Raw genomic sequence first — 144,046 nt, forward strand, 5'->3', positions numbered from 1 at the left:
TTCTTGAGTCTTCTGTGCACCCATGTGACGTTAGGATTGAGCCGTAATGTGAGGAGATGAATAATGCTTGTCTGCATCTGCAAAGTATTTTCAATTGTTTACTCTTCATAATGATTTCAGGGCAAAAGGTTGTGTGTATGTGTGTGGAGGAGAGCTGTCTTGTTTTTCTTTTCATTTGAGGAGTATATTTGGGAACGTGTGTGGTAAATGCTGACTGGAAGGTGAGTAGTTATTTGTGAACTCTCTGGAGCGAAGAAAAGCATGGTTGGTTTGGCAGCTTGTCAGCAGCAAATGATACATTAATCTTTGGAGCAAAACCAGAAACTTTCCTTTCTGCTGTTAGCGGTACAAGTAAGGAGGGACCGACTGTCAGTCCTCTGCAGGCTGACGCTGTTGGGCTTCCTTGAAACATCCGTGTAAGAGACGCGCAGTGCCTGTGGCAGAAAGCCTTCTGTATTTGGTTGAAAACAATAATAATAATGAAAACCTTTCTACTATACTGAGAGTTTGCATCCATCTACGTTACTAACTTTTCTTCAAATAATAACTTCACTGTGTTCATACGGTTTCAAACACAACGTTGTAGTGTTGCAAAATTTCCCATGTAGTTTAAAGCTAAAGGGGTACCGCTCCGGAGACAGGCATCAAACCTGTACAGAATATGGTCAGTCTTCATCCCAGCCTAGTTTTGTTTCCCAGCACTTCAGAGTTACTGTTTTACATCTACTGCTAGTGGTAGTGATGCACTGAAGTCATTTTTTTAAATTAAAAATGTTTATCTGTGCTTTAATTAGGTGATACGTAGGTATGTTGACAATTCTACTGTGCTCAAGATAATGATCTGACTATTCTTTATCTAAGTAATAATAAAAAATATTTTCCTTCACTGAATTGTTGCTAAGGTATTGGGTTACCATTTTTTTTTACTACCAAATATGATTCTGCCAAGCTAGTTAGAGTTCAGGCATTACAAGTCTATAATGTTTTTTATACAGCAGTCTGTTTTGATAACTATGGTAGTTTCTACTTCTGATGATGTAAATAAGATGGGTGTATGAAAAGCTAAAGTGATAAGAATAGCAGACAGGTACTGTATAAAAAGAGAAGATTATTTGGTAGCAATTTAAGCTTTTCATCAAAACCAAAGTTTCCAGGAATGTGAAGACCACTGAAAAACTTAGAAGTAATATTAAAACCCCAGTCAAGTTTTTTTTTTTTCTCATAATTTCTTATCTGAATTTTTAATAATTTCGTCAAGATTTGCAGCAGCTCTTTGTCTCTTGAAATTGAATCCACGTATTGGTTGCTTTCATTGTTTCTATCACTTCAAATGCATTGGATTCATATCACTCATTTTTTACCATAAAATGACAAATCTCGCTATTTATGATCAAGTAATAGAAGACCTCATCTATTTCCACTTTTTAAATAAAGAACTTTGGTCTCTGTAATTTTTCCTTTACTCCATTTTGTTTAATGTGAAAGCTTCAACGTTAATTTTCTTGGGTGAGAAATGCTGTGGGGAAAGTATTGGCTGGGGACATGTAATAATTAGATTTTGTTTCTAAGTGTGTCACACAGCTGCAGTTTGGGCTTGGAAAAGTCTGGCTATCATTGTATGTTCTCATCTGTCAGGGATGAGGCTATTTCTTTTTTTTTTTTTTTTTTTCTTTAGTGTCTTGCTTGATAAACTTCTCTTGTATTATGTTGTTGAAGATACGTGGTATCTGCTACCACCGACCGTAAAGTGCTTGAGATGCTACTTTAAGATAAATGGAGACATTTAATTGAGAAATACTTTGTAGCAGCTCTGATAGTTGAAATGAATAGCAGATAAGCCTTATTTGCTTTATATTAGGGTGAAGAAATTGTAAATGGATTTTTAAGTGGTCTCATCTAAAACCATCCAGCACCACCAAACAACGTTTAAGTTGCCCCATAATGACAAATTGTCCCAGCTGATGCACAGCCTGACTTTGCCTGGTCTCTGGGGAAATGCTTTTGGTGAAAGAAAACCTCCTTCATTGTATTGTTGTTATTTTTATAGGAGAAATTATTCATAAAAAGCAGGGGGAAGCAGACAGCAGTACAGCAGCTAAAGTCTCTGTAAAGCATCATATTAAAAGATTTAAAAGTTGGAATATTTAGTGTACTGCTGTCATGGGAATAGACGTTTGAGTGATTAACCCCCTTCTTTTTATAGCCATTTCCTGCAATATTCCTGTTCCAGTTAAATTCTAGGGAAATTTCTGAGAAGGCAGAGCAGTTGTTGCCTACGCCTCTCAGTGCAGGGAATTATTATAGCGTCCCTAAGTTATGTTCTTCATGTGAAGTTCACAAATCAAATTGCTGTATTTTCAGGTTTATTTGCACTTTGATCAGTCATCAGCTTCCATTGTGTACAAGTACAGGATTTGATGAGGCCTTCAGCATTTGATGGATACTCGTCTCTTCCCGTCAATACCTGCTGATATTTAAAATACTGCTACATTGCGGCTTAAGGCTGATCTTCTGGGATTACTGGCTCATGAGAATGAAAGAGGCTGACTGTGTGCCATACTGATAAAGCTCAAACACAAGGCTGATAGTCTGGAGACTGATAAAAATGAAGAAAAAAAAAGTGTCTTGGAGCCAGACCTAATACAAACCAATTATTGCGAAATTTTCCCACCCTCTTGATGCCAGGAGGTGATTCTTCCTCGTTAATTTAATTGGGCCTTGTTGGGCAGGGAAGTAGCATGATACTTTTTGCTGTGTTTTCTAACTCTGTTTGTGGAGTAATAAGGGGTTGCTGCGCAGGTAATTGGTGTGACCCCTTTTGTAAGGAGAAATTTTCAGAAATAAGGGCATTCCTGAAACTTCAAGCCCAAGTTTCTGCATGTAGGTGATTAACACATGTGTTTACCCTGAAGAAAGTTTTCTTGGGATGCAAAGGCAATGAAGTGGTCCAAGAGTTGTGTAATTTTCTGTTGGTTTGTGATGTGCTTTACTTCGTGATTTACTTGTGGGAAGTAAAATCAGATTATGGAGGGACTTCCAGGGTTTCTTTCTGACTTATCATGGGAAAGAACTTGAATTTCAGTTTTCAATTGCACCCTTTTGTAAATCAAGTTTTTCCTCAAGCGTGATGGTGAGAGATTTTTTATTACAGTCAAATTATTATTTTTTCGGTGAAAATGGAAAAGCCCTCGCTTTTGTTTGAAAGGGTCGCTTTTTTTGATTACTGAATTTACGGCATATTATCAGAATTCCTTTCCTGACTGCACATGCTGCTGCTCCAGGGCTCTTTTACACTCCCAGGTTCATACCCCTGGTGTGCTGCTGCTGCTCTTTGGAGGTGAGGCAGCGCGCTGTGGCAGGGGAAGCCGTTCTGATGGAGGGGAGAGCGGCTCGCTAAAAAAGGGCTCTCCTCGTTTGCTCTGGAGGAAGGAGCTCTTTCTCATTTGTCCCAGAAGGAGAGAACATTTAGGTGCCTGTTGCCAGAAACTGATCTATTGTCAGCCTTGTTTAGGAGGAGGATAAAGATGTTTGCTACAAGGCATCCGCTGCTTCCTCTCTTTAGTCCTCCTACACCTTGCTGTGGAAATGGCCCTGGGTGTGTTGTTTTCAGTCCAGCCTTCCTTGGGCTCCTCTTTGGTCTTACGGTTTTAGAGATGTTATGCAGACAGTTAAGAAGGCTGTGTTTTATTCTTTCTTGCTGCTTGTGGTTCATCTCAGTGTCAAGAACCGCTTTGCAATTTGATCCTGTTGAACACAGAGCTGTTCTTCATGTGCTTAGAGCAGTTTATCCAACAGAGCATCTGCAGCAGTAGTTCACCGGTGCTGGAGATCCACCTGTGCCAGGCAGGTTGCTCTCGTTGTGAGGGCCGTGTATTCCCCAGGCAGTTCTGTGGGGCACCAATGCTGCCATCACGCAGGGGCGTAGCTGCTTAGCTCTTTGTGCAGACACCTGGAAAAAGCAATCGCTAACAGTACAGCAAAACAGAACCCCTACTGTGAGCCTGGTATCAACATAGCCGTTGAGTTATTATTCCTGTGTTTGGTACTTACTTGATCAGGTTTATTCCTGAAAGCTATTAAATTTATTAGTATTGGGGTGTAAGGGGCAGGGAACAACTTCTGTAGCTTTTTTTGGTTTGTTTTGTTGCTGATTTTTTAAGAAGAAAAAGTTGGTGATGGTAGGAGTTATTTGTCGGCTCTATCTCTGATAATCACACACTTTTTCCTGTTAAATAATGGATGTACCAGTTGATTGAGATCAGATCTTTTATGGAAAGAGGCTTTAAGGGAGATAGTCTGGCAATATATTCTGCTTTGCAGCTTTTATTGTATTGAAGAAAAAGTAGTTAATGAAAGGATAAAATAATCTGCTGTAAACAAAATTATTAATGCAAAGGGTTCTGCTAGAAGCTGTAAATGTGATTGTGTTCATTTATGTTAGAAAATTGGGTCTCAAAATCACTTCCAGTTATGTTTTGTATTGTTAATGGTGCACTGATTACCATTGTACTGCCAGTTGTAAATTCATACGTAAGGACAAGAAAGAAAAGGGAGATCATAAAGCGGCTATCGTTTCCATGTTTCAGAGAAAATGTAAGAACTAAACCAGAGCCCAAACTTGTATTCAGGCTTGCTACTAGTTTTCTGTTCAGTTTTGCCTGTTTTCCCCACCCATTTAAGTGCAGGTCAGGTTTTCTGTCAAACCGCTGGTGTGAGCGGGAGCATGGCTCTCCTCGCTTTCTTCAGACCCCGCTCATCTTGCTTCCAGGTTCCCCTTTCTGTGCTGTATCACAGCTGAGGCTCTCGGAGGGTTTCTACACACCCACAGAGAGCCCAATTTGGACATTCTGGCCTATAACATGTCACTCTTTGACGCCCTGGGTTTTCGGCAGCAGAGTATGAAGCAATAGAAGAAGTCTCACTAACGGAAAGAGGATGAAGTGGGGAACAAGAAAATGCACTGCAGTTCAGCGCCCAGGAGAGCTTAGCAGATTTGCTTTGGAGTGCTGGATGGAGCTGAGGGTAAACGGCATTGGTGGGGTGCTGGAATTTTTCCTCCTTCATCACAAGCTTTGCTAGTGATTACTTCTAGTTCAGATCACATCCACTGTACAAGTTACTGATGAAACACCGTTGACACTTACCATGAATACTGTTTGGAACGGCAAGTCAGACTGCGGCGGTGTGTCTTTGAAGTTAACCTAGACACTACCATGTTAGTTCAAAATCTGTTGCCATCCACACTCTGGAGCTTGTTTTAATCATAGAGAACAAGGCCTTTACAGCTGGCGTCTGGAGCAAAGTGGGAAGTAGGTAGCTTCACAGAACGGCTCCTAACAATGACTGAAAAATGAGTTGTTCAGCCTGACTATTTAACTCTGCTAGCGTGTTCTTATTTATGATAAAATTAAATATACTACAAAAAGCAGAATTTGGGAACTAAACAACAGTAAATCTGCAGAGTTTCACCATATTAGGCATTTAACACTATGTAATTGGGAAGTGAAACATCAGCATGTGGAGTACTGAAGAAAACTGAGTGCATGGAAGAGATCACAAGAAATAGAAATCAAGAGTAGTCCTATTCTTAGGACTACTGTTTTCAAGTAACTAATGAATTGTTATAAGATCTCTGCAGAGACAAGATGAAGGCTCATTGTTAAGTTTCTCTGTTTAAAATGCAAGTACATCCTTGTTGATTTGGTGGTAACTTTGAGATGGGACTAATAGGACCTATTTTGCAGTGTTTTTACATCTATGATGCGGCAGGGAGAAGAAATTGCATTACCCGTAAAGGTCATATTCAGGTATCCAAAACTGTGATGAATTGCCTAAACAGGGAGGGCTATGCACCTAAGAAGTCTTTCACAGACTTTTTCGCAGTGCATCGCTCCAAGTCTCGCAGGCACTTGATTTGCTGCGCTGCTGGCAGTGCCCTCCACCCAAAACATTTCTGTGTTTAGTGATTTTCTGCACGTTCTCAAATACTGCTTTAGGTGTAATGAAAATCAACATGAAATCAGCTTTTCTTATGGCATTCAATCTATTTTAGTATTCAGAAAGATGATGTTGGGTGCTGTGAGTGCTGAGGGTGCGCAGTGACTGCAGAGCAGTCATTGGCAGCTCATTAACTATTGCAGACACCTCCGTGGGTGGTACAGGGGCTTGTGACAGGGCACTGGGTCCTTTGGCACCTGCCTCAACTCCTCCTCAGTGCCTCGGATAACTGAGCCTCAGGCCCTGGAGCTTCACGCTCTGCGCACGGGTACGGGTATGGACTCGTGGGAAGAGGGGCGCTGATGGTGACATCTCAGCGACTGTGGCCTCGAATGCGTCGCTCCCATGGTCCAGATCTAGAGAACTGGAGAAATGCTGCAGCCTGGGGGTGCAGGTGAGGTGTGGGCTCCGGCAGGAGGCGGAGGAGCTTGTGTTTTTGTGCAGATGAGTCTGAAACTGTTCCTTTGTCACCAGCTTTGGAGCTGCTGAGCCAACCAGTTGAGCAACCACTTGTGCCCTAAACTGGATTGGAACTGGAAATGAGCTGGAAAAAGTTACTCATTTGACCCCCCTGGTCATGAACCAATACAAAGCGAATCTAAGCACTTGTTTGTGAGTCATCAGAAATCATAAAAACGGTCGCGGGCAGCCTAGAACTTTGTGCGTTTTCAACTGCAGAGTGCCCTCACATCCAGCTTGCTCTCATGCCCAGAATCTCTCCTGGGATTGTTTGGTGTTCCCTGACTGCTGCTATCAGCACAGCCACCAGCCCTCTCTAACATGCAGTGCATCTGCAGGCTCTCCCACTCTTCCAGAGACTTTGCTAATCTTGATTTCAGAAAGCTGCCCTCAAATTCAGAGAATAGTAGGTTGGCAAACAGAGCCAGAGAGGAAAAAACATGCTATCTTTTAGAGTCTTTTAGTTAAGCTTCATTAACAGTGGTGTGTTCCACTTCTGCTTTGCCCAGAGGCATTTCTTTTCAAGGTGGCAGAGCAGAAGAGAAACAGTTGAATCATTCTGAAACACAAAACAGAAAAAAAACCCTGTCTGCGGCTTTTAAAAAAAAAAAAAAAAAAAAGCTTGGTTTTTGTTTGTTTAGGTTTTTGTTTCAGATGGCAGATTAGGGTCAAAAATGTCGCTGTCCTTTTCTCCTGTAGTTGAAGGTCCTTCATTGCCCCGTGAGAGTAAGGACCCTGAGTCTTTTGCTTTTTTATTGACTTTATTGTAAGGGCAAAAGATCGTCCTTTGCCCTGCACTTCGGTCACACCTCGTTATGAGCTAGAACGTGTGGAGGCTGAAACGCACCTGCTGGAGGCTGCAGGGGGCTCCCAGAGCAGAGCCGTGGCTTCAGGAGGCTGTGGCCCTCTGAGTAAAGTGAGGGTGGTTGCTCATGGGGGTGAGTCAGAGCAGCCTGAGCAGGGCTCCCGCTCTGAATCACCCCCCCGAGAAACACAATCACTACATCAACTTATTCTCAATGAAGACACATAACTGAATTCCGCTTCACATCACGCTTCTGGCTGTTATCTGTGTAGCTTACAGAGAAGCGCTGCCCCCATAGTTTTTAAAGATATTCATGATAACTCTGTGGTCATAGTTCTGTCCATATTAAGAGAGGAAAAACAGATCAAGGCTGTAATTGCCCAGTAGCTCGGACACATATCTCCTGTTCATCTCATTTGGCTTAGAACTTGGTATCCTGAAGCTTCCGTTTCTGCTTTTTTTTTTTTTTATAAATTATTATTATTTATTTATTTTCTGTGGCTGTTTTCACATGACGAGAGCTTGACAAATACGCCTATTTTGGTTTGGTTAAGAAGATCCTGCAAGAGATAGGTGGGCTTCACAGAACAGCCGGTTGTTCTGGATTGTGAGGTAGTTCAGAACAGGCTGAGCTGTTTGGGTTTTTTAATAATGTTTTTGACCAACTACAAATGCCAACGAAAGTAGAACACAAGGCAAAGTGCTCCCATGTGTGAAACAGCATGCTGTTGATTGAAATATTTTATCACGGTATTTAGTGCAGGAATAACAGAGCCACCTTTAGAAGGGCAAAGTGGTCTCTCCTGTTGAAGTGACCACAGTCACTGCATAATCAGGGTGATGCTTACAGTGCTGTAGCTTGGATCAGTCTGTGCACAATACTATGCAAGCTTCGGGACATCATTTTATCCAATTCAGGCTTTAACTTGGATTTTCAATGTTTGTGCTAAGATGTGCAGCGTGTAGAAGCTGGAGGTTGCGGGGATTTAACCAAATGTGCCTTCTACAAGCTCTTCTTTTTCTGCTTTAATTCCTGAACTTGTGGTACAATAGCCTAATTTCTGAGAGTTCTTGAACAATTTTCTGGGTGTCATTGCTGAAACATAGGACTAGGAAAGAGGAGAAAATGTTGCTTTATTTTTCTCAGTGTTGCGTTCACTGGAAGGTATTTGTTTGGTGTATTTGCTGATAGCTAATCTCCTCATCTCACATTCAGTAAAAGCGAGTTTCATCATTGCTGTGGATGCTACGGTACCTAATGCAGCTTGACATTCTCTTGTCCAGTCTTCAGTGCTACCGAGAGCATGAAATGCATGCAACAGCTCTGAGGTAGCTGCTAAATAGCCTAGCTCTTTGTTTCTTTCTGTGTAGCTGTCCAAAGCAGCTGCCAGTGCTTTCAGCAGAGGTCCTGACGCCTTCCTCAGCACGTTCCTCTGGAGCAGGAGATCTGTAGAGAGGAAAACTGTCAAGAAACTGCTGTCCTGTGTCACCCACTCAGCCCCCACAGAGTCCCACTACCTAAAGCACTCCTGGAGCGTGCTAACAAAGGTGCCTTCCTGTGCTCCAGCAGAACGCACAGGGGAGGCTGCCCGGCAGGTCGAGAACTTGGTAGAGTGGAGAAGACTGGGAGGGCCAGGAGCTTAGCCCAGGAACTCCTGGGTGGCATCTTATGCTGCTTCTGAAGGATTTTTATTTATATTTTTCTTATTATTACTTGGTTTTGAGTGGATCACTTCTTCAGCTTAGAATTGCTTTGGGTTTACATTAGATGCAACACAAGTTTTAAGCAATGGCTGCTTGTACGTTTCCTCCCTTCCATGCTGGTACAATTTCTTGGTATGCATTTGGAAATGTTCCTGTGGACGTCACAGAGTATGGAGGGCTGTGGAGCTCTAGAAAGTTACACTGTATTGCCACGGATCTTGATCGCCACCCAGCAGTTTAGTGATTGTTGAACTATTTTGTAAGATGGCATTTTTTTTAAAGACTAACATAAAAAATGTATCTGTGTAAGAAGGGTGTGATGAAAAGATTCCCACGAACAATTATTTTGCAAAGTGTTCATGTGTAAGGGAAAACAGCTGGCTTCCTGCTGGGTCCCCCGTGCTTTCTGCAGCCTGCTCTGGGTGGGCCCACAGGGGGTGCCGAAGGTGTCGTGCTGTGGTTTTGGCTAAGCCCAGGGTTGACAGAGCCGTGTGGGATGTGGGAGGCTCAGTGCTGATGTCCTGCTGACAGCTCTATTTTTTCCACATTCCCCAGGGAGACACAGTGGGGAAAAGGTGTGTGCTCCTCAGAGCCCAGGCTGTGTGCCCTGCTTGAGGCAGTTGCTTCAGTCTTCCTGCTGGTCCTTCTGATCTCTCCTGTGTCCCCAGAGGCTGTTTCCATGTCTCTGGGGTCCCGGGGCTCTCCCTGGCTGGCAGGCCCGGTCTGTACCTCGGCCTGTGGGTACTGCAGCCACCGGCCTGTGGAAGGCGTCCCACTTGTGCTCTGAAGGCAGAGTGCGTACTGCTGCGTGAAAGGTCGTGACCAGATGGGATCTGTGTTTGTGCCGATAACCATCTCTTGTAACCTCTGTTCTCGTCGCCTGAAAATGAGAAAGGTTGCTTGGCTAGAAAAATAAAGCTGTGAAAAATAAAGCTGTAATGAAGGCAGGGCGTGGGCCTAACACCTGAAAAAGTAGAAGGTCTGTGTGCAGCAGCGGTGCCTTGAGGTCTGGAGGGCCAGAAACCCCCTGGCAGTCTGCAGCCTGCAGCTGGCTGGGGAGCAGCAGAAAGCACACTGGGGTGGCATCGGAGCGAAATGAACAGGAACTAGCAAGCGAGGGACTCCGGAGAAGGATGAGAGGGGATAAACTTTGACAGGAGCAATTCCCGAAGTGCTGGCTTGTGGGCCCCAGGTGCTCCGTGACTTAGCCACGTGCCAGCCTTCGGCCTGAGTACCAGCGTGTTGGCTGCTGCCTCCTGGAAGCGCCTGGGGGGTGTTGGCCCTCATTGGCTGTGCAGTGAGGTGCTGGAGGTCGGCCCTTTCTGAGGTGGGAATGACTGGGAGCATCACAGGAGCCGAGCAGCCATCTCATTCCGGGTCCCAGTCCGCAGTCTGCTGCGAACAGAAAGAGAAGAATGGGACAGAAGAGTCGGAGTAGGAAGAGCAGCAGTGATACGGCCGCCTGCCTTTAATTCTGACGCAAAATGCACCAGAAAAAATGCAAAGTGCACTTTGTCTGTGTGTCAAACTTCTGGCTTATTTTCTTTTCAAATAATCTTCTAATCAGCAAATTGAACAACACTGCGCTGTTACGTACATTTACAAACTTCCCATTTTACAAACTTGATTCCTTTCCACTTACAAGCTTACCATGGGTGGATAATACACCCTAGGGAAGGAGCAAGGTCACAGGTTTTTCCTTTGTATCACGGCTGATGTTAGAAAGCTGGTATTGTGCACTTGGCCTCTGGCTCCTACATTCCACTTGGGAGCCTTCGCTGTGGTTTGCCAACTCTCTGGAAACATTTGTTGCTGTTAGGGTAACCGTGCATCACGTACCCCACTACTGTCACCTGTGCAGTTTCAAAACACTGCTCTTTGCTATGTTGCTGTTGACAAGCAGCCCATGAAAGGTTTCTCGTGAACGTAGGATGCGTGTCAGGCTCACACGATCTGATCTGTGAACACCTGACAGGAGCCCTCTGGGATGCTGGGGTAACCAGGTTTTAGTTAAAATAACCTGCTTCTGTGCCAGCACGTGGGACTGCATACACGTGCTTTGTCTTCTCTTTGGGAGGCCGCAGATGCTGAAAGATTGTTTCCTCAGGAGGAAGTTCTGGAGTAACTGCTCTTTGTCTTGTATTTGTAGCGGGATGGACTTCACACTCCCTCGCAAACTTCTGCTTTTTGGCCCCTAGTTTTTAGTTCTGATTGATCTGGTTCCACTAATGCCTGATTAGTACGTTAGCATTGGTTATAAGACATTTACACTGCTCTTGTGTCCTTACAAGTTTTATATCCTGCAAGACCTTCATTTTTCTCTAGTCTTCCTATTTGGCTGTTGTAGGCACCTAGGCTTTAGTCATGGGAAGTTTCTGGACCAGTTCACACCTTTCTGTATCAAAACCTTGCTTTCAAAAGGTTGTGTCTGGAGCTGTAATTTATTTTTTTTCATATGTAGGGACAGCAAATTGATTTTGTCCCCAAGCCGCTGAAGAAAGCTAAATTGCTTCCCAGGGCTCTACAGTGCCAATTCCTACTGAGGTTCTGCCCTGCATGGGGCAGGGGAAAGGCAGCCCTTGCTCCTGATCGCTGAGTTGCGTTGAGTTCTTACAAGCACAACGTAGACAGACTAGTCAGTGTGTTTTAGAAGAACTGTTCATGGGAGGAGGAAGGTAGTTAGTTACCTGCCTTGTGTTTTGTGGCTTGATCTGCAGATAATATCAATGCAAACTGGTAGCACCACTTTGTTGTCAAGGCCAGTTCAAATGTTTTTGTTTGCTTGTTTAATTTTGCTGAGAGCCTGGTTTGCATTTCAGTGCCAGATTCTGCTCCTGGGATGGAGCGACACTGGATATATGTGCAGATTATACAGTTATTCTTATACCTATATTGCTAGAAGAAATGGCTTCTTCTACGTTTTTCCTTTTTTTTTTTTTTTCCTTTGAGTTTGAGGATTCATCATTCATTTAGTAAATAGATTGTGTGACATGAGTATGACATTATACTATTTGAAAAGAATGAAAATGTGATTAACTAGAAATTTCTGCACAAACAGTTCACGCCACCATTAAACTAAATGTGAATTACATTATCTTCTGTTTTTCTTTTTTAGGTTACATTTAGGTCATCTTGAGTAACCTTCTGAGAAAACAAGCGAAATAGTAGGAAAGCAATGTTTAATAGAAGTAACTTCACTACACAGCTGGACTGAAACAGGAACAAGTTCTCTGAAGTAAGTATTACAGTTAATTTTTTTGTCTTGTGAAGTCAGTAGCCTAGTTATTGGGCTATTATTGTATTTAACTTTGAAGTTGCATTAAAAAATGAATGACTCCATACTCACTGCAATCAGTTGTTAACGGTCACTCGTTTGGACTCCTACTGAAGCACCTGCCATCTTGGTAGCAATTGTACCTTATGAAATTTCGATAGGCTTCATCTCTATTTTTCTCTAGGATCCTGTCTGTTCTGGGTATGGTTTTGAGCAGGAAGTGGCCTACTGCAGAGGCTGTTGCATATAAACCCAGAGCTGCTGGCAAATATTAAAGCCCTGCCTGCATCTCCAATAGAATTTGAAAACTGTTTTTGTCTGTAACTTTCCACTTCTAGAGTTCTGTGTGTGGCTTTGATATTTTAGAGTATTTCATGTTTAACGTAATTTTTTTTCCTTTTCAATAGATTACATTGTTCGGTGGGAGTAAACATGCTCTATCTTTAGTGAAGCTGTATTTTTCTCTCTATATAGTAAAATATATATATAATATAGTATAATATGTATACATTTTTCAAATATAAAGGAGGCACAATAAAATTTACTAGGTTTGCAGTGTTTACACTAAAAATTTCTGGTAGGCACCAATGTTTAGAATTAGATTAAAGAATCAAATATTTCCTTTCTCAGTTAGCCCTTAATAGCTGTGCTGTTTTCTCTGCTGGCTTTCTCTGCCAAGTAAATTTGAATTCTAATTTGCAAAGTGATACAGATTGAATGTAGAGGAGACAGAGTCCTTCCACCGTAGAACAGCGTGTAACCTGGTGATCTGAACACCATGGAGAGTATCACTGATGTCTGCTGCCCCTCACCTTGGTGTCTTCATCCCGACACTGACTGATGAATTCATAAAGATCTGAGAGGGGAGTCATCTCCCCTTGCAACCCGCCCACCCCCAAAACAAAAAACAACAACCAGAACACTAGGACGAGTATTTATGTACCTTACTCCAGGGAAGGGAAAGTCATATATGTAGCAGTGTGATATAGGAGCCTCCCTGCAAGCCAGTGATACGAGTCTGCCATTGTCACTATCACTGGATAACTGTTTTAAGCCAGCCTGGTTGTTTATAGCTGCATCCTCCCTCCTTCTTCTGGACAGTAATTGCTCTTCGTGTCTCCCATCCTGCTGTTACAAGTGTCAATGCAGTGAAATGGATTGTGAATCCAATTGAAGTTATAACGAACCTGGCAGAACAGATGTTTTTAGTCTTTATCAGTTTTTAGACAGGGTCTGTATCAGTACAACACGAACTCTTAGACTGTCCAAGGAAAGGAATGAATGGCTGGGACTGGGAGGAAGAATGGGTCTAGCTGTCAGTGGCAGTGTTGTCCTGTATTGCAGTTCCATCAGCCATCAACCCAGCAAGTCTTCAGTTTATGAATCTCAGATGTATGTTTTTCTGCACTGTCACATTAACTTCAAGCTCAATTTTGTCTCATTTATGGTATGAGAAGCTTAGCTACCTACCTTTGGGACTGTGAATTGCATGTTTTGCTATCAGAAACCTAAAAATGTAGGTAACTGACAAAGCATAATTCTTAATTACTGTGTGCTTCAGTTGCTTGAGATGGGACTGTAATATTTTTTCTATCAACTTATTTGCATCAGATGGGGGATGTTTAAACATCATTCTACAGGTTAGAAACAGAGAAAAATCTGCATAATGTTTTGTCTGTTTTTGTTTTTTTCTTTGGAGGGACGGGGTTTATTCATGCTATGTGATGTGAATGTCATTTTGCAAAAGTCGTTGAAAGTACACTTGAATGCATAGTCAGGAAGGAAAAAAACCCTGGCTATTAGAACTGAAAGGGAGTGGTTTATTTTGGTTTTCAACAAGTGTATTTTGGCATCTTGCTTTTATTGCCAAAAGGAAATGACTCTTCACAGCTTCTTAAAAGAGGGATGTGTATAGGGGTAGAAAAGTGTCTGTGAACCTAGTCAGACAAGCTCAACTTTTCCTACTCAATATTTGTTCCAAAGTGGTTTTAATTGCCAGAATAACACATCCGTACTGATAACTTTAAAGTTTCAAATAAACAAGTGTTTAAAGTGTTTGACGTGCATGTTAGTTCCCGTCCTCTGAGTACTTGAACTTGGAGCGAGTGCTACAAGGCTGTCAGCACCTGAACATGTGTGTGGGGGGGCCTCGGTCCTTGGAGACTTGGCAAAGTAACTGTGCTTTACATTGGATGTTGCAACAAGCTTGGGACGTGGTGACTCCCAGCGGTCCCTTCCAACCTAAATTATTCTGTGATTCTTTGACGATCTTAATTATTTTTGGTCCTTATGGCTAGGACTTCTGTCAGCTTTATTCTGTTAACTTCATGACAAAAATATTGATTGCATGGAATTTTGATGTTTGTTCTTTTCTACCAACTGGCATGATATTTCAAGTTGCCTTTATGGATGTCACAACAGGTACATAAAATATATCCAGCTGTTTGCATTAGACACAAATTGCTGTATTTCTTTCAATGCTTGTTCAGCCATGAACAGTCCTGATAATGTAACAAATGGCTGTGAAGAGCCAGCTCTGAATCTGTGCAGTGGGTGACAATGAAGCTGGTACAGCAAGAGAACCTGCATCTTGATGCAAATTAGAAATTCAGACCAGATTGATCTCTGGAACAAAAAGACCCCACCAGGAAAAATGTTTAGTCTGATTTTTTTCTTTTATTTTTGTTTTCCTTCCCTTACAGAGCATCTTTCTAACCTGTAGAATCCGTGGCACCTCCATATTTGAATCCTAAGCACAGTCTGCTTATGTGATAGTTTTGTGTTTCAGTGTGTGCCCTCCTTTTTGGAGAAAATTTCACTCCTAATTAATTTCCCACTGTTTTTAATTATTTTACTTTTTTAACCCCTCTTTCTGATGCATACGATTTGTCTGCTGGAGGATAACCCTCTTTCCTAGAGGTTTTGATTGAAAGATCAGAAATAATTGAGAAGTGAATCTTCTAATCCCTGTGTGAAGCGGTATCTATATATAGGAAAACCTCAATTTCTGGTCTTTTTTTTATAGTAGGAAGTCATCTAGCACATAATTTAGAGATGTAACATTTTAATAGCTAAAGGAAACAATTGGCTGCTGGTGAATTTTGAAGGTCTAGGTCCATTTATACAATTTGAGATGAAATATTAACCAGTTATATATTTGAATGCCTTTTAAGTGGAGTGTTTATTTTTCCTTTCCTTCTTGTTTAAAGTGGAACAAGTAATTATCCTGCATGATAGAACAGGCAAGAAAACACTAGGGAGCAGAATTAGTACTGATTTAGTATTTGCTATTTTTTGCTAGATTAGGAAGAATAATTTTGTACAATTCATGTATAACAATAGAACTTGAGGGTAAGAAGGGGGGAGGCTACAGGTTGCTTTGAAAGATAAATCAATAAAATCAAAACTCCAGATTTTAATGCATCTCTTCAGATTTACAACAGACACATTATGTAGTCTTTTGAAATAAGAAAAAAAAAAAAAAAAAAAAAAAAAACTTATTTTATGTTCAGGTATGCAACCCGAGAAACTTTTCAGTCTCACCTGTGTTAAAATGACATCTTTTTTCTGTGTTAAGGTTCAACTTTTTCTCCTGCTTCCTGCTTCAGTCTGACTGCCCAGTCCTACCTTTTCATGTGCCAGCTCCATTCACCTTTTTTGTTATGTCTGATTTTTCATTTTGCATATGTATTTATATATATAGACACATATACACACAGGTGGTATATATAGACACGTATACACACAGGCTTTAATTTGAAAGTATTTGTATTTCAAAAATAGATATTTATTTATATATATAAATTCACATATGTATATGTGCATATATATAGGGCTATATGAAATACAGATATTATAAAAGAGAACCAACAGGCAGTTTTGAGTAATTCAAGGACATTTAAGCAGAATTCAACATATTCTAACGCTTTATGCTAACCTTTCCCTGGTACATAAAATGCTTACATTGTTCTGGAGTACCAAAAGCAAATTATCTAGGTGTGGAACTAACCAGGTCTAATCTGCCAAATCTGTAGTCCCGCTTTACTGAGCTGGACTACACTAGTACAGAATGCACTGGTCTTCACATCAGCTCCTGCTCTGTCTACCACTTTTTTTTTTTTTTTTTTTTTTTTTGAAACCTCCTGAAATCTCTGAAGAGAGCTGTTCACTAATTTTCCCAGAGGTGAACGTCCACATATGTTCTTACCAGCACAGAACACCGGATTATCCAACTCCCTGACTTGGTCAAGGGTATCACGTTACCTGCTATTTATATGATGCTGCTTTCCTAATCAGCTGCTTTCTTCCACTTCGTTATATTCTCTCCGTTCTTGACCATTCAGAACTGGATTCCATTGCACTGAAAGAGGACGGATGTTTTCTTGTAGTGGTCCCAGCTTCAGTGTGATCCAGTGATCAAATGCACCTGCAGACAATTTCAGCCAGTAGCATTTAAAGGTGAAATAAGTTCTTCTCTCTGCAACTCACTTTAATTGTACAATACAAAAAGATGGTCGGCAGCTCATTTTATTTATATATATTTATACACACATACACACCTAAAATTTTATAGATATGTATCTAAAACATCTGTATGCCAATTTCAAGATAAAACAAGGGATAGCCATGAATTAGCTGAGAGAAACAACTTTGTTACTTTTGTACTCATGAATATTGTACTCCCTGTGAATTGTCTGAAGTCGATATCAAAAGCCTGGGACTAAAGTTTTGTTCAGTTGTCTGGTTCATTATGAATAACCTTTAGAGGGAGCAGGAACAAAGCTTATTTACCTGAGCATAAAGGAGCAATTTCCTCTTATCTTCATTGTTCCTGCCAGTTCTGGTAAGTCTCCAGGTCTGGAATACCATTTTAATAATGCCATTCTCTACCTGTACACTTGTTCTGCAGGAAAAAGTTTCTGATGATGATAATCTCATTTACATGCTATTTTAAAAATTATGCTGTCATTGAATTGTAGAATAATTTCCATAAGAAGGGACAACCAGGGGTCATCTAGAATAACCACCTGCTCAAATCAGGTTGCTTAAAATTAAATTATATTTTAATTTGGAATCAGTTAATGTTCGCATTTTTATCTTGTCTCTAAATCCTGCTGAAGTCAATTGCAAATTCAAGCACTCAGCATTTTTTTTTAAAGTGGGCCCACTTTCATTTAGAGGCATTAGTATCATAATAAAAACTCTGTGGTGGTTTTAAAACCCTTGCTCCAATTTTTAAAATCTAATGTATGCTGCTGTGGGTACAGCAAAGGAATTCTGATACAGAAATAAAGTTACACAAGATGAACGGATAAAATGATTCATGGCTATGGAAAAAAGACCCAGTAATTTTATTTTTTTATTGGTGGAAAATTATATTTCATGAGGAGAACGAGAGAATTCAGACTTGAATAGTTAAAAGACTTCTCTTGCTACCAGTCTGAGCACTGTGAGGGAAAGACATTTAAATAAGGCATTTTATGTTTTTTATATGTAGATATTTTTAGAAAACGAAATGATATTTTTATTCTGATTTCTGAAGAAATCCTGGCTAAATTGGCACTTAATTTTCCACTCCATAGGGCCAGCTTTGAAATAAACTGCTGGGAAATATTTATAGTAATGCATGCTCTTTAAAAGTAACTTCTCAGGCTACACTGTAGATATCTTAAATTCTTAAAATCTTTGCTATTATAGATAAATAACCATGACGTTCCTGGAGTGGAAAAATTTTAGCTTTGCTAATTTAGGCAATTGTATTTACAATCAAGTTGTTTGTATTTTATTTTTAAATTTGTAAGCGGTTTGGACTGTCCGGTTGCAGCAGGCCAGAATGGTATGACATTATATATGGAATACACTTCAATTTTTTATTGTGTGACTTTCTACTTTCCCCAGAGCAGCTGTGGCTGCCCCAGCCCTGGCAGTGCCCAAGGCCAGGCTGGATGGGGCTGGGGGCAGCCTGGGCTGGGGGCAGGGGGCTGCAGCCAGGGGCTCTTTGAGGTCCCTTCCAACCCAAGCCATTCTGCAATCACCTGTGGTGATTCTGTCCGTGCATCAGATCCCATCTTTAAAAGAGGGCTCTGGGTAATCTGGTGTGAACTGTGAGTTCCAGTGAACAGAAAGTAGTCATTAGCTCATGCATTGCTCAGCACAGGTGCTTTCCCCTGTCCCTTAAACCTCTAAATAAACAGGCTGCAGTTTTGTTTCATCTCTGGCTATTGCTGAAGGCAGCAGCGTTGTTCTCATGCTGCTCTTGCTTCAGCTGCAGTGCCTGAACGCCACAGGCCGAGTCAGGTTGTTCCCTGATTTGAGGGCAAACAAGTGGTGTTTGTCCGCAGAGCCGTGGTGGTGTGCGGCCGGGGAGGTGGGCAAGGGGCTGGGAAGGTCTGACCGTGCACCGCTCTCCCAGCGAGCTGCACATCGGGTGGGATTGCATGTGGGAAAGAAAGGGGCTTGGCAGAGCAAAGAGGTGTCTGAGGAGATCCTGTTCCAGGCAGTGCAAATACAGTGGAAATCGGCAACGTGGGAGTCCCGTGCAGCTGCCTGGCATGGTGCTGGCCTGTTAGCTGCAGGGCAGGCGGCTGGGGCACACCAGCTCCACGGGGGCAGCAGCTGTGAGCTTGGTACCATTGCAGCAGGAGAGGATGTCGCTCTCCAGAGCCACCAACAGGCACGCTGACCTCCTCTGTGTATTTGACTTCACCTGAGGCTCCAGAAGAAACCTGAATTCTTTCAAATATAAAGGAGAAGTTTCGCCTTTGATTTTTTTTTTTTAAATTCTTCATAAGTTTCATAGGACATAAGCCTTCTTGCATGTTCTTACTCTTTTTACATCCTTGCTGGTAGATTCTTTTCCCTTATTTGTTCTCAAATGTTTCCTCCGTAGCGTGTTTATCTTTTTATAGTACTAGATGTTTGCGTAGTTAGAAAAATGATTACAAAGATTATATTGTGTAAGCGCTTAGTGTTTCTTCTGCTTAGACTACGTGATATGCTGCTGCTGTTTCCTAGAAAATTACTGTGGTCAGATTGTCATCTAGTCTGTTTGGGACAGTAAGGTATTGTTTCAACACTGTTCTTGTGTGTCTGGATGGGGTGGCCCTTTTTCAACTGCTTTCACTACTGCAAGCCTTTTTTTTAGCCCCTTGACTGCCACGTGATAGAGGAAGCAGCAGATAAAAGGCAGTATTGATCACAGTGATGGTCATCTTGGAATGTGGTGCACAGCAGCTGTAATAACTTTATATAAAGCAAAAAGCTGGATGAGCAGAGTGCTCTTAGATTTTACATGATCGAAATAAGCTAGTTTCTGTTTTCCGCCTCATCCATGTAAATATTAATATTCATAGTGAAAAGAAAAAAACAAGGCTGTGTTCAGGAGTTCGTTTTTTTTTTTTTTTTTGTAGCTTAGCAAATGTAAATGACTTTTAACCTGAGAAGCTGTGTGTATTTGTGCTCTTAAAATGTACCTGTGTTTGAAATAGTAGATGAAGCAGTAAGTAAATGAAAGCTTCTCCATATGGAAACCGCCCTCCTCATACATGAGAGATTCCTCTCCCCCAAACCCTCCCTTGGCTTGGTGCTAGGAGGCAGCCCTGGGGTTGGCTCTATGAGATGTAACTGAAGGGGTTGGAATTTTCCTCCAACGTTGTGTCATGTGGGTTTTTATATTTACCAGCTTCCTCACAGCTTCTTTCACTTGTATTTTACTAGTTTCTTTTTGTTAATGCTTCAGGACAATTGATCAAACGTTGCGTTAGATTTTACTTTTCTGTTATTTCATATTAAAAGAACACCAAAGTACACCTCAAAAGATGGGTTTTAGGGGATTAGTAGTGAGGTCACAGGGATAAAGGAGTGTTCGTAACTTAATGGCATAGTGTGACATTTCAGAACTTGTGCTTTTTTCGGTACGTCACTTTTAGAAGAACTTACCTGACGCGGATTAATGTTGGTTGTTGCTTATGATCCATGTGAATTTGTGAATGTCTAGGTCTCTAGCTGATGTGACAAAGTATTTTAAAGAGAAGTAAGACTAGTTTTATTATCTAATGGATGAAACAAAACCAATAATTTCCTCTTGTCTCCTATCTTATCAATTCTTTTTCTTTTCCATATCTATAAGTCAACATAGCTTTTCTTTCTTCAGAAGACAACTAACTGATGCTGATGTTGACCCAATTGTGCTGAATGAACGCCAAGAACTTCTGAAATTATTTAGAATGTAAAACATTGTTTTCTCTGAGATACGATTGAGGAATGAGGAGGTATGGAGAAATTCAGAGGTGACAATAGAAAGAGAAGAAAATATAAAAGCATGTAAAACCATCCACTTGTTTTAATTTTAGCCTATCTTTCAGAACTGGAAGTGATTCTAAATTTCTTCTGCTAAATGAGTAGCTATAATTTTCCTGGGTAATGATAAGGGTCTGTTCTCTGCTATCTTTGTTGTTCTGCATGGATTGCTATTAAAGTAGTAGGTTGAATTTCAGCTTCAGTATTCATTCAGGTCATGCCTGCACTTGTCCAGCAGTCTTGAACGTACCCAAGGATGGAGATTCCACAACCTCTCTGGACAGCCTGTTTTGGTATTTGATGACACTCAAAAACATTTTACAAGTTCATTGCATTGTTACTCTGTTTCTAACCTTCTGCTGTGCCTCCTGACAGATCCTCTGAGTGTGCTAGGACTCTTGTTCAGCTCTTTGGTTCAGGATAGCCTTGTGAAATCTCCACTCCCTTGCTAAACGCACTCTGCCCCTCATATCTTCTTGGATGGCACTTGGCTTCATGTCAGCTATTTGCACCTCCTGGTTCTAATTCCTTTGCACGAGCAAGGTAACTACATGACACAGGTACAACTCAGCTTCCCATCACTTACTGCAGTGGTGTGAAACCTTTGCAGCTGGGTGGTTTGGGGCTCTCTGAAGTACTCACTAGGGAATTGAGTTTGCTGCAAGCTGATCTCGCCTACCTTCTCAAATCCTACTGATCCTCTAGTCTAAACTATAAGTCTTGTAATGCGTGAGGAAGTTCTAAACGTGTGGGTTTTGTTACCTGATACTGTGAAACATCCCAGTGGTTCTGCTGGTACCTGACACTTGCTGACAGCGTTGTCTGTATTTTGTTTAAAAAGACCCCTTTTTGTACCTGCACTGTATAGCCCAGGCATGCACAGTTCTAGTTCCATGTTTTGCTTTGGGGAAAAAAACACGTGGCTAGCAATTTACAGAAAGATACGTAGCTTGGTTTTGACTGTCATCTTTCCCGAAGCCCTCTTAGGAATCAGTGAAGAAGCAGCCTGCTAGTGGTAACCATTTTTTTTTTTTTTTTTTTTTTTCCTTTCAAAGTTGTTAGATGATGAGAGGTGCTTTTTTTGGAGAGTAGGGTGGGTGGACCTGCAAGGTCCACAAGGTCTCTTGGCTTCTGGAATAAGACTTAGCTCTAAAGCCATTTCTTCTGTCTGCCAAGACATGGTAAGTCCTTTGAAAACAAAGAAACAACAGCAAAGAACACAAGTGCCTGGGAACACATAGCCCTTCTGGTTAGCTGCTCAGAGCTTGTGGTCTCTTGGCTGTCTTCGCCTCCTTGAACTGTCTGATTATCTTGTGATCAAGGTCATAGTGCAGAGAAAGGCCAAAAAATTAAGTTCTGTAACTTTCACGCTGATTTCACAGAAGAAATTCTCACACTCTGCAGGAATTCGTGATTAAGGTATTTAGAATTCTGTTACTGAGCATTCATTTAGTGTGGGCATTTAGTACTTTCATTGTTTTTTATTTGGGAATTATTCTCGCTGCTGAAAGCAACTGAAGTGTTATTTGGTGCATGGCTTAATTTGGGCTGCCCCAGGAGGGTGGTCCCAGTGAAGTGTTCCCTCCAGCATGGGCAGCAGGGGGGGCGCAGCCGTTCCCCTTCAGCCTGGCATCATATTGACCAGGCATGCTGTGTGTCTATGAACCATCTCATGGCACAGTGTGGAGGCTTATCCTACAAGCTTTCAGCATCTAGGTTAGTTCTGCTTCAGTCTTAATGCTTGACACACGTACCAGATACACATATTTACAGATGGAAAAATTGCAGGCAGTTGTCTTGGTTTGATAACCCTGGTTGTAGGGCCTCTTGTTTGCGGACATTAAATACATAAATACAAAGATGAGGCTTAAATTTTGTTCCTCTTATTGTTCTGGAGATGACCTACTAAACTGTGTTCCGTTTCTTTCCATTAGCCTTAGCAGCTCTTTCTTCTGATATAGCAAAATACAGACTGAGCAGTTTTGAGCTTTATCTTCACATAAAAATATATTTAAATCTGAATTGTGTAACTCAAAGTTCAGAGCAAATCTACAGTTCGCATGCTGTCTGTGCTACAGACCTGTGACATAAGAAAAACATTTAGTACTGAGCTCTGCCCCTGTTGAATTAAAGCAATCATTGATTAGGTATTTGTTGCCAAGATTAAGCACCGTTTTAATTACTTCCTTCTTTTGTATAAGAAGTTGTTTTTACAGCGACTGCAGACAAAAATAGCTATGAGGTTAAGAGCCTGAAATAGCTTCTTAGTACTATTTTGATTGTTGATTATTTTTCCCCTTAGCTGGAAGTTGTTTAAGATGTCCTGTGTGCTGTTGCTCCCAACGCAGATGGCTTTCTGCCTTTGTTTCGGTTCCTGGAGGGGATGTTGTTGGCTCGGCAGCAGTGCCTCGGTGCGTTTTGCAGCTTGGTCCGTGACTCACGCTCACAGCCACCTCGGGCTGGCAGTCAGCGCTCCTCTCCGCATCGGTACTTGCTCTCTCCTCACCCCTGTGATGTCAGCTCCCGGTGGACACTGGGTGCTGACTGTGAAAGGCACTAACCTGTTTCGTTGAGGAAGGAAATGTTAAGTAAGTGCCTGAAGGCAAGAATAGCTTCCCAGCGTGCTCAGATTGGTGTAACGATGGCTCTTCCCTTTTTAGCTGAATATGTAAATAGACATCAGAAGCTTCTTAAATTCCGTGTTGAAAGTCGGTAATAGTAAGCAGATCTCTTAGAAGAACTTTCTATCTCTGCTTCGTGCTGCCTAGGTTAGAGGTACATAGTGGCGTTTTGAAGTCCTGCTGCTTTGGATTTTCAACCTGCATTGGTGCACCTACCTTGCAGCCATCACAGATGGCTTAGGAAAACCTCCAGAAGAGGATTGTGATGTGTAATATCTCACGCTGAGTTAAAATGGAAATTACAAGCGAAATAACTACGTAGAACAGATTAACGTTGTTTCTCCTTGCTGCTGCTCCTGTTAACCTGGTGCTCTACAGCAAGTTACACATTCTGTAAGTCAGCTTTGCCGTGATGGCTGCGGAAAGCAGCTGCCAGCAGGCTGTGATTACACCTGTATGAGCACAAGTATGAAAAAGCTTTAGGTTTAGATCATTCCAGTGAATTTTCCGTGACTGCTATTGTCAGTTGCAACAAAACTGAAGCAAAGGTGTGGATAGAAGTTGTTGGATAATAATACCCCGTTTAAGGAGTATCTCACTGAAGATAAACTAACTGGTAATGAGGAACTACACATTTCCTGAGACTTTGGGTTCTATGTTTGTTTTTTATAGTGTTATGTGTTGCATGACGGGGTTAAGTTTTATTTCTTTCCTTTAGCCAACTTAAAGAGATCACTCACTGAGATAAGTCCGTGGATGAGTGAAGGGATGGATTTGTAAAGATCTAGTAATTAAGATAAGGTATTTTCATGCCTGACTGGTTTTTGTCACCAGGTCTACCTGCTCCCCCTCACCACCAATCCTTTTTGTTTTGATTCCATGTAAATTAATTTTTTTTTTTGAAATAAGAACCTAATGATAATAAACTATGGTTTGATGATGATGATAATAAAAGCTCCAAAATTGTTGCATCTGTTGAGTAAAAATGTTTACTTGCGTATTTCTGTTTTCTGAGTTAAAAGTTTTTTTCCCGTTTGTTTTTACTAAAAAATGTACTGTAATTTTATCTAGTACAAGCAAAGTATTGAGCTCCGTATCTTTAGCGTAGTAACAAGATACGTTGGTAGCATTCATGTTTGTGAACGTCTCCACAGCTTCAGGAGGGCTGAACAGAAAGGCTTTCAAATGGGTCTTGCTGCTCGGTGTGTTTACTTGGCAGGTTGTGGTGAGCCTTGCGTGCAGTGCCTCGTATCTACGCCAGCTTTTAGCAGGCAAGCTGTGAGCACAGCCGCGGCACCAAGGAGCTGCTTTCAGCAGTTAGCTGGGCACCAGGCGGGGTTTAGGCTTGCTATTCCGTTGGTGACTGATGAGCTTTAGGCGGTTTCAGTTCCCTCTAACCAGCACAGTCTCTTTCTGTCCTGGAGGTTTTCATCTCCTAACATTTCCCAAATGTCACAATGACCCCTTTTATAATTTTCCAGAATCTGAAGGGATAGAAGCCAGTTCTAAGAATGATGCAAAGATACGGACTGGGAATATTTTGGAGTGGTGGTTTCAAATGGCACTGGTTGTTTAAAAGTGATGATCAATAAAAAATACCCCTGAGCAGCCCTTGGTAACGTGTACAAAATACTAACAGCTTATTCGTCAGTAACAAGCTATGCAGTGTAGTAGGTTTTGTGCTGCTGCCGTATGGCGTTACCTGCTGTAGGCACGTTCAGCCTTGGCTCTGCTTGATTTATTTCATTGCAAGCTGTCTGCATCAGACCAAAGAGTGCAAAGAGACTTCCTGAAGTGGCACTTCCACATCCCTGATGTCGGTGAGGACCACAATGCATGCGACAGCGGATTGTTTGGTTTAAAGGCCTAGCAATTTTAAAGAGCTTTACATTGAGTTGAATTTCTGTAAAAATAAGAATATCCAACAAACCAAGCTTAACGAAGCATTAACTTCTGTGCCTCATAACATCTGGATTTATTTACTGGTGCTGTCACTTTTCTGAAATGAAGCTGTTTATCAAAGAAAAAGGATGAGAAGCTGGAGAGGGAGGGGAGCGAAGCACCTCTGTTATGACACAGTCCGCCTCGTGCAGTTTGGTGGCCGCTTCCACGATAGTGTGCTATTAAGGTTTCTTGGTTGCTTGCTTTGGGAAGAAAAAGACTAACAAGCTGCTTCGGGATTGGAAAACTGTATTCATGAAGGTGTTGCATAGATGTTGGGAAGTTTGATGCACAGCACAATAATTATCTATAGTTCTACGGCGTGACCAAGTGAAGCAGTTAGGTACTGATGAAGGTATACATACACATTTAGCACCTGGAGAACGATTCCTTTTTAAAGAAGGATTTTGCATAGTGACTTAAAAGTAAAAATGAAGTGTTAAGCAGACTTCTTTACCATGTAATCACTGGTAGAGACCGGATTTCATATGGTCATTGTGCTCATTTTATTTTTTCTGTTTTCACGATGATGCTCTGTGATGCTGTAAAGAGCAGCCCAGTGTATTGCTTGCATCTTGCTTTTCCTGCTGGTGCTATAGTGAGGGAAATAGCTTCTGTTAAGCAGAAGGCCTGATTTCAGAGCAGGGAGGGGATCCAGAAGAGACGGGAAGGAGTGATGAAAGCTGGGGGAAGCTGCAGTAGTAGTGGAGTTGCACCACAATCTGGTGTTTTTTTTGTTTTTTTTTTTTTTTTGCTTTTTGTTTTTTTTTTTTTTCAGCGAGTGGTGGTTTCTCATCTCTTGTTGTCTAACAAGAGTTAGACAGGTGTGGAGTTAAATTCTTCTGTCCTTCTTGGAGAAACCTTTAGTACAATCTTTTACAACTTCCCACCTCTTTGTCAGCTGAAGGACATGGTCTGGATGAAGAGGAAGCTAAATATTTGTGTTTCCCTTTCAATCACTATTCACTCATCTGTAGAGAATTAATTGAAATGACAAGACTTGGAAGGTCCAAAACACTACTAGTACTATTAAGAATAATTGAAAACTGAAATTTGAAAAACTGAAATATAAAGCATAAGAAATCAAGAATTCAGGGAAGTGAACTAAAGAAGATGACACAAAGGCTTTTCCCCTACCCTGCAGTGGGTGTAGTTTACACAGTGAGTTGAATTTAAAGGAGATGATAATCTAAAATTATTTTCTGACTTTGTTTTATTAGCCTCTAATCGGTTATTTTTTTTTCTCTTATAGCTTAGTATAAGTTATGTAAACACCACAACAAGAGTGCTTTATCAGGCAAGTGCTCTTAGTATACTAAATGGAATTAATGAGTACAACTGTGAATATGTGTTTGCAATACTGGCATTTGAGGCCCTAGACTTGCAAGCTGAGCTGCACAAGCAGACTTATGTAAACTTTCCAAAAGCTTTAAAATGTGTGTCTTATTATAGAAGGTTAAATATACTGAATTTAATTTTTTATTTTTTTTTCCTAAGGCCATGTGGTTATGATATTGTTGAGATTCCATAATGCCTCCTGCCGTGACAGACAGCCTGGACATCTGGGCAGTGGATTCACAGATTGGTGCTGATGGCTCAATATCTGTGGACTTCCTATTGCCCACTGGAATCTACATCAACCTGGATGTCCCTCGAGATGCCACCATATCTCATATTAAACAGGTAATACCAAATGGCCAATTAACTTATAATTTGGAATGTGTTCTGTTTCTGATTTTTATGTGCCTTTTGGCAAATCAAGTAGTGAATCTAGGTAGGCATAAAAAATAAATTAAAGGTGCATTCATAGCAGAATGATTGATACAGATGCATGTCTCTGAGGGTTTTGAATGTTTTGGGACAGATGTCAAGGCTCGGAAAAATAACTTCTTGCTGATGGTACACTTCAGCAGAGATTACCATGATTGTTCTATGTTAATACTGAATTGCTACATCTAAACTTTTAACATACCATTAATTCATTGTACATTTATTTAACATTTCTCTGATAAGTGTGGAAACAGGAGACGTTGTGTCTGATTTGATTTTTAATATAGAAGTCATATATTGTGCTCCTGTTTTGTTTGATTGACACCAAAGGTGGATGCCTTAAACACTACATATGCCACTTCTTAAGTTTGTGTACAAGTGCCTAGTTGGGGCATCACTTAAAAAAAGAATGAAATCTTTGATTTATTTGCTGTGTGAAAGGTCTCTTTCTAAAATGAGCGTGAAAAATCCTTGTCTGTTTATTCAAAGGAAACAATTTTCTTTACCAAAGAAGGCCACTGACCTTTTTATTTTTTTTAATGTTTTTAATTCTTTAGGGACGGGGTACTGTGGATTTTGTATTTTGAAAGACAGTGTTACAAACAGTTCACCCAGATAATATCTCGTGTAATTGTAAAAGGATGGAATTAATAAAATCTGGTTGCTAAAATTCCAAGATTTTTTTTTTTCTGTTCAAATTTGAGCAGTGGATTTGATCTGTTCTTGTTTTTGGTGTGTTTCAAATGTCTAGCAGGGGATAGCGCAGTACCAATAACATCTTCTGCACTCTATAAGCCCATGTTTGTAACACTAGGTAAGAGTACTTCAGTGTTAGTTTTCATACTTCTGTGCTGTTATAACATACATCTGAAGCTATGGAAATTTGGTGCATTGTTTTGACTGTGAAAGTGTTCAAAATAAAGTTGATGAGGATAAACAGGGAGCTTACAAAACTTACAGTCAAGACGGAGGGACAAATTTATGTGCATTCTTATCTGAGCCCGTCACATATTAGCGCTTCATGATCTCTCTTTATTGATCCCTTATTTTATTAGGAGAAATACTTCTATCATTTTATCACAGTTACGTTTCCTGGAATTACGTCTGTGGTCAAAAATGCATGGCAATAGAATGCCTAGGCTAGGTGTACTCTCAGGGTACAGAGGGAATTCATGGCAGTGCTGCGCAGGGAAGCAGATCTCTAGAGGATGAGTGTGGTACCTTTAGCCTTCAGCCCATCTTTCCTTTCTGGACTATGTGAAAGACAGAAGTTGGGCAGTGAAAATTACTTGAAAGGATAAAGAAAAGACTTCTAACCTAAATCTTGAAAGTGTACATATCATTGTAGCTTCTTAGATCCAGAAGTCATTAATCTAAAATAGTTTCTCACAACTCTAACATCCTTTTACCAGGCAAATGTTCATAATATGAAGCTAGCATTAAAATAGCTCACCTAACTATGGGTTCTTAGACCTCCCTGCTGTCTTCCTTTTTCAGGCTGATTCCATTTAACTTCTTACAGAATATTCATAATCTCATGCTTGCATTTGTCTTTTTTTTTTTTTTTTTCCTGTGAAATATATTGTTAATGGAAAAATAGTGTGAATTTGTTTTACTGGCTTGCAGGTTCTTTGCTCTTCCTTTCCTCTCAGCTTTAATTTAGACACATCACTCTTAATTCTTCCTTTAGTACAAATTTCACTTGCAGGATTTTAGGCATAGCATTCCACGGAATTCCTTAATTAAAAGAATTTATTTTTCTTAAGTGGTATAGTAAATATCTGGTTGCCTTGCATGTAAGAGGTTACTTTTAACCATTTCCTTTGATATGGATTGGAGATTGCTGTTAGGTAATACCATCTAGTAATAAAGTCACAGACTGTTGAAAAAGAGCTTGTTATTAAAGCTTGACATGTGCGAGAATACTTGCTTTAAAGCCTTTTAGTAACAGGGTTGTTTTTTTCCTTCAAGTTTAATAAACACGAAGAACTTCTGAACTTAGGCAGGTTAGTAACAGGTGTGTATTATGCACAGAAAATAATGTTTTGTTTGTTCTGTACCAACTTAGTTTTTTCATTAAAATAATAATAAAAAAATATTGAAAGTAAATTCTTGCAGTTTTCCTCATGAAGAGTTATATTAAGAGTTGAATCACTTTGCTGTTTCCAAGTGAAAACTGCCTCTAGGCTCAGTAAGCATAAATAGAAGGACGGAAATTCAAGTTTCAACATCAAGATTCAGCATGACTAGCTGTGAGAATCAAGCAGGATGCTTTCTGGGGGAAAACATTAGACTTCAGCATCAAAAATAAATGTTAATGGAACATCACTAAACACCACAGAGTGACAGTGAAAATGACACAGAAGTGGCTGTCTCTCTGTTTGTCATGTCAGCAGCACAGAGAACTAGTTCTTTTTCCAGCTTTGTTGTCTTTCCTGCAGTAAATAGTAGTCCTACTACTTAAAGTACTCACAGCTCAACTAGGGGTTAGGTTAAATTAAATTTTCTTTAAAACTGACGCCTGTAGCTGTAAAGGCAAGTAAACTGCTTGGAGAATTTCCTCTAAATTTGACTTCACAAAAAGCTCCTCTTGTTTTGGATTGTCTTAAAAGCTGACTCTAAAAAATGAGGGAGTACTTCCAAATGAAGCGAAGGAAGTGTGGTATGTAAGGAAATAACCACAAGTTTAAAGAATAATCGACTGACCTTTCACTGGATAGTGGCCAAGTGAGGGTAACTTTGGAGAAAGGTGGTAGGTGACTTACAATAACAAGTAACCTGCTTCTTGAGCATAATGAACTTCTAAAAGAAAATTGAAAAAAATGATTTCTCATTCCAATCCAGTGCCTGGTTAGCAAACATGTTGTCTGTTAATTCCTATTCAGTCTGATGGTGATCACTTCTTGACAGAAATCATTTTCTTTATATTAGTAGTAGCTTCAAGTAATTGATTGTACTCCTGGCTTGAAACTTTCTAGATGCTAAAATATCTTTTTTTAAGCAGCAGACCACTTGGTTTTGTAGAAGAAATGAGAATGTCACTAGGAATTGAAGTGATCTATGTTTTGTGCTATACTCAAATACTTGAAATAATTCCAACTAGAAAAATGACATTGTTGTAGTAAAAGGTTAACCTGGGCAACAACGGCTTAGTTGGTCAAACAATCTGTGAGTAAAATTGTGAAAAAGCTGATGGTAATTGCAACTGATTAAAAAAAATAAATAAATTAAAAAAAAACACGTATGTAAGTGCCAACAATAAGGGACCTGTCTGGTTTTCTTGTTGTTTGCAACACATCGAACCTTAACATGCTTATAAACAGGTACTGTTGATACTTAGCTGTTTTGCAAAGAAAAGGAGGACTTTGGTAGAAATCACTGAATTTAAAACAAAAATGAAAACATAGCATAATGTCTTAACAGCTTTGTTCCCAGCACATTGCTGTGCCAAGCCCTAATTTGGGGACATTTGGATTTATAAACAGAGGATTTGAGAGCAATTATAGGGGATTTGTCTTGTATGAGGAACTGTTAAGATTAAAATAAGTGGGGGAAAAATGAAAAATAGCCATTATTTGAGGGCTGAGGAATTAAAAAAAATATATATCAGTTTCTACAGACACTGTAATTCTACCAGGAACTGTAGTGTGGGTGATGGAGAGTGGCTGCTTTCAGTGGGAGTCTGTTTTGGGAACTTCATCTTTATAAATATTATGATGCTTAAGGGTTATAATAAGTACTAGTATCTGGAAATTGTAGGCAACTCAAACAAAAATGAAACCACAGATCCTTAACTAATGTAACTAGCTACTGGAGGATAACAGAGGAAATCATAGATTTGGTGTCTTTTGATATCTTTGAAATAGGAATTTTTGTTCTAGGCCAAACAAAGCTTTTGCACAGATAGGCACAGTGTACTGGGATACATTTTTGGAAGGCAGACTTGATTGTATGAATCTCTAAAACATATGCAGGTGTTTTCAGATTGGCAAAAGGAGTTCAGTTCAACTTTTTTTTTTTAAGGTTTATCAAGAAAGATTTTGTTCATTATTGATCCTGCAATTCCTGTTTCAAAATAAGTTAAAACAAATCCTTAAAACCTAAACCTTTAAAAGTAGGACAGAAACATTCTCACAGACAAAATTTAATAGTATTTAGGTAAAAGAGAGTTCTGTTTTATTTCCTAATCTAATTTCTGCGAAGAATTTATGATGATTTATATTGGTGTTACTGAAGGTGGAATCTGCTACGTAAGCACTCAGTTCAGTACATTTACTCTGAGCTTCTACAGACAACAGGGAATTTCTTATTTAGAAATCAGTTCTATAGTGGGAACACATTGACTATACATTACGATCGTCACAAACCTGGTTGCAGCTGGGTGTGCGTGTAAAAGTCAGGTATAGATGTGTCTTCAGGAGGGGAGGATCTTTGATAGGAGGTGATGGGAATGGGTGGAGGAGAATGACAGTTTGCTGGTTGGCACCAAAACCATCTGCCTCCAAAATCAGTAATGCTCTATTATCCTAGTGAGTGACAGCCACGGTCCTGCAACGTTTTTGGAAATGGGACTTTATAGTGTCAGTCCCAGGATGAGCATCAGAATGAGGGTTAGCGTTGCCCTTCTCATCACCTCACATTACTTGTCCCTGTGTACTTTTAACCTCTGGGATGTTTATGCATACTAGTTACTGCATAAAAATAACCACAAGATAGAAACTAAAACCAAGACAAAGCAAATGTATAATGATATGTAGGGATAAAAATGAACCAAGTTAACAAACGTTACTTGTTTTTTTTTCTTTTTTTTCCTTCCAGCTGTTATGGAAGCAGGCACATAGCTATCCACTCTTCCATCTCCTTATGGAGATTGACTCTTACATGTTCTCATGTGTGAATCAAACTGCAGTACATGAAGAATTAGAGGATGAAACACGAAGACTTTGTGATGTTAGACCCTTTCTTCCTGTCCTTAAACTAGTAACAAGGAATTGTGATCCAGGAGAAAAGTTGGATTCCAAAATAGGTGTCCTCATAGGCAAAGGTAATTACATTTGCTTTTCATTTTCAAAATTTTTTTTTTTTTTTTTGTAAAAGGGTCTTGTTTGCTAACAATGGAAAAAAATAAAATATTTTCCTTCTCTTTTTGTCCCTGACAAAATTTTCCTTTCTCAAACAAGTATTGATAAAGTTTAAAATAAACTAAACGCTACAGATGAGATGTCTGAAAGTTGGTGAAAGCTACTCTGTATTGCAGTTCAGCACTGTATGGTATTACTACACAAAAGGAGCAAATTTTATCTTATATGGTGGGAGAAAAATTTATAATATTAAGTGATGGAAAGCATAATCCCTGAGAAGTTTTATCATCTAACAAATGGATACACAGAAGGAACTAGAAATTACTATGGGTTTGGTATACATGTTTTCTGAGTCGGTTAACAATGTAATTCTTGGTTTTGCTCTCAATTGTAGTGCTGATTTTCAGCAAACAATGAAAAGCTATTTTTAAAGGTTTTACAGTAACTTGTTCTTGAGGTTATTTCAGAATTTTCAGCTTTTAAATTAGTCTGGTTATACAGTAAAGATTGACAGGGTCATGTGAGGTCGTACCTCTTGTTTTAAGACAATGAACCATTGTTAGCTCTTTTATAAAGACTGCAGGTTTTGTTTAGATTTCAGCAGTACGCTGTCTGCCTATTTATTAAAACCAACAATGGAAACAGTTAGATAGTTTAACCATTCAAGCATATTCTGACAGATGACATGAGATTGATATTTGTTGGTTGCATATTTTGCTTACTGTAGCTGCACAGGATCCTTCTTTCAGCAACCCCTATTCTGTACCTCAGTAGTGAAAAAGTCTTCCAGTCGAAGCTTATAAACTCAGTGTTTCATTCTCAAAAGGTGTTTAGTGCTCTTTGCAATTTGCACAATGTCCTTCGAAGTTTGGGAGAAATGAAAGAAACACTCTTGCAGGTCCTAAACTTCCTGAAGTACTGAAAAACCACAGGTGTGGGGGCTCTCCACTGCGTATTCTTCCTTTATATATTTTGGAAAACAAACTTTATTGGACTTGGGTTGGTTGAATTTTCAGTCCTGTCACTTTTACTTGAGTAGAAGGTTTATTTTAATCACTTGGAAAAATCAAGAATAAATTTATCTATTTGCAGGCCCACTCTTCTTTTTTTGCCTTTTAAACAAAATCTAAAAGACGCTATCATCTTTCAGAGGGCAGAGGGGGAAGATGATAGTTCAGAAACACTTCCTCCCATGTGCACTTGTTATGATGCATTTACTGCGCTTTCTTTGCGTTGTCTCTTGTCAGGAGAGACGTTAAACTTCCCAATCTATTTCAAAACCAGGGTGAAGTTGGATTTTCCATTTAATGTTAAGCAAGACATTGGTTCTTGCTGTTTAAGCAATCATGCCAGGCTGCATGGGAATTGTGGAAATAACTTTGCAAGTCCACTGATGTACAGGAGAACGTACAACCCAACTCACTTTTGAGCACTCATTTTAGATGAAATATCTGAAGAAAACACTTATACAACCTTACTTTAAGATAATAAAGGTTTGGAGAGGGGAGATGAATAGATAATCTGTACAGGTAGGTACAAATCACTTGGACTGTACTCTTCTAGGTCTTCATGAGTTTGATGCCTTACAAGATCCTGAAGTGAATGACTTCCGAGCTAAAATGCGGAGAATCAGTGAGGAAAAAATTCAGTCACTCGTGGGTCTTTCCTGGATGGACTGGTTAAAGCACACATACCCACCAGAACAGGAACCTGTTATCCCAGAGAACTTCCAAGATAAGCTGTATAGTGGAAATCTTGTAGTGGCCGTTCATTTTGATAACTGCCAGGTAGGAATGGTTATTCATCATGTTTAACGTGCTATTCTTAATTCTGATCTGAGATAGAATGTGATTGATCATGCAAGAGAAATAGAATATCAGTGGCATGGTTTTTTAATTCAGAAAGCAAATTATTTTACCAGGTTGACTGACTTTTAAAAGAAAGGGAGGAAGCCAATGGCCAGTCATGAACTGAACTTCTGAAGTCAAATTGTAGTTCTGCTTTTTTGCTTTTAAAGTGAAAATATACAGCTCTTACATTGTGTGTTATTTCATGTTCATTTAAAACATAGAACATACTTCCAAGTTGTCACATTTTTTTTGGCCAACTATTATTGTGCGACTTCACTGGGGATCAGTTGTTTGTCTAGGAGATGCTGATGAATTGGGAGACACTGTATTTAAAACGTTTCTTTATGTGCATGGTTCATTTTTTAACATCTTTAGGGTTAATCTGCTAATTACGTTGAGAAGTAAGTGCAAAAAAAGATTAATTATTATTCCCAAAATGAATAAATACTGAAACCAAGAGTTACGTTTTTGTTTCTTGTAGTCCAGCTAACAGACCCCATAGCTCAATTTTGAAAGAAAAAACAAATTAGTTTCCTCATAAAACTACTGTACTTAATTGTTTTGATGATGAAGTTCTTCTGACTCTACCTGAGTCTACCAATTCTCATTCACGTTTTTACACTTTTTAATAACAGTGAAGTGTGCGATATATCAGACTATTTTTATTGTCCATTTTGACCTAGTTGGTAGGTACTGACGTTCTAATGATTAAGCTGATTTTATTTGCAAAGCTTTATTATTTCCGATACTGTCTTTATTAATGCTAAAAATAAAAATAAAAATAAATAAATCCAAAATAATAAATGATAGCTGACTCCGGAAACACTAAGCACAGAGATGAAGACTACACTTGGTAACCAGTAAGGTTAGCTGATGTTGGGTGCGTAGGTGTTCTTACAAAAACAAACAAAAACCACAAACAACGTAACAAAACCCCTACTACGTCTTAGTGGAGGACTTGCAGTTTTGCAGGAAGAACGAGTATATGTATTTGTCAGCTTTTAATGAAAATATTGTGTATATATGCACATGATAATGGTGCAAAAGGAGTGCAAAAGTTCATGCTGGTACAAAATGCATTTGCCTGCCACTGTAATAGCCTAGGCTGCTGACATTTCAAATGTTTCAGATGCTTCTGCTGCCAGTTCTGACCTTCAAAGCTATTAGCAGTTCAAATCAGAGCTGTTTTTTAGAGCAGTAAACTCTGTTCCAAACTACTTGCACTGACTACTAAAAATCATCTCAGGAGAATTAAATGGGAAAGTATCGATACTGTTGTGTCCTTTCAGTAGGAACACTGCAGGAAAGAGAGAACAATATAAAACCAATCTAATCAGCTCTGGAGCAAGAGAAAGAAGCTGATCCCCATTTCTGTGATACACATGTAAAGACCTACAAGTTGGAAGAAAAGCAGCTGTCACAGGGCACCAATTTCCTGGGAAGAAAAGGTTTCATTCCTTGTCTACTCACTGTCAATTATGACAGGAGAAGAAAGCCTTCACTGTTTGGCAGAATTTGGAACAGGGGAAGCTGTTGTGAGCCGTGCAGAAACTGAGAAAATAAAAAACGAATTTTGTCTGACTTTACACAGTTAGATTTTTCCATTAGGGCTGCTTGGCTTCTTACAGCTAACCTTCTATATAAAGAAAACACGAGTAATAAGAATGAGAGTCAGGTGACACTTTGTTTGTAAATAACTGCTCTTAGCATATTTACATGTTCATGAATGTGTGCACAAAAAGAATAAAAAGCAAGCACCAGAACTTGATGAAATCAATATTTGCAAACATAATATGGTAGATGAATGGAGAAGACATATTTCACAGAGGACCTTCATTTATGTTTCTTTAAATGCATGTAAACCTGTCTTTTCCCCTAGTGTTTAAAAAGCAGTAACTTCTTACCTTTACCTTTTTAAAATCAGAAATTGAAAACTAATGATACTATAGTAATACATAAATAGCCTTTAAAAGCTTGATTAGAATTTTGCTTTGGAAATGCAGAGTTTTTCCACATCGTATTCAGAATGCTATGGGTATTTGCTGCTATGCCTGTTTTCTGTACTGCCCTCGGATTAGACGGTGTTTCTGTACATAAATCACATTAACAGTTTATTCTGCTTTATTACTTGAAACTTTATTTTTCTTCTGAGTACAGTGATATATAGAGGATAACTAGGTAGTGGCCAAAAAAGAGAAAAAATGACACATCTAATACTGATAAATACCATTAAATTTATACATTACTTTTTTCTCTCATTCACATTCTAAAATGTAAGGTTCTAGATCAACATCCTAATTTAGAAGCCTTTAAATCACTGTTGAATCAGTTATCTTTTTCAATAATTGAGACCAATCCTGTGAATGTGAACTTGTTTTCCAAGAATTTTAAGCATATACATGAGCCGCATGCACATTTGACTTTGAATTGTTCCATGATGCATCAAGTACAACCGACAGTAACTTAGTAGAAATTATAAGATGGGTAGCAATCTAAAATTTATTTTTATGAATTTGAAACAACTCTTTGCAGCTTAATTTAAAGCATGCAAAATCACAAATTGAAAGCCAAAGTGGGCTAAATACAGTAAGTTTAATATTAAGATCAAATTCTTATCAGTAGATGTTACCCAAATGTGCTATTGATTCTGCTTCAGTAAAATCTAAAAATAACACAAAAATCTGAAGTAGTTTGTTCAGATTTGTTTTATTTGAATTTGGATAAAGTCCTGCATTCTTAAAAGTACCTATGAGAATAAAATAGTTTGGGAATTGGCTGTCTTGGGAGCTTTTATAGCTCCAGTTGCGCTGAAGATGTCGAGGTTAAAAACGGCCTATTTTAACACTTTACAGTATAGAAAAGTTCAAGTAGATCATTTTTAACTGAGCAATAACACAGAATGCTCAAGTTGGAACAGAGATACATAATGAGAATATTTAACTTTAAGATAGCTTAAAGTTGCACAAATCTGTATCAGTTATATATTTCTTGGAGGCTTGTTTTTAAAGATTTATCCAAATATATCAAACTGTTTTAAAAATTATCGGAATTACTCTATTTCTAATATATTCAGATATTTTTGAAAACTTAAGATTTTATTCATTATGTATGCTACAGTTTAAGCCTTGTACATGTATGTCTGATGGTGATGAGTTTGATATTCAGCATCCCTGTTTGTGTTTTGTTAGGATGTATTTAGTTTTCAGGTGTCTCCTAACATGAATCCCATCAAGTTGAATGAGCTGGCAATCCGAAAACGTTTGACTATCCATGGAAAAGAAGATGAAGACATTGATCCTGCTGATTATGTGCTGCAAGTTAGTGGGAGGCTAGAGTACGTTTTCGGTGATCACCCATTAATTCAGTTTCAGGTACATAAAGCTCTTTCTAACTTAATGTAATGATTAGTTTCTGGAGCCTTGGCCAAAATTTCACCATACATCATATGCCATCAGATGGAGAAGCTGTGCTTCCTCCTCATGTCTGCTGCACTTTCCAATTGTAAAATACTTACGCACTATTTCCTTAGTATCTTTGTAATATAATACAGCTTCTTTGATTTAAAAGTTGTTGTAGGAATATTCTGTTAATAACTGTTTTCCATGGTCTTTTAGTATATACGCAACTGTGTGATGAACAGGACTCTTCCTCAGCTGACTCTAGTTGAATGTTGTACCATAAAGAAAATGTGTGAGCAGGAGATGATTGCCATAGAAGCTGCCATAAACCGAAAATCATCCAACCTTCCTCTTCCTCTGCCACCAAAAAAAACAAGAGCAACAACTGTAAGTTGATGTGGAGAGTATGCAGTATCCAAAAGGAAAAGAGAATTGTGGAATATAAATCACAATGCCTGGGATTTCTGCTGTTACTTCTGTTTCCCAGTATACGTCTCCTTGGTCTACTCAGAGCCCCCAGTTGCTTGTCAGAAATAGCAGGCCTTGTGCCTTTTGGGATAATCATTGCATACTCTTGCCTCCTTCTTGCCCTCTTCCACAAAAAGACCCACTGTCCCCTTTTCATTGCTGTTGTTTCTACTTTTAACCACAAGCCAGAAGAGCAAGTAATAATCTGGTACCAGCAACTGGAGAATTTCAGAGATCAGTACTCTGCAGCTTCAACACAATGCGTAGGCTCCAGTAGCTTAGGCAGTGGTGGTCTCTGTTCTTTTGTATTAGCCCGTGTGTCTTGCATGCTGTTGCCACTTCAATGACGGCAACTTTTGTCATCATATAAATCTAACTTTTCTTTTAATGTGGTGCTTCCCTTATTGTTAAACATACCATGGCTTTATGGCCCAGTTATAAGTTCTGTACTTCTGTTCTAAAGAAAGTGGCTCTGCTCTTAAATATTTAGGATGTACTGAGAGTAAATAACACATTTGAAGGGTTATTACAGATTATCAGCTAATAATATGTAATGAATGTTCTTTTTTCCTCCAGTATCTTCAGCTTAGTGTTTTTTCTCCTTTTCTTTCTTTTTAGAGCATCTGGTATGCTTGTGTAGTTATGATAACAAATTAATTTTTTAGGATTTCAAATTCATATTGAAAAAAAATCTTTATATTTTAGTTTGTATGTATGGCTTTGCTGAAAATGTTTAGTTCATAAAATAGGTCCAAATATGTTACACTGATCATGAGAAAACTTGCATCTTTGTTTCCCTTCTCAGAGTGTGTGGGATGTTTGCAGCCCTTTCAAGATTACTCTGTTAAAGGGTAATAAACTAAATACAGAAGAAAATGCCAAAGTAAGTAATTACTTCTAGTTTCAAAAGACGTTCTGTTCATAATTTTAATGCTTTTCTATGTTTAGTGAACTCAGAATGAAACCTGTTTAAGTTCAGTGAAAGTGTATTTTCACTTGGTTATATTGGTGCTATTGCTTTAAGATCTTGATTTATTGCTAAAAGTATTGCTTTATTGTCTGAAGTTGGATATGCACATTTGAACATTATTAATAGTTACAGACAGTATGAAATGTGTGTTCATGGGGTACTTGATTATTTTTTTTAAGATGATATCTCTAAGTACTGATACTGGTATGAAATAAGCTTATTCAGACTAAACTGCCATAAACATCTGACAAGCAAAAGTAGATTAAATGCTAAGCATTATCCATGGGAACTTAAAGTAATTTCATACTCCAGAATAAATTCTCTGAGTCTAAGCACTGATAGCATGCTTCTGTATGGTCTGTCTTTTATTGTCTAAACATGCTGAGTATACACACACACACACACATACAAAAGAAAGCTGTAGTAGCACTTCCTGTAAAATGTACATGACTAGGCTACTGACTGTTTTACAGACCACAGGTTGTTAACATGTGGCAGCTTTTTGCACAATTACTTTAAGACCTCAAAAGACACTTGCCTCTGAAATAGAACAGCGTTAATTTCCTTTATTTGGTTTGACAAACAATTATTTGAGTAAGTTCAAGAGAAATTCAATTATCCATTGATGTTTGCTGTTCAGATGCTTTGTTCAAGATACCCAGTGCATTTTTCTTCAAAACTACTGTCACAACCTCCATTTTACTACATAGCTAAATGGACCTTACTTAAATGGACCAGTTTTACTCTATTAGACAGCATGGCTGTGGAAATGGATGTCTGCAAAATCAGAAGTTTTCTTTTTCTATATCTAAACTATATTTTAGCTATGCATTAATATTCTCTTCTTAGCTTTACACTCTGTAGACTCTTAGAGCTTTAAAATAAAAGGTAAGGAGGAGAAGAAGGTGGATTCCACAAGTGATGTAGCTATCATATGTATGTACATTTATATATTTAAAATATAGATATGTACATACCACACACGCTTATAAAATATGAGGTTTGATTAGTTTCAATATGCATTTAGAGGAAAAAGAAAATATGTTGAGGAGAAACAATTAAAATTAATAGTTCCTTAGTGTCGATTATTGTGGATGCTATCTAAGGAGTATTTAGCATTTTGAATGCATTGTAGTCTTGAAAACCTAAGTGCTGTAGCTACCAAATGTCATGCATTAATCTTGCAAGCTTGTGCATATTTCTCTGCATTGTCTACCTACGCTGTCGTGGAATTGTTTCACTATTGAGAATGTATTTGTTTTCTAGTTCTGATTCCTTAGAATGTAATGTTTAATTCACTGCTATTATTCCCCTAGTTTCACTGTACTTTGGACTAACTGATATTCACTTTTGCTGAAACCACTAGTTCATAAGTGCAGTGTTTGCAGTGGGGAAACAAAATTTTTGTTAGATGGGGTAGCACTCTGCCAGCGTGAGCTGTGTTGAGTATTTTCACCTAGAGCCCCAGTGACTTCATTCAGCTAACACCCAATTTTCCAAATACATGATGTTTGAAATCGCTTTTTTGTCTTGCTATTTGGCTGCACCATTCTAACACTATTTCATTAGTAAAAATGGAGTGTCAGGGTGACAAGAAAAAAAAATCCAATCCCTTATATTTAATAGGAACGGAAATCATAAAATTATAACTGCTCAAGGGCAGGCAAAACAGCAGTGTGTTCTAGAAATACCCAGGCTGCTATGTTACTATCAAATTTTATTTGATCACTTGAATTTTTCATTTTAAAACATCTTTTTACAATTACAAAGTGAAAAAAACTTCCCCAGTCAGGGAAGTCTGGTGGCGTACAAAGTGATAATATCAGATGTCAAGAAGTCAAAGAACAATATCAAAAACTATGCAAATGTGAGTTTAAAACCTCGGTTTTAAATAAATCAGCTAGATTCTAGAACATTTACTGTTAACTGGTTTTAAAGCACAAGCAGATAATGCACTGAATGTAGTCATAGTGCCATAAGATAGCTTTCAATCAGCAAAGGAATATTGGTTGTAAATTCAGTTGAACATATAATAAATCTCCAAATTTGTTAGTAAAGGACTGCCTGGTGACTTGTTTCAAAAACACTGTGAACCAATTTTAATAGGTTCTCTGGCATCAGCCACAGACAGTATTTCCTTTTTGAAGAATATAAGGTTGCAATCTATAATTAGGTTTAGAAAAGAACTGTAAATGTAAACAGGAATGTTGACTGCATGAATATATACATACATAGTTATGTATATGTATGCATGCCCACATATAGTCTGTATACATCTTAGATTGTCTGAAGTAAGATTTCTTCAAAGTGTGTTCTCTGTTTCATGGATGTTCATGTAGCTATTCCTAACTTACAGTGGGGAAGCATGCCAAAAAAAGGTAAAAGTGGGTTTTATGAGTGTCACTGGGAATCGAGTGAATGTCTTCTAAATTGAATATTTCTTTTAAATGATTGGGAATAAAATTGGGATTATATGCATACATGTATGTGCAACTCAACTGAATCAGTTTAATAATGAACATTCCTGTAGCTCCTGTGTCATGGAGGAGTGTAACTTACTACAGTGTCCTCCAGGACCTAATACCTCTGCCTATGCTATGACAGCAACCTCCTGATGGGTGATAGTAATTTAAATTACTTTTATCCAAAAATTATACCGAATTATGAACATCTTCCACTTTCTCTGAGAGTGCTCAGAAATAACGATAGCTTAAAGTGAATGTTAGGAAGGCTGTTTAAGGAACATAAGGAACCTGAAAAACCAATTTACCTTTTACTCCTCTAGGTGTAACGTTGATAACTTCTTCTTGAAGGTGACCAAAGGACTATAGACTGTTTCTCCTTCACTGCCTATCTTTCTCCATTGATAATTTCGAAGGTCACCTAAAAGAAGTTGACAAATTTCTTACCTTGTCGTTTTGGCAACAAAAAATGAAGACCTCCTTGTCATTCTTACTGAAACTATCCAAGAGTATGGAAACTTGGAAACATGCAGTTTTCTTTGTACATATGTTATTAAACAGAAATGCAGGAATTAGCTGCATCTTAGCATTGACCTAAAATGTGTTTAATTTCAGTGCCAATAACGCCATCTTTTTCTCTTTTCTCACTTTGCCTTTCCCGTTCCTTGTTTTTATAGTTCAAGCTAGCTGGTCTTGTTGGTTTCTGGGTGCTAAAGACAAAACAGAATTCCTGGGAATTATGTACGTTATTATTACCATTCAGGTGATTTCTGATGTCAGTCATCAGTATCCCTCCATATGTGTCTATAAACAGTTTAAATCAAAAATAATTTTTTCCTTAAGTTGGAAAACCCCCAAACTTTTCTTTTCTTAGAAGTACAAATTGGTTCTAGCTGGAGATTAGAATTTAGATTTGCACAAATAGTCTTACCTTTTCATCCTGTTGTTGTTGTTGTTGTTGCTTGTTTCCTATGCTTTCTTTCAGTGTTAGGTATGTTAAAAGCATTTATATATTTATTGCATTTATGTCAATGTTACTTGAACAGCATATTTTGATTTGGCTATCAAAATGCAATTTTTCTATCTATATCAACTGTCAGATGGGAAGTGACTAATCTTTTGTGTAATTCATTGTCACTTCTGCTATTGAATTATGTTTGATTTGCCACTAAATTATTCTACTCCAATTAAGTGTGACTCACCTTTGTTTTTAAAAAATAGGTATAAAATCTCTTCTGTAGCTGCTTGTTTTAGCTTCTCTAAAATCTGGACTTTGTTTTTTCAAGTTATCTCTGTTGTTACCATGTTTTAAAATGTCCTCAGAGCAAGAATAATTAAATGTATTTTGAGGTGTACTCCAGTATTTTTGTGTTTCTAAAATATTTTGGTGAGAATACACGGGGATGGGAAAAGGAAAGGTCCTGATGAGGATGCATAGCTAATTCAATGACGAAACAAAGAAGAGTTACTATTTTAGCACGTGAACTATTTATAATTTCTGTTTTCTAGATTAAATCAATATAGAAGCAATTTAATATTGATGTAGGCATGGAATATTTTCTGGAGAAAATAAGTGGTGAAAAGCCAGGTGTTGTTTTTTTTTTTTTTTATGCCTGTTGTTGAGTAAGTTGAAAAGTATCTCAGAACAAAGATTTTTTTTTTTTTTTTTTTTTGGGGGGGGGGTTATTTTCAGCAGAGGTAATTTCTATGGAAAGAATTTTCTATAAAAATATGGAAAATTCCTATAGAAAAAATGCCATGGCAGTTCTTATTTTCCATAGTATGTCTTACTCCTTGTCACGTGTACAAAGCAGCATCTGTTAAATAGTGTGCTGGCTGTTTCCGTTGGCATTAATAGAGACAATCTTCTAATTTTAGTTTGTACAAGTAATTTCTTCTTCCATGACATGGTGGCTAGGAACATGAATAGCAGAGAAAAAAGAATTTGTTCTCAGTAACTGCTTGTTTAATTTTAAAATCTCAAAATTATCATTTGTTTTCAAGTTAGAAATATTGAATAAATGTATATATGTATGTTCTGTGTCGTAGTCTGTGCAGAAACCTGTAGGCTTCGTGGCAAGTTGTAATATTTTTTTTCTCTCATTTCTTTATTGCAGGTTCATGTTAGGGCTGGTATATTCCATGGTACAGAGCTCCTTTGTAAAACAGTTGTAAGCACAGAAATATCTGGGAGAAGTGACCACGTTTGGAATGAAGTACTGGAGTTTGAAATAAATGTCTGTGATCTACCAAGAATGGCGAGGCTCTGTTTTGCAGTTTATGCAGTGATGGATAAGATGAAAACTAAAAAGTCGACTAAGGCAATGAATCCCTCCAAATACCAAACCATTAGGAAAGCAGGAAAAGTGGTATGTCTATTTTTTTTTTCCCGTGTGTACTTCTGAATTATATTTCACTGAATATTGAAAAATCTTTCATTGTCTTCACTTCAGTGTTCAAGAATACAAGATGAAAAAAATATATGTATTTAGGAATCATATGTATGAAAAATGCCATGTTGCTATGAAAAAACACCTTTTCTTTCTTCTTGGATGCTGAAAAAGGCATCAACGTTTTGGTTATAAGCAAGTTGGCAAATGGCTGCTTAACAAATTATATTTTTAAAAGTCAGTTTTGTTCTAACTCACAGAACTTGAGAAGTTATGATGAAGAAAAAAATGAGCATCTTGGCTCACATTCAGGGTAACATATTTTTTTACGTTGGCAGAGTGGCATCCTTAAAATTAATTCTTATTAATTAATGTTTTATTAATAGTAATTATTAATATTAAAATGATTCTTGATTCTTGATTCCATGTAATTTTTTTTTTTTCTTTTAACAGCACTATCCTGTGGCCTGGGTAAATACCATGGTATTTGATTATAAAGGACAACTGAAGAATGGAGAATTTGTACTGCACAGTTGGTCATCATTTCCTGGTAAAGTTTAACTTTTAAGACTTCTGTTTGAGATATTTGAGACTAAAGAAGACAGTATCAAATAGTAGAATATTTACTACATGCATGTCCAGTTCTCTTGTCATCATCTCTTTGCTACGCACATTTTTTTACATGGATAAATATGTAAAGTCTTAATGTCTTTCATAAAGTCCTGTTTATCAGGAAAGAGGAAAGATGAGAGCCTGCTTGAAAATAGTATTCGCAGTGTTTTATTATGGAAAGAAAATCTCATGAAAATAGAGATCCATGTTTATATCTGTTATCTGTTGTTTTTTTAAAATGCATTTTAGGTTTCATTTTGTTCCTTGTGCTATATATATTAAACTAAACAGGGTCGCTATATTGCATACGATAATATTGGAGTTGGCAAAAAAAAAAAGTGAATTAGAATTTGGTTTTTAAGGCTTCCTTCTAAATGATTTGGATTGATTAGGACAACAGTCTGAAATCTACAAGTCACTCTTAATTTAATCCTGAGAAATACTGTATCAACCTGGCTCTATTGCTGAAAAAAAAAAGTGGCTTAAAACTTTTTACTCTTTTCCATACTATTTGATATAGAGGTAGTCAATATAGAGGTTTACAGAGACTGATCTTGGGACTGCAGTTAGGGATTTGGCTCAGATAGCAATATCTTAGCTTCCCTTGATGTTATGATTCTTTTGGAAAGGGAAAATCATTTTTTTTCACTGGTGATAATCCAACATTGTGTATACCAGAAATGCAGTGCATTGTAGAAGTGCTATGCAGCAAAATATGTCTCTGTTTACTGTGTAGAGTAAGCAATTTCTGAAAGGCAATGACTCAATAATATTTATTTATTAATTTTAATAGATGCCTGACCTGTAGTATTAATTATTCTGTCTAATATTTCAGATGAACTTGAAGAAATGTTAAATCCAATGGGAACTGTCCAGACTAACCCTTACATTGAAAATGCAACAGCTTTGCACATTAAATTTCAAGAATATTCAAAACATCCTATTAATTACCCTCCCTTTGATAAGGTAAGGTGTGACAGATTAGTCATGAATGCTTGTATGTAAATAGCTATTTCTTCGTTACTTTCAGCTCTGCTTTTTCCACTGAATTCCCCGCTTCCTGCAGTTGTTTGAACTTGCGCTACATAATACTGCCCTCTGTTGGTGCAATACATGTTCTTGTAATAAAACATGATTGAACGTACTGTAAGAGCTAAAACAGTGCTGACTAATTGCCTTCTTCGTTTTGGTTTGCCGATTTAATCTTCACACAGGCCTTTTTATTTCTCAGTTTTGTAACTGCTTTATTTGTAACACTTTATGGTTCATTTTGCTCATGGCACTAGCTTTTTTCTTTAGAAAATAAATACTCTATGCTGTTTTCTTCTAAATACAGAAGTGGAATGTGAAAGCATTTCTTAACACTTGTTTGTTCTAGTTGCTTTGTACCTGAGGTACCAAGGATGTTAAAGTGTTGAGGTGAACACAGACAAAAGTTTTTACAAAGTTATTTTATTTGTTGACCTTAAGGTAATGTCTGATGGCCCTAACTATCCATTTTAACTTTCATTTGGCTGCCTCTTGAACCTTACCTGAACTTACCTGAAAAATCTTGTATATCAAAGTAAAATCCCAGAGTGCTTTTATAAAGTGATTGCAGAGCTGGTAACAAAACATTCACTGAAAGTTTTCACATTTGAGGAACTGCTACAAAATGTGCTCTATTCTGCTCCTTTCCTTTTTTTTTTTTTTTTTTTTTTTTCCTCCCAGTAGCTTTTGCTTCTTTTAATTCCCTAGAGTTAAGAAACTGTTAAGCAATAAACTCTAGCATCACTGGGAAAATCAGAGCACTAAACTACCCGATTCATTCCATTTCTGTGGGTATACTGAGATTTCTCCCTTGGAAAAGAGGGCAAGATACCCAGTCTCAGATTCTCTTGGTGTAAGGTGCAGTTATATCAGGAGCAATGTTGCAGCTGCTTGAATTATGTCATCTGAGAATCTGCTTTTCAGAGTTGTCTAGAGGAGACTTGCTTGGTGTATGGCTGCTTTTAATTTTCCCCGTGTTTCTTCTTGTTTCTGCCAAGATAATAGAGAATCAGATACCAAATCTTTATTTTAAGAAACATAATGTCTAAAAATAGATGAATCTTTGGATCATAGCATCAATCCATTTGCAGAGAACAGCTGTATTGGGGCTGAGTGAGCAGGAGTGCTGTTAACAACTCGGAGGAAAGCTGTTGTCTAATGCAGGAGTCATGTATTGGGCTGATTAATGATCTGTGCTGCTGCCCCACCAGTGAGGGGCTTTCAATTCAATTGAACCAAGATGAACTTGCAGAAACTTTCAAAGTGTATTTGCAAGTAGAGTAAAACTCTAAGAAGCACAGAGGGGCAAGCATCAAACAGGATTAGGACACTAAACTTTCCTTCACTTAAGTTTTTGCACAGTGTTGCACATGTGAGTGGGCTTTGTAGCCAAGTAGCAGATATGACATTAATAAGCATTTCATACAGAGGAACTTAATACCTGCAATGGCAAGGACAGGTATGTGTGCCTTGTTAAGGATTTTACCTGCTGGATATTTGGTCTCTGATTACTGAGTCTTTTGTGGTTTCCCATATTGCCTGATTAAAGCTGATGTAAGTCTTCTCCCTCTTTACCCAATTTGAGATGGAGCAATACTTTCTCCATTCTGTACAACTGTATATACAACTTAATAGTGTTCTAATTATTTAAAAGATAGCGAAATTTCCTTATTTGCTTCATTGTTATACTTATTCTTTCAATGCAGTCAGATTTGTATTTAAATCTAATGTATTTAAAAACATCTTTTTGCAGATACTTGAAAAGGCAGCTGAGATTGCAAGAAGCAGTGACAATGCTGCAATGGCGGTAAGCATCTACTAAAGGCAATATTTTAAAATTTAAATAAGTTGTATGTACATCAGATGCATAAATATACATTTTTGTCAGGTGGAAAACCTGTACAGAACGTTGTTTTAACGATAGCTGTTTTTCTGTTATCAGTCCTGATTTTACTACCATCTTTTTTCAACTTTCATTTTCCATTAATGTAAAGACCTTTGGCCAACCTCTTAAAATTACTCTGAAACTTCCTTTAGCTTTGTGAAGATAAAGTTGGCTTTGGTATTAAAAGCTTGCTGTGTTTTGTTTTTTTTTTTTTTTTTCTTCAGAATATTATCTTGAAACTAATTTACTCCTTTCAACTGCTACATCCTTACTCAGATGCAGCAGTTTTTCATCTCATTAATTTATGGAATTCTGTTGTTGCTGATATTATTCCTTTAATTTCTGCCCTAGGAGCTTGCATGAGAGTATAAGAAGATAGAGGTAGTAACTGAGCCAGTGTGAAGACTCATTCATACAAATGTTATGTTAATGTTTCAGAGAGATGAAACAGAGAGAAATGTCTGGAAAAGACAAGTCTGGATTAGAAGACAAAAAATATCTCTTTGTACACTTAGCAACCGTACTTCCCTTTGGTTATTGTTGGAAAAGTGTCTTTTGGCATAAAAATTTAAAAGCATTATTTATATATCAATAAAATTTGCTCATTTGAAATATGAAAGGAAAAAGCATGTGTATGTATCCTGAACAAGAGTTTTCCCCATTGGAGTTGGAAAATAGAAATATTGCCACCTAGTGTCATTAATTTTGAAGTTACCATTCAGAAACTTCTGTACACTGCATTTTTGAATAACTGTACTAGTTGCAGTTCTTAGAACTAGCTTCAGAAATCTGAAAGAAAGGTGTAATCGTTGTTCCCCTGTATTTCATGACTTCTATCTGATATTCTGCCTGGTATAGCATTTGTGCTAAAAATAAGAATCTTACTGAATATATCAAAACATTATACTTCTCTCATTTTCTAGGGTCGAGGTGGTAAGAAGTTTTTTGTTGTGCTAAAAGAAATAATGGAAAGAGATCCTTTATCTCAGCTCTGTGAAAATGAAATGGATCTTATTTGGACTTTGCGATATGACTGTCGTGAAAATTTTCCACAATCATTGCCAAAACTGCTGCTGTCCTTAAAATGGAACAAACTTGAAGATGTTGCTCAGGTAAGGGAAAAGGCAAAGATGGGGTGGAAAAATGCAGCAGTCAAATCATTAGTAAATAGTTTTTGTTTTGTTTTTTCCTCAAGTGTAGAAATTGTTGAAATGGTACAATGAACTTTGGTTTATACAACTAAGATGAACTTTCTGATCTTCCTGTTCTTTTTATTGCAGCTCAAATGTAGTAAATTTTCTTAGAAATGGAGTATTATGTTTGATTTTTAAACCATCTTTAAGCTATTAGTTCAGTGGTCCATGAATTTTTGTACAGTGGATCAAAGCAGCTTTCTTGTGTTATTTATCACATAGATTTCATCCAAGCTCTCGTTGTATTGCAATATTTTAGTAGAATAGTTGCACTGAATGTATTCTGTTTTCCTTATGTTTCCATCACCTCCTCACTCAGCAGAGTAGTGGGATGGCAGAACTGTCTGACAGGATTCACAGACAGTATTTATTCTCAAAATGGAAATTAGACATTATTAATTAGACACCTTGCTGAAGTGGCACTAACTAGAGAAAGGCTAGTTAATTTTTAAATATTTGAAGTAACTGGAAGAAAAATACTGACTTTTCTGTAATTGTGTTGTCTCTTATAGGAAACTTGTTTTGTTAGGGAAGAAGTTGTGGTTGGTTCATTGGGGGAGCAGAACTGATACAGCAAGGCCAGTCAGACTCGAGCTTTCTCTAAACCTTTAGATCATTGCTGATAATTCAATGTTTGTCGTTTTCTCACAGCTTGTCAGGAGTTTCAAACCATGTGTGAGGAGAATTATGCAGTAATTCGTGTGTGTAGCATTTTAACGTTTGATATTGTAGAGAACTTTTAAAAGTTCTGAAACATATGAAATATAAAAGTTCTTTAAAAATCAGATGCATTTGGAAGCTCTTCAGAGCTACCTCGCTGCTGTCTAACCAGATGAGGGCGTTTCATAATCCAAGTTTTTCTCCAAATGCAACGAGCGTTTCTGATGTCCCTTGACCTGCCCTTTTGAGCCAGTTGCAATGCACCTGGGATATGGAGCTGGCTGGAATGTGCTTCTCTTAATAAAAGTTCCGAGGAAGAATGTAAACAGAGCAGTGCATATTTGGTGAATTTTCTTGCTTGTGTCATAGGCCAGTTAGATCCCAATTCCTCTAGGTCACATCAGTTAACATTTTCTCATTTTATTAACCTCTGAAATTATTTCAAAAATTGAGTACTGCTGCAGTCAAAGTTAGGAGGTCTGTATCTTGAAATGTAATTCACAGTGAATGTATGTACTGCCGACCACGGCTTTCAAAATTCATTGCCTGATTCTGAAGCAAGTAATGCCACGTACACTTGTCTTTTCAGAATGTAACTCAGATTCTTCATTCATTTTGATCATTCATTATTAACAAAACATTTCTGTGTTTGTATGGGTTCTGCACCTGATTTAAAGTAGGTTGTCTAGAAATTCTGATACATTTGTTTTGAAGTTTCTTATTGTGTGTCTGGCAGGCATAGCTGCTGTTTGCATTTTCAACATCTGCTTTTATGGTATTAAGTGTCTGCTCAGTGTTAGTATTTATTTGAGAATTTCAGTTCAAGTATTCATGATATGGAAGTGTTGATGGCTGTAGTGCTTCTTGACATAAAGACTGGTGGTGTTTGACCCTCATGGGCTAAGGATTGAATAGAAATTTTTATCATGACTTATGGCTTCTTAGCATAGAAAAGAAAAAGTGTACGCTCTATATTGTATTTACACGTTCAGACTTATTTTGACTAATAGTGTCCTCTTTTAGTCTTATTTATATATATATATATATATATTATTAAAACATATCCTTGGTGGGTAGCCTCATTAAAATGCAATAAGTTTATTTTATGCAACCTCTAGATGTTTTTTCTTCTTAGTAGTTCAAAATAAGAGACTAGTTTTTCTTCAACTTTTTCTAGCACATCATTGTCTTTGGGATTTGGGGTTTTAATTATTATTATCTAATTATTAATATCTATCTGAATCATCCTTTCTGCATTTAAGGCCATTACTATGTATATGTAAGAAAATGCTTCATTGGTTGAGATGGATAAATATTTTTGGTAAAGATCTCTCTTAACAAAAATGATCTTAAAACCTTTATTAAGAGAAAACTTGTATTTTTACCAGAATGTTTACATATTTATGAGTGTTAATAAAACATTCTCTAAATTTTACTGAAACTCAGTTTCTAAAATTCACATCTGGCATTACCTAACTATTGTTTACTGTGCATCTTGTCTATGTGTGAAGAAACAGATTTTTTGAGTAAATGTGAATGAGGCCTACTGCCAAAAAATCATCAGGATAATTTTAAAGGTTGTTAAACTCAACCAGAAGTGGGACCATTTTCCCACTTTCTTTTTTTTTTAATTCAGTCAGACCAGTCTGTTTCTCTCCTTCTGTTAGTATGAATGCTTTCATGAGCAGTTATATCCATCTGTTTTCTTAAATAGTTACTTTACCTGTAACCTGATAGTCTTCTTTTTAAAACAGCTTCAGGCTCTCCTTCAGATATGGCCCAAGCTGCTGCCTAGAGAAGCATTAGAATTGTTGGATTTCAATTATCCAGACCAGTACGTGAGAGAATATGCAGTGGGATGTTTAAAGCAAATGAGGTGAGTATATCATATTAGTGCAGCATACAAGGTTTTCTCGAGGGGAAGAAACTTAATTTTGTATGTCTACAGGAAAAAAGAACCCCAAGAGGAAAGATTTAAATGGACTGTCTGCTGTGAATAATGACCACATTAAGCGGTCTTTCTGGATACACAAATTGGAAGCCACGTAAAACCCCTTTACTCTGACATCTTATATTCAAAGATTATTATTTTCCACGCTGCTAAGAAAAAAACGGTGTACATTTGTCCCAGAGAGAGTTGTATTCACTCCTTCCTTGGACAAAGGGAGAACCAGATATTGTGAGAACTTCTTGTAAATACTTGATTATTATACCATTTTGACTTTGCATCATTAAGAAATGCTATCCATCTACTCTGTCATTTTGTCAAGTATTTGCTGTATCATTTAATAGAAACATAAGCTTTAGCATACAATTAAAAAACCTAAAAAATTACTAATTTGTTCAATCTCGATAGTAGCCTGTACTATCTGTGGTTCTTCCTTTATCACACATAATTTTGCCCTTCAGTGTAACGTAGGGCATGCGTTGTTTAACATTATCATTTGCAGCATTACTGCATTTCCTGTCCTTGAATTCTAAAGTCTCTGTGGTAGATAGTTAAATGATTTTTTTTTAATGGTCAAGGCTATACATTTGAAAAAAAATAATATTTTGACTTCTTTCAAATAAACAAGAATTTTAGCTGCTGGGCTATCCAAATAATACAGAATTTGTACATCTGGAATTATTTCTAGTACTCTTAGTTCTGGTTCTGAAGCAAAATTATGTTCAGTTGGGTATCAGAAATCAGTTTCCACCTTATTTAAAAAGGCAGCTGGTAAAAAACAAACAAACAAAAAAAAAACACTCTAACCTAAAGGTGATACTATTAGCTGAAATAAAAAGGTAGACAAAAATAAATACAATGCAGTGTGATTGAATATTTTGACCAAGTTACTGAAGGGTTTCAGAGTAAGATAAAGAGAACAAAAGAGTCCAGTATTTGCATCTCTGAAATCCTTCCGTGATGTGCAGAAGGTTCCTGTTTCATCCTAGGCAGACAATCTGAATTCTTCAGGCCATTTATAAAAGGAAAGATACTTGAATGTAAAAAGTCAGGGAAAGTTCAGATTTGTTCTGGAGTAACATAACTGTCAAGTGTTAAGAGTTTTTTTTTTTTTTTTTTTTTTTTTTTTTTTTTGTGGGAGGGGGTAGGTACAAGCCTTTGTAGAACATTATTGGAATTACTTTTATTTTGTCAGTATTACTTACAGTAGTTAACTAACGTAGAAGCTTTTAAAAATCTTGTTTATGAACTGTCGCTGCATACTTAAATTTGCCTTTCTGAAATATAAGTACTTTGGGCATTGCTTGGTGTCTGAAAGATTTGTCTCTGATCTTCCTCATACTCTAAACAATATTATGTTTTTGGTAATGCACCACCAATATTTTACCTAAATGGATCAGTTTGTGAATGTATCTTAATAAATTAACACCTTTCAGCTAACAGGCACTAACATCTTAAGACAGGTCAATGAATTACATTCAGTAGAGTGAATACTGCTTTCCTGATTTTGGAACGGGTATGCAAGTATTCTTAGTTTTGCCTCAAGTGCCCTTCTTGCCTGTGCCTGTAGGAGTTAGCTGGCTGCTAGGTTTCAGTAATTCCAAAGATACAGCTCTTCAATCAGAGCTTGAGGGGTCAAAGTGGAGCCAATGTCCAATCTGGAAACATGAAATAATTCATCTCCTAGATGCTTAACCTAGAGCTCAGGCTGAGATGTTGATCTTGTAAAGGCCCATGATTAAATGACATTTTTACTTAAAGGTTTGACTTTTAAAATTCTTTTAACTTAATGATAAATTGATCAATCTAGCAATTGCACTAAGTTGTGTATTATTTTTCTTCTCCTTATTACTGAAAGATTGGGATAAACTCTTCCTGTTGAACCTAAATTTGCATAGTTGGGTTTGGCATATGCATCTGAATTTCTGGAATGTCATTAATCTAGTTACCTTTTTATCAACTCATTTTATGTACCTCATTCTAGTGATGAAGAACTCTCTCAGTATCTTCTTCAACTTGTGCAAGTCCTGAAATATGAACCTTTTCTTGATTGCGCTCTCTCCAGATTTCTATTAGAGAGAGCACTTGCTAATAGGAGAATAGGACAGATGCTGTTTTGGCATCTAAGGTAAGAATTTTTCCCTTACATCTTTCTGAAACTGTTGGTCCAGATTAGGCTTCTAGTAGGCAGATCAAGAATTTTCTTTTACCTTTGGCATTTATAGATCAAAGCCATACTCTTATTTTAAATATATTACTATGCTTTGTAATCCACTATTTGAAGAAAATACTTGAAACTGCAGTCAGCTCTAGCTAACTGGTAAGTTAGGTTTGTGTATGATTTTAGTGTTTGTTTTGAGTGTGCTTGCAGTAAAAATACAGTATTTATACCTCACAGGGAAAAATACAATTTTTCAAAGACTAACAGAAAATAAAAATAATTCTGTGTGTTGTTGCTACATTTGATGATGAGTTCTATTTGAGTTCTATGAATTGCAGATATCTTGCAGAATGGATTTATAGGTTGATTCTGTCTTCAAAATACAACTAAATTATTCTAATATTTCTAAATAACAAGAGCAAGTACTACATGCAAATGTTTTGGAGAATAATTCGTTCTGCAAATATGGTTCAGTGTTTCTTTCCAAGTGTACCCCTCAGGGAAACTTTGGCTTTTCCTTACCAAGATTTGAGAACACGCAGTGTAACATCAGCCCTGACTCTCAATATCATTTTCCATCAATATTACTTTCTTTAATAAAAGAGGTTCCTGAAAACAAATACCCAGTAACTACCTCTTATCATTATTGCTTCCAGAACAGTCCTAGACCTAAAATCAAGTGGCATGTGTTGAAACTCACCATTCCTTATGAGTGTTTTGTTAATTCATTTGAAATCTGCCTTTTTATTTTATCTAATGACCATGAAGCATTTTTTTTTTTCAACTTTATTTGCTTTAAATGCCAGTCTGTAAAATTATGTGGTCTGTCTTGATAGATAAGATGCTTTTCTTCTGTGATGTTCCCTTATAGGTCAGAGGTTCACATACCTGCTGTTTCAATACAGTTTGGTTTGATACTTGAAGCTTACTGCCGAGGAAGTGTTGCTCACATGAAAGTGCTTGCTAAACAGGTATAAACTTCCCTCCTTCCTTAAATCTTGACTTAGTCTAGCTTGTAACTCAAATGCTTGTTCCAGTGTTCCTATGGGTCATATTGGTTACCTTGACAAAGTCCATCTGTTTAGGAGAGAGGAGGGAATGTGGGGGGAGAGAAGGAAGCATGAATGAGAGGGAGAAATGAGTGGGTTGAATAGATGGCTGTAATGATGGAGCAGTCTTCCCTGGTACAGAAGGCAGCTCGTGCTGTGGGGCCTCCGAGGCAGCGCCCTGTTTTTATAGTGTTCTGAGAAGTGCAGGGACTTTCAGCACTATGCATACGAACTAGACAGAAAAGTAGACTGTCCACATTATTAGGTGAGGAAGGGTTTATATGCACTTAAAACTTGTGACACCCCCAACCTCCACCCCATCCCATCAGAGCAGCTTGTTTAATATAAACTATTACATTTCTATCTAAACTTTATATGGATAAATCCAGGATTGCTTCTTACAGCTTTTGCTAAAAAGTAATGCGAAAGTCTATTCTATTTGTAGAATAATGCGGTACTCCCTGGAAACAGGTGTTGAAGCAACCCAAATACTCATTTTAGTGTTAATACAGATTTTCCATTAAAAAAAAAAAAAAAGGAGAGAGATTTACTTTTAAACAGACTAATAAGCTTATTGGCAGATCAATAATAGAGACTTGCAAATCATGTTCTAAAGGCTGTAATGCAATTTTAGCAAGAAAATTTAGATTGCTAACATAAAATCCTTAAAAATTGTAGCTCTGGAATTAATGTATTTGCTACATCAAGGAAAAATAAGGACAGAAAAGGCAACTCAGTAAATGTTAGTCTGATGTTTGTTATTTCTGACAGTTTTGATACTGTCAATGTTGAAAATGTACTTCAAGAAACAAACAGAACAGGCATGTACTGTTGTGTTCCTTATTTCTGCAGTTCACAGACCATTGAAAAGACCATCTCTTACATGAGTGCTTGTTAGTATTGTCAAAATCATAAAAAGATTAGGTGATGAAATGCTTAAGCAATAGACCTAAGGTCAGTAAAGTTTTTGTGCACTTCACAGGAAACAAATGTCAGTACAATCAAAGAAGGGGCAAAAAAATTTCCAACTGTGCAAACACGGAAGAAATTCAAAGTAGAAATACTTCAAAAAGTTCCTGTTTGTACAACACGGGTTCCATTTTGTTCCCTTGTCACTGATGTTTGTACAGCTCCTAGAATAGTGGAAAAGCAGAGCGCTTTTAGTTTTGACAGATGGCTGACCTGGCAGGTCTCCATTGCCTCAGTTTTATAATCAAACTCCATACAATTTCCACAGCATCCTGCTTAACAGGGTTCAGTCTGTCTGTAAAAGTGGTAAGTCTTGACTCAGCACCTTATAAGTTAGACTGAGGCTTCCTTGAATAGAAATAATCTTTTACAATTATTTAAATTGATGCAGTTTGCTAGAGAATATTGCAGCACATTGCTGAGCATGTTAACTTATGGCTACCGTGAATTGTTATATACTTTGTATTCTGCTAACAAGTTGCTTAGATGTAGATGCAGCGTAGAAACTATGTTCGTTGTATGTGCTATGTAGGTTTGTTGTCAAAGGGCTTTTATCTGTTAATGTTATGTATATTTACATTGCTAGTTTACTTGTTTTCTTATAAACTGTACCGGTGGAAGACTTTCTAAAACAGAGGAAGAAAAAAAAAGCTAAACGTGTCTTTACACATTCTAAAAGTAAATATTGCTTAGATGATGCATGCAGATTTGGAGCATCCTAACTGATCAGAGCATTTACCTTATGCCTAATTTCAGCAGGGTTTTAATGAACAAACTTTTGCAGAGCAGAGTCTTAAATATTGAGCATGTGTAGTTGTGTATGTGACAAATGTCTGCAATTTGTGTTGTGGCCCCATGTTGTTGTTTGCAACTAACTGGATGCATATAATGCAGCATCTTCATCCATTGCTTCAAGTAATGTTTGAATTTTGTAGAAGTATGATACACTCAATTTCTGTTGACTTTAGTATGGATTGAGGCACCTATGCTATGCCTTATTTAATTTGTGATGGAAACTGAATTTTGAAGGTGTCTTTTTGTAAATTTGTCATACATTAAAATGTCACTGTGTTGGAGATACTAAGTCCTGCTTAAAAAGTGACTTGAGGTTTCAGAGATTTCATCCCATCCATGTTTTTGTTACAGAAATGGTACTTCTAGGACATAAATAATTTCCAAAAGTCTATTGTCATTTGTTTCAGAAATGCCATCTTAATTTCTGATTATTATTTCCATTTTATAGAATGTTGTAAAATTGCTTTATATTTCAGATAACTGCTTTTTGTTTTCATACACAATTTTAGATTGTATTACATGCAAAGTCAAACCAGTAAATTTTAAAGATAAAATTTCTTTCAGGTGGAAGCCCTTAATAAAATGAAGACTTTAAACAGCTTAATTAAGCTGAATGCCATGAAACAAAGCAAAGCAAAAGGAAAAGATGCAATGCACACGTGTTTGAAACAAAATGCTTACAGAGAAGCGCTTTCTGACCTGCAGTCTCCTCTGAATCCTTCTGTTATACTTTCAGAACTACAGTAAGTTAAGAATGAGTGAATAAAGTTTCACTGTAGCTTTTGAGTGGGAACACTAAAGTAGAAACGCCTATGTGCTTGAACTTCCTTTGGCTGTATTGTTTAGCAGATATGCTGTCACAGGGAACGCTTTCTATAGTGAGAGAAGGTCTGTTGGCAGTCTTCCCGAGGTTAAATAGCAGTAAAGTCTGAAGATTATTGTGATCCACAAAGAAACTTAATACTCTCTTAGTGAATGTATTACCATAGCTAAACATATTTAAATATAAGACTAAAAGTGCCAATCGTGGTGTTCAACATAGTTGATGTTTGACAGACTCATCCATAACTCAGTATGTGCTGATAGCATAGTAGCTGAATGAAAGCTGAGGTAATGTTTAAGTAATTCCAAACTGGAAATCTACATTTTCTGTTGTGTTTTTGAACAATGCTTAGTCCTGTTCAACTGAACTATTTTTAGTTGACTATAGCATTTGTTATATTTTCTTCTAGCGTTGAGAAGTGTAGATATATGGATTCTAAAATGAAGCCTCTATGGATAGTATACAACAATAAGATGTTTGGAGGAGATCTTGTAGGGATCATCTTTAAAAATGGTGATGGTAAGCAGTGCTGAGCACTTCTTTCTTTATTCTCACACTTGCACTTAAGCTTTGTTGCTCTGTATTGCCATAAATTAAACATGGCTTACTATTGCATCAGCAAACAAATTAAGCATCTTTTTGACTAGTTTTCAATCTACAGATGTTATCAGTCGTAATGATACGGTTAATCCTGCTTTCACATTTAGGATTGAGGATTTTTAGATAGCTTTTTCTGAAAGCCTTATAAATATTAGATGGTTTATCTACAACACTCTTGAGAAACTGAAGTAGCAGTTTCAACCTTCCATTATAGATCTCCGGCAGGACATGTTGACACTCCAGATTTTGCGTTTGATGGACATACTTTGGAAAGAAGCTGGCCTGGATCTCCGGTAAGGATCTCTTAAGGGTTTGTTTATTTCAGTGGAGAGTCCACTCTTACCAGTAAAGCTTTCCTATTCATATGCTTTCCCCTAAACATCTGGAATGATGCCAAAAGGTTTCATTTGTCATAGCCAAGGTGAGCAGGCTATAGAAGGCACTTACCTAACTACATGGCTTCTCTTTGCAGTTTATTCCCCAGATGGCCCACATTACAAAATAATTTAGCCATGAAAAGAAATAATGTAAGAAGTGAAGTTAAACATTGAGATTTTTACTTATTATCAAGCAGGATATTTGTCCTTGTGCACTGTGTCTTTCCCAGAGTATCTAAGTCTCCATGGTGATTATAAATTGCGCTCTCCGCAATGAAAATGAAAACATTTTACTGTTTTAAGCCAGACAAAAAGCATTGTATGAGGTGAGGAAACAATTCTTGACCTAAAGGCCCAGCAGGCAGGTTCTGTGCATTTTGTTTAATTCATTGGTTGGTTTCCTTTGGGTTTTCTTTGTTTTGTTTGTGTCTGTGAGCTTTCCAAAGGCATGTATTTTATAAATTTCTCAAGTAACAAACGTGTCTATTAACTGTCATAGACTTTTCAGGTGTATGCAAAAATGGGAGTTCACTTTGTGATTTATGGGAATTACAGCTCTTAGGTTCTACTGCACATGTGCAAGTGAGGTACCAATGCAGAATGCAAATCTGCTGTCCAATGAAAAGATCTTTATGTGAAGGCTTTCTGTAATCTATCTGGTGTTTGAGCAGTACTGGTTGAAAACTAGTCATTGAGGTTTGCACCTGGAATACACAGGCTTTTCTAGCAGGCAAAACACGCTTTATAAATTAGTCAACTTTAGGCATTCTAACCTGAGAGTGGGGTAAGAGGAGGTTAGGACTGTTTGTTATAAAAGTTCGCTATCTGGTTGAGAATTACCAGAGTTGTGGAATATCCAAATAATCAACCTCTTCTTTTTTAACATTTTCTTATTTCTATTGGTCTTATTTCTTAATGGTACATATGGTTTGTACAGCCATGGCCATAAATGAATACATTTCTGTCCAAGTATGTTTTTGTTTTATTTTTATTTTTATTTTGCAATTTCCTACCAAATGTAACAGGTTTGTCCATCTTCTACCTACTATATAGGATAGAAGATTGGGAACAGTCGATATGGATTTACCAGGGGTAAATTGTGCCTGACTAATCAGACTGCCTTCTGTGATAAAATGACTGAATTTGAGGAGATGTCCTTACCCTGACTTTAGCAATGCTTTTGAGTCTGCCTGCTGTGCTATTCTTGCCTCTGAGTTAGGGTGTTACGGTCTGGATGGATGGGCAACTACATACTCTGCCTGAAGGCTGAAAACAAATAAGTGGTTGCTGGAGTCTAAACATTTTAATATTCTTAGCCTTGTCAATAGCCTGTGGTGAAAGTCTTATTTGTAGGTAAGAAAAAGTATTTCCATCTGTTTTATGCTTGCTACCTGCTATTCCCAATTACTGCATATTTTCGGTTGTATTTTTGAATTCTGATAAATAACAGGTGATCATTCATGTGTAAGACAAGATTCTGTAGTAAGATGAGGCTGGCAGGAAAGGTGATATATTTAGAGCCACTGCTATACTGGGAAAAAAAACAACTCTGCAGCTTCCTCAAAATTTGTACTTCAAAATGTATTTTTGATGCCATTTCAATGATGTAGTTCTAATATTATAAAAATCAGTGGAGAATAAGCATGGTGTCCTAGTGTATTTAGTACTAAAGAGGTTTTTATGAAGTTTTAAGTCAATAATATTTTGTGTTAAAGCTTCCATTCCTTCTTGCAGGCATTGTAAACACCTTTAACATACGTTCTGAAGTCTCACTTAGCATTCTTCTATTGTTAAAACACCGTTTGGATGTCAGAAAACATTTTCCAGACCAGGAATATCTTTGAATCTTGAAGTCTTCTCCAAAGCAGCTTTCTTACCTTCATATACTTGATAGGATAAGCTTGTCTTCTTTATAGGAATACTATTCCAAAGTGTGAGGCATTGTTCAACATTATAATACAACCCTCCAGTCTGAGGGAAGCTTTTCCAGCCAATCTATGCACCAGATTTAGTTAAGGTAATTGTCAAATTCTAACTTCTTGATAGAAAAATAGTTCTAATAGTTCTAATGAAGATAGATTCGTATCAGATTCATATTTTACTACAAATTGTTTGGACACCATAAGGTCAATTTTGTATGCCTATGAAATAGCTGAAATCATTTATATTAATTGTAATTGTAACTGTTGTTTATAAGGCTAGAAATACTTAAATATCATCTGAAATACTTCATTTGGATTCTTTCATCTCATTTTTTCAAATTTTGTTGTTCAAGCATTACGTGCTTCACAAAGCACGTAACAGCAGCCCACAGATAATCTCTTAACCTTTCAGGAAAATGTGCTACTTGTGGAAATATTCTTTAGAGTGAAGTATGGGATAAAATAGGAAAGTGAATTACAGATTGTTTCTGGAAGTGCATGTTTGCTATGAGGTAGCTGAGTGTGTTTTAAGTTGAACACTGATTTGAGGAAACTAGATAATTTGTATCATTATAAATAGACTGTGAGGAGACTGATCCAGCATTTAGGGGCAAGGACAACCTCTGGCAGCTGTGGAATCCCAGATGAGGCATAGTTCAGTTGCTGCCTTCCCAGAAGCTCAGTTTGTGGTTCCAGCCAGGGCCACACACTGTGCCTAGCAAACAGGAATAGTGATTGGGAGTCATCAAATGTGCTTTTCCTGACTAATGCATTTTTTTTAAACTCAACAAAGGGAAACCAAAATGTGGCTCTGATTTTTCTTAAAACTCTTATAAGAAGAAAAATGTAGAAAGGGGAAATAGTGAGAATGGCAGTTCTATAATTGGCCTCTTCCATTTATTTACATAACTGTGAGCATCTTCCTTCCATTCATCCTTTCTTAGTTCTGATTATAAAATAAAATCCTGGGATTGAGGTAGGGCTATAGTTCTACATCTTACAAAGATTTTAACGAGGCAACTGTCAAGGAGAGGTTCAGAAATGGCATTAACTGGCAACAGAACTGGGCAAAACAGCCCTCTGACCACCTGGAGGATGACAGTGCAGCTAAGTTACGACTTTGATCTTTAATCTATGTTTGCAGTTTACATACTTATTAAGAAGAGATGAGTCCAAAATCTATGAATCTGCAGCAGTAGTAATGAGTTTTGTTGCCCTGTTCATGAGTCAGGACTTTTGGATGACCTCTCGTTGCTTGGGTTAAGAGACATCTCTATCAAGTGACAAAGTAGTGTCAAATATTTATGATTTCCTGAAAGATCCTACTTCATACATCAGTGCCAATGAGTGGAGTCTTTTCTTCTTGCTTTTTATCATCCTTTGAGGTTTACATTTCCCTGATGCTGTTGCTTCCCTTTTTCCTTTTGTGGATGCATAATGGATTTTGTGCTTTTCAGCTTTCTTCCACTACTATGCTTGATACCTCCATTCAAGCAAAAAGCAGGGCTTCTAACTTGTTTCACAAATGTAAGTGCAGAAACACTTGCTGCTTGCCTCTGTCTTCTTCGAGAAGTTACTCCCAGTCAAGAATATCTTGTCACAGCAGATCTTATAGCTTCTCTGAAGCAGGGATCAAATGGCAGCCAATGTGCTGCCATTGAGGGATTCAGGGTAGGATCACTTTCCTTATAATTGTACTGCAATTCCCAATCACTTACTCATTAGTAATTTAATATGAAATCTTAGCCCAGTCTGTGTGTGCTACTAGAAGTGTAAAGCAAGCACAAAATTCCCAGTGGGATTTCTCAGCTCTGGAGAGGGGCACCAAATATATGTGGGTTTTGAGATCTGCAAAGGTGAAGGAGAACGATTTTGGTTTTGTTTGCTTGATTTTAACTGTCAACTAATTTGTCTCATGGGTAAAGTAGCCTCTTTCACACATGGTACGTTCTGTTGTTTAGGTTCCTGTGTGTGCATTCTCACTAAATATTGGAACAAGACCAGGGTTTGTATCAGAAAAGGAAATTTGTGTGTGTGCAGCAGGATGCAACAGTGTTCTCCAGTAGGTCCTTCATCCTGGGCTGTCACTGGATGGACTGTGGAGTGCAGAGCTGAAGAAAACTTCAGGTGCAAATTGCATCTGCTCCTGAGTACAGACCCAACCACTAGACAGCAAAGGCCATCAGCAATGATGAACACTACTCTGTCATTTGGAGAAGGCTGACTCAGAGTTCAGTTCACCTTAGGCATTAGTCAGTCAAGTACCAGAGTAATTTGGGGGGGGGCGGAATATATACTTTAAATAACTCCTGCCAGACATACAAACAAAAAACGTACCAACTAATTTCTTAGGCAAACTATTTCAACTATTTCAACTGACGTTAGCAAGGTATGTGCTACTAAACTTCCTCGGTTCTTTCTGTAGTTTCTCTACCTGTTTCTTGTACTCTAAGTATAGGCAGTTAGGGAACAAATTTACTCACTTAAACAATGTTTATATTGAGGTTGCAGCTGCAGAGTGACAGAAGGAGACTTTCAGAGGTTCAACCCCCTGAAAAGTTAAAACTACAGCTGTTATTTGTGCTTCAAAAATAAGTCTGAAGTCATGCATGTGGGCATAATCATAGTAGATGACATAAACATTCCTCGTAAAAATAATAGAAAGTTACCTATTACAAATACCTGTCACTGCAGAGGAGCAGAACATCTGTCTTCCTGGCATGCTGGGGGGTCTGCAGTGTGCAGCTTTGAGAGCAGACCTTGCACCAAAAGGTGTTGCTGTTGCTTTACCTGTATTGCGGCATTGAAATTGTGCTAAGGGAGAAGTTAGGATTTTCTGTTGCTTTTCTAAGTCTGAGGAATTTAATCGTTGTTGAGTGATCTTTACTGTGGTGAATTGTCATAAAAGTATTCAGTACCTAGATACTTCTTGGGCAGACAGAGAGAGTTCTCCCAACAACTTTTTCATTTCATTGCCTGTCTGCAATGAGTTCTTGTTTTCACTGCCTTAATTTGTGTGAAGTCTGATATTAAGTGGTCTTGTGCAAGTGAAATCAGAGTTCACAAAAGCTTTGAAAAATATATTTGTTACAAGTTTAAAGTGTGTCATTGTCTTGAAACTGCTGCACACGAAATTCCAGAGAATGTGTTGATCAAGTCCCAGAACTTGAGGTTGTATTTAGAAATAATTAAATTCTTGAAATAAAGAACAGCATTAAAGCATCTTTTCCCCTCCATTTATGGTGCTTGACAAAAAATGAAGCGGAGAAAGAAAATTATCCTATCTATCAATCCAGAATCGCTGTATTGATCTGTCAGTGGTCTTTATACGACGTTAGAAAGTAGGGAGCGTATCCTGCTGACAGATGTCAAAGTCAGAAAGACCAGGATGAGATGGAAAGGACCCAGAGGATTTGTCCCTAAGTTGACTCCTGTCAAAGTGTCTCTCTGACAAGGATGTTTTTTCCTCCAGTTGTAAGCATACAGTCCTCAAGGGGCTGAAGGCTTTCATCATTGTTTGCTTTTGAAGGGGAAGTTGTTGGACGGGTGCCCAGTTAAGCTGCAAGTAGGGTGGGTTGAAATGCCATGGAAGAGGGCCAGCGTGCACTTTAACCTGGCAATACTTGGCTTACGTTTGTCGTGTCGTGATAAGGATGGGCAGTGCTTCCTCGTGTCCTGAGTGCTGGTGTTCTGTAATTGCACTCGCCCTGCTGTTCGCTGGGAGAACCCCTCAGCACAGAAACCTGGGGTTTTTAATTGGGAAATGTATCAGAATACTAAAGGAAAGAAGGTTCCAAATCTGCACTTCTTTTTTGTTGGTAGTTTGAAGTTAGCTGTCTTCTAAAAACCCTGTTGAATGTGTTTTTCTGTTTGCTTTGTTGCCAGTGGAAAAGAATCCCCAGCTCTAGGGCTCTTACTGCTTATACCCCTTCAGCTGTGTTTTCACAATTAAATTTTCTGGAATTTTATTTATTTTTCTTCTGTGGCAGGGGATAGTAGGCTGTCTCAGTGAAGAGATGTACTTCTCTGAAGCAATCAAACATAATACCCGTTTTGTGTATAAATACAGATGAAAATAGCTCCACCAGCAGTGCCTTCTATCTATACACACATGCAAATTTAATGGCCTGCAAATCTTTACAGTGCTACTCTATAGTTGCGTATCTGTTGGTATCTGTTTTTTTAAATATGTGGATCTGTGTCCAGAGTTGAGAGAATATTTATGACCCAAGATGCCTAAAATGAAAGTAGACACCTCTATTTGTGGTGCAGTGCTTTTGAAGAAAGCAAACGTGATGGTTTTACTCCTCAGAAACAAACAAAAATCTTTGGAAAAATGCACTTACCTGTTTAGACACGTCCACTTGATTCAAATTGTTATTTATGTCTTTAATGCAACAATATTGTTGTAGAGTTTTTTATTAGAGATAGCGTATAAATGCACAGGAATATTCTTATGTATCAGGTGAATCAAAAGATGTATTCCTGTTTTTCATTAGCTTTCTACACTTTAAAATTAGCAATATCAGGAAAATAGTATTTTTTGCGTATATTTTCAAAAGTGTTTTTTAGCATTTTAAGTTGAGTTAGGAAGAATAGGGCAAAAGGATAAGACCCTGGTTTCCATTTACACAATTTATAGTCTAGAATAAACTTGTGTAACAGCTGTTCGTTTAGCTAGGAAATTAACAAATGCAAATAAAGGGCTCCCTCTATGGTTTCTCCTATGAAATTACAAGTAACTATGTTCAGTAAAATGGAAAAATAAGGGTTGCTCATAATTTCTTTTTCTAGATATATATATGCAGTAGGAAAAATAAATGTTTTAAATTAATTGCTGATGTTTTAACTTTGCAAGTAATATCTGTATATTAACTTCTAGAGTTTAATGTTCAAGTTAAGTGAATATTCAACCCTCTGAAAGTATCTATATACTAACGAAGCATTCTAACTGTTTTTGTTTTTAACATTAATCTTCATTTTGTTTCAGGATATTGCCCTATGGCTGTTTAGCAACTGGAGATCACTCTGGCCTTATTGAGGCTGTTTCTAGTTCAGAAACCATTGCTGATATTCAGTTAAATAGTAGCAACGTTGCTGCTGCTGCTGCCTTCAACAAAGATGCTCTCTTAAACTGGCTGAAGGAATACAATTTAGGGTAATTTCTGTAAATATTTTCTCTAAGTGTTTCTATATGTTATAGGTGTTAAGGAATGTGTGTTTATTCTGTCAGGTATGCTTTTTTTTCTTTTTTTTTTTTTTTTTTTAGTATAACAAACTCTGACTCAGATTCAGGTTGCCCTTGGAGTTCAAAGAGTGGTCCAGATGTAATTCTGATATTTGAAGCATTCTGGTTTCATATTGTTGAATAAGTTATTCTAGACTAGGCCAAACAAAAGCCCCAAGAAAACTACACAGGTCTTAAATCTTGGTGCCATTGCCTTTCACAGTATTTGGACTTTTCTCATTCTCCATAGCTGCTTGTGGCTGTGCAGCCCCTCTCTACAGTATTCTCTCTTCAAATACAATATTCTTTCACAACAATCCTTTTTGATGTTAAGGCATGACATGAATTACTAGTAGAATGCACTAATATTTGTTTTGGTGTTTTTAGAGATGACTTGGATCGAGCCATTGAAGAATTCACTCTGTCTTGTGCTGGCTACTGTGTAGCTACTTACGTGTTGGGGATTGGTGACAGACACAGTGACAATATCATGGTCAGAAAAAATGGCCAGGTAAAAATCCTTTTTGTAGGCAGAATAACAACAGCATCTCCTTTGTACAAAGATTTCCTTGAAAACTCTGATTTCTTTAGTGTCTCAGTAGAATTATGTCTAAAAGCTGTTGGATTTCTTTCATTTACTGAGCATTGAGGAGAACTTTAAAGAAAGGTTTAAATGTAAGACTAGTTGAAGGAACAACCAATGCCTGTTTAGTAAGCTATTCTTTGTCTGTGAGACTGTTCTGTAGAAATTTTTCAGAGCATCTGAAAGGCCTGTTAATGGTTCAGATTCACTGATTAAAAGTCCTCTCAGAATATCCTGCAGAAGACCATCCTTAAATACACGAATTACAGTTCCGAGCAATGTATTTCTCCTGAAATTTCTGTATTTCTGCTGCAGAAATTTTCAATATGCAGCTGAGTGCCAGTATTACTCTTTGGCTATAAACCTCAAAACCTAGAAACTAGGTAAAATGAAAATGCATTTGCTTGATGAATTGTTACTTTCTACTCTTTTTTTTTTTTTTTCTGCCTAGAAAACACTGGAAATGGTTATAAAAGTGAGAGTTTTATAGATGTTTGCAGTGTTCTTTTAAGTCTTTACCTAGTAGAAGAAAGCTGAAATGCCCTTATCGTTGATTATGAAATGGGGAAACTGTCACAGGTTCCTTGGGATTAATATAAATTCTACTAGCTTTGCTTCTGCCTGTAGGAAGCCCTTGGATACAACGATGTTAAGCCTTGTGGGCTTATCGCTGGGCTAATTTTTCTGATATTACCAGTAAGATGTCAGAAGCCTGAAACTGAGTTAGTCTTTTCCATGTTAACTTGTAGCAGTGGTTGCTCATAAAAGTGTTGATATCACTGACTTTTAAAATAAATCTTGAAACACTGTAAAACTAAACACCCCAAAAACATTGCAGCCATGGGCTATGGAGAATAATAACATCATGAGGTAACTGTTCTTGATACCAGCATCCTGCAGAGGTATTAGAAAAATGAAATTGTTCATTGGAGAAGTTATTCACTTCTATGTTTTTTGTTTTGTTTTCTGTTTTTAGCTCTTTCACATAGATTTTGGGCATATTCTTGGGAACTTCAAATCCAAGTTTGGAATTAAAAGGGAACGGGTACCTTTCATACTCACCTATGATTTTATTCATGTTATACAACAAGGAAAAACAGGGAACACTGAAAAATTTGGTCGGTGAGTATTATTTTGATCTCTTCCTTTTGTAACTGAGATGATCTCCACTGATTATATGCAGCACAGCAAGAACCTCTGTGGATTTGGTTTTGCTAATTTTCCCATGTAACTGTGTCAACACATTTATGTTACAATATACTTCTCTACTTAAACTAGAATATGTATAAAGATTACTTTGTACATCAGAAACTGCGGTTTTGCAGTGGAAAGGTACAGTCCCTTTTTGTCTTCAGTAGATGATGCAGGAGATGGCAGCTTCTGCTGTGCTTGTTCTGTTGTTGTTTTTGTTTGTTTGTTTCCCACTCTTAAACCTTCTGAAGCACTAGGCACCAGGGAGGGACTCCACAGACTATTTTTCAAGCAAGATGAAGCACTGTTCTTAAAGGACAAACTCGCTTCTCCGCTTTCTGTCCATCAATGTGCATTCAGTGTGCTAATCCATCTTGGGTTAGAGACCTACAATTGAAAACAAAGGCATGTGATGATGGAAAACTACACTCCTAGATCCCACTTGTTAAGGCAGATTTTTCTTTTTCCTTTCTATGCCACTCCCACCAACTGATGGGACAGTCATTCTGGATGTTTTGCTCTCACTTAGCTATCAGTCTTCACAGAAGGAATTGACTGTCAGAGAAATAAAATAAAGCATTTAGATATGGATTGAGAAATATAATGGCTACTTCTGGAAGAAGAAGCTATGCATACATTTGTAATGGTGTGTCTAGGATGAATGGGGAAAAAACTGCAATTGAACCATTTCTCTCCTAGAGAGTGAGCAAATCAACCCATAGCTCCATTTCTAAAAGCATAAAGTAAAGGCTGTTAGGTGACTGTGCTACTGCAAGACCTACAGAATATGGTGTACTTTAAATGGCAGGAGGATTCCACTGTCGCCTGAAAATTGCTGCAGAAGAGAATTTTTCTTTGAAGTGTAATTCCTTAGTCTGAAGGGGTCTTCCAGTTTCCTGTGGAAATTTACAGATTAGACAGTGGGCAGAATACAGTGACCCATCTAGGGATACTGAGCAAGTTCTCAACTGTCTGTATGATAGTTCTTGATGCCAAATGTGGCAGTCAGTTCAATTTTGACCATGGTAGCAGGAAGGAATTACTTTACAGGGATAGGCTGGATTGGCAGGAGCTACTATGGAGCCTTTGACTTTCCGCCATAGGTCCACTACATATCATCACCAGGGCATTTCACCTACCAAATTATCAGGGAGGTGGAATGCTGGCATTACCTTTGTTTTTTTTTTGCTCTTTCTGAAGAACTCTGCTTATTGTAAAGCTTTTGGACTTTTGTACAAATGTTTTAAGGACTTTTTAGACAGGTATGTGATATTTTGTAGTAATGCATTGGAGGTTCTCTAGACATCTCTGCACTTTTTCCTATAAATGTCGATTGTCCTTTCTACTACCATGTTCCTAGGATGTATATTTTAGTCCAGATAAGTTTTTGGAAATGATTACATATTTGTCAACTGTGTAGGTTCTCATGTGTTGTGTTCATGGCATGTGTTTTGTGGTTGCATATAAAGGTTCCGCCAGTATTGTGAAGAAGCATACTTGATTCTACGAAAACATGGAAATCTATTTATAACACTCTTTGCACTGATGTTAACTGCAGGGCTTCCAGAGCTAACCTCTGTCAAGGACATCCAGTATCTCAAGGTAAAAATAAGATTTATAGCTTATCAGGACCTAACATTTTTCCAGTATATGAATTTTGATTCAAAGATGAATAAATTTTAATTGGTTTCCATTTCTCTCAAGATTCCCATAGAGTTCTCAAAGCATTATTTTTCAGCTCTGTAGAACAAAGTCTGTGTTTTGTCCTCTGAGTCAAAGGAGACAGTGAATATATGTTCCTCTCAGCCATTCTATGATGAATTCTGCATCCCTGCATCTTACATGTAGTCAGTTCACGGGTGGTTTGCCTCGTGGCTCAACACACAAGCATAGACCTGTTAAGGTGAAACTTGCTTAATTATTTTTTAGTTTTACCTTTAAACCAGGAAAATGTCGTTGATGCATTGTTAAATGAATAATAGATGAAAAAGTGTCAAAGTATAAAAAAGCAGAATGTGGATTGTGTTAAGAGGTGAAGGAGGATCTAACTATGGTTTTAAAATTTCTAACAAGACTTTTTTTTTCATGTGTGTTTTTGTCTTGTTTTACTATCTTAGGACTCTCTTGCCTTAGGGAAGAGTGAGGAAGAGGCACTAAAGCAATTTAAGCAAAAATTTGATGAAGCACTCCGGGAAAGTTGGACTACTAAAGTGAACTGGATGGCTCACACTGTTCGGAAAGATTACAGATCCTAGAAGATTTCTGGATTTGCACTAAGCTGAATGTTACCTTGATAAGTGTTTTTGAATGGGATCTGTAGTATGGACCACCAAAACTTTATTTAAATAAGAAAGGAAACAAGGCAACAACAAAAAGAAAGGGGCTGAAATAATTTCTGATTCTTTTGCACTCTGCTTCTGAATGCTTGATCCCAAGACTGTCTCTACAAATAGTGAACAACATGGATAATCAGTTCCTGCTGACTTTGCACGCTGAGAGCTACTAGGCATTTTTAAATATTCTTTGGTACTTTATGGAGATGTAAATATTTGTTTGATATGTTAGGGTAATGTACTCTAACACACTTAGGAGGTTTGAAGACCTCTGACAGGACTGTTTTTTGTTTTAAAATCAGGACTTGAAGAGTAAATTTTTGTTGATATTCTAATCTAGCTAAAAATGACCGTGTGTATATTTTTCATATGAATTCTGCCATAGTGGCACAGATGCATTAATTCTACTGTAAATAGCAACCGCGGTATCATTGTACTACAGGGAGCTGCTTAATGTCTTATACTGCTGCCAAAAGAGTAGACAGGCATTTGTAATACGGGGGGAGGAGGTGGTGATAAAAGGAGAGACACCTCTGAAAATGGTGCAGCATCCAAATGTTCAGGGTTGCGCAGTTTTCTTCCCCTGACATAATACACACAAAAGAAGTCCTTCAGTAAGAGAAGGCTGGGCCAATTCCAGACATGTCTGAAAATCCCCCCTTGATAATGGTCTCCCATTCAGCCCGTAGGTAGGGCTTTGTTTTCAGCTCCTTAGGAGATGAATTTATTTTGGGTTCAACAAGAAATTCCTTACAGCCATACATAGAAATTCTTATCCTCAGATTAGGTGTGCCATGCAAATGTACTGACTTATAAACATGTATGGAAAATTTTCATTAAATATAGTACAGTGAATTTTAGAGCATACATACCAAAAACCACAATGCTTTGGAAAGCAAGTGTTTATGAAAAAAGATCATTCCATAAAACACCAATGAGAAGTCATTAATCTTTCTGTATTTATTAAAAGCTTGCAGTAATGTTGCTTTACCGAGATATCTGTGTTGAAGATGGTTACTGAAGAAACTGGATTTGTTTTAATTTATTTAGTGAGGTACCAGGCTTTTAGGTGCTTAAATGGAGAGCAAATTTGTTACGTGCAATAGGAACTGCTGGTTAAAAGATGTAACATACTGTTTCTGAACATCAGCAAGATAGACTTTAACTACTGCTTGTTCTCCAAAGAACACTGGTAGCTCTCAATTCTTGTTGACATTTGAAAGAGAATTAAACATATATATTTACTTTTTGACTAAACGGTTGTTTTGCATAGAAATGTTGTTTTATGTAGGAATTTAATTAAAGGTGGTTTTACTTTGTTGAGAGTGGTTATTTTGTTTTGGTTTTGGATTGTTTGGGTTTTTTGGTCCTAACTGGAGAGCCAGGATAGCATTTTACGTACTAGTTTTATTCTCATTCTCTTGCCCTCACTCTTGGGGCTAGTCTGTATAAAATGACCTCAGCTTCTAGAATATTGTAAAAGTAACAAGTTCTTTCTTGTTATCATCATATTGTAGTGATGTAATAGTATTTTAGTATTTAAGGAATGCCATGTTGTCCCCCCCCCTTTTTTTTTGTGTAGAAGCAGATGGGATGAAGGGTTAAAAAGAAATGATTCTGCATTTGACAACTCTGAAAGAAGTCATTTTATCCTCATACAAATTTACATGCTGTGAATTAGCTAAGTAATAATTCCTACACGTGTTATATTTGTCTGTGAGCTGGAGTACTCAAACATCTCTGGGATGCCTTGTTCAGGGAGACACAGCCTTTCCCAGAAGCTGAGATACAGTTGGCCAGTTCATCTTGACTGGCCAGTGTGCAAGGTGTGTGGTAGGAGGGAGCATGGTCCCTTGCTTGCCCCTGTCATGAAGAAGGCAAGCAAGCTCCATGTTCTACCACAGGCTTCTTGTGAGACTTAGAACGAGTCAGTCTAGCCTGTGCCTTACGCTCCCATCTATAAAAATGGAGGAAGTAGCAGTGACCTCCAGATGCAGGAAAGTCTTCCCAGTTACCACCGGGATATTGTGAGGTGTAAAGATAAACATCTTCAAAAAATCATGGGATTTTTTCTATGAGACTTTAATGCAGGTTATAAATGTACTTGAGATGGGCAATGTCATTTATTGCCCATTTTCTTTGAAATAGCTTGTGTTTAGAGATGATTATAAAATACTACCTCTGTTCAGTATTTGTATTGGTTAATAGCCTTCAAGTAGGATTTTTAAAAAACTTGCATTTGGCTGTCTTTAAATCACTACGCTTACTCTTGACAATTTATTAGCAAGAGGGGGAAAAATGTTAGAGGCGTGTTATACAGTGTGTTTTCATGTTTGGCAGCAAAAGAAAATGATGTATTTTCCTCATGTAAACTGGACTTATTTGGTTTTCAGATTGCTGAGAAGGTAGCATGCCTCATGAGAACGCTTTTCCAGATAGACTTCTCAGGGAGGGGCCTTACGTTAAGCAGTGCTTATAAGGTAACCAAAGTTAACTTTGTGACCCTTTCATGGTAATTTTAAGTGTGGTGCCGGTCTGCTGAATTACATTAGTAACAGATGACCATTTTCACTGGGTTTCCAAAATCTATGCTATTTTGTGGCGTAGAGATCTTGGTTCAAAAGAAAACAAAAACAACAGAACTGCTGTGCAAAAGTACCAGGAGAGACTGTCCCTTCTGCTTTTCTTCATCCATGCGGAGAAATCTGGGAATTTTTTGATATCAATAACCATTTCTGTACCTACCTGCCAAGGATGTATTTTTCTGCACCTGTAGAAAAACTAATCATAAGTTGTGAGTTTGGGTATACAACACTTTCGGTTCAGATGGTCCCATGTTATGTTAATTGCTTTTCTCCAAGTCTACTTCTAATCTGATCTGCACATTTCCAGTGGGAAAATGACTCTTTTTAAACCAATCCTGCTTCTTGAGTCCTTCATTGTTTTTCCCGGGGGAAACATACCCAGACACTGCTTTTAAAAACAACTGAAACTGTGTGTATGCAACATGTATATTCTATATGTCGTGTATATATACAATATGTGCAATGTATATGTTGTATATATTCCATTTCTCTTTTGCATGATTAATTGGTGGGTCTTGCTTTCCTTACCTTGTATTATTTTATTTGTGACTAATGGTGACAAACGCTGCTTTTACAAGCCAGCTTCTCCTATATTTGCTCTCTAAGAAAAAAGCTTCCATGGATTTGCCTCTCACCAGTGGAGTTACTTCCTTTCTCCTTTATGCTTGTTTCAGTTTTAATTGACAGTGGTGTGTTGATTGTTAAATCATTCACATTCTGGTGAATGTCTTTGACAGAGCCTATTCATATGTTTAATATAATAGAGTCCAATATTCCTCTTTAATTTCCTAGAGCTATTGAAATGAGATAATTAAATGTTATGGGCTCTTAATAATTAATATGTCAGGCTAAGATCACAGCTTTATTTCTTAGGAATTATTTCAAGCCTAAATCTTCTAAGTATGTAATCAGTATTTCTATTACTACATTTTCACAATATATTGTATTGATATAATTAGGAGTTTCATCTGGCTTTAAAATCTAAAACTGAAATCCTGTGCTCACATAATGCATTCTAGCATTTAAAAATCATTTAATTGTTTTAAAAATCTTTCTTTCTGTTATAATACTGCTGAGAGATGAGGGAGTAGAGCTGTCATGATAGAAAGCAAACTTTAACAAACTTTACTAGGTGCTGCTATACGAGATGGCAATGCTGCATTGCTTTTGGACCTCACAATTTAGATAAGACATTCTTTTGTAGACAAACATGCCTTATTCTGGCCTGGCTCCTTAGATAAGAGCCAGACTAAGCTCAAGATAGCGGTGGTTTCATTGCCTGACCACAGTACCGCACCGACTACTCTACTATTTGCAGGGCAAAACTTTTTTGTTTGAGGCACATCTGTTTGCTACTGATTTCTGCTGGCTATAGTCTGGGTGTAAGGTTAGTAGTGAAATTACTTCTGTAGTTGCAATATCTTTGCAAATCAGTTGTGGTAAAATTGTAACAGATAAAATCTCACAAGATGTAAATGGACATAGAAATGGCTGATCTTTCATATTTTAGCATCTCAGTTCAGAAAACTAGCTTTGCCTTTCCATAGAAAATTTGTTTAGATCTCATGGATGTGAAAGCTTCCCCCAACAGCTTCTGTTGGGAACCAGCATGCATAACCTATTGCCCACACAGATCACTTATTAGGGAGCACAGCTAATTTTCAGTTCAGGGCCCAAGGAGTCGGCAGAGCTGGATTTCCTGACATTCCTGACAGAAGGAACAAATGTGGTCTCAAGAATAAACAACAGCAAGCAGATCTTTGGGGCAGATGTTAATATCTGATCCAGGAAAGGTGTAATAATTCTAATAGGCAATGCTACTGAGAAAATGACTACTGTGCTGCTTGTGCTACCTCGAGGCATAATAAAAATCACGTAGTTGTTCTTTCCAAGTGTGACTTTGACCAATGAAGAAGAGAGTATTTGCTCCCGCCAGTAATTCCTAGGGAAATCATTTATCCTGCTCATATTACTAGCTCTTCCTCCAATACTGTGGCAAAATAGCACTAACTGTTGATGAAGTGGGAAGAAGAGAAAGCTTTTTCCTTTAATGAGGTGGGTTTGCAAACTACTATTGCTTGGATGCCTTTCCAGCCCAAGAGCCATCATGAGGAACTTACTGTCACTCTGTCCTCTAGCAAACCACAATGGAAAAGTTTACCAGTCCGATACTGGTGTAACTTTATCTGTTATGCCACCTCCAGAACATCTGTCTAAAAGTCAGCTCAACTATGTGACCTATTTTAACAGGTTTTACTGTATTGGACTATCAGATTTAAGGTGATGCAGTTGTGGTGAGACAGTCCTTCCTCCTTTCAGCCTGTCACTTTGGTTTTCTCAGGCATTTATCTCAAAGCTTCCCCTGGGGTTGCTTGTTGAAGTGGGATGGGGCTAAATATATACTCCTTAAGTAATTGTATGGCTTACTCTTGAGAAACTTATGAAGGATCCCACTTTAAGAATAGCCATCACAGGGAAACATAAAAGGTTAATTCTGATTTGCCAGGCACCATTTGGCTTTTATGAAGCAAATGAGCAGAAGCAACAACCAAGCACCATGGAAACATGGTTTCTGAGGGATTAAAACCCTTTGTAGTGAAAGGATGTTTGTAAGATCCAATTTTTTGTCTTGGAAGTCTACATCTGTTGCTGGGAGTGCCTACAACCACTGAAGTTTGGGCAGAGGTTAGGAATCTGAGAGTGGCTCATTTCTGTTTGAGAATCCTGCCCGAGGTTTTCTCCTGCTTACCTTACCCACTGGGTTTTGCCCAGTGAGCATTCTCTGGGTGCACATTCTGATTTGACCACCTGTACAAAAGCCAAAGCAGCTCATTCTAGTTTCTGAAATTGTTTCTTTACCTCCTCTGCATAAGGAGTGTTGAGTCTTCATCCAGTTTATCTCAAAGGCAGCTGAGAGCTGTTGCTCAGGAATGTGGGAACGACCTTTACCTGGCTATGGATTCCTCCTGTTGAAGTTGTTTTCCATGGGGCAGGGAGATGGGTAACCAACAACATCAGAACGGATAACGCAGCACAGTTACAGCACTCCCTGCGGACAGAAACAATGTGGATTCCAGTCCCCTTACCCAACATTCATTTGATCAAAAATGGAACAGCTCCCAAAGGGGAGGGAGGGAGGACAGAGAGAGAGAGAAGGAGACAGGTTCCTTGCTCCTGTGGATTAGTGACTTGGGAACTTAGGAAGAGGAGTGATTAAACAGAGGTTCAGCTCATGCTCTGTTTGCTTGGCTAAATAAAAGAATCCTTAATATTTATGGCTATGTGAGACGAAGTCTGTTCAGTCTGTGCCCTACCAAACAGCAAGGAATTAATCCCACATGCAGAGCTGTGGCAGTTAGCATGGGAGGAAAAGACGTAATCTGCTCCGGAGGCTGTTTGCATGCTTACCCTGTATTTCTCAGTTCCATACAGGTAAATAATCTTGTGTACAGCTGACCGCAGTGCCACCCACCACCTAGCATGGAATTTTGGCTTGTCACCTTCCTGCTCTCCTGATTGTCACCGGGCAAGTCCTTCCAGGCACTGTGAAGGGAATGGAGATGGACAGCTCAAGGCGTGGGTTCCGCTCGTAACCTTAGCACTGAATACCACTGTTTAAGCTTTGAATACTGTTTTAATCAGTGCTGCATTACACAGATCTTAAACCCAAATAAGGCTTAAATATTTAATCTGTGAGTTGCTATTGTCATTGCTCCTCTTAAGGAGAGATGCTGGATCATAAGCTAGGCGTTGAATGTCTGTAAAAGCTAGGAAATTCTACAAGAGCATTTGAATGTGATCTGCAATTTTCTGTGCCCAGGATAGCCTTTAGAAGTTCTCTCCCCGCCCCATCCCCCCCCCCCCCCCGCCCCCGCCATCAAATTATACACTAATGCCAGTTACTTTAAAATAAGTTTAATATTTCAGACTATAAGCAACACCGAAACATACCTGTGCATTACAAACAAACGTAATGCACTCGGTGGTTCTGCATTTAATATTGACTTTCTCTTTTGCAGCTCAATGTGATAATTTTTTTTTGAGATAAAAAAAGAGAAAGCTCTTTGAAATTGTTTGAAACTGTTCCCTGTTCTTAATAGCTGAGACACTTTTAGCTCCTACTTACAAATCTTTGTTTGCAGAGTTTGTACTAGTTAACTGAGTGAATGACATCTGCTACATATGATAAGTATGAACAACAGTATGGCTGTAGTTGCTGATGCTGCATACAGATTGCGCAGACAGATGGCTCAGTCTGAATGGATCCAAGCTTCAGCGTTTTGGATGTAGTCAGGTATCAACAAGGCACCCCCACCAAGTCTTTAATCACCTCTGTGTATTTGCTGGCCTTTTGCAATCAATGTGTTAGAGCTGTCACGTCCTCCTCTGTCGTAGTGATCGAGCAGGCTGTGGGCAATGAAGCTGCTTTCTGAATGCAGTGTCTCACATTTTCGGCAGACAAGGATTTCACACTTTGGACACATTTTCCCAGAGTGTGGCTGCCTTAAAGAGCATATTTCCTCTCGTGCTGGCTTCAGCTTTTTGGAACCTTTCCTGTGCAAACATCTCCTCTTGTCTTCAAAAATCTGATTCCTTCCCTGAGGGCTAGAACAGTCAGAGGAAAGAAGGGTGGCAAGTTTAACTGATACATTTCCTAGATGAATGAGATCATCAGAAGCAATTAGTGTTGATTTATGAACCCTTCCCGAGGTTCGACAGCATTCAACAAGCAGGTGCAATGTGCGGTCTCCGGCAGAAAACAGGAGTGGGCAGAAAAATAAGCCTGGCTCTGTTGTTGTGATGGTAGTTACAAGCCATTAGTTTTAAAAACAAAAATGCAAAAATGTTAAAATAAATAAATAAATAAATAAAATAAAATAAAAATAAATATAATAATAATTAAAGCCACAAGTCAACAAGCTAGATAGGAACTTTCTCCACAGTTCTTTAATATGTACCTTTTCTGTGGGTAATTGTGACATAAACCTCATGTATTTGCATGAAGATAATTTTTATGCAACGGTGTGCATCTAAACTACAGGCTTCTGGCCCATATGATAGTACAGACTTTATCTGTACTATCATAAAGGTTATTTTTCCATTTGCGTGCACAAATAATTATGCTGGCTAGTAAAACAAGCCCTATTTTGTACTGGCTTTTGAATAGAGGTGGAGAGGCTGGGGAAAAAAAAAAAGGCACTCTGTTTTTTTTTTTTTTTATATATAAAATAGGACTTATAAATCAAGACTTTAAGCATGTTCCCTTATAAGAGCTCACAAAGCAGTACTGAGCCATAGAAATCTGATTTGGCTACACCACTGTGAAAGTTCCGTAGACCCCAATGGCCAGACTCTTCGTAACAGCACTGCCATGTAATGTGTCTGTCTGAACACTTCCCATTCATGTGAGAGTCCCGTGGAAGAAGGATGTTATGTTACTGCTTTTTGTAGATCAAACTGGGAAAACCTCTATTTGCCACTTTCAAATAAGGATCAAGGTTTGGACAGCATTGTTTTACTGCTTCAACTGTACTTATCTGCTTGCTTTAGTGAAATTATAGACAACAAAGAAAAGTCACAACTAATTCACTAACTTCTTGGATGTTCTTTGTTTCCACTCCAGTTCCCCATGACTGCAGCAAGATAAATTCCAAAGCAGAGCCCTTGTTTTGTATTAGTTGTTCAGCAATTGGATCAATCTGAGAGAAGAATCTGGCTCTCAGGATCATTTCTGGCTACTGTATTTTAATCTTATGTCAAGCTTGTAACCAGCTGCCGTGGCTATCAAGCTTAATGTAGTTAGCTGAGTAATTGCTGAGACTTGCATGCACTTCCTGCTAAGACGGTAATTTCATGATCATTATCAAAGACAGACTCTTTTTAGGAGATCTGTATAGAAAGCAGCTTTTGTAATGGATGAGGAAAGACACATTTTTAGATTTTAGCATGATACATACACTATGTTTACCTTATGTTAAAGAAGAGTAATGTCAATTACAAGTACACAAGAAGAGAATTTCAAATACTATAAGAATGACGAAACTACCTTAAAGCTACCTGATGCACCAAACAGTAAGCTAAAAGTCATTTTTGCCTCTGCTGAATTTGGTGATAAAAGGAATAGTTTTTCATTGCTTGTCTTTTTTTTTTTTTTTTTTCTTTTTTGGTTTCCCTCTGAAAAGTAGCAAGCATAAAGGCACTACTGTAGGGAAAATAAGCAATGCGACTCGCTAGCACTAACTTTGTTGAACAGTGAGTTTGGGTGCTGCTATATTGCCACTGTTGCACCCTGGAGCTAGGGATATTGGTGCAACAAAAATCTGGTACTCCCAGAAATGGGGCCCTGGGTTATCCCAAGTGGCGGCTCTCTGAAGTGTGTGGAAAAATAGGGATGCTGTCCCTCCGCATTTTTTGTGATGGATGGAAGGATGCTTAAGAAATGATTGCAAGAAAAACATGCAGACACCCAAGGTTGGAGACCTTACTTCTGCCAGTGACTTGCTACTTTTTAGGTCAAATTGTTTAATTAGCCCATAACAGTTACCTTGTTTGTGAAGTTAATACAGCAGATGTTACAAAGGTGTTCATGGCTTTTTGAGAGGTGCTCTGGAAATATGTATAAATAAATTTGTTTAAAAATGTATATAAAATATAACCTCATACGTACTTACAGTTTATTCTTAGGAGATCCAGAGAAGAGGCTCAATCCAGAAAATCTTTTCTTAAATAGTCGCTCTCGTTTTTTTCGGCTGTGCTTCCCATCTCCTATGCTCTCTTCTGTAAATTCCTTCTTTCCCTTCTGCCAGCTCATTTTATCTGTTGTAACAACTGCACCTGCTCAGCTGAAAGCAGAAGTCTGAGTAGCTTTTTGAAACAGTCTCTCCCTTACTGTGTTGCACCTGGCAAAGTCTCGATCTGTTTCTCTACAAACCTGTAAGAGTCCTGGTTACGCAGAAGGTTTAGCAGAGATCAGCAAGCAGGTGCTTTCTATCAGATGGAACAAATCCGTGCTTTGAAAAACTCTGCAGACACAGGCGACTCTAAATGTTCTTACTCAACCAGTATTCCACCTAATTACGGAAAGTAGGCTTGGACATTAAATATAATACATACGTCCCTCTATGTGCTCTCCTTCATGATTAGGCTCATTGCTGAGAAGCAAGAAAGAAGGAGGCTCATTTGACAGAAGCAAAGAACCAGGAGCCAATGAAACAGTTTTGCGCAGAGAACAGGAGCAAACAAACGAATGTTGCGAGATGGAACAAACGCTGCAAAGCAAAAACCAGAAGCCTGAAAAGATGAAGAACCAACTGGGGATTTTAGTTAAGGCTTGGAAATTGTTTCCTTTTTCTTCTGATGAAGCAGTTGATTAGTCTGCATTTCCGCATTGCATTGCTTTGTCTCCAAGAATTATCCCTTTAGCCTCACTGATCGAATTAGTCTCTCTGCTCTACATTTGATACTTAGTAATTGCATTAACTTTTGGTTGCTTGGCTTGGAGGGTAGTGTACACCCCCTCCTAATGACTGGAAGCTCTTGTCTGTTTCTACCTGTTGTTCAAGATATTTTTGATGATTCATCTTCTAAAACAAGTCACACAAAGTTTGTAGGATCAAAATCTCTATGTTTTATAAAAAATAAAAATTGACAGCCAGTTTGAACTTCTCACTTCTCTGACTTAACCCTTTATCTTTCACCCACCTTCCCCACCACCCACTGAAAGCAGCCTCTAAAATACAATTCTCCCATAACTAGTTCTTACAGTAGGATATACGCAGAAAATAGGGTCAGTGCCAGTGTTTTACATGATGAGAACCTAAAAGTTTTTCAGTGTTATATATATATATTATATAATATAATATAATATATATATATTATATATATAATATATATATAAATAAAATATATATTTATATATAAGTACACCAAGAATCTGTGCTGACATTAATGAGACAGTATAAATTCCTAGAAGGAACAGAGCAACTCATCTTGCTACCATGCTTAGTAGATACCCCCAGAGGTTTTTAGCAGTAAGTTGGAATTGTTCCTCCCACACAAATGGCAGAAAATATTTTTATGAAAAATTAAAAACAGCTTATTTACCTGTACAAGGAAACTATAACAGATTTCTATACTATCAAGGAATGAATAAAAGTTGTGAATGAAAGAAAATGACCCACCTCATAATTAAAAGACTTCAGTTTTCAATTTGTGACAAAATAATCTGTGAGTTCAAGACCTGTATTAAGCATACCGTGGTGTTGAGGTGAAGCCTTGCAGAACAGAGCAATCTTTCACTAATAAAAAGCAGCAACCAGGGAGGCAGGAATCTTTCTTACCTTTAAGAAGTGAGCTTCAAAGGCTTCTCACTGCTGGATCTTTCAGTACTAATTCCTCTTGTCTAAAAGATCAAGAGAAGAAAATGCAACATTGAGAGTACAGATGTAAGTATATGAAAAGTGGTGACAAAGAATAAAAGATACACAGAAGGGATCTTTTCTAAAGCCTTTTAGTCAATAATAATAACAAAAAAGGTACTTTGGAACATATATTGTATTTAATTTCACTCCTTTTCAAGATGCAGTTGTTTGGCAGTGTGCCCAATGCAAGTCTAATGATGTAGGGGAAATTCCTCCTATGCTTCATTTAAATGTGTTGCTGTATCAGAAGATCTGAATACCCAGAATTTGGATGAATGATTGATTTCTTTGTTTTTCCCCCTTGTGAAACTTGACTACCATTGTTTTCAATATACTGATTAATTGCCCCCAACTTTTATAAGTAGCAACAGCAATTTATATGGCCAATCCTTAAACAACTTGTTCAGTGGCTCTTTAAAACATGAATCCTATTTAAATATCTGGGAGAAAATAAGTTTCCTTTGGATGAACCAATTGAAGATCATGAGAGTGGACTGTGTTTTAGGAGCCTCAGTGTTACACGTGTATGTTGTCTCTTAAAAGCAAGGTCCAGTACCTGCAAGACTTCAGATGTCGAAACTCCCTTGCAGTGATGTTTGCTGTTGACTGCTTTCATTCCTGGACTACTTGCACAGCATGGTGGTACCTCTGTAACTCCTGTAATATAAATAACATTTCATGACCAAATATGAATTCTGGAATTTTTGTTTTTCAAAGCAACTTACAAATGAGATTGACAATTTTTCCTTCTCAGGTATGGTAGGCTTAAGATACAGGAAACTATTTCCCAGAAGCGGAGCATCTCTGCAGCCATGCCTCCAGTTGCAGCAGCACACAGCAGCTCTGACCCAGCTGATATCCCCTGGGATAAAAGAACAGAACAAGAGGTAAACTTTGTGGCAGAGACTGTCGTGTAAACACACAGGGCAAAGGATTCCAGACAGGAAGAGGGAGGTTAGGAGAGAGGCAGTGATATGATTAGCAGCTTGGGAAAGTCTTCTGTGTCCTCAGGATGCAGCTTCTCTGATCCAGTTCTGTGTCAAGTTAAATTTGCTTGAATTATGATCATGTTCTTTTTGCCACCACAGGGTGTCTCTGCATCTCTTCATACACTAAATGTGTTGGTAGCCTTCAACAGCAAGCTGCATTATCTTTCAAGAGAAACGTAGGGCTAAAGGAAAAGCCCCCCAGCTCAGCTGTGGGTTTTCTTCATGATCATGAGGATGCTTGAACTGGAATGGTGATGCCTTCACTAGTCAGTGGGAATTTCTTCTCTAGCAAGTAAAGCCACAGTCCAATGATATAGTTAATTTGTTTGTTTGTTTGTTTGTTTTTTTTTTTTTTTTGAGGGCTCTCCCCTACCAGATCAAAGCAAGCTGTGGCTGTATGATGGTACACTAATCTAGCCTAAGCTCATTCTCCTGCAGTGTTCATGAAATTTGAGGCATTCTCCCTGTACTCACACGCTTCCTGTTAAAGCAGGCAATCTCTCACTACTGTTTTATGTTTACTGTTTATGTTACTGTTTTATGTGGGTATTTTCTATCCTCCCTCCATTGGGATAAAGCTGGTGTGAAGTCAGCATAAACACTGACATTATCCATGTGTGCTGGATAACTTGACGGAAGTACAATTGTGTCTTCATACCAGATGTGGATCAACTTCTAGTATTGAGGCCAGATCAGTAGAAAAATTGAAAAGCACTTGGAATACATGAGCTTGACTACCAATGGTTCACAAAACGGCATGATTAAATTTTGCTTACCTAATGGTGTTTTTTTTTTTTTCTATGGCCTAATTCTCTTTTCCTGGCAAGAAACATCTAAAATCTGAGAATGAAGTAGTCATTTGCATGGTTATTGAGGTGATGATTGTGTATTAGTGTTCCTCACAAATGCATGAACATCTTTGCTGTCCTAGCAGATGGAAGCGTTGCTCTTTGGGCTTTAGCTTACCTTTCTGACTGCCTCTGGTATATTATTCAAACTGTCTTGGAAGTGATCTTGCACAGCAATCCCTGACCTGAGCGCTACTCTGCTGCTGCAACCCTTTTCACATAAAACTACTTGGGGAAGAAGGAATAAGTAGTCCAGGTGAGAGTTTTCTTTGCATTAAAAATGTAAGAGAAGGAATTCCAGAGTTGGAGTGAAACAATTCACCCAGACTTCCAGCCAGCCTGCAAGCCTGAGACTGCTGAAGTTTTAGGAATAAGATATTTGTGTATTTGCAAGGTGGTTTTGTTTTGGTTTTGTTTCCAAGCTTTGGTCTAACATCAATAGTTGCTTGTGCCACTCTCCGTAGATTAGAGACATGAAGAGGTATCGTAGAAGGGGTGAGAAAGTCGAGACAGCCAGTTCTTCTCTCCTAGGAGTTCCTGGCCATGTTTGCTGTGCATGACTTTTCATTTCATCAATTTTCAAATATGTTTTGGTTTTGAGAACTAAGAAGATAATGTACCTGGTAGCCTATGGCCACAATATTGGGTTCAAGCCTACATGTGGGTGTTGGTGTTACCTGTGTGCTGTAAGGGTATCATATAATCATACCTTTGTCTAGGATATCTAAGAAGCAAATTGTCCTCAAGAGAAAAGAGCTATGGAAGAATTCAATGTGAGAAGCTTAGTGGGGACTGTTAGCGTTAGGTCAGAGGTTGGACTTGATGATCTTGAGGTCTCTTCCAACCTAGAAATTCTGTGATTCTGTGAAGCACTGAGCTGACTGATCTGTGGATGGATAAAGCTTAAAGCTGGTCAGGAATCTTCTGCCAAAATAGCTTTTAATCAGGTCATGTCAATTTGTTGAAACTCCAGCTTTCACAGAGAAAGTCTGGCTAGAACAGTTTTTTTTTTCCCCGATCAGGAAAAGTTTCCCAAGGCCAGGCTGTTGTAAGGGTGAATGCAACAGTGAGCAGAGCGAACCCCCAGTCATGAGGCCAGATGTAGAAAACAAAGGCTCGCAGTGCTGCCCTCAGTGATCCTTACTCATGCCAATAACCTCCGGTATGAGAGGCAGAATCACCCCCAGTGGCGGTAGGAGTGAGGAGTCCTTAATGACAGGGGAGGGAGGGAGAGGTTCCTGTGCCTGGCTCGCTGAGGTGTGTTCTGCCAAAGGGCCCTGAACCGGGGCCTGCATGGGAGCCGGGCTGTGTTAGCATCTCAGCGTGGACTTAGGAAACAGCCGTGTGTCCTAGTGTCTGGGCTGTTCCCACTGCTGTGGGTGCTCTCCTATTCCCTGGTTACTTTCTTTCTCTCCTTGAAAACCTTCAGCTGGTTGAGAGCAAGTTCAGGAACTGGGTCTGATGCTTTGCTCTCCGCCCCAGTGGAGAGCTCTACCTTTGTCTGTTGCCTTGACAAGCAGTCTTTGATTTGCTACCTACAGAAAACGTGGATTTAATTTCACGATGCTGATGTACTTCATCCCCTACAGACACCCCAAGATCTGGGGTCTAGAGTCCTACAAAAGCCCCTCAGAGCGCTAGGAAAGCTCTGCCTGGGCACAGAGCTGGTTTTAAAGGCCTGTGCTGGGTGCCCCAGGCAGCAGAGGGCAGTGACCGGAGAAGTCCCCTCCTGCAGGGGATGGAGCGAGCCGTCAGTGGGGGCAGCAGGGCGAGGCTCCCCCTTTTTAGCAACCCCGGTAAACTTTCATCTTTGGGCTCTCTGTCGAGCACGGCGGTGGTTCACGCGTCCTGGAGCCAGGCTGGGAGCTGGACAGGGGCCGCGTGGGGCGCGATGGCCTGGCAGCCGCTCTGCCTATTCCTGGCGGCGGTCAGTGAGGAAGCAGCCACCGAGCTGACACCCCTACACCAGCAGCCTCAGCTTGTGCCGTGTGTCAGGGGCAGCGGCCACAGCCCTGCTGTTTGTTCTCAGGCACTGCCCCGTGACGGTGCAGGCGCCACCTCTTTGCTCGCCCTTTCCCCTTTTTCCCCCTTCCCCAGCGAGGCGCGGGGGCCCGGGGCTGCCAGGAGGCGGCGGGGCGGCTCCGTCAGGCGAGGCGCGGCGCGGCGCGGGCATGCCCAGTAGCGGCGCCTCCCCCGCCCCGCAGCAGCCGCCCCGCGCTGCGAGGAGCCGCCGGCAGCGGGAGCGGAGCCGCGAGGAGCCGGGAGGCAGCGGGGAGGCAGCGGCGGCCATGTGAGTGCGGGGCGGGACGGGACGGGACGGGACGAGCGCTCGGTGCCCGCCCGGCGGGTGCCCGCAGCGCCGGGCCGAGCCCCGCAACAGGTGCAGCGCCCGCGGGGCCGGAGCCGCCGAAGTCGGTCGTGAAGGCGGCGAGAAGCGAGCTCGGCTGGGGGAGAGCACGGAGGCGTCGGGCAGCGACCAGCCCGATGTTACCGTGGGCTCGGCTCAAGCCCAGGTGCTGGCTTTGTCCGCCGTGGTGCTGCCCGCGCCAGGTCTCGGGCAAGGAGCGTTTCTCCGCCCTGTCTGCAGCGTGCTGGCGGCGGGGAGCTCCTCGGGAGCCCGACGGCAGCGCTCTCTTTGTGCAAGCAGAACTTGGTGCGGCCGGAGCTGGCTGGCGGCGAGCGGCTGCTGCCGGCTGATGACACCAAACGCTGTTGTTGGTGTGTGTGAGCTGCTCCCCGGTGATTAATGCCGGAGCTCGCTGCTGCAGCGTTACACAAGTGAAGCTGCTCTAACGCCCAGCTGCAGCCCAGGTAACGTTTAGGCGAACCCGCGTGTGGCTCTGCCCTGGCGTGCTGAGGTGCTCGTGAGAGAATTTGTAAAGTGTTTGTAAGCGGGAGAGGAGATGTGGTGCCCGTAGGACTTGGCTGTCCTGCTGCGGGGGCCTTGCATCAGGCTGCTGACAGGGGTTAGATGCGAAAGAGAAAGCAGTTTTTGTTTGTTTTGGCAGTATAGGCTTTCAGTTTGATAATTGAGATGAAGCCAAGACAAATAAGCTGCTTGTCATTGGCAGTGTCAGTTGGCTTCTGTTGCATTGCCAGGCATTGTAATGAAAACTTTTTTTGGACATCTGCACAAATATTACGTCCCAATAGCTACAGAGTTGCTGATGGACAGGAGATAAACGTGTGTTAGCTATGGACTTGGAGCAGCAGCTACAGCTGTAATTCACTGGACTACAGACGCTAATTGCTCATGGCCACCAAATGCTCTGTAGGGTTATGTCTGCTGCTACACCTAGAGTATTGCACACATGGACATGTTTCTTGCATGTCTGCACAGGCACACCCGTGGACAGAATGCCGTGCCTTTGGCTGCTGTGAAGTGGCATCGATACAGAACTCCTCGCTGGGTCCGTCCAGCCCGGCGTGCTGCGCCCTGAAGCAGCTTGCAGGGAGGAGCACGGGGAACAGGGGCTGTGCAGTGGATCCCAGAGTGCGTTCCCAGTTTGTACTGATGTGAGGCTCAGAGCGTCTGAACCAGAGGAAGGTTCTTTGCATTTCATGGCTCCCAGTAGATTTTATTGGTGTTCTTTCATGCAGGTGCTCGGTTGCTCCTTCTGCGGCGTCCTGTAGCAAGGAGCTGCACAAGGAGCTGTGCGGGGTGTGAAAACTGCTGCCTGGTGGGTTTGAGCTAGCAGACACCAGACTCGCTCTGACCTCTTACATTGGAAATCAGTGATCAGTGTTCCTTACTCACCACCCTCTCAGTGACTCCCGGCAGTCACTATCGCTCCAGCAGGCCTGTGCTGATTTACGTCAGGTGGGAATCTGCCCCTGTGGCCTCTACAGCGAGTACCAGCAGGGCAAGGACACTCAGCTGATGGACATCTCACCTTGATGCAGGCAGAGGGGAAGTTGGGGCATACGAAGGTTTAACAAAAGATGAGAGAAATTAAAAGGATCTAAAGCAAGAACAGAGAAGGGCTGGACCTTACCAGTGCAGCTGGCTGTTCCTGATGTAAGGGAGAGGACAAAAACTTACTTGGAGGAGATACGAGGAACAGCGAAGGGAGATGAGGAAAAGAAAATGGAGCCCAGAGCGAAGGTGTGTATAGGCACTGTTTATCTCTGGGAAATAGACTAACAGCAGCAGGTGAAGTACGTGGTTTTATTTCTTTTACAATGGTCACATCCCAATAGGTAATTATATATAATAGAAGCTCATGGCATCGTGTCGTCTGCTGTTTACAGATAGGTCAGTGACCAGACAGCAGGGTGCCTTTGATTACATTAATCCAATACAAATGTGCTCTATTGCAGGGTACAACTTTTGTGAGACACGCAGCAAAGCCAAGCACCTGGCTCTCCCTTGGGGCAAAATTGCGTCACTGTATCTCCTTCCTAGGGCAGCAGTCAGGGCTTTCTAAAATAAAATAAAAAATCCTTCTGGCTGCTTTAGAGCAGCAAGGAGAATATCCTGGAGGGGACAGATGGGATTAAAATGGTTCCACCAATTGTAATGAATGTGTTCAGGTTGGATTTCTATTCAGCTTCTCTGAAGGAGTGGCATGGCGAAGGTCTCCTGCTGTTAGGAGAGCAGGACTTAGCCTCCTTTTGTGGATGTAATTTTACGGAACTCGGCAAAATCGCCCTAGGCTGCCCCTCCTTGGTGCTGATCCACAAAGCCAAACTGATTTAGTACAGTTCTCGTCGCAGTCCTCATCCATTCCTTAGGGAGTTTAGTGGCTTGCAAAAGTGGGTACATCCAGAGTGTGTCCTAAGAAAGTACAAATAGCATGAAACGGAGGGATTAATTTTGTAAGTGGCGCGGCCATTCCATGCTGGTAAGTGTCGGTGTTCCCTTAGAAATACTTTCCAAAAGAGCTCCGGAAATCCGTGGTGGCAGGAAGGTTTGAGTCCCCTGTGGTCTCAGGGCGTTGCGTCTCGTGGTCGGCTGCCTCAGCTGCAGAGAGGCTAGGTTCAGCCTTGGTATGTTGCGGTACTGATTTTTCTGCAGTAAGCCAAAGGGGCTGATGGTTTGAGGGTCTTTTAGTATTGGTTCCTGCAAGTGTAACTACGAAGGAGTGGGTTGTTTTTCTCACTGATAAGGGATGTAATGGAGCCTGTAATGAAGATAGCCGGGCCATGCTCAGTACGGTGGGGATACTGAGAAGGTCAGAAGATCCCACCTTCAGCATGATTTTATTCTGCCCCGTGTTTGCTGGCTCTAAGGCTCACATCTCTGAATGGGAGCCCAGAAATAGGAGCTGTGACTTTGAGACATCAACAGAAATATGTACCTGCTTTGCCCATTGCTTGCTCCTTGACTTCAGCAGCACCATGCAGTCAGGGATCTTCTTCACGTGATGCATTAGAAATAAATGCTTCCAACTCCTGTTAAGCATTATTCATGGTACACACGCTTGTGCTTTGAAACACAGGTGGCCCGAGTAGGTCACAAATCTTCTGGATATTTGGGTGATGAGTGTTTGAAAGGGTGGAGATCAAATCGAATGCTGTCTTGAGGGCCTCAGCAAAGAAAATAATCTTAGGATGGGAGCAATTGGAAACTATCTGTGGTAAGTACAGACCAAGTGAGTGTGTTTCATGGTAAACATTCTTGAAAAGAGGCTAATGCGAAGCAGGCAAAACCCAAATATATTTAATTCAGTGGTCCCTTTCCTTGAGATTTAGCTCTGTCATTCTGCTCTGCGTTGGCCATAACTTGTCCATGTTGACCTCCAGGAGGTCTGTGTGGATGGTTCCAGCTGTACAGAGACTTGTAGGATACTTGCGGTGGCTGTATTGGAAGCTGATTTAGTCTGCCAAAGGAGCATTTCTCCTTTTTAGATGCAATTTGTGCAATTAAGACCTCACTGAAAAATGCCCATCTAGGCTGTAGAGCACCAGGCAACTCCCCGTTCGTGTGCACACGTACGTACAGGATGCTCCCAGGAGGAACCGGCACAGGTCAGGAAAAGGCAGCGAGGTATTAACTGTGTTTTTTTTTCCTTCCTTTCTACTGCCCTTCTGGAAGAACGCAGGATGCATTGAGGATTCGCACTGACAGCTTTAGCCAAATGTTTCTGGTGCCCTGGAAGGGGCAGAACAGACTGTCCCAAATCAGTATAAATTGACCGACCTGCTCATCTTAGGCAATTACAACTTTCGGAGAGAATATCCTCTCTCCTACGTCATTCAGTGCTGTCTGCTGTCATTATTCATAGCCATTACCAGCAATTAACTAGGCTGGCATTTTTTAATGATGCAATTGCTTTTTCCCTGTCTGTACTTGAACCCTCTAAACTCTCTTCCATAATTCATTGAGCAACCACCAAGTGATTGCAAGGTGGTGGTGTTTTTTTTTTTTTCTAACTGTTCAGTTATGAAAACCTCGTTTTTTTCTGTGTAAAGTAGTAACTCATCAAAATAGATGTCTGTACATTGGCAAGTGTTTTGTCAGCTGCAATTATATTGTTGCTTCTGTACTAGGTGAAATAATTAAAATGGAAGTTCCTGACCAAATGATCTGAGATAGCTAATCAAGTTTCTTGATGTCTTCAGATGCAAAATTTAATGAGAAATGTGCAGAAAAAGTGCAGGTCTTTTATTTCAGACTAAACAAGAAAGAAATTTAATTTATCAAGTGGCAACTCGCATCTGCTGGGCTCAGTATCACAGGGTCAGAAGCGAACTCTTCTAGAAAAGAGCCTGCTCAGTGCCCGAGCCCCTCTGGGTGCAGACCCTTTCCCTGACCCCCATCCTGGCCGTCCCCTGTCCCAGCCCCAGGCCGTGCAGGAGCTCTGCAGGCAGCACTCCTCACGGCCGTGCAGGCAGCAGGCACCTCTTCTGGGGCTGTCAGCAGCAGGACAGGTCCTCAGCCCAGCATCTCCCCTGTGTCCTCCTTCAGTCCAGATTCCCTGTACCTCTGTTGATAAGGAGGGGGTTTTCCCCAAGAGCCTTGTGAGCGGCAGTTCTCGCTGGAGTTTATCCCTGAACCATCAAGGAGAGCAGTGCACTGAAAGCATGGAGCTCTGCTGAAACCCCCTGGGCAGGGGGTTGTCACGGGCCAGTTTCCCTCTTAGATACCGAGGTCCAGAGTCAGGCAATGTGCTGGACATAATTCCTGGTCCTAGGAAAACTTTCCTAGAAACTATGAAAATCGTTCATTGCCCCTAAGCCTGCTTGTTATCTACTCCGGGAGGCTAATGGTTAGAAATTACATTTGTTCATTCGAATTTGCATGTAAAAATAGCTCCTCCTTATCATGCTGGGGAGTCTGCCCTGCTCAGGGCCTTCCTTGCAGCGTGCAGCAGTAAGACAAAGGGCACTGCTGCTTGAAAGCACAAACCGTGTCTGCTGTCAGGCACAGACTGTTGCCTGCAAGGGTTCCTATCCCATGGGGTAGTGTTTTGCACGTATTTTGGGGAGTTCAGAGGGAAATTCTAAGACTCAACATTTCTTACTGCTATCTATGATCCTGGAAAACACTGAAAAAATGACAAAACTTCTTTCCCTCTCTCCTCACCCCCTTTACACTGATGTGTGGGAAGGCTTCCTGAGTTTGCCAGTAGCTGCAGGGTGGTTCCCCTTCTGTCTGCTCCGTGTGTCTCCAGCAGGATCCACTTCCAGTGTGTACAGAGGGGAGCTGCACCCAGCCACTGTCACCCGTGGTGACAACTCAGATTTGGAAAGGGAAAGGGAGGCAAAGAAACAACAAGCTTTGATCAACAGCAGCAGAAGCGAAGTTGTCAGCTACCCCTGGAAGGTGTGGGGCACACTGTGCCATCGCTGAGCAGATGAAACGTTTGGCACTTTGGGCAGCTGAACATCCTCAATGGGATCAAACCTTCCAAAACAGTGATTACAAGATATTTAACTTGCCTATTTGTAAACATGCAGAGATGCCTAAAGAGCCCTTTTACAGGGGGGAGCAGTGGATGCTGCTGGCCTCGTTTGCCAGGCCTGGTCCTGGCCGAGTCCTCGTGCCGCAGGGGACAGAGCCAGGTATGAGTATGGCTTTGTTTGCCTTCCGCCACGAGTGCACGGCGTGACAGCAATCCTTCCAGAAGGCTTTGGGTTTCTGGTTGTCTCCCGTGCTTGTAAAGCAGGCAGAGCTTCGGCGATTGCTCCCAGCCCATCAGAGCACCTGCAGATCTGAAGGCAGAACCCCCTGAGCTGGGGGCAGCGCTGCGGATGTCAGCCTTCTGCTGGCTGGGATCCGGGAGAGCTCAGCTCAGAGCGGGCCCTGGCAGGGTGAGTCAGCAGATATCTTCCTGCAGGCACTGACAGGCTGGATATCCCAAGTGTTTAGCAGAGATCCCACCGGTTTAGGAAAGTCTGCTTCTGAAAGGTTTGATTTCTCTCCAGCAAGGAGCGGTACAGTCGTTCCCTGACAGCTTTGATTTTCTCTCCCACACATACATGAAGATCACACGGTGACATTTTTTCAGCAGCTCTGTTTACTAGCTGATATACATACAGAAATATTCCAAGTCACTTAACATTTTGATGCTTTTTTCTTTGTGTTGAACAAATTCTCCTAGGGAGACTTGGAGAAGGGAATGGAGAGGCAGAGTATGTCCCACGTCGTGGCATCTTGACACGGAGCTGCACGATTTTCATGTCATTTCCCAATTGTTTAGTGCACATTAAACAATATGCCCTGCTGGATTGCATCTCCAGAACAGACAGGTGGCTATAGCAGCAAAGCTAAAGCGAAGACCCTTGCAGTAGCATGTTGATTGCCCTTGTTCTGCCAACCAGTTTTGGCCAGTTACCTCCACTGGAGAGTGAGTGGATTTCCTTTCAAGTTCTGTGCAGACCGAAACGTGTTAGCAGTACGATATGTCCCCAGCAGGAACCGGGGCTGAGAGGTGCTTTTCTTGCCCAACCCCACCTGGCAGAGCCAGCTATGAACTTTGCAAGCTGCTGTTGTTCTTGCTGCTGGCTCCCAGAAAGCTGCTCGCTGAGGACCTCCTTCACCGTGGGTTTAGAAGTAAAGCTTCTCCTCAGTCCTGAGCCTCCTCTCCCCACTGTTCTTGTCTCACGAGCAGGCTGGGAGGTGGCACTGGTCATGCAGAAAGGAGGGGCTTTGGTTCAGGGCGGAACAGAGCAATTACAGCATCAAACAGCGTGAGGAGGGGCAGGGGAGGAGGAATATTTGTTTAACAGGACAGATGGTGAGTGCGGATGAATCAAGAGGTGGCCTGCATGTTGGGGAAGGGAATGCTGTTCCCAGGGAGAAGAGCAGAGCTCCTCTCTCAGAAACACCCTCAGTCCTGTCCGTGTACACCAGGTACCAAGATTTTAGAGTAACTTGCTGTAGTCTTGGAGGAATCTCAGTTCTCGTAGCAAGTAAAAGAACTCCAGAAACCCTCAGTGTGATGGCACTGAACGATCGCTCCTACTGATGGCCCTTAGATGACCAAGTGCTGACCAGCAAAGGGAAAAGGAGTCCAAGAAGTCCGATCTGTGTAGGAAGTTAAATCCCAAATCCAAGACCACTGGCTCTAGATCAGGCTCAGCTAAAGCATTCTGTACAGGCTACCTTCGCTCAGAGCTGCTGTAGCAGCACAGCTCAAGGTGAGGGAAAGCATTACAGAAATGCAGAAACAAATGTAGCCCAGCAGGTAACTCCCCGTGAATTGTGTGTTACATACTCTGCTGAGTGAACCTGAACCTCAAATACTGTAAAAAACTTTAACAAGTTAACTGGTAACTAGCCAAATGTTCACTTAATTTTAAGCTGTGCTTCTTCTATTTTGTGCTTTTTTAAAAACTTTGCTCCACCATGCTGTGATTCTGAGGTGTTTGATAAATATTTTCTTGATAGCTTAAAAGAAAAAAAAAGTCACCTGTGGCTTAGGGTGAAAAGTAGTGCAATAAATGAAGAACCCCTCTCACGTGCCAGGCAGTAGAGCAGTACTATGAGCATTATCTAACCAGGTGGTGACAGCAGCTCTGTGTGTGAGGAAGAGGAGACAAACCCAGGTGTTTGCAGCTCGCTGTGCCAAGCCCACGCTCTGTGTCTTGCCAGCAGCAGCCCCTGGCAGTCCGTGGCAGCCAGGTGTCTCAGGCAGTGACTCACGCTGAACCCAGTTCTCTTGCTGGCAGCGTGCTCCCTTGTTAACCTGCAGATGGGCCATCTCAAAACCTGCCTCCCTGCAGCTTCCCGGGGGTGAATGTGACTTGTCTGCCCGCGTCTGAGACTTCTCCCTTCCTGAGGCTGCTTGATTACAGCATCAAGATTCACCCAGCATCAGCTCCAGCTCCAAGAGGGCTCCTAGCCCAACTCCCCCTGGGAATGTCTCTCTTCTGAGTCTGTTTGGGGGTGGCAGTGTGTGTTTCTGGGCTCCAGCAGCAGAAAACGTATCAAACAGGCTGTCAGTGATGGCAGCAAACAGGGCTGTAATTCCCTGGTGTTGTCAAATAAGCAAAGGGAATCCCTCTGCTCTGAGCTACAATTTCCTCTAATTTGGTCAGAGCAGAATAGTCTGGGGTTATTGATCTTGGCTGTCTTCTTGAGAGACTGAACTAGGCACAGTTAGCTCCGCTCTTTTGTATGGGACGAGGCTGATTGCAGGCTGAGGTCAGCAGACAATTCGCTTTGAGCATTTGAGGAATTAAGATGAGGGCCTTGACTTTTTTATGCCAAACAGAACTTGTGAATTTCAGGAAAGCCTTTATGTTTTCTGCTCTGCCAAGCTCCGACTTTGCAAATCCTTCTCTCAGGAGCAGTAAGGAAAAATGAGAGCTGTCAGGATGGAGGAGGCTTCTTTTGCTTTACTCTCACACCTCAAACAGCAGCATCACAGGCACTTCGGTATGTGCAAAAATACAAGGCACGTGACCTCTGAACAGGACGAACAGCCCAACACCATCTCTTAAGCAAGACTTGAAGTTTTAAGCAAAGTGTTCTCTTTCTCAAAGTTTTCATCAGCTAGGAGAACTCCAGGATTGCTGTTACACACGTGCAAAGGTAGAGTCGGTCATATTGAGCCATCCTTCCTTCAGTCCCAGGTAAAGGACGTTTGGACAGAAGGCTTTGTATTGAATGTGTACTCTGGGATTATGGTGAAGAGAAATAGGATCTCTGCCCTGCTAAAAGTGAAGGAACATGATAAATCTCCCTGTGTGGTATTGATGCGGGAAGCCCTACTGAGGCAATGCTATTGCTTCTGCTGCTAACCCATGTCTGTCAATGAGCCCTGTAGTAGGGCAGAATCAAGGATCACGTCTTTGGGATGGAGTAGGTGGTTTCAGCTTTCTTTTAACTATGGATACAGAGAGATGGAGTGAAGAAGATACAGGGATAGACTGGGACATAGGACAGCACCACCCACTGCTACATTAGGCATCGCACGGTCTTCCTGTATGATACAGAGAAGGAAATCAGTGCTGTCTCAGTCCTCCTGTCTTCAAAGTGGAACAAGGGGAAGATGTCGTAGTTGGCTCTCCTTTCCCTTAGAAAAGACAAAGGAAAAAGACTCAGGGACTGTGTTCAGCTATCTTTAAGCACGAGACCTCTGCCCAGTTAATGTGGGGGCATTTGGAACTGATAGTTCCTTACAGCTATTGCCAAAAACAAAGCAAGGTTCTTCTGAGGAAAGCTTTACTTTTCCAGAACACAACATATTTTGTATTTCCAACTATGACAGATATTGTGTAGAATTGCTGTTGGGTATATTCAGATGAACTTGGAGATCAGAGGCAAATAAGTTGACCTTGCAAGGATTAAGAGAGAGGATGTTAATACTCTAATGGCAATGTGAGATTTCTAGGTGCAAAGATATTCAGAACAGGAACAAACACCTCTGCCTAGCAGCATGAAGTGTGTTTGTTTTTTCAAACTGCTGACTTTTTTAGTGACAGCTGCTTTGTGCAAAGGGGTATGGAGGGGACCTGATGTAGATGATTCCATGATGCTGTGCAAGAGCTATTCTACATACGGACGTTGTGATGCAAAGCATGTTTTACTTGACAACTCAGTGTTTTGTTCTGTCTTTAGAAATAAAATCCTGAGAGGCTGATGCTTTTTGATGTGTGTGCATTAGACAGGTGGTTTTGTTATAAGCTATTTGTTTTGTTTATTTGTTTGCCAGACTATCTAAAGCAGAAGTTGCTTGACAAATTAGAAGCTTGAATTCAGCCTCCTGTTTTGGGGGCCTTGCCTCTAGTCCATGAGATGGCTCATGTCTCAGTTCAGGCAATCTGGATATGGAGAGTACCCTCATCTTTCCAGATGTGGTGTTGGTGCTTATCTTTTTAGGTGTCCTTTGTAGCAAATTTATAGGTATCCTTTATACCAACCTTATAAATATCCTTCATAGCTCGCTTGATAACAACAAAAAAAAAAAGTAATTAAAAAAAAAAAAGCAGTCATGCTATAACATGTGAAGGGAACATAAAAGCTATGGACTGGGGAAAATATCTTCTCTTTCTCTCTTTGAAGAGGAAAAGTAAATTCCCTATGGAAAGATCAAAGCACCTAATGTTAATGGATTGTGACAAGGTTAAAAAATATGAAGAAAATAATAGGTTGAAACATAAAAGAGTGAAATAGATAAGAGTGTTTTTTGTTGGAGATACAGTTAGATGGCTAGCTAAGTACTTGAGATTATGTGTCGTAGCTAAAGAGCTGTTAGTGGAAACAGCGATTTCTTTCCTCATGCCTGGCACAATCTCCACCTGTGTGGTGCCAAGGTATCCTTTGAACGGTGAGTCCCTCTTCCCTTGCACTGCTCTCTGCTAGTGGACGACAGCCTAACGTATCCTGTAACTCAACCAGACCCTCTCAGGTTGACGCAAGACTGATGTAATAACTTGTAAAGTCACTTTAATAGCCCAATAAGGTCCCGCTGGAGTAAAGAAAAATACATAGAGCTTATCAAAGGGGGGAAAAAAAGATAGAAACCTGCCTGGTGAGTTAGGAAACGTTCACGGGTGAAGAACACTAGTACAGCGTTGGTTCAGGTTCTTGTACTGTATCTAGAAATTAGAAGGTAAGTGGCCTTGACCTGATTATTTGATGTCTCGAGTTCCTGACAATAGGATAAAAAATAAATTTAGAAGCAGTAATTGAAAGACAGCTGCCATTGTGTGAGTTATGCAGTATGTCAAGAACTGTCAGGGTGCTGAGGCCTGGCCAGCTCCAGATATAAGGCCCATGCCTCTCCCACAACTTCTGGAAGCCCAGCACTGCTTCAGTCCTTTCTGTGGCATGAGAACACTGCGTGCTTCATGTTATGCTTGGCATCTGGTTGTATCTTTTTCTTTGAGCGTCTAAAATAGATATTTGGAGTTGTGGAGCTGTTTGCCACTTACGTTCTGTGCTTACAGAGATGTGTGAATATTAAGGCCTGGCAACTCATAGTTAGAACATTCCTTAATTCCTTCAAAATCAATAACACAGGATATTGAATGAAGGCTTTTTTATTTTAACCACCCATTTAAGTGCAGCACCCAAGCCTAGATACTGAAACTTCAGCTGTCAGCCTTTGTTTCACCGTGTTGTACCTCCACGAGGCAGTAACCGCAGTGGGCCCTGCTCACCGTGCCATTGCTGCCAGGTCCAGCTGGCTGACCTGCTCTGTGGGGTAAGGGAGTGCTACTCCCAAAGACCATTCACAAGTACAAAAATGCGGTGTCCCCTTCTCTTCCATCTCCTTCTGCTTCACAAACTTGTGTATTGCTGTTTTTGTTTTTTTTTTTTTTTAATAGGTTGTCAGTTATACCACCAATCATTTCCATTTCTGTGTTGATGCATGAGAGATAACATACAAAACATTGCTACAGTAGGGTGCTGCTAGGAGATGATACTGGCAACACATGCTATTAGCCATATTAATTTATTTCCTTCTAATAGCCGAGAAGAAAACACATGGAATCGGTGAGCAACACAACCTCAGTTTTCATTTGAAAAAGGAAATAAGAGAGTGATTCATTCTCAAGCCATACGCTCCAAAGGAGGAAGGTTTGAATTATTAACAACATATCTAAACATGATGAGTGCTGACACCTTAATCTCTTTTATTTTTACTGCCACGGATTTTCTTCACATGCGGTGAGAGAATTTACACTATGGGAAGTGTTAATGGTTTCACGCTTCCTACCCATTTTTAGCTGCCTAATTTATGGAAAATCATAACTAGGTGAGTCACTGCTTTCACAGGATTAGTGTGGCTGACACAGAGTTTTGGGTGTTCCTTTAATTTCCATACTTGCTTGAAAGGAACAACAAGCCCACATTAAAACTGTTAGTGTTGGGTATTACAGTGGAGTTCAGAGTCCCTGCTCTGCTCAGTCATGTGCAAATATTGCAAGAGATGCTCCCTGTCCATTTAAGCTAACAACTGGAGGAAAACAAACAAACAACAACAAAAAATAAAACAAGAAAAGAAAGAATTTATCTGCATTATAGATGGTGTGAGTTGGGGTGTGTCTGTTTGTTCAGGATTTGTGTCTAATTGGATGGGAGTTAGGTATTGGCAAAGATGCTTACAAATAGAAGCAATACTAGGAACCCCACTATAAACAACCCTTCATCCTGCAATAGCCATTGCAGAAGCACATTTACGTTCCTCTTGATCTCAGGAGGTTTTGGCTAGGCATTCACAAGTTACAAGAAAATAAGAGCCAAACCTGAAGATCAGGGTTTGTCCCTGAGAGTGAATAGTAGAGTAAATGAACCATAGGTTGAAATGCGTTTGGGCTGTCTGTACCATCAGTGTAACAGGAGAAATTCAGCATGTGAAATACTCCAGTACTGAATAAGGCGTAGCTTTCATGGTCAGTGGTCTTTGTAATAACTAGCTCACAAAGGTCTGTTCCGTTTAGAGCGCAGTCTCCAGCAGGTAGTAACAGATTAAACTTTACAAAAATCTTGAATTGATTTTTTTTAAACTGATATAGTGTTCTATAAACCTCTTAAACTTGTTGCAAAAGTCATGTGTTAACTCTTATAAGTCTTTCACCCAATTAGAATTTCTTAAACATCCACAGTTTTTTCTGCTACTGTTTTTTTTTCTGTATAATTCTACCTCCAGAGGCTGTTTGCTTCAGTGCAGATTTCTGATTTAAGGAGCCCATATCTCACTGCACAGCACATACCAGGTAGTAGGACTATCCATCTTTATCTTCAGAGTTTGCTTTGCCGGGAAGCCTGTTGTGTTCAGCTGAACAGTGTGGACCTTGTGCTGGATTAATTTTGAATTACTGTCCTGAAGAAATTTTAATTTTTAGGTGCTCTCTGTAAATAATAACAAAATGAAGTGTCACTAATTCTCCCTTTTTGTTTTCCACTGGAGAGCTTGTGGGGAACATACCTAGAGAAAAGATGTTACAAGTCATTTTTTGCTTAGGGTTCCTTTTCTCTCCCCAGTTTCTTTCTGTTCTGTCAGCATCTTTTTTCTCATATCAATTACTCTGACTTGAGAAATAACAAAGGTCTTCACAACAGTGCTTGAGGACTGCTATGTTTGCTACATGAATTCTGAGGCAGATCTTCAGCTGCTATAAATTGAAGCCACAAACATTTTTTTTCAACTAAAGATTATCCTGTCATACATGTATATATGCTATCTGTTTGTTTTTCTAGTGTTTTTAAAATGCTTGGAAATTTTTAAAAACAAAAGGAAAGAAGTGGAACGGAGAATAATATGCTTAAGGTTGGCAAACAATAAGTTACTGGTGCTTGTTAAATGCTAAGTTGCAGATACCAAGTATAGATCATGTTAATCAACTGCTGTATGTCAGAGTCTCTGAGTACCATCATACTCTTCTGAAAGAGGTGTTAGGAAACAAATCCCAAATGACCCTTAAAATGTGTCACCAAACTGATCGCGTGAGAATGGTTAATCAGTAATGTAGGCAAGTAGAGTATTCATTATTTGATCATCCGTTTTCTTTCAGCCTGAAGTTAAGCCTTCTTCAACTGCTGTTTTACAATATGAGTTTATTGTGTAGACAGAAGCCCATTGGAACTGCTGTTTGCTGAAGAAGATTCAAAGTACTTCGAGTATTGAGCGCTGAATTGTTCCGCCATGCTCCTCTGGGAGGGTTTTTTGTAGTGGGAATGTGTTTGGACTGCATATTATTATTCACTGACCGTATATGTAGGTTTTTCAGGCAAAAATATTTGGAATTTCATTCTGAAGTTGACACAAACATTTGTGTTGGATGCTTTTATTCGTACTTCCAAAACGCTCCATGTTTTTCATATTCTTATTTCACTCAGAGCAGTTGAGTGACAGTGCAGAAGAAAAGAACAAGAACAGCAACATCCTTTGAGAGATGAACGATTGCCTGCTCATTCGGTTAAGAGGAAGTGTCTTCCTCTACTGGAGAGCCACTGACATCACTGAGGTGTAACGTGTTTGAGTAACAGAAGCAAAAACAGAGGCTGAAAAAGAGGTGTCTAGATGCAAGGCTTTTAAACAGAGCAGACTTTGGCCTGTGCCCCCACGGAAATGTGGCTTGTGTGATTGCATCTGCAATACTCTGCTAAACATGGTGGAGTGGCAAAGACCACACCGATACCAATTCCTAAATATTGCTGGGAAATCAGTGGATAGGTAGAGGTGAGACACAAATTATTGCTGCCAGATGAGGGAAAGTTTTAAGGGAAGCCCGGGAGCTATTTGGTTACTGCAGCCAGCCATGCCCAGGGATAGTCTGGACCTCATCATACCACCAAAAGTCTTCTGCTGCCTGATTCTTCCATGGGAGGGGAAGAGGTGGAGGAGAGCTGGTGGATGTGGCTGGAAATGGAAGCACTGCAAGTTGGCTAGTCTTGCAAGGTGGCAAGGGAGGTAAGCTGGAGGTATTTTGGTGACAGGGAAGTGATGTAGCAAGTTTGGATGTGAAGCCAGGCTTTATTGGTTTGGGTTCTCATGGAACAGTTTGCAATATAGTTTGCAAAGGCTTTTTCTAATTAATGACATCATAAACAGAAATAAATGGAGTAATTCTGTGTATTCCTGGTGTTTTATTCAAGTAGAAGGGATAAGACTCAGTCATGGTACCAATAAAAAACTCACCACAGAAAAGGCAGAAGTATACAAGTCAAGAAGTCTGACGTTATACAGTTAGCATTTGCTCTACAAATAAGCCAGTGGATTGAGTATTTGTCCTGCTTTGTTTCCAAGCAAACTAATGTACAAAGGATAAAAATAAAGTAAGACATTAGTAATACACTTTTTTTGGCACCAGTTACTGAAATCTATGCTTCATTCTGTGGTGTGTACTGCAGAAATTTCTAAGTGAATCCAATACATATCTTCAAAGTAATAACTGACAAGTTAATAAAAGCAAGAATTAGCAGACTCAGACCTGCTTCTTCTTTACTTTGTTCAACTCAATGCATTCATACAAGGCTAGACATTCTGGAAATTGTCCATGTTTAATGGATATAGTTAGAATAATTCTAATGCCTACTTTATTTGCTGCCTTTTTTTTTTTTTTTTTTTTTTTTTTTAACCAAATCAAGCAAATATGTTTTTTCCTCTTGGACATTGACAATTGCCTCCCATCACAGCAGAGGACACCTAAAACAGTAAGATGGAGCTGTGCCCTGATGTTAGAAGCACCTTGGACATGGCTTGATACAATGTGGGGTTGTGGCAATAATATTTTACTATAATTGCTTTCCTAAGATGACAGAGCACTGCAGTTCTTGTCATTTTTTCAGTATGAGTCGAACCCAATGTATGTGATTCAGGCATATTCATTTGACAGAATGCTCTGAATTTACATGATTAGAAAGCTCTTCTGTTTAAATGCAATTCATCAAGGCATTTTTCCCAAGTGAAATACCTGTATCAACTTTTTCTTTACAAAGGTGGGAGGAAAATAATCTTACTAAATTCACAAAAAATCTATGAACTGTCTGCACGTGCCATCAGGTAGGTAGGTAAATCATGTTTCTAATTAGTTCCAGCTGTAAAACAGCATGTGCGAGATTGAAGACTGAGTTGAAGTTCTTAGAAAAAAACAAACAAACAAAAAAACACACTACAAAATAGTACTACAAACTTCTGAAATGATGGATTTTTCAGAATATCAGACCCTCAAACCTACTCAATCTCATAATATGTTAGTCAGAATCTTAATAAGAAAAATGCTTAGATAAAGTGTTAGCAAGTTCTTTACCGTTGCAGTACCCTTCAGGAATATTATAACACAGAATTATGCAGCAGGTTCTCTGAAACCTCGCCATAAATAATAGTTATGTGGTCTTAAGACATCAATAACTGCTCGCAAACTGTTCTCTTATGCTAGTTTCAAGCTCCTCGCAGAAGTATTTCTGTTAATCCACATACACACAGATGGTGTATTACATATGACGACTGCCTACAGTTATGTGAGTGTAACACAGTTGTTGCAACTAGTAAGAACTTGCATTTATTTTAAAAAGCTATGTTACTACACAGTAACTCAGATGTTTTGATATTTTTGAGATCCTGATTCTGCAATAAGCTTACGGAACAGAATTTGGTACAGCTTTACCCAGATAAGATCACAGCAGAATGGAAGACTGGTCAAGACTAGACCAGTGCTCTCTTGGTAAAAGAAATCAGATATACATGTATATATTTTTCCATCGCTTTTCCTTCCCTTTGTGAGTGCAAAGTAAAAAATTAAACTTGCTTTAACCACACTTGGTTGGATGAGTGTTGTTGAGATTATGGTAATTACTGGTTCATTATCAGAAACTGTATCCTGGTCTTCTGACTCATAAAAGACTTCAGAGCCTCTGTTAATGTTTATCAACTTTATATATGAGCAAAATAGAAGAAAAAAGTCAGCAATACCATTGAAGATGAGATGATTATCAAATAACTTTTTTTCTATAAATTATTTTTTTTTCTGCAAGTTACAGATTGATTTATGTTACTTGGATGTAGCGGTGTGGTGAGTAGCATAAGCCTGAGGCTTGTACTTTATTGTAAATTTGAATTAACAGTTATTGATAAAAATCCAATTAATTCAAATAGAATTTGTTTCGTGTTTATGTGTGTGTTTCTTTTTTAAATGAACTTCAACTTCTTGTGTACGGTAGCTTTATTTCACATGGTTTACTTTTTAAAGCAATCACAAGTTTGTTTGAATCACAGCAAGGATTGGTGTGCTGACGTTCATGGGTTTATTATTTGGAATCCAGCCTTCCCTTAAAAATTTGAATTGATAACCCACTAATCTTAAGCCATTATGTTTTTATTTGTAAGGTTGGAGAATAATATCTAAAACTTTATCCCTATTCAAATATTTGCAAGCTTTGGTGGTCACTTCTGTTTGAGGTTTTATTTGAGATGTATACATACATACGTAAGTAGAATTACCTCAGTCTCTCTCAAATAACCTGCGTAACAAAGTCCTGCACCAGTAACTTTTATGATTTTGAAATGAATCAATACTTCACAGCTTATTATTCCTTTGACTTCTCAATTTGGAAATGCCTATAAGAAGTTTGAGCATCTTAACAAAATTTTTTTCATGACAATTTTTTTGAAAAATCATTCGCAAGTAATTTTTCTGAGAATTATTATTCACTGAATTACTGACAAGCTGTTGGTGGTTTTTACTTGAAGTCTCATGGAAAAACTGAAATGTGGTCCGTTCATTTAGGCTGGACTAATTCTGTAATTTTCTCTTCAGTTTAAACACTACAGAAACAGGCTTCAAAATCTGTTTCCCCAATAATGTTGCAATTTTTTTTTATCTTTCTGGTAACATTTGTCTCAGTTAACTCACAGAAATATTCTCAAACAGCAGGCAGTGCAAATTTTCATGTTTTCATGTGTGTGTATATATTTAGGAACTTGGCCAATTCTAATTAAGACTATGAAACTGAATCAACTCAATTTCCAAGAAAACAGGCAATCAGGGAATCCAGCTTTGATTTGAACAGAATCACAGAATTGTAGGGGTTGGAAGGGACCTCAAGAGATCATCGGGTCCAACCCCCCTGCCAAAGCAGGTTCCCTAGAGCAGGCTGCCCAGGTGGGCGTCCAGACGGGCCTTGAATATCTCCAGAGAAGGAGATCCCACGTCCTCCCTGGGCAGCCTGTCCCAGTGCTCCGTCACCCTCACCGTGAAGAACAGGTCCCCTTATGGGTTAAAACGCACTCTGCAAAACTCTCTTAGATGCTTCTCACAGAATCAGTGTGGTTTTTACCAAAGTCAGCACCTGAGAGTTCTGAGTGGGCAATAATCCAGACATTAAAAGAAAAGAAGTGTTGAACTTGGGAACTATAGAAGTTGAAAGCGCTTATAGGATTACCAGAGTGCCATGGCTTGGCCACAACAAGTTGGTCTTTTTGGATAAATAAATCTCAATATTTATTGTAGGAATAGGCATGGTTTAAGAGATATACTTCTCAGAGAGAGGACAACATGAAAGAATGCACTGTCCTGCTGTTCTGAATGTCTTGCTCCTTTAAAACTTTAAATCAGTATCTTGGAAGTAGAAAAAGTCCTTTACTCTTGCTTGGCCACCATATGAAGCGGCCCTGCATCTGCCATGAGCCAGGTATCCTCATATGGCACACTGGCCATGCCTCAATGCTAGTGCTGTGCAAAATGACATCTTGTTTCAAGGGCACAAGTCCTGTGTCCTTTTCAGATTAGCAATGACCCAATATCCCAGAGTCTAACAACTTTGAAGAAGTGGAAAGGACAGCTCTGGGCTGCAGATTTCACAAGGCAAATAGAGGGAGGCTTTCATGCAGAAATCCCACTGGCCCACACTGAATTTTATAGCAGCTGACTGATACATGCATGCACTAAGATCTTTCATGTGCACAACTCTTCCCATTCTTCATATTTTAGTCCCTCAGTTGATTCATGCTGGCGGGGCCTATGCTACAGATATCTTTGGCCAGTCCTCGCTTAGGAGCTCTAACATTGCAAAGCATCTTTGCAAAGACTGATAGCTCTGTCTGGTGCTGTAGGCTTTGCTTGAGTTAGAAATGCTAAATGAACCATCAAAACGCCTGATACGAAATCTTTCAGAAAACAAAAAACAAACAATCAAAAACAGAGAAGGCTGAGGCAGACAAACCTGTTTCATATCTGAAGCAGAAGTCAGTCCTGCCTAGAGATAAGGGAATGGCCAAGATGACCTCCTGAGGCCTTTTCTGAATGCATTTCCTATTTTCCATTATTCTGTTAGGAGAAAAAAGAGAAAAAAAAAAAAGTAAAACATCAGTCAAAAGGATGTCTTCTACCAGAAACACTCCCGGTACTGTGAAAATTAGTCGCTTACATTGCTAACTGGCTAACCTTGTGTGGCTATGCCTTGCTTCCTTTTTTTTTAGTTCCCAAAATTTGTACGATCAGTCCAAAGCCTAATGCTTTCACATTGCATCGTAAAAATCTGATTTAAATATTGGCTTTAAGGGAATACCTTATTTGTACAGAATGCTTAGTGCCACATGTCGGTTCTGCATATTCTGGACTTCTTTTTAGGCTTCCACTTCCATCCATGATAATTATAAGCCACGACTCACATTGTTTTAAAGCACTTATCATTTATTAAGTTTTGTGGCATTCGGTGACCATGCTGGTTACCTGGCAGCACGGTGTTTTTGGGGCTGTGCGTTTCCAGGTCAGTGATCTCCATCATGCACTCAGCCACACGAGTGACTCACCTTCTGCGAGCTCCCCGTTGCTTAGGAGCTGTTCGTAACATGGAAGAGAGTTGGGAAAGTAGTGAGGTAAGAGGAAGAGGGCTGGGAGGCAGAGTGTTCCTGGCTGCCTACAAAGGATTTGTGAATGAGAGGTGTTATTTCATCTAGCTGGGGGAGGAATTTGTCTCCTCCCAGATACAAGGTGCATGAAGTTGCACGCTCTGCTCCTCTCTGTTCCCTGCAGCATCCAGGAAAGTTAGTTATGCTTATGCACCCTGATCATATGCATTTATTTACCACTGTGGTACCACTTTGTCTTTTAATAGCATCTCTTTGTTACCTAGGGAACGGGTTACAGCCCTGTGCATTCGTTCCCCTGCTGCTTCGTGTTTACGTCTGCCATGCACAAGGCTCCCAGTAGCATCTGAAGTACTGAAACCTGTTGTGCCAGGCCTGCGTTACAGTGCTGACACCAGCATGAGGAAAATAGAAAAGATGCAGGATCCAAGAGAATCCAAAAAAAAAAAAAAAAAAAAGTAATAGCTCTATCAGTGCATTGAACCTCGCTGTAAGTAGGTGAATTTGTAGTGGACAGTTAGGATAGCTGTAGAAAGTTAACTTTTTAACAGAAAGGAACTCCACAAATAGCATTTGCTTCTAAGCTAAAGCCTGGTCTGTGTCCCAGTTGTGATTGCAGAAAGGTAATAATTTGCCTTTCGAGGGATGTAACACAGATGGAAAGAGTGAGAGAGCCCAAGTGCTTCAGGGATGCGATTTTTTTTGTTTATAAAAACAGAACTTCAAGTCTAATTGGAAATGGATTGCTTTGTCCTAAATAAGATTGTTACCAATTTCTTCTCACTTGAGTAACATGGACTGTTCAAATTTTGAGTAAGTCCTTGGCTTCTAAAGTATCACGTATTTATATCTGAAGCATTTCTCCTCAATCCTAATGGCCCCGTAGTTTTCAAAAGGAGGAGTTAAGGAAAAAGTGGTTACTTGTGAAATACTATAAAAATGATTAACTTCCAAGTCTCAGATGAATGCTAAGCAGAATAGTAGTAGTCGTACAGCAGAAATGAAGACAGTTACCATTTATTTCAGAACCCCAAAGGTTGCTTATGGTGCAAGTCACAACAGATTTTCAGCAAAGTGTCTATGCACTGAAACAGATAGCAAAGGCAGTCTCTTGAGTGTAACAAGATTAAAAGATAGGACCAAGATAAACTGGCTTTTACTGAATTAGCAGAAGTTCATGGATTTATTTGGAAAAAGAAAAAGGCAAAATTGAACCCCAGTTTGTGGGCTGTAGCTGTTTGAGAATAAACAGCTGTTCACAAATTTGGTATCTCAGCTAACATTGAAAATCAGATGCCACGTGTCAGCCTCAGCTCTGATCCACAGAGTACTCCTGTAAGCTTCTGCAATCACACTAAAATACTGGAAATACGTGATTTAAACATGTGTCTTTGAGTAAAGCAAAAATTGTCAATAAAAAATATCAGAGAGTTTTTGAGAGAAAGAGGAAAAAGTAAGAAAGATAGAATAGTCTAAGGGGAAACTACACGGCTGTCATCCCATCAAGATGGGAGCCTGAAGAATTTAGGAGTGATGGCTGCATTGATAGAGACAAATCTTATTTTACATGCCTGAAATGCTCAAAATGTGTTTCAATATGCACAGTGTAATTTTCTGTTAGGCAGTATTTCACATTAGTGGTTTCATTGTATTCAAAAAGTTCTGTGGTGGTGTTTGGTTTTTGGTTGTTTTGTTTTGTTTTTTCTTCATTTTTGATTCAATGAGAGTTTGAAATCATAAAATCATAGAATCATTTACGTTGGAAAAGATCTCAAAGATCATCTAGTCCAACCTTCTGAGAATGAGAAGTTTCCGTTTATTAATATAGCATATTTGACTGGTTAAAGGGAGGCTAGTTTCTGTAATTGATGGATGTTGAAACTGGGGAGAAAAAACATCCCATATAAGTCCTTATGCAATGGGAAGGTGGAGCACCTGTGATTAGGACATGGTCACTTGCAGATGGTAGGTAGATATGTTTCACGACAGCTCTCCAAGACCTGAATGTGATGTTCTGTGAGGAGTAAGGATGAAAGCTGAGCTTTCTATGCAGGTACTTCTGCTGTTCTCTCTTAACTCTTGCACACCGCGTGTCTGCTGTTTAGGTAACAAGTAGGTGGGATAAAATGTTCTGTGCAGTAATCTTGGCCAAGTAGTTAGAGAAGATTTAAGCTTAATAAGCCTCCTAGTAATGGAGCATTAATACAAGTAAGGCTGGTAATTACCCTATGAAGTTAAGTTGTGATGAAACTGCTGCTGTGTAGAGCTGTATGTAGCAAGACTACAAAAACATTGCACTGCTGATGGAAGTGTGACTTTATCTTTCAGCTGTTTTATGGTTGGTAGGGCTTTTTAATTAAAAAACAACAAAAAAAAGATAATAGTTAATTTCTTTGTAAAACATAATTAGAATGCAATGAAGAAATTTACAAGCAACTAGAAAGCCCCAAAGCATCCTACATTTTAATTTGGGTCTCTCAAAAGAGAGGCATAAGAAGTATTTTCCATCCAAAAAATATTACTTAAAAGCATGGAAAGTGTGTCACTTGTACCATTTCTTTCTCCTCTGCATTAGAGTTATCTTATAATTGACTGCAACTAGCACAAATTACAGCAGTTTCTTCTGCATCAGTACATGAGTCAGTGAGTAGGGGGTGACTGAGTCAAACTCAGCCCAGATTCTCCCCTCCCACTCCTGGCCCAGCTGCTGCCTGTTTACTCCTTTGGGTTTAGCCCCTGATCCTGATAGCCTACACAGAAAGGCAGAAATAGGAGATGCTCCTACTCCTGAGAACACAGGTGAAGTCTAACCGTGCTGTACTATGTCAGCATGAACTTCAAGTTTATCAGCTGTCTGTTCTGAAATAGGGCTTGGGAATTTGCCTAAAGGTGACCATTTCCGCTGAAATGTGTCCTTAGTGATTGTCCCAGAGGCTGTAGGTAGAGCTTTGTAAGTCTGGATTGTCCAGCAGACCGTGTTGTTTAATGTCATTGGCTTGCTCAAATGTGCTCTGACTTTAGAATCCTGAATTTCTGAAGCATGTCTTTAGTGAAGTATTTGGTATTTATATATCGCCCCTATAGTTTCCAAGGGAAACAGTGTTTCTTCTTTTTCTCTTGATAGGGAGGGTAAAACCACCAGCAATTGTACTTTCAGTGTATTTATCACTTTATTCTTGAGTTGTTTCAGCCATAGCCCAGTAAGACACTGAGTGAAGCATCATTCTGTTAGGTTTCATCCTTCCCGCAGCCTAGTGTGCTTTGGGGATTTTCTTCTTTAATCCAGTGTTGTTTCAGTTTGCAACTAGTTTTTCTCTTTCCTTACAGTCAGATCAGTAACCTAGCAGGAGGAAAATAAAGGCTTTGTGTTATCCAGGATTTGATTTCTCTCCTGAAGCTTTTCTTTGTGGTTTTTTTTTTTTTTTTTTTTTTGGGTGCGTGTGTATGTATTTTGTTTGTCTTGTCCTCTTTTTGAGGGTGGTGTCTGTTTTTGAATGCCCAGTACAAGCACTCTTCTATTTATAAACTAAAATTCCTAGGGAGAAAAATGCAACTCTTCCTTGATGGTTGGTCTTAGTTTTCTTTTTCCAGGTGTATCAAGTAACATCACCACGCAAGACAGAGCTGTCAGGGATAGAGCAGAAGGCTCCATCAGCTCAAAGGGGACAGGTTAAGAACCAAACACGAGGTGCTGACGGAGCATAAGGAACTTTAACTAGAATCTGGTACTTTTTGTAGCAGCGCGTTCATTTATGTATACCTTATGAGCAAACAATGAGAGTTAACCCTTTTCAAAGGAAAAAAAAATGGCTAAAGATGCTGTTCAGTGTAGGGAAATTACTTCAAAAGGAGATAGATTATTTTGGAGTTGTTCAGCTATTTCAGTACTCTCTGTATAAGTATATAGATTTACAGCCCTTGTAGCTGTGAAAAAAAACACATACCTAATGTGATCAGAGATTACCCAGATCTGTAACTAGCCTGATGCAGAGGTTTGCTGGGGCAAGGTCCCCACTGATCTGGGCAGGGCAGCAGCGAGGCCGTGCTGGCAGGAGGTGAGCAGGCTCCATCTTGCAGTGGGGTGCACCGTAATATGTGTGAGGCTGGGGGAGCCTTCAGCGCTGCCACTGCTTTTGGAGAGGCAAATGCTAAAGTATAAAAACATAACTAATAGTGGTGCTTAGAAAACCCGTATCACAGTGTGGTTAGAGCCAGGGTCAGCACAGTTCCTAACTGCAGACTGAGTGCTCTTTTAAGTGGACCAGATGGGCTACAGGTTGTAACAGTGAGTGTAGCTGGCTGGATGCTTCGTTAGTTCCAAATGTTTTTGTTGAAACCTTCTTTTGTCCATCTAAGGGTGAAGAGAGTGGTCAGCTGGGATCTAAAGACATGATAGAATTAGTCTGTGTGCAGGTACTTTTGGGGTGGGTGATCACTTAACGCTAACATATGTTTGATAGTTGGCATCAGAGTGTTGTTCTGAATTTCAATTCGTGCACCTACAATGTGTCCAACGCCACCCTGAGTCACCTCACCCTTAATCATCCTTCAAGCAAATCCGTCAGGCTACTCTGCAAAGCGTGGTCAGTGGTAAACACATGATTCAATATCCCCACACTGTGTTGACTTTATCTTAAGCCACAGCCTTTGCAGAAGATGACAGCAAGGGAAAGATGAATCTAAACAAATCTGGAGCGCTGATATTTCAGAAGAGGAATCCTGACTTGTGTTGCTTTTCTGACTAACAGAAACCCTGCCTGAGTCACCACAACTGGCTGTTGTGAAGACTGTGATTTAGGGAAATTATGGAAATAATGCTACTCTTTCTGGCAAATTCTTTGTCACAAAAATTATTCAGCTGAACTAATTGGCGTAATTTAGGATTCAGGTGCTTTGGGCCTTGTAAGTAATACTTATTTGGCTTGAACAGAAGATACTGGAGAAGATAAATCAGTCAGTCATTACTAGCATAACAAGTGATGATCGAATTAAAGATGATGTCTTAGGTTCCTCTATTTTTCCTCTGTGTGCATATTTAGCACACCAGATGGTCAATACAGTCATAATAAACTGGTGGGAATATTTAATTAAATGTGTTCCCAGGACATTAAATGTAGGGCATTATTCTTTGGCTGATGAGCAGAGTAAATATTTTGTAATAACGGCGAGTCCTTGTAGAATATTGCTGGTAGTAGATGAAAATCACATTTGGGAACAGAAGCGTGTTCAAAGCAGAACTTTCTTCACAAAATTAAGACATCTCAAAATACTAATTCCTTTTATATGTGATTTTTTTTTTCCTACCACCAATTCACTATTAGTCATTACTACCCAATTATTACATTGCATGAGAAATCACTTTAAAATTGATAGAGAATGCAATGAGTTGAAATTAAAGTCTGTAGTCATTTAATTGGCAATAGTCACATTTTTACTGAACACTGAAGGTCTCAGATGGAGCACTGAAAAGCAGAACGAAGAACATCATCTCTGTTACAACTGTGAGTGTTCCCTGGTAGTGAAGGAAGCCTGTTTGGTCTTGTTGGGAGTAAATTGTGCTCCCTCTGTGAAACCTCACAGGACAGAAAACTCCTTTCTTTCCATCCCCAGCTATGCAGCTGTCCATCAGCCCAGCAGTGACACTCCCCTGTTAACAGTATAATTTTCACTCTAACCAGCTTTATAATATCATGACCTTCTTTCCTCCCATAGAGCAGCTTTGTTTGCCTGTGAAAGTGAGATTAGTAGAATGAAAGCAAAGATAAAATTAGCTTGAAGCAGAGAATAGTAACTTGAGAGGGGAAGATCAACTAGAAACCTGAAATACTACAGTTAGTGGGCAACAGAACTGAAAGAAGTCCCTTGTTGAGAGTGCATCTATCTCAGAACTAAGTGGGTTGTGATCTCTAACCGGGGTTTACTTTTGAAGAGTCCTTTCACCTGACAGGCAGAGAACATGATTATCAACCTGTAAGATGGCTGGAAACCTAATCCTGAAGGACGCTTATTTTTCAGTTGTTGGAAGGGTCCTTTATCTGGACATCTCCTGACATTAGTGTGTGGTTTTGAAAGAGTTACAGGACCTGCCATCTGACACCATCACATTTTGCTATGGGAAAAGCAAAAATTTTGGCAGGAGGTATTGGGATAGATAGCACTTGATTTCTAGACATACATGATCCCAAACAGGATCATGAGAACCCATCCACAACTATGCTATCCCTGTATCATTGTTAAGTTTGTACAGTTAGGCACACAGCACTGGAAGGCCCAAAACTTCAAGGAGTTTAGATATTAAATGTGCCAATTCCTTTGAGAGATGGCATGTAAGAAGGCTAGAACAGAATTTTACTCTGTCCTCTTTGGTTAGGCTATGCTTTTTGGGACTGTGTCAAACTGCACTTAGCTAAACTGATTAGAAATCATTTGTGCTGGTGTTGGCTAAACTGACCTGCTGCAGAAATAAGGTCCCATTTGGAAGAATCCAATTATCAGTACACTGGAAACCAGCAAATCCCTCCAGAAAGCAGAAAACTGTTAAGTATTGTCAGTAAAAGTTCTCCCTTGCAAATCAACAGTAGAAAAATTGTTTACTGCAAAAAATAAAATAAAATAAAATAAAATTGTATTGCTGCACTGTTGCATTGTTTTGCATTGTTCAAAATTAAGAGCCACCCCCCAGTGCTGCAGAGCTCCTTTATTTCCGTATAAATCCTCCCTGTCTCAAAGCTTTCAGAGGTATCTAAATTCACAGATGAACGCTCTCTGTACCAGGGACAATTGTGAGCCTTTTTTCTTTTTTTCTCCAGTTACTGTTAAGTCCTGGATCTTGACTGGCATGCTTAGTCACTAAAATAGTGTCTGGATTTGCACTTGTAGCTGGTTTTAATTGTTGGTTTAGAGTTAAGTCTCAACAGTGCAATTCTAAGGAAGTGTTCTGATTTTTTTTTATTATTATTGTTTTACTATTAAATACAGTTTGTATGTTTTTTAGTGCCTTTGGAACCACAGACTGTCAAACCTCACTTAAGCAGTCATGCGCAGGTGGACAGATTGATTTTTAAAGGGTCCAAATGCAAGAACAGAGTCTTAAATGTACCGAAGTTTGGCTAGTTACAGTGACAAATATTGGCTAGTTACAGGGAGAGGGTTTGAGGAAAGAGAAGTCAGGCTGGGATTCATAGAAAATTGCCTCCTCACTTTCACTTTTTACAGGGCTCATGAGCCAAACCTGCTGCTGCATGGTTCCCTGCCCCCTCCCCTGAGCCCTGCCAGCTGATACAGCTGTCTGATAGCATTTGCGTTCCCCTTGCTGTAACCTTTAACTATGCGAGTCTTTCAGTCTTTAACTATGAGAGGTTGAAGATGATTCCTGCTCTTAGAAATGCATTTGTGAGCTTTGGTTAGGAGCCAGTGGCTGAAGAAGAGGGCAGCAGGAGGATGGCAAGGGTGAGGCCTAGGCTGCCAGGCCTTCCTGGGACACAGCACGTCACCTCTCTCTCTTGGTTTCCCAGATGTGTGCAGGAATAACAGCTTTTCCTTAGCTTATCGCGATGTTGTTAGGATAAAGACTTTGACAGGACTAGGTCCCACAGCTGAGATTTTAACCAAGAACAAGTTGCTGAAGACAGCTGTCGAGGTCCTAATGTGAACTACACCAAAGCATCTCTTGTGCAGCCCTGCTGATGGCTTAGCATCTTCCTGGCATTTGCTTTGTGCATCTCCCTTAGTCTGACCAACAAAACTCTCCTACACAGCTCACACAGATGGTCCAAGATGTAGTATGTGTCAGGCAAATATTCCCAGACGTTAGATACGTTGTCATCCTTAATGGTCTTTCACCGAGTGCTGAAATGGAAAACAGTAATGCCAGATACCCCCAGTTCTCTTTTCGTTAGAGCTGCAGCTCCCTTTTCCTGTTAGAGCTAAGTAGTAAACCACTTCCAAAATATGCAGGTGAGATATCTGTTAGTCGTGATTTTGACCTAACAGCTTCAGACCCAGCAAGCAACCAAAAGAACTGGGAAGTCTGAGTCAGCTGAGACCATTTTACTGAATCACTAGGACAGCTCCCAAATGTTTCCTCCTAGGTGGCTGTGTACATGCACAGATGCAGCACCTGCTTTCAATCAGTGAGACTGCTCATGTGCTAACTGGCATGCTGGGGAGCAAGGACACAGCTGATGTTGCATAAAGAACGACCTAACTGCTCCAAGCACGCAGGGCTGTCCTCAGGCGTGCTGAACCTGCTGGAGGTCTTTAAAAGATGTTTGGATGTAGAGCTTACTGATGTGGTTTAGTGGAGGACATGTTAGTGTTAGCTCAGAGGTTGGACTCAATGATCTTGGAGGTCTTCTCCAACCTAGATGATTCTGTGGTATTGCTTCTTTGTCACTTGTCGCTCTCCTAGAGTGTAATACAGAGCTCTGCAACACTGCTTGCAATTTAAGAAGATTTGCTAGGGATTTATACCCCTTTTTCACTGACAATAATAGAGCATTATTTCTTGCAAAATAAATTTGACCTGTTCCTGACAGTGAGATTCTCAGCATCAGTGATAACTATATTTACTCCCTTGTAAAAAAATTAGTACACAGGTCTGAAGGCTAAGGGCCCAGTGACAGGGTTTTTATATGGATTTTGCATTCTTTTATAGCTCCTAAAATTCAGGCCAAGCCACAAGAAGTAAGACTTTGAAGTACAAGAAGCATCTCTACTTTAAAAGAAAGCCTAACATAGCATTAATGTTTTGCATAAATTCGTTTGAGTAATGCTTCCAAGAAATTATAAGTTGATGTGACACAGCACAGAGGCAATAATAGCACAATGTAAATGTAGGTTGGACTTTCATTCTACCATTTTTGCACCAGAATATCACAAAGAACATTGTTGCTTTCCAATGCCTTAAGTCTTCGCTTCCGTCTGTATTAGAAAATGTAGGTTCAAAGACAAACTCTTAACAAATACCCTGTGGGACTGGAGCCATGGTAGCTCATAGAAGTACCGTCTTCTGCTGCTGCCGCCCTGCTGGGATCCTTTCTGCAGAGCTCAAACACTGACAGGGCTGAGCCAGAAGCATGGAGACCCTCAGTCCTGCTCTGAAGTGCCCTGGGAGGCTGGGAGAAGGACGTGATGCAGGTACTTTTGTCCCTGTTTCACCTCTTTTGGATGTTATGTGCTGCCTAATCATGTGAGAGGGCTTATGCCTTGTTAACCCGCAAGACCCGCTGGTGGCGTTAGCTGCCTTCCTACAGCATGGCTGGGAACCTGCACTGGATGCTGTGCCTCTTCTGCTTGCTCACTGCTCTGACCCCAAAGCCCTGGGTCAGGCAGGCGCTGGTGTTCTGTAAAGAGAGCGCGACTCCAGGGACGAAAGGTTGGGGAAGGGTGCATCTGCTCTGTAGGCAGCATCCAGCTCTGGCTGCTCCTGTATTAGATTTTGCGTAATTGACTAAGATGTGGTTGTTAATTACAAGCTTGCTGTACCTTAGCATAAAGATTGTCATCTCTCTCTGGTAGTTAGAGTAGCTACATGTAGCTGGATCATAAAGGCAGCTGTAAAAGCAACCATTGCTGATACCATTCCTTGCTTGTGCAGGGAGCAGAGCAACCCCAGGAAAAATAGGTTAAACTAAATTAGATGGCAGCAAGGAGCTGCGAGAGAACAAACTGGGAAGTGTCTACTTTATGCCAAATCATTTTAAGGACAGCCAGGGAAACACACACACACAAAAAGATGAAAATTGGTCTCCGGGATGCTGGTAGTATGTAACAGAGGTCCTCTCTTGTGCTAACATTTGTAGTAGTGAGAAATATGACACAGTGCTTCCCCAGAAAAATACCTGCTTATGTTGACTGGGGAAAAGCCTGTCTATTTCTTTGACAGCAAAGAAATTTCACAATTTCAATTTTAGATCAGTTGTTCTGATCTGAACAGTTCTAGGAATTGCTTTTGAAGTTACTAATGCTCCAGGTGTGATCTTGTTTGGCGTTATTTGGGCTCGTATGTTATGGTCAGATTTTGATCCTTTGTGACGACCGTGTAAACTCAGAATAAATTCTGCTGAGATCCTGGCCCACGGTCCTTCAGTGGTGTAATTCTGTTGCAGGTGGCAACAGCATCTGGTCTTTTATGTTTTTAATAGGGGCAGTGAAGTCCTCAAGGCGTAAGCAATTTCTGTACAGCTCAAATTCTTTTCTTTCATCTACAGCTTGACAATGCCATTCTCACCCGCAGCTTAAAAAAGAAATGTGAGATGCAGCAGTGCTCCAGGTCTGCCAATAGCAGCTTCATCGCTGGGAGTCGGTGTGAGGGTCCCAGTTATCTGTAGGGATCTCAGCCCACAGGCAGTGCTGTCAAACTGAATTTTGCAGCTTTAGGTACATTTGGGGAACAAACTTTAGGTGCCTCTAGGCACTTTGACTGTGTCTTAATGGGGCCATAATTCCAGCAGCATTAATCAGACCCCAGGGTGTAAAAGAGAATGATTCATAGAGAAACACTGTGTTCTCTCGGTCTGTCGATGTGGGAAGGCATTGGTAATGCAGGAGTGGGATTTCTGATATTTTTCAGTCCACATGCTTAAGGGATTTCCTCTGCAGCTCCAGGAAGGGTTTTATTTCCCTGCAGGAAGAGGTGGCAGGGGTCCCTTGAAAGGAAAGGGAAGGTTTCACACACTGGAAGTGAGGGTGTGAAGAAGGACAGGCTGAGGCTGACGGACCCTGTTCAGGCCAGCAAGGTGACGTGCCTGCACAAGCTCGTGCACTGGCATAGACCTGATCCCCTGTTGCATTTCGAGGGGCTTTCACTCTGTCTTCTGTTATTTTAAAGCAAGCCGGGGGGAAACTGATGTTGATGCTTAAGAGTGGAGCTGATGCTTAGATCAGGGCTCTGTTCAAAGCATTGCTACAAATATTCATCTGGGGTCCATTGCAGGTGTTGAAGCCTGGCCAGCTGCTCAGAGGGGGCATTTGAGGACCATCAGTGGGGTGTTTAAACATTGCTGAGTGCCGGAGATGACTAACCCCATGCAGTGTGATTTTTGCCCCCACTTCCTCCTCCACTTCTCTCCCTTCTCCTTTGTTTATCTTTACTTGGTTAGGTTCCAGCCCAACATCAAGGAGCAGGGGAGCCCGTCTTTCAGCATGCTGAAGAGGAAGACAGGCTTGCAGCCCTCACTCCCATAATATCAACACAAAATACCTGGACAAAAGTCTGTTTTCTTAGTGGGTTATAAGCTCTGCCCTGCTAGCCAGGGCCGTGATCAGATTGGTCCTTGGACTAACTTAGGGTAGGTGATCAGAACTGCTTGGTTTTTAAAGAGGCAGCAAGGGAGGGGAGGAGTTTGATACGGACCCAACAAGAAATAGCGTGCAAACTAATTGCAGAGTAGGATGGAGTGGGACATCAGGGCTGTGATGCAGGAATGGAGGGCTGTCAGACAATGGACAACTCCTTTTAAAGGAGATACAAACCTTTGACTTGCTCCAGAAGAGAGTAGTGAACAGGTGAAGATGGATTTGGTCACTTTTTATGTTCTCTCTTTTGGATCTAGGTCTGCTCCAGCTCCTCCTACCCAAGGTGCCACCAGTGCTGGGGCTGTAGGGCCACCTCCTGCCAATGTGGCAAGCAGCAAACGGCTGCAGCAGACACAAGCCCGGGTGGATGAGGTAAGTCGCTCTGCGTGATTTGTTGCTCACCACAGGGGTGGTGTTGTGATTTCTTTTTCTTTAAGATGCTTGCCTCACTAGCTATCCTGCTTGTCTGAAGATGGTGGGTCTAGGAAATGAGGGTTTCCAAAGGATGGCATTTCTGAGGAGGCAGACAGTGCAGGAGGTATTCTGAGTGTGAACGTTCTTGTACTGGTAACACTTCTGCAGCATGAATATGGACATCGGTGCTGATTCAGGAATTCATCACAGATAGTCACATTAGGAGGAGATGTCATAGTGAATCAGCTCTTTTAATGTGTTCCTGCATTCCTAAATTTTGGATACTAATCTCACAGGCTGTTTTATAGAGACAAACCACTGGCCTCTTGTAGATACATGCAAGCTATGAGTGCTCTACAACTGAGGGCTGTGTTTATTATAAACCTCTGTTTATAGTCAGAGGTGTAATGATTAATCATCAGAATTTATCCCGAAAGAAAGGCACCCACACATGACATCACAACAACATCTTCAACAAGTGCTCACTCCTTCTGAATGGTCCTGGAGGAACATGTGCCTGTTCCAGCATAGATTCTTAAATTCTTGTAGTATACAGAAAATCCCTGACACCTTGGCTGTAATGCCAACATCCACCTAACTGCCGTGGTAATGGGAGTGACCGAGCACACTGCTGCTCATGGGTGTATTCTGAGTGTAACAGGGGTACAGCAGCAGCTGTAGCATCCTTGCACACTTACTGTGCACATTTGTGTGCTAGTTACTTAGTACAGAGTTTTGCTAAACCCCTACAAAGACTTAAGTACTTAATTACTGCCCATGTGGAAATGGCCAGGGCCTGTGTGATTCTTTTATACAAAGTCAGTAAAATAAAAGCTAGAAAATAGCTGTTTACCAGCAAAAAGGCCGCTTTTCAAAAGTTCTAGGTATACTGTAAAAGACCTCACAACATCCAACTCAAATGCCTTTCTTAAGATGAATTAAATACACCTGTCAGATTGAGGTTTGTCTCTTTGAGAACTTTTCTTTGCTGAAACCTGAACCAGGGTCTTTCTGGCCTCTCTTTTGCTGATGCTTTGAGCTGATCACAAGAACATCCTCTGTCTGCAGAAATATCTAGGCCTGGTTCTTTCATTATCACTGATTTTCACATCACTGTAACTTCATTGATGTTAATGGAGTGTCTCTTGCAGCAGGGAAAGGAGCATTACACTTCAGCTTCTGTCTTGGGTCAGAATAATGAAATAAACTTCTTGTACTGAACGTATTACTTCATAATGGTGCTGTAATTGTTTATGTGAGCTACAGTAAAAGTATTTGTCCCTAAAAGATGAAAAATAATTGCTCATTATTACTTAAAAGGAGTAATGCAGGTCAGACATGTAGGGCTCTTCAAGAACATCAAAGGAGATGGCTCCAGTGAGCCCCCACTTTCTGTCTGAGATATTCCATAGTCTGGTAATTCTCACTGAAGCCCATGCAAGTTCTTGTGAAGCATGATGGAGTCATTTTGTCAGGAACTCTCACCCAGTAGGAGAGGAGAGTGTGTAGCTCTTGGACTTGAGGATTATGCAGGTGGTAATTAGCATCCACATTTTCTTCAGCTCCAGTTTGAGAGGGAGGTGGAGGTTGGTATGGGGTAGTTTTGAGTGGCTATCGCATGTCCAGCAGATATTGCTTAATAGGGAATGGACAATTAATCATTAAATCACAGCATGAGACTAGACAAGGGAGACAAACACTACTGGTCTTTCAGTCCTGTGAAGGCCCTGGGGCTTACAGCACAGAAGGCTCTGTCTGATCTGCTAAGCGTTCCTCTGAGCGTCCCTACTAGATCTTTCCTGATCGTTTTTCTTTCATGTCTTGTGGGAAAGCAATCTGTAGGTGGCAGCAAACACCAGGGCAGAGCACCACATTGCTCCGGTTACTCTTCTGCTCCAGCTGCTGTGCTACACAGCACTTCAGATCCCAAAGCAAAACTCAAAGCTCATGATTTTGCTTAAAAGCAAATTTTTGGCATTATTAAAATGATTTGCAGTCCTCTAAATTCTGCATTCCAGCTGTATTTTGCTGGGTTTTCCCCTGTAATTTCTCTAGGCATCCTAGAGCTTATTTTCTAAGGCTTGCTTTTAGGCTAGACAAACATTTACTTATTTGACAAAAATGCAGTCTTGGATGAACAAATGTTCACAGCATTCATGTTAAATTCAATAAATAGTTCTAGCCAAAAAAGGAGAGAAGTGGTAGGAAATTTTTACAGTATTTTGTTTCAGCATTTTCAAACAGTTCAAAATTTTTACTAGGATACATTGTACAAAGACAAAACTTAACTAAATACAAGCTGGGATTTATTTATTTATTTATTTTAATTTGATATGAAATTAAATGCCTAGAAGGTTTTGGTTTGGAAAAGTAATTAAGAAAATTTCAGTTGACCAAAACATTTTATTTTATTTTAAGTTTGGTGTATAAAGGAAACAAATCTGAGACTGGTGTACCGTCTAACATTTCTGTCACAATTTATGAGTTTGTACAGGATTTCTCATTAGGATTATTGGCTTTCTGGAAGAGGATCTTTCTCCAGCACAATGTATAAAATATATGCATGAATAGGCCATACCTTCTGTGTACTGGATGTGCACATTATTTTCCATCGATGGGACGTGAGTTCCCTGTTACCCTTCAGGCTGAATTTTGTCTCTTGTCTGAGGAAAAACATCCCTCTCTCAGAATGAGCAGATTTCTTGGTCAGGAAATACATATTGTTCCTCTTAGAATGGCCTTTACCTAGTCAACTTCTCTAGTTCAGATAAGGAAATTATATTAAATGCATAAGGAAAATAATGGCTTGTGTTTAGTGATGACTGGACAATTTTCAACCGAACTGTAGTAGAGGTACTGGTCTCTATCAGTTTTTTTGTACTTATAGTGAAACAGTTATTTGCATGCTAAAAGAAATCAAAAGCTTTAATTAAACTAATTACTGTATTCCATTTTTTTTTTTAAACCTTTAAGGCCATCTGGGCACAGTTTAGCTGTGTTTATCTTGTTCTCAGTGTGTCTGTTTTCATAGCATGGTGTTAGAGCTCTGTTCAAGTACTTGCCATCACATGGCAAAATGGCAAAAGATGGTTTTCACTATGATATAATTCGGAGTGTGAATGTATGGGTGACCTTTGGCTTTTTTAACATGGGGCTATACCTTTGCAGGTGGTCGATATCATGAGAATGAACGTGGACAAGGTGCTAGAAAGAGACCAGAAGCTATCAGAGCTTGACAACCGGGCAGATGCATTGCAAGCAGGTGCCTCACAGTTTGAAACCAGTGCAGCAAAACTGAAGAGAAAATATTGGTGGAAAAATTGCAAGGTAAGGAGTACAAAGATCTCCTGTTAAGAATAGCTTCATGGCAGGCATCATGTATTGGGACTTTGATTCTAGAATGGGATCTCTAAATGGTCTCTTCTTGTCAAGGGGAGAGGATGCCTTGACCTCCAGAATCCAAATAATATGCCAAACTTTGATCTTTACCAGATCTATTCTTTAGATCATTTCTGCAGTATTTACAATCTGGATCCAAATTCTAATGACTCTGTTAGTGTCTGCAGATAGAGATGGGAGAGATTTCATGGTGATTCACATGAGTTACCTGTGTGAACCACAAAAACCAATCAGGCGTAGTGAATACCAGAAGCTGGAGAAAATAAGTGGGAGATGATCAGCTTCTTGTTCTTTAGGATGGTCAACTACAAAAAAAGAAAAAGAAAAAAAAAAAAAAGCAGGGGGTGGTCCAGAACCTGCTGTGAGAAGTGAGGAAATGCCAGTCTCTTTTAAAGAGGTGCAGATTGTAGAGCAGATCTTTAATCAACCAGCTGACCAGCTGTCTCCTCTGCTGTCCTCAAAGCCTTATCCTTTCCCATAAGTAGAGGGAATTTCACTCTCCTCTGCTTTTTCAGACCTCCTCCAGGAGCTCTCTTTTTTGGACCCAGAATCTTAAGCTCCATTTATTCATATAAGACCCCACAACCTTGCTTCCTTATACTCATGCACCACCAACCCATGAACGCTATGCCAAAAGTTCAGCTTAATTCCCATTTCCCTTCTAAACCATCTTTGCTACTGACAATTCATGTCCAGCCACATAAAACCACCTGTTTCCAAAGGAGAATCCAATATGCACTTTTTACCAGCCTGTTGTTACCTGCTTCATCTTTTCAATCCACACTGCTATGAAATGTAAAGCAAGACAGAATATTCTGGGGAAAGGACGCGTACAAACACTCCAGAAAGAAGTAGATCTAGGTTAGAAACTCAACTAAGCAGTTTGCCTGGACTTCTAGCAGTTGTTGTGCCAAGGGGTGCAGGAAGCAAGGCTTTTTGGAGCTACAGACCCAGATTTTGAGCTAGGTTTAGTCACACTGAATACAGTGAGACTTTGCAAGAAGTAAAAGTGCACAGAAAGGGCCACAAAATAAAAGCAAAAAAACCTCAGGAATTAATGTTTTTCATGTGAAAACCTGACTTTCTCTTTTTTCTCATAACTTTCTTTTTATAGATGATGATCATCCTTGGTGTAGTATGCGCAGTCATTCTCATTATAATTATAAGTGAGTAATTCATTTTTTCTTTCATTTATGATCTGAGATCTCTGTGACTTACAAAGTGCTAATAAATTAGAAAACAGAACAACAACAACAGAAAAGGATATAAAATGTTTAAACGAATTAATTTGTGAAATTCCCCTTCTAGTGTCATGCTGTTATAGTGAGAATTACTGCAAGTTCCTTGGACACATAGGTGGAATTTGCTGACATTTAATGCATTTTACATTAGCAAGTTACGTAACTTTCCCTAGGATTAAAGACTTTCCCTTTTCATGTTTGTATGCTTTTTTATGCAGCATCAGATATCTTCATTAGAACCAGGGCCACAGTCCTTACTGCTTCTAGTGAGAACAGTAATCACTGAATTAGCTCATGCCTATGAAGATGAGGGTAAAGGCCCACGTGCAAATGGACATTATATTTTTAAAAAAGCATGTAGATGCCTAGTTTCCACCAAATCATCTGGAATTTGAGATGCTGGTGCTTCTGAGAAACCCTTTGCATGCTGAATACCTAAATATAGGTAAAAGGTGGCCCAAAGTCTTACTGGTTTCTTGTCTCTAAGATCATCTCATTCTACCCTCCTGTTACAGGAAGGAGAGCGCGTGAATGAATTATGGCCTTTGTGCTAGTTGGGAGCCAGGGATCTCGTAATGACAGGAACTGAACATTTGGTTATGTAACCGCTGGGCTAGCAGCAGCTGTTATGTGACATAACTGCATGGAGTCATAGCGTGAGTTGGGTTGGAAAGGGCCTTACAGACCAGCTAGCTCCAGCTCGATGCCAGTAAGATCATAGCCCGACAGGCGTGTGCACGTCCCTAACTCCTCCTGTTTATTCCCCGTGCTACATGCGCTCACACAGAGGCATTTAAGTTGGGTGCCCAGTGAAGCTGGAGCGGCTGGAATTCCTCTGTGCTGCTCTTCAGGTGCTCTCCTGTGATCCTTCTCCCGTAACATGGCATTAACTCCTAAAAGGGGGATTTCTGGAGTTATACAATACAGCTAGTAACCCAGAAGCGATTCACCAGGAGGCTACAGCGTGGATGTGAATTAATTCCCAGCTCTCAAATTACACGCCTCATCTTTGGCATGTTTCCATTTTCCTCTGGTACTTCTGTAAAGCAGGCTTACAGGAGCACCTGTAAACACGACTAAATGGATTGAGATGCATGTGGAAGTTTATTAGTCTTACAAACGCTGGCACCAGAGTGACCCAGAATGATTGCAGGGTTTCGTAACTCTGATACGGCAAGAATGGCAAATGGCTAGATATTAATTAACTATATTAACTGGGTACTCCAGGCAAGTGGCTTCAAAGGAAAGACAGGCCTTTGTTCTGCAGCTTTGGGCAGCAGCCTGGGAAGACAGATGTGCAGCCACTGAACTGGCTGCTGTGTACATAGGCATCATCAAGTATTCTGTGATATCTTAACAAGAAACTAAAAAAGCAGACTTGATGGCTCATAATTTCTCCTTAAATGTTAACTCTGAAATTATATCTAAGTAATTCTATTATAAGTAATAACTTTTTTTCCTCATGGTTTTAAATGTTGGATGCCTGCCTTGCTAAGTTTGGAAACAGAAATAGAAGGTTTGACGTGCTTAGGTTGTGTTTTAAGGCATTGAATCACAAACTTGAACGTCACATCATCAAACCCAGGTCATGGCTCACCTTAGTGAGATCTAGTGCAGGTTTGGTGAAATTTAAATGCGTATAAGCTCTGGATTCAAAATTATTTTTCAGTCTATTTGATCCTTCTGTAATATTGTCTGAAGCTGGCAGCTTCGGGAAGGACCCTGTGCGTTGAACTCAGTGGTGTACTCATTCACAGATGCTCCCAAGTATACAATTCAGGTTGACATCGAGTGTCCAAATGCTGCCACAGACGAGGTCTGCATGGCTTCCCCAGTGCTACCACTGAATGTGAACAAGATCATACCCTCAGTGCAGGGCTGGCTACAGATATGGATAGATAGGGTAGTTCCTCACAGCAACAAGCTGCCACGGGTGGTGGCATGGCCCAAACCAGGCTGCCTACTGTCCTGGTGCTGGGGCCCTGGAAAGGCAGGCTGGCTGCTCACTGAAGGAGTTATGCCGTGGAGGGCTGCAAGTGTTGCTGGAACTGGGGGTGGCTGCTCATATCAACATCAGTCCTTGCCCTTTGTTTCTGGAGCTGCAGTCTCCCCTGCTTTCCACTCCAGCTCTCCCTCTAAGGGCCTTTTGACGGGGGGCAGCAGCCCTGTTGCAGCATGGAGGCATGCTGTGTGCTAGACGTGTCGCGCTCTTTCAGCAGGATGTGCTGAAGGTGTCTGCCTTCCCCTGGGAGCACATGCTTCTGTGAGCTAAAGCACAATGGTAACTATCATAACTGCTGTTGTACATCATATTTTCCCCTTCTGCTTCCTTTCCCAGTTTATTTCTCCACTTGAAAAAGCAAAGGACGACGACTTGGCACAACTTTGTTCATATCAACCAACAGTATCAGTGTTCCTTTGTTGAACTCCGCTTTTTAATTCCCAGTGTCTTGGGATTTTCGCTTGTAATAACCCATAAGCATTCAATGTGGTGTGTTTTGGAATTCTGTTGTTTCCACAAGAAACTGTACCAGCCAAATACTGCCAAGTAGTTCCATACACTGTTTTATCACTGTGTCTTAAAATGTGTACGCACTGACCTTCAGAAACTGTAATATATGAAAAGCATTCCAAACATCTCAGAATCAGAGAAAGCGGCTATGGGGAAGCTCCTGCTTAAAGGGATGCTGTAAGGTGGATTGGACCCAAAACTAAGGTTTCAGCAAACACGAGGGCCAAAACTCTCAATCTGAGCACCTGAAGTTGGATGGCAAAATCCGCTATCAGATGCAGCTTTTTGAGGCAGTGAGTCTCTACTACACTTCGAAAAGAGTGGTATCTGCAAGTATTCCTAGGATGTGTGACATCTATACTCAGCCAACTGAACACACAGGTTTTTAGATTAGTTGTGGTATCCATGTCTACACGTATTGCCTGCAGAAAGTAAATCGGACTGCCTTTTATGGATTGAAATTTTCCCTTGTGGGGTGTTGGGTACAACCATGAAGCCCTCAGTGTGAAAGACAGAAAGAAACCTGTATGACAACCAAAAAATATTAGCTAGCAGAATCCTGGGAAAGCTACATGAAATGCAAAAATAGTAACACAAACACCATAAATGACCAAGATGCAGACTCTTGCTAAAAACTCAAGGTGGTATTTGTCAGACTTCATGGGACTCTCCTGAATGCCAAATCCCAATACTTACTGCCCTAACTTGAAGCACATGGATGACTTTGGTGATGTCTGTGGCTTTCCAGCACAATTGTAGGAAGCTGCCTCTGTGCTGTTTTGCAGAAATGGTCCCCACTGTGAGGACAAATTAAAAATCAGGAAGAGAAGGATGTGGTAAACAGAAGGAATAGCAGAGAGAGGGGCCGAGGAAAGGAATGGTGCCTAGCAAAGTTTTCCTGGAGCCCAGGAAGACAGAGAAACACTATTCCAAACAGATGGTGTTAATAGGCTTTCTAAAAAATTAATTTGGGTGTATAATTCATAAATTATATCTTCTTTATAAAGTGCTCAGCTGAGATACTTTTCATACTTAAAACCAACATTTGATATAATTAAAAGATATACTGCAGTTTGGGGAAAATTCTTGCTATGCTATAGCAACTATGCTATAGTTGTAGGGTTGCTCCTAAATATTCAATTTCCATTTTTGATTTCCTTTTTAAGCACTGAATAGTTTGTTTTGAGAGGGATGTGGTTAGAATCCAGAGACAGTTATACCAGGTTTTAAACATATTTAGCCAAGTTAAAAATGAATTATCAAATTTTGAGGCAGGCAATCCTGACAGGGTTGTTTTAGGATAACTTCTTTGGTACTTCTAAGAATTGCTAGATTTTTTATTTTTTTTTTTAAAGAAGGGTTTTTGGTGATGTTTTTGTGTTTTTGTTTTTGCCTGCAACTTAGGGCATTGAAAATAGTGATATTAGCAAATAGTCCTAGTATCTCTCTTAATGTGGTCTTAGATTACAAAAACAAAAACAAACAAAACAAACAACAACAACACACAGAGAATCAGACCAGTTCATTGCATTGGATCTATTTTCAAACTGTGCTTATGCAGAATTTTGTGGAGAGAATAAGTAATGCTTAGCTGAATGGTTTCAGCTGCATTACTTTTCCGTATATTTATTACTTCATTTTCGCATGTACTGTTTCATATTGTTAACTAGCAGGTGGCCACAGTTGTAATGAAATAGAAGTAACCTTCAAACATTAATAACTTTCAGAGTTACTAATGTGCTACTGGCATGCCCTGTTCGCTTCAGTTCCTCACCTAAGTAGGTGAACGGTTCTGAAATCCTCATGGATCAGACAGAAAACTTTGCTGTCATTAAGGGCTTGACTCCATGAAGTGCTACAACTGATTAACTATGTATAATTGAGCCTTTGCTGGAAAAAGAATTAAGCCATCCAACTTCAGGACCCTTTTTAAACTACTGAGATATTTGGCTAGCTCTTCAGAAGTTACCTCCTGAGGGTGGGACCTGACCACCCATACCCATGCTGAACATGACTTGATCCTCATGGGACTTTTCTATAGGAATGCTGAAAGGACTCCTGAGCTAAAGATAGCTTTCTCTGGAGATGAGGTCGTTAAGGTCATATGCCGATACAGATCCTTAATGTAGAGAGTGGGATTTCCTGCCAGAGTCTGCAGTGGCTACTTAGCTGATGGAAGCAGCAGATACACAGCAAGGAGTTTGAATCCTCTAGCTACAAAGATGCAAAGTTTCCAAATGAAACTATAATGAGAGTGCTGAAAGCATACAGAGCGTAGGTGCTCCTAGCTCAAGCAAGTTAGTAATCAAAATGGGAGGTTTAGAGGAGACTGGAAAAGCAAAACTCCTGTTTGTAGCACGTGTACTTGTTCTCCCTCAAAACAGTAACCAACAGGGATGACTCCTAGATGTTGGTAAGAATTTGCAAGGAAGAGTGAAGTCACAAAACCTGGCTTCTAGTGGGTTGTGAAATGTTCATGAAAAGACGATTTTCTCCTGTGTGCTAATAAAATGTGTTAAATTCATGTGTTTAACTCTTTAACTTGGGTGCACTACAGCATGCTTGTATATGTTCAACTCTGCTAGCTGTGCTGCACCGACTGGTGGCAATTGGTAAGATGAGCCATGTAGCATATCTAATTCAGCCCAGGAAGCATGAACAAGTGCGTCCTTCCCTGCTGTACAGCCCCAGAGTCTGCTCCTGCAGAGGGTTAATTATCCTGCGCTGAGAACACGGTAATATAGGACTGCTCAGGGTCACGGATTGTGCAACACCATCACATACACACAGAGTGGTACAGAGGACAATCTATATAAACGCAGTTGGAGATCTTATTTGTGTTTAAGGCAGGATTGATTTGCTTTCCGCTCATTGCCTCTGCACTTAAAATGTGTATTACAACTGCCTACTTGTAATAGCAAATTTCCGTATAAAGGTTAACTCCTTCTTGTTTATTCAGCACCAGTTAGAATTTCAATTACTGTGCAGAATCTCAGCTACGCCTCTTCATCACCAATTACTGCCCAGGCTTAGGCACAGAGGGGCTCCCTTTTACCTGCTTCGTGGAAAAACCTCAGGAGACTGCAAGGCTGATTAATTTATGACTACCATCTTGGGGACTGAACTGAAGGCTTCTCTGGCTGGGAGCGAGGGGTTTGATAGCTTTAGCCAGGGTTAGACATCATCTGAGACTTGCATATTCTATCTGTATAAGAAGCACCCCTCCCCTGCTTTCTGGGCTACAGCTGTACAGCTAGGATGCCAGCATGACATGGCATTCAGGAACAGCACGGCTGAAATGGGATGGTTAGGAGCTGGTCTGGGTTTGTCCCACAGCTGCTGTTCGACTTGACTGCACATTAACTCCCAAGGTTTAAGCAGTGTTATTTGCAACCACTCTCCACAGGCTATTAAGGTCCTGCTTGAGCATTACACCTTCTTCCTTCTAATTTAGCTCATCTTGCAATAACATAAATAGGGCTCTAAACTTAAGTATCTGGTACATGGAGCTTGCACGAGCACGTAGTGAGGAAGCCTAAACAGGGACACTTAACCTGCTTTTCACTTGACCACATTATGTAACAGCACAGTCAATCCAACCTAGTCTAACATAATCCAAGATTATTAGAAGGAGGAGGGGGGAATCTGATAAAGATCCTGAATGTAACCAAGCATCTATAGGATAAGAAGTGATTTAGAAATGCAGTCAGTTTGATTTTTAAAGCTGGCACTTCAGTTCCATTGGAACCTGCATGAGGTGAGCCCTGGAGTAGATGAGGCAAGTAAAATACTTGGCTTTTTTCTTTTTAAAGGGTGATCTGCGGTAAGTGACTAAAACATCTGCAATGCCAGTTATAACTATATGAGGAGTTACGTAGAACAGCCACAGTCTCCTGTGTTTTCGTCTTGGAAGCAAGGGCTTTTGAAATCCCTCCGTTACTGTCATGTTTCTTTCCCTGTTCCTCTGACAGGCCTTCTCATAACTTTCTGAACAGTCAAGCTACTTCTTGTCTGAATACCAGGGGTTTTAGCTCTTAAACGCAAGCTCATGACTTGACATCCCTGTTCGAGCATACCTGTAAAATGGTTGTCTGTTTCTCAGAAGTGCATCCTTAACGGCAGACTGAAATTTCAGGAACTTTTGGAAGTTCGGATGGTTACTGAACTCTTCTTTATACTTTTATGGAGTGTTTTTTTTTTCCTCTGTCCCATGGGAGGTTATTGACCCAGTGGAAGTATGCGTAGTGTTAGTATTTTTGGATGCTAGTATCTCTACTGCTTGTGTTGATGCTAGATCTTTGCAACAAACAAGAGGGCACTTGGGTGTGACCCAGGTTTTAGATCTTGACCCTGCCCTTTAAACAGGGAAAAGGGCTAAATCAGTAGACGTCTCAGGCACTGGGCTCACTCCCAATGTACACAGTGAGTACTGGAGAAAGGCCTGAAAGAGGCCAAAGTCTCTTTGGTCTGACTTGAACCTGACCTGAACCTTAGGACTGTAACAGATCTTAACCTTTGGTTCCCATGTGCAGTCAGAAGAGCGAGATGCTCTCCCAGCCAGTTCAGCTCTCCCACCTGATTTAGGTCCCACTTGCTAGAAGTGATCCATTTGAGCATGTGTTCCTTCGTACTAGACAAAGCATAAGAACCCTCAAATTCCTTTCTTTAGATGGAAAAAGCAAGAAGGCTGAAGAACGCAGTTGGAAAAAATAGACTTCTATCTAGAGAAATGATTGGCTGAAGGTTTCTCAGACGGTGACATTATTATTTTCAGTAGGGGTACTGGACTGAAATGTATAAAACCATCAGAGCAGAACCTCACATCTTTTTTTCCTCCTTTACTCCATCAGAAATTCTTCTCTATTCCACTTCAAGAAATGAATTTGTTTTCTTCTTCAACTAATTTTCCTTCCTTATGTCATTAATTTATGTTTCCATTGATGTTCTCAGTGGCTGTTTTTCTCCATTGAGACTCAGAAGACTGTCTTTGAACACATGCATGAAAAGAGATCTGAGCCACCCAAGGAGCATACCTTTCTTCCTGATGCACTGACATTTAAAAGCTACATCTTGCAATAAAGCAAAAAACTGTGGCAGTCCGATTACATGCAGTTTGGTGAAGTAAACACTTGATTATCCAACAATGAGTCATTTCTGCAGTAACCCCATTCTGTCATGACTGGATCGCATCTGCTAATTCTCCAAAGCAAAAATCATAACCTGTACTGGTTTAAAACATGAATACATCCTCGTGGTTCATACGTAACACTCTATTCAAGCAAAGAAACCATGTGCTATAAGTTTAAAAGGACAAAGTACTTGTTTTCAAAGAGAAAATGCTATAGAGAACAACAAAGATAATTATGAAAAAGCTGTCCATTATTTAGCTCTTCTCACAGTGGCTGGCTTCTCCATTATTCTTCAAGTCTTTCTTCATTCTCTTTGAAAGCCTTTGTGTTTTTGGAGTGTAATGTATTTGGAGCATAGCATATTGGGGCTGGGGTTGTTCTGCTGCCCTCTGAATTGACTCCCTGCCTTCTGTCCTGTTGTTATTGTTGGCCTCGATCATAGCCGAGGTAGGCCCGAGTGAAGCACGTCCTCCTCCCCAAAATGCCCTGCTGTCCTCAGACGGGCCTCTGCTGATGGGACGAGAACCCTGCAGGCAGAACGCAGTTCCTAGATCATAATTCATTTCAAAACGATGTGATGCTGCAGGGTGCTCCTGGTTGCTAGACAACAGCATTTGTGCTAAACTACTTTAATTGCAACACTGCAGTTTTAATGAAATTTATTTAACATTTCTAGTAACAGTAATTTTATCAAATTTGCTGTTTCTTCTCTCTTCCATCAAAAAAGGATAGCGTGATAATGACATGGTAGTAAATTGGGAAATGGTTTAAGTGAAATATAGCCAACATTCAGTAACTTCCTTTTTTGTGAGTGGCTATACTTAGGAGCACCTTTCGTACATTAAAACTAAGTGGTGCTAGTCTGTTGAGGTGTGTGTGGACTACTACTTCAAATGAGCTATGACTTGTTGACCGTAGTTGAATTTACTTTCTCTTTTTTTCCTGAAAGCAGAGGAGACATATGCAGTAAGGGTGATCTATTATTTTTTTGCAAAGAGAGCTCTTTGGGATTATACCATCCAAAGATTCTGTGCAACTCTTGTCTGTTGCAGAAGTGCTCAAGGACTTCAGTCAAGTAAGAGCTCCAGAGTGGTTGGTGCAGTAAAGCTACATGCTGCATGTCCACTGGGCTTTTTGTTGTACAGGAAGGACTTCAGTATGCCAGAAATGACATCTTTCTGACACTTTAATGAAACTCAAAGGGAAAAAAAAGGACTCAAAATAAAAGTAGAACTGCATTGTAAAGGCCACGGGTATACAGTTTTAGAGTTATTTAAGTATTCTTTGCCTATTACTTAATTTATTAGTAGCTATATGGATACCCAAATAATTAGCTTCCAAAGCCCACTCATTAATGACAGATACTTTTTTTTTCATTAGAATGCGAAGTTCAACCCATTTGCCATTTGCTTTTTTCCTAGATTAGATATAAAATAAAATGCTAATGTAGCTAAGACGTGTTCACAGGTCCGCGCAATAAAATGTTACCGATAGCCCACTACTTGCCATGAAAAACATCATTACTTTGTCTTGCAAATGAAGTCCTCCCTCCCCCGACCACATACGTGGCAAAATATTAGTCACATTGTGTTTATCAGCACCTGTTTTAGAAATTAGTACCTCCTACTCAAAAGCAGGGCTTAAAAACATCCTTTGTCTGTTGCAAAAATACATTTTGAGGAGGAAACACCAACTGTTGTAGAGGTTACATTTTTGACGACTGTTTTTTTTTTCCTCCCCCATCCCAAAAGAAGCACATATATACATAGACAGACATTTGCCATTTGGGTGATGTGTTCTCCTTCCAAATATGAACAAGGTAAAGCGCAGCCAGTATTTACCGTGAGAAACTTTTACTTAGTTTTGCTACATAAAATGCTCTCTTAGTGGCAATATATGAACTCTTATTATAAACTTGTTTTAGCCATTGCAGGAAACGAGAGTTTGCAGCCAGCTAATTAGTATTTTTCTTAATGACTTCTGCTTGAGTTTTAACACCTTAAAGCAGCCTCTGGTGGTGCTAGCTAAGCAGCTCAGCAGTGTAGCCTTAAAATGGGCAGATGGTTGGGTATTTCACACTCTGGCCTTCTAGGAGCGAAAAGCAAAGTGTGCACAGTTCTGGAAGCTCCTTCAGCACACACTTAAGCATACAGAGAATTTCTGTTCTCTGGTAGCTCTGAGAAAGGAGTGAAGGAGAGGGAAGAATTGCATCGCTGTGTGTCTGTTACCACCACATGAGATGAGAGGGCATACTGCATCAGCCAATACTAATGGGGAGAGACAATGAAAAACCTTGTCTGCTCTTGCTAAATCCAGGCGTGATAAGGAATCTGTGCCATGTTCTACTTTGGGAGAGGAAAAGCCTTTCCTTTATATCATAGAAAAATTAGGTTGGAAAGGACTCCTGGGGTTTATCTAGTCCAATCAAAGCAGGGCCAGCTTTGAGGTTTGATCAAGTTGCCCAGCATTTGGCTTGCTGAGTTTTGAAAGTCTCCAAGGATGGCGATTCCACAATGAATTCTGCCACTTGGTATATTCCTTGCCCCACCGAGTGCATTCCCTTCCTTCCGCATACATGAAACCCACTCCTCTGACACTAACACTGAGGTTATCGATAGCATTCAAACGGATTCAAGGCATCTGGTAGTCTGACTCTGCACTGTTTGAGGTGAGGGGCAAAACATTGCTGCTAAGTTGCTACAGTGGAACCAGAGAAGAGGGATTTACTGAGATACTAGTTCTCCTCACAAGTCACCTTAGTGGTGCCAACTCCCATCCAATGCCGCTGGACTGGCAATGCAAAACAAAAACCTTTCTTCTACCTCTTTCCTTTTAGCTCCTCAAGCTTTACGTCCTCTACCAGGAATAACCAGAAATTTGTTTTCAGTCGCCCTTTTGAAAACTGAACTCCAGCCCAAACCTTTAACTGCATCCTTTTAAAGGCCACAGGGTGGTGTTAAGCTATGTAGGAACGCATTCAGAGAGGAGCTGAAAGTCTTTGCTGAGAACAGCACCTCTCACCTTGTAGACCCGACTGTACTGGGCAAGAAATTGTGCTTTGTGCCTCTACAGAAAACACTCCATTTGTGTCTTACTAGAGCTACCTGGGGAGGGAAAAAAAATGTTGTGGAGACCAGGAAATTTCTTAAAGTGCTCTACCTGGAGGTCAGTGGAATTCTGTTTATAAATGATGAAATTCCGCATGCATTTTGATGCTAAAATTGTGACAACTTACCAAGTTTGATATTACTGTACTTTCCTGTGGATGGTGATTTTTTTGAAAGTGGTGAATGTATTTTCCAAGAATACTGTATACATTTGTAACATGTATGTTTGTGCCAATAAATCTTGTTTTAAGAGGATGCTTTTTGTATCATTTCTGTTCCGAATGCATACGGTTTAAGCATAGTTGAACATTTTCAGCTTTCATTCCCTCTCTGCATTAAGTGCTAAAGCCTTCTGGAAATTAAGATTTTTTAATTCACTCTGAGTTTTTATATATTCAGTCTAACAGAAAAGAAAACAAAACTTGTTGTATAAATGATAATGAAGCCCATTTTCAAAAAGGGCAAGGGGAAACTGGTATAACCATTAAAGAATCATGAAGAACAGATGCGTGAATGTGTTCAGTGCATGTGATCTTACTCTTAACTTTCTCAGTGGCGAAATAGGTTTTCCTTTCAATAGAGCACCATTAACTGAGGGAACTCACAGCCAGAAGGTACTGCTCGTTCAGACACTTGGTGTACTTTGGATGCTTTTTTTAAAGGGAGAAAGGATTCTCTGAGGGGGATACAGACTGCTGCAGGATCATCGTCTGCCTTGACTAGAAACAGCTGATGCTTGCCACTAGGGTAATGGCTTAATGGGCATGGGACCTGTTGCCATCCTTATTGCTGATAAGTAATTAAGCTCTTTGAAGGGACAAGAGTTGGAAGCTGCTTTTTCCCCCCTTCTAGTGACGACACCTACATTTTAAAATATATAAGCATAATGGTAAGCCCTAGACAGCTTTGTACCTTCACCCATACAGGGTATCGTTCTCATTCAACAGGCCTCACTCTCCTGCAAATCACCTCAGTGCATATAGGGGGCATAATATCATCTCCCCATCCAAACCCACCGAAACAGGTAATACCAAGATGTCTCCTCATATGACAGCTCTCTATTAGTAAAGCTATAGATTTTTTCCTTGGTAGCTCTTAAGCAAGCTTGGCGATTAATCGGGGACACTATGAGCCTCCAAGGAGAAGCTAGGAAAAAGCAATTGTTGATTTCTTTCACACAGTCAAGATTCTTGTTTACATGAAATAGCAAATAAGGACTGAGGTGAATTAGGTTGAGTGGTGCATATGAATGTGAGACTGAAGAACAAAGGAAACTGATCAAAGCCCAAACAAGGCTTGTGCTAATAATTAAGGAAGCACAATGAGGTAATACTCTATTAGCACTCTTACAGTCTGGTTGGGTAGTTAGCTTAGTTTTGTTGAAAGAAAATGTCTAGATTTCCCATTTTCTAACTTACAAGAACTTTAGTATTAAAAAAAAAAAAAGGTAAAACTGTAAAAATGTAATTCTATATAATGTAGAGATTAAGGTGAGGATAGCAGGGCTGGTACGATAATGAGAAAAATCAAATGCATTTTGCATACTGCTCAGAGAGCAATTCCATCTAATTAATGGAAGCTCGGGGAGAAAAAAGGACTGTTTCCTGTGGTTTACGAAGTTATGGTTTACGAAGTGCATATGCATTGGAAAGCCAACAGAAGATAGTTCAAGGACAAAACGAACCTTGAAGTGACTGTCCACGCACCTTGCTTTGTGAGCTGAAATACATGAAGGTAAGTGAATGAACAAGATGCTTTCAAGTCTTCCTGACAGACCTGAAATTTCAAAAAATATCTCACACAACTGAAAAAATGGTAAAATTGCAATCCGAGAATAAAAGCTTATACTCTTGAGACTGTTAGAACACTATATGAAAGCAAACTAGGCAGCGATGATGACTACAAACAAAACCAAACCACCTCTTTTTGCTTTCTGAGGTCTTTCAAACCTAGGAGAATATAACCTCGTAAAGCCACCTGTGGCTTGGGCAGCTATTATCAGAAGTTCATACTACCTGTAAATATTAAAAATGTGGTAGACACTAAATACATTTTACTGTGGGAATTTCCAGATATCAAAGGCACTCTGTTATTACTGTTTTAAGGCAGCGTTTAGAATGACACTGCAGAAATAACAGCCTTTCCTTCTCCCGTAGCATCTGAACAGTCTAATTATAATTTAACAGCTGTTAGCTGAACCGCTTTACCAAGGCGGGTAAGCCTGGCTTTTCTGCCTTCTGTTGGCCATATTGCAGCTTTACTCCACTGAATGTAGTCAGTGGATTTGAGAATCAAATTTCTAGTGCTTATCTAATAATTGGCAGGTTGTTCTTTTAACTAAAGGATGTACAATACAACACTGTGTTATTTACGTATTCTCTGGGTTAGCCTTGAAAACATCTGCTCCATAGTCCAGCTTCACCAGGAGCCTGGCAAGACCTCTCAGTGCCAGGCAGTGCGGGGCTATGTGATATAATCTGTAGTAAAAAACCACGAGCCTTAACTACAGTGCACTGCGAGAGCTGGGCGTATCAAAGGTGTCACCAGCATCACATAGCCTTGTTCTAACCTATAGTTTGTTAAACTTCCTTCCTAATAACCCAAGAAGGCTACGGAGGAGAGAAAACCCCAAATCTTTCCTAGTCCCTGTCAAATGATGGGGAAGGGAGAGAGGGGAGAGAGTTCCTTTTTTTTTTTTTTTTTTTTTTTTATCTCAGAATCCAGTGATTTTGTTTAATTGCAAGCAAAACACAAGTGCCAGAATCTAATGTAATGAGGGACACTGGGATTAAAACTGCTTGAGGAGGTGGGAAAGTAAAATGGCTTTATATAGTTTTATAGAAAAAGTAAACCTTGAAATACGGATTTATTACGGTATACATATTGCACCAGTGAAGAGCAATTCCACCTCCTTTCAAGCCGCTATGTAGACACCTACAAATTGTGATGACAAATTTCAATTTCTACTACCAGGAACTGTCTTGACAGTTTTGCCATCTTTCTGTGGGCTTATCAGGCACCGTTTGATAACCGTGTGCACTCTTGGCCCCCTTTAGAACTTCAGATTTGTTCTGAATTTCCTTTCTTAAAAGCTCTGTTGTTCTGGTTACAACTATCTGGGAACAATGTATATTCCTTACTCTTTTCTTCGCTCTTTTCCTTCTATGTGACTATTTCATGTATCATCCCTGCAGTCCATCTCTGCCAGTTCCACCGCTTATGACCAGAGCAGCCGCAGGTGTTCTCGCCCAAGTGAGAGCTCACCAAATGCTTTAGTGCTAGCACAAACATCTCTTCTAAAGAAGCCTGAAACATCCTACAAGCATACTAGGATTTTTCACAACCACATTTTACACTGACACCACTGTTGCCACCACCACTGCCTCCACAGCAGTCATGCTAATCTTCCTCTGTTACAACCTTTGTTTTACTCTATCTCTTACTTCTATAGTTTAGGAACAAAAAATTATCATTAGTGAAACCATGGTAAGCAATATCCTCAAAGATGAATTTAGTCTAAATCTTCCTGTCTACCACCAAAGGTTTCAGGGTCCTCTGTTTCACTCAGAAGTCTCACAAAAGTCTCAAAGTCTGAGTGGTTTTTGTGTTTTGTTTTGTTTTGTTTTTCAGGGGTATCTACATACAAAAAGCAAAACTCTTGATTACTGCACTCACCATCGTAAGCATTTTTTGACCACTCAGATGTCTGTTCCCTTTGAACACAAATGCCGGTTGAAAATACAAATATTTTTGAGATGCCTAGGTTTGTCAGATAGATGGAAAAAATACAGTAGCAGCCTTTGCTGAGGATGAGAGAGGGCGTCTCTGGGGAGCTGTAGGCAACAGCAGTGTCCTTAAGATTTGTCTATAACCTAGATGAGGAGCCAACCCACACTTTGCTCTGCAGCCAAGCCTAGAACCTGAATCTCTTTGGAGTAAGAAAGCCAAGCTGGCTCTGTGGAAGCAACGTTGCAGCATCTTTGAGGTGCTCTCCCCATTATGAACTGCCCTTAACTGTATGCAGATTTATCAGCTCTTGTGTAGGATACTGAAGTGTCGCCTTCTGACGCGAGTAAGACACGAGTGTCTTACAGGCATCCCTGTGTCTGGATTTTACCACAGAATGAACTTTGGGCAGTTAGATCATTACTACATGATTAAGTGCAGTGTGAACTCTTCTTCAGTTGTGTATGGCTGTACAACACACCGCAATCACACCATCTGTACCTAAAACTAGGAGAAGCAAAAAGGTACGTTATCCTTATAAAGAGAGCCCTTCAGTAAATAACCTAACATGCCTGCTCCTGTTTGACACAGACGTGAGGAAGGAATCAACCCATCCAAACTAGCTGCTTCTATTCCTGATTTTTTTTTTTCCCTTCGTAGACGATAGCAGAATTTGTGGAGCTTGCAGAACTGATCTCTCCTTTCTGAATGTGCTGGCAAGAGTGGACGCATCACTATGTATCTATAATGCCAGAATGAAGGTTGTCTTTTAAACTTTGTTTTTCTTTGAAAAGGAAATAATTAAAATCTTCTCTTGCTTTTAAAATATCCTTAATGAAGAAAAAAACAACCAACAAAACAACCAACCTCCCTTTTCACTTGTCTAAGCTGGGTGGAGGTTCAGCTGCCTGCTTGCTGCATTGCCCAGAAGTGCAAGGGAGGCAAGGCTCCCAGGGGCAGCTGGGGAGCCCAAGCTGTGACCCCCCCTGGTGCGCAGCCTGGAGAATTTCAAAAACCAGCAGCAGACAATGTGAACAGCAGTGCTCTGCCACAGCATGGGCACTGCCCAGCATCTGCTGGTATTCTAGGAAATGTATTTCATAAATTAAACCAATGCAGATTAACAGTGTTAGACTCACAAATTCAAATTCAAAACAAATTCAGTCACAATTTGTCTCTACAGGGTTAAACAGCACTGTCTGTCCCTTAGGTTTGCCATTCTGCTGTCACAGATACTGATTTTAACAGTTTTCAGATCTCTTTCATCACCTGAGTTACTTCAGCTCGGGCTTCACGTTTTCTGAAGTGGTCTCAAATTTACAGCATTTTGGGGATGTGACTTTTGGCATTGTCTCATTCATCCTCCCTGTGCCACCCCACAGTAACCTGTTCTCTTTTCATGATGCTGCATGAAATACCATTCTCCCTTTATCTCAGCTATTACTTAACCAGTCAATTAATTTACCTCTTGTGTTTCCCCACCTTCTCTATAGAAAAGGCATTGAGAAGATTCGGGTATAGCCATAATGTGGCACGTTGACTAAATCATCAAAGTCTTTGTACTCACCTGATACTTCCAGGGTTGTCTTCTACATGCTGGCATTTTCAGGTTTAGCATTGCTTATGGTGACTCTGATTACATTGCCTCACTTGATTTCAATACATTCTCTCAATTCCTGTTTAAAAAACAGGTATATAATTTAAATGCACTTTTGTCTTGGAAGGGAACACTCAAAATTTCTCATGTATATTACCCTTTTGCAAGCACACTGATGTGGAGATATACCTGTTGGTTCCTCCATGGAAGATGGAGCCAATATGAAGCATGTTGCCTGCAGCTGTCTGTACAAAGGCTCCCTGTGCCATGTGCTGTATGGGAATGAGCTCACTAGTTGAATAGAGCTACTGAACCAGTTACGGATGCAGTCTGACAGTCACAGAACAAACATGACTCATTTAAGAACATTCCTTACCTTCCCTTTTAATGAGTGGTTTCACCATAGTCAGTAAAGTAGAACTGAAGGGAGAACAAAGCGTTCTTCAGCCAGCTCCACACCGTGTTCTCGCACACCACCTGCTCTGCTGCACGAGTGTGTTTGACACGTAAACAGAAGCAACCATCCCTCCACAATGACAATATCCCTCTGATGTCCCAGACCTGGCAACAAAATCGCCTCTAGCAACAGAAACTAACGTGCTACTGCTAGCAATACTAACACGATACTAACAGATGAGAAGATTGATGGCAGGGTTTTACAAACTACAAGAAAAGCTTTAAAACTACAAAACATTGGCATGTTGAGGAGAGACCATCATTTTTTCATGACAGTAATAATGGTGTTGGTACGAGAGCAGGGTTCCACAAGTAAGGAAACTTGGGTCTAGTTTCACCAAGTCATCGAGGCTTGGTTATGTGGCTTCATGCCAAAGAGTGCTTGACTTCCATGTTCAGTTCTCCTAAGAAGGGCTAAGGAATGAACCCGTGCTACATCTTCGCTTTCCCACCTTGTGGTATGTCAATAATCACTTGGGTAAAGCTCTTCCGGAGAAAGTAGATAATAGAAATTATAACATCAGTGTAAACTTTGAAAACTTGATCACTATTTGCAACATATTTTTGGTATAATAAAATCTCAACTCCACCAATGATGACGACAAAGAACCTCTTGGTTATGCCTGTAGAACTCATCTCCTGTTCATCTCCTGTTGACCCTGAACAGGGTCTCATCTCCTGTTCAGCCACTGCAGCATGCAAATAGCAGCAGAATTTTCTGACTGTGCAATACATTAGTCCTCATACAAGGTCTTCTGCTATTGTTTCATTCTTATTATAGTGGATGGATCCTACCTAATTAACTTACAGTAGAAACAATGGCATGTATTCACTTCACCAGTAATGGCTCTGTCCAGATGGGCACAGTGCAATTTTCAAGCATACTGCATTAGTGGTCTCCACATGCAATTTATTTTAGTGTAATCCACTACGTGGCTGGGGAAAGAGACTGTTTATACAGATTTGGATTCTGTAACTGACATTCATGTTAACTCAATGTGAATCTCAAGATTTGAGGCACGGTTACTTGTAAATGCCTCGTGACATGTTATGGAGTGTTGTGTCTCTGGTTTTGGGCAGTGATCTGTGTTTCTGAGGGACCCAAGTTCAAGCTCTAATGATCAAGTCTGAAGTGAGGTAAAGGCTTCTAGATGGTGGCAAGATGTGCTTTGATTGCGTTTTAGAGCTTGAAAAGAGGAGAGATTGTCTCAATGGACAGAGTCAGTATGTAACAAAAAAGTTGATTCATTGGCTATTAGGTTCCAGTGAAGTATAAAATTTGTCATTTTAAAAACTCTCCTTTTTTTGGTTTGCTTTCTGAAGTGCCTTGAATAGTAGAATGCATGTCCTCAAAACACCTCAAATTCTGCTGGCATTGAGACCCCTCTTATTACTTCCAGAGGCAGAAGCAAGGAGAGGCTTAAATTGGCCTGATTTGTAAATTTTTGATTTGCAGGTAAGAAGAAGAAACTGATTGCATAGTTCTTAAAGTAATTCTGCCGTAGGTAATTTTATATTATTTTACATTATTTTTAGCAAGGTATGATTTTTTCACTCTTTGCTTTGTTGCACCCGCCCCTTTTTTCCTTAAATATATTTCCTTAGCTTTCCTATAGCACAGTGTTTTAGTATGAAGAAAGCCTTTCCCCTAATAAGCAACAATTAGCTAATATTACTTAGGATTACTAATCCCTGCTTTCCTTTTATACCCTTTAACCTCTCTCCTTTAAGGAATGAAAGCTGCTTTTTTTTTTTTTTTTTTTTTTTTTATTGAATTAAACTGCTTGTTTAATTTCTTTTATTGTGTGGTTACACAACAGAAGCATTGAATTCCAAAGTTCTGCTACAGCTAACAGAGTATCACATGTTACAAGCAGATTGAATGTCTCATTATGGCAGTAAGTATTATAGTTTTGTGGGTTTTTATGTAAATAAGGCTCCCATGATCACCCTGCTTTTCTCTGCTTGGTTGCCTCTCTCCATTCACCTAATATTTTTGACTTTATTGGCCAGTGTCTACAAATGTGACTAGTGGGAAGAAGTCCCAAAGATATTTGAGCTATACAATTTCCAAGAAATTATATAATTTTCAAGAAATTAGATACCTGGCAAACCAGGTAGATGAGGAGAGTCTCCCTGGAGCTACACTGAGGAAAGGGTTGTAGTAAAGTTCATACCAATTAAACACCAAATGATCCACAAAGATGGGAACAATTTCTGCCCTGTTTGTTTCACTTACTGTCTTCTTTTGAGGACATGCTCAAAACTATTTAAATCAAAGGGAGTTATCCTGATAGAGTAGGTTCTTGGCAACGTGGATCAATGAAAGAGTGCAAAGTGAGCTGTTATTTCTCTTTTAATTTGTGACTTATCAGAATTTTTAATTTGTTTGTAGATGCAATCTGTGAAGCTTTACCTACTGAAGTATCTAGAAGTGACTTGGTCTACAAGGGAGTGCTGCAGTGCCCAAAATGCTTATTATAGCCCCTACTTTGTTTCCCAGTACAACGCCCAGGTATGTCAGGCCTCTCTTCAGGGCTGAACCTCTTCCTGAAGCAAACACAGCCAGTCAGTATGCACACTCCTGAAAACAAAACCAAGCTTCCACTGACTTCAGGAGCAGCAGCACTGAGTTCAAAAAGGCTCACGTGTGAACTAACACTAGAAAACTAATTGAGGCAGAACAGTAATGAGAAACTCAATCTAAAAATGAAGTGTTTTTAATTAAGAGACACTCTTCAGAATTATTCAGAATTATACAGAAATAGGCTCTTTATCATTTAAAATTTGGCTCTTCCTTCCTCACCAACTATAAATCACTAAGCTGTGATTAGCAGACTTAGTAGAAGGAATGCCTGATTGTCTGGCTTTAGTTATGCCTGTGAATGTGATGAGGTCTCACTGTAGGTGTGTTGGAGCAGATTCTAGCAGTCTAAAATTTGGCATCCAATTTCTTACAAATGTTTCTCTTATAATCGGTTAATGTTATAATCTGTTTCTTAAAAATGAGAACAAATTGCAGAAGAAGTGTACCTCTAGAGTCCTGGCAGCTAAGGGCAGCAGTACGACCCCACCGCACAATGAATGCCTGGGAGTTTAGCTGGGAACAAGAAAGTGCCCAGTTCCAATCCTGTGCCAAGACCTTGTCCAATAATTTATGTAATGACTACTTAACAAAAGGTGCATAAATGCTCACCAGAGGGGAAGCCAGTACCCAGATCTTGTCTCTCCAGCTTTATTCTGTCTTTAAAGGAAGGTGTGCCTCTCGCTCCATTTTATTAAGAGACCAGTAACATTTCACTCCGCTGGAGTCTGAAAGGAGATGGTAAATGTGATGGAAATCAGTGAACTCTGTGTACCCTTAGACCAAGACCATGACAGGAATCGGTGGCTGTGCGGAGTCCAGGGCTAGGTCACGCTGCTGCAGACCCAGCACCAGGCCGTAGGCCCGGCTCTCAGGTGTGTGTGGAGAAATCCAGGCCCCTCAAGGAGATCTGCTATGTGTGGCCATGGTTAACCCAGAAAGTTGTGTGCCTCGGGTAGCAAAAGCTGTGGAAATGCTATTCTACTGTCTCTACATGTAAAAAGAGCTTTCCCACTCGTTTCATCATGTCTGCCAGTCCATGCCGTACGTGGACTCTGAAGTGTACCTGCACATGAAGGAACCAAATTCAGTTGCTTAATGGTCAGGAAACTACCACAGAAAGGGTTTTGACAGAACAATAAATTAATAAATAAAAACCGTATCACTGAGGGGCCAAGGGAGTAGAAGAATAGGCAAAAGTAAGGGTCAAGACCATATAACCATGAGGGGGTTATAGCAAGGCACTAGCAGTTGCAGGGATGGGACAGCACAGCCCGCCTTGATAAAGGCTAAAACTCTTGTAAAAGCTGTCTTTGGCACCTCACTAGATAGTTTTTAATGGTGAACACCAGCCTGGTGGAGGCTATTACTTTCAGCGCAGAAGAGGGTGTATAAATCCAACACAGGAGGCAGTAATGAGGATGTGTTTTTTCTGTTTAGCATCCCTTACTAGTGCTCTTATGCTAGGGTAATGACTTGCCTAGTGTAGTGACCTGCCAATTTCATTTTAAGTGCCTAACTTCCCAATTCCCCATACTGTAGGCTGACACCAAGAGGCCCTGGAACCTCCGCTCTGCCCCACAGTGCTGTCATCCATCATGTTTTGTTTTGGTCCTGCAGCTGTGATGTGATCCAACCAGAAACTTCTTTCATGGGATTTTTCAGTCAAATCAATTTCCTAATCTGGTTGACAGTACAGTTACATAATCTCTACTTTTTAAGTCAGTGGAGGTGGTGTGACTGTTCCTCATAGTGGCTGTGTAAGGTCTTAGACCAGCTTAGGCAGATTGTGAAACCACACACTAGCACTCCAAGTTATGCAGGAAGCTTAAAAACCTTTTTCAGCCCTATGGATTCAAGTTCAGGCTTTCGTCAGACTTCTGTGAGGCTGACTGCAGAAAATGAGTTGCTAACAGAAACCAAACAGCAGGATATTGGACCTGGGGGTGCCCAGAATTTGCCAGGAATACAGAGCTGTATTTGCTTCTGAATTCACATAAGGGACATGGGTATTAGCATACATAGCTACAGGGATGAGATACACCCCTGCCCTTTGTATTCTTTCAGTCATTCTAAAACAGAACAATTCAATGCTCCCTTATGTGTCACTTCTCACTCAAAACTTAGAATTGCACTGAGGTTGTCAACAGAAACAGAATAAAAACAACTAGAAAACAGTAAGAAGGGGGACAGAATGAAAAGCTACATTCCCCAGAATTGTTTATGAAAGGATTTCCGCCCAAGGACAGACACACACCTCTGCAAAGGACTTCTGAGCTGCACCACTTATCAGAAGTTTGCTGCTTGAGTTGGAATTCTGTATTGCCTACATTCCTTTACTTTTCAACCAAAGAGTGTCCAAGACTGTACAGATATTGCTGTCTATCTGCTTGTTATACTTTGTTCTTACACTTGGTAATGCTTTTAGAAAAAAATGCCCATATAGTCACTGGTAATGAGGAAAGTGGTTTTTTTTTTCGCTTCCCTCATCTTTTGTCTGTACAACGGCAACGGTGACGCCTCTCGCTCATTAGCAAAATGCCTTTCCGGATCTCTGCAAGAATCAATGAAAGTCAGCATCACTGTAAATGATGAGTAATTAGACTTAGGAAATGAAGAATTAGTCGTGAGCTCCAGCTGCAAGATATTGATTTTTTTTTTTTTTCCTGAACAATATACAGTTCCATCAGTGCTGTGATGTAACATAACAGGTAGCTTTTGCAAGTGGGCAAGCTGAAGCACAAGAAAGCATAGCTACTTGAAAAAGATGAGCCTTACTTCCTTAACAGTAACAAAATCAAAGCAAACAGTCCTTAGGTAGTTTTTCAGGAAGTCTGACTCTATTTTTTTCCTCCACGTTGAAGGATTTGTTTATTTATTTATTTTTGAAAAATGTTGACACTGTCAATGTGTTGCTGCTTACCAGAACTGACTAAGATACTTTTGTTAAGCAAAAATTCTACGTTTTTTTGGTCAGGATGCTGGGAAAATATACAGCATACTGTGAGGGGGAAAAAAAAAAGTACTGATAATACTAAGCAGTAGTAGAAGCAGAGGGAATTTCACACACAAAAAGTTTTCCTAAACGCCTTTTTTTCCCCATGTAAAATTTTTTTAGAAAAGAAGAAAAACAGAAGAGGGAAAAATACAAAGCTCTACCAATTCATGTTTCAGAAAGATACCATGCTGGAGGAGAAAAGAAAAAAAAAAAAAAAAAAAAAAGGCTAGGCAAGGAAAAGATTCAATAGCATCTGCAGACTAAGTATCAGTAGGGCAGTTTGAGCAATGCTAGTTCTACATTTGAAAGAAAACTGCAAGGCCCAAACCTGGCTGCTTCTGGATGGATGCTCCTTAGGAGAGCCTGGTGCCTTTCACTGTGTTTCACATCAGTGGGTAATTGCCGTGCAAAACTAAACAGGGGAGCCAGGTAGAATTTAAAGCAGGACAGCACCCCACTTCTCCAGACAAAAGCTGCTACGGGTGAATACTAGTGTGAGATGTGGGGTGCTATATGGTGAAACAAACAAATGGACATATGTAAAGGACTTGATTTATACATCAGTGATTTGTTTTCACTGTTCCAAGAGTTACAACTGAATACAAAAGAATAAACAAAGCTGAGAAAAAAAGTCACAACCACTTGAATGTTTTTGTAATACATTCTTTGTGCATTTTTTTTTTGTACATGCAAGGAAACGTACTGTACTTATTCTGCTCTTAAAACCCTTATGCAATAGCTATTTAGTAAGCAGAGTTACCTTAAAATCAAAACAAACTACTTTGCTATGAATTTTATCCTGTTGCAATGTACAACCATTTTATTTCGCTTTGTTTCTTAACATATGAGCTATTGTGTCACCAGTAATATTCACTGGTCTAGAAGACATGTGCCTGACATTTCATACTGGTGTTGCCTGGAATAACTCGAATCTATGTACACGATTCCAACTTTCAGAAAATTGGAACAGTAGCATTTTTTTGACTGATTCCAGTTGCACAATCACATTTTGAGTAAGTTTCCCCCATATCTGTAACTTTTTCTTTTCTTTTCTTTTCTTTTCTTTTCTTTTCTTTTCTTTTCTTTTCTTTTCTTTTCTTTTCTTTTCTTTTCTTTTCTTTTCTTTTCAAGTTATTTTAAAAAGCTATAAATACTAAAAGGTGTCAAGAATAGAACTTGAAACTGATTCCCCGCAAGTGTGGAGCTTAACCAAAATAACTGTTCAGTGTTCCTTTAAAGTAAGCAGAACTGAAGTGATGCGTCTGGTTGTTACTAGGCTGGAGAAAGTACTGGCTTTTTCTGGTGAAGGTAACTACTGTTCCCCTGCTAGAACTGGCATGTTCCCCCACAGTGATGGATGTGTCTCCTGTTCTGGTTGTTCTGGGAGCTCATTCAGCTTGAGAGCAGTGCCGCAGTTTGCCTCCAGTTCCCCCTGTGTGCACTCTGACAAGGTGGGGGCAGGCGGGCCCTCAAAGTTTTTGCTTGGTGGAAGTGCCTTACCTGGAACCTGTGGCTAGAGGTGGAGCCCTCAGCACCAGCTAGAGATGGGTAATTTTGGCATATGATGTGACAAACATTATCCCAAGGAACCCAAGAACATCGTTCTACAACCCTCCAACCCTAAAGAGGAGAATTTAAACAGATGACGAGGTTCCGGATGTGAAGCACTAAGACCAGTAAGTTGACCAAACTATACAGAGAATATCTAATTAGGATTAGTCTTTAAATTAGACTCCTCAGAGGAGCACAAACTAAAAATGGGATCCCGATAAGCTGACTTGTGCTTTGCAACAAATCCAGTTGCAGGATCTGGTCTTAATGCTTCCACTCCCCACCCCCTCTCTCCTCCGGGAGTTAAATACTGCTCGGCGCTTTACTCGCAAGCTGTTTCTGTAACAGCAGTTGCTTAAATATCCATGTACCTAATGGACTTATCCTTAACGCCGCGGCGAGAGAGGGCAGCAGCATTAACCTCATTTTGCAGATAAACAGTGGAAGCCCTGATGGCTCCCTCACACCCCGTGGGGCCACGGCACGTATGCAGCGAGCGTGGCAGCGCCGTGGCACACGGCTGGCAGCGACCCCTGCTCCTCCTCGTAGCGGCTGCTTGGGGGACATTTCGGGAGGCATTTCTCCTCAGGGAGAGCGATCGGGCGTTGGGACGGGGAGGTGGGGGCGTCCCTGTCCCTGG

General features: G+C 39.9%; 1 protein-coding gene across 1 annotated transcript; it reads left to right on the top strand.

The window, feature by feature from the left end:
- Positions 1-12,079: 12,079 nt before the first annotated feature.
- PIK3CB (phosphatidylinositol-4,5-bisphosphate 3-kinase catalytic subunit beta) lies at positions 12,080-70,166 on the top strand. The gene is made up of 23 exons (XM_084291778.1): positions 12,080-12,200; positions 26,597-26,782; positions 31,688-31,913; positions 33,514-33,737; positions 36,989-37,171; positions 37,415-37,585; positions 38,472-38,549; positions 43,216-43,467; positions 43,942-44,038; positions 44,936-45,066; positions 46,883-46,936; positions 47,938-48,126; positions 50,622-50,743; positions 52,800-52,943; positions 53,848-53,947; positions 56,354-56,532; positions 57,022-57,131; positions 57,427-57,505; positions 64,502-64,669; positions 65,126-65,249; positions 66,298-66,443; positions 67,982-68,114; positions 68,630-70,166. Exons 2-23 carry the CDS (start codon positions 26,630-26,632, stop codon positions 68,765-68,767), a joined length of 3,201 nt encoding a protein of 1,066 aa, XP_084147904.1. The 5' UTR covers positions 12,080-12,200; positions 26,597-26,629; the 3' UTR covers positions 68,768-70,166.
- Positions 70,167-144,046: the final 73,880 nt, after the last annotated feature.

Source organism: Netta rufina (assembly GCF_964035555.1).
Source record: "Netta rufina genome assembly, chromosome: 9".
NCBI classification, from domain to species: domain Eukaryota; kingdom Metazoa; phylum Chordata; class Aves; order Anseriformes; family Anatidae; genus Netta; species Netta rufina.

What these genes read in the sequence shown, in the direction of transcription:
- PIK3CB (XM_084291778.1), top strand. Translation starts at nt 26,630, where the DNA reads ATGCCTCCTGCCGTGACAGACAGCCTGGACATCTGGGCAGTGGATTCA. An exon ending in TGAAAGTGCTTGCTAAACAG is followed by an intron (nt 53,948 to 56,353) that starts GTATAAACTTCC and finishes AATTTCTTTCAG; the next exon opens with GTGGAAGCCCTTAATAAAAT. An exon ending in AGGACATCCAGTATCTCAAG is followed by an intron (nt 68,115 to 68,629) that starts GTAAAAATAAGA and finishes TTACTATCTTAG; the next exon opens with GACTCTCTTGCCTTAGGGAA.